This window comes from Megascapheus bottae, chromosome 2, assembly GCF_031878675.1.
Source record: "Megascapheus bottae isolate mThoBot1 chromosome 2, mThoBot2.hap1, whole genome shotgun sequence".
In the NCBI taxonomy this organism is placed as follows: domain Eukaryota; kingdom Metazoa; phylum Chordata; class Mammalia; order Rodentia; family Geomyidae; genus Megascapheus; species Megascapheus bottae.
The window spans coordinates 11,406,694-11,550,872 of NC_143510.1; positions in this window are offsets into that span (position 1 = coordinate 11,406,694).

Below are 144,179 nucleotides of genomic sequence, written 5' to 3' on the forward strand. Positions count from 1 at the left end.
CCCACCCCCTATCTTGGTTTTCCCCCCTTCCCTATCAAATTTCAAATAACCAAATACAAATAAATTCAATATATCAGATAACAAAGTGAGATACTGTAACAATATGAGTTACCCAAGGGACAGCAAAGGAGATGAAAGATAACATAGTAGATTAAGGACAACAATCATTCGTTATATGGCTTTTTTTAATCATTATAATATTTATCATCTAAGCAGAAGTGCATCTTGTGTATTGGAAACGGCAGCATCAAATTGTTGAATTATTTCTTTTTTTTAATTTTTTTAAATTTTTTTTTATTTTTTATTGTAATTAGTAAAAGGGTTACATGATATTTGCCAGATAGAAGGTGCATTAATTCACATACATTGATACCCTTTCACATGTCTTGGTACCCGTTTCCCTCCCCCCCCCACACCCCCCACCCGTCTTGGTTTTCCCCCCTTCCCTATCAAATTTCAAATATCCAAATACAAATAAATTCGATATATCAGATAACAAAGTGAGATACTATACCAATATGAGATAACCAAGGGACAGCAAAGGAGATGAGAGACAACATAGTACATTATATGGCTTTTGTTTCACAATCACATGATTGTCTCAATAGATGCAGAAAAGGCATTTGTCAAGATCCAACACCCCTTTATGTTAAAAGCTCTGGAGAAACTAGGAATCCATGGAACATTCCTCAATGTAATAAAGGCTGTGTATGAGAAACCCACAGCTAGTATTACACTTAATGGTGAAAATCTAAAGCCATTCCCTCTTAAATCAGGAACGAGACAAGGATGCCCACTCTCTCCACTCCTCTTGAACATAGTACTAGAATTCCTAGCCAGTGCAATAAGGCAAGAAGCAAGCATAAAGGGGATCCAAGTAGGGAAAGAGGAAATAAAATTATCCCTCTTGGCAGATGACATGATTCTGTATTTAAAAAATCCTATAGACTCTACTCCCAAGATCCTAGAGCTGATCCAAAGCTTTGGAAGAATAGCAGGCTATAAAATCAACCCTCAAAAAGCAACTGCCTTCCTTTATGCCAACAGTGAGAGGAACGAGGCAATAATCAGGAAAGCAACTCCTTTCACAATAGCCTCAAAGAAAATAAAGTACCTAGGAATTAGCTTAACTAAGAATGTAAAGGACCTTTTTGACGAAAACTTTAAAACCCTAAAAAAGGAAATTAAAGCAGAACTAAGGATATGGAAAAACCTCCCATGCTCCTGGATTGGAAGAATCAACATTGTGAAAATGACAATCTTGCCAAGAGCTATCTACAAATTCAATGCAATACCCATCAACATCCCAATGTCATTCTTTAAGGAAATGGAATTATTTCTTAACGCTGCCTCTAACTTCCTTTACGTAGCAGCAATAGATTTTGTTTTGATCTTGATTTTTTTAGTGATTCAGTCCATATAGAGAATTAACAATTAATCTGGTCCTAATATCAATAGCCTGTGAAATACTAAATTAACTGACATTCCGGATTATTAATTACTGTTTTCCAAGTTAGCATTGATCTTTTCATGGTTGGCTATGGCGCACATTAGATATCTATAAGCAGCTCCAACAGCAACTGGGACATTGTAGGGTGCTCAATAATGTTTTATTGTTTTTGGTCGTGGGACCTGAACTCTGGGTCTCGGCATTGGCCCTGAGCTCTTCAGCCCATAGCTACCACCCTACATCTTGAGCCACAGCACCACTTCCTTCTCAATGAATTTTTGTTATTATTTTAGGAACCAGAATTGGCCACCACACAATAGAAAAATTATTGCTCACAAACATCACATTAATATATAAAAGAGAATGGCTATTAATATCTTTGAAATCCATTGTGAAAATATGGCAAGAAAATAAAAAGGTAGCTTGTTAATGATAATCACACTGATAAGACTTATTATTCCTTGTATATTCTACATATGTTCATTCAGCAGGTTTCTCATGTTGAGTACAACAGACTACATAAAGGTAAAGCAAAAAGTAATTCTTGTCCTATAGGATTTAGTCTAGAAAGAGAAACAGAAATCTTATTATACAGGTGAAATTTGTTTTTGTAGAGCTCACTGTGAAACCACCAGTAAAAATGCCTACTTAGTATGAGGATAACTATGTACATGTTAAGACTTGAAGGAAGAGTATAAGGGTAGGGCAATAATCTCTGCCATGAAAGAAGAACCCCATACTTGGAGTTTGCAGTACATACAGAAATCTACATAATAGTTCAAGGTAGCTTTCAGGAAGGAGAAACTACCAGAATAAATGAAGCTCATACCACTGAGAAAATCTGAAAAAGTTCTCAGTAAATTTGTGAGACCTACATACATACACAGTTACTTATTTGAAATGTAAATACAATTGAGCATGCTATATTTATTTTTAAATCCGTATTCCCAGTGATCACATAAGTCCTGAGTAGAAAGTATATCAGAAGATAAATCACAATTGCAAACATGAGAAAGGGTAGTAATGTTTGTGAAGTAATATATCTTCTATCTGGCAAATATAATATAACCCTTCTATTAATGACAATAAAAATATCTTAAAAAAGAAAATTTACATTTTCAGACAGTATTTGTGGAGCATTATATTTCTGCTTTTGTTAGCTCCAATTTCTACAGGCAGATCTACATATGAACATTCCTGGACAGTCTTCACTTTAAAATGTTGATTCAGTACCCAAGTAATTTTAACTCCCCTAGTCCATAGGCTATGGGAGTGAAATCACAATTTCAACAAGTGCTGGAGGCCTAGGATGTATAGGTATAGGTACCAGAATACACCTAGACAGCTTTATCATATCCATGTTCCTCCATAATGCCTAATATTCTCTGTGTGATCCATTCTTGTACTAGAACTGTTACTCTTCAAAAACCTCAAGGTGTTCAAGGAAGAATTGAGCTTCTTTCCCAAAAGAAATGCCAGTTCCTTAATAGCAGGGTATATACCTCAGATTATATCTTAACCTTTCACCATTACAATTGTAATTATAATTAACTTTTGTTGAGTTTTTGTTGCAGGCCCTGTTAAAAAGAGACTTAAATAAATTAGAGATCTAATTAAATTCGACAGTTCAGTAACTATTTCTTAAATGCTTTCCTCTCCCACATTTTTTACATTTTAAATATATTTTTTGTAATTAATAGAAGGGTTACATTATATTCACCAGATAGAAGGTGAATTACTTCACATACATTGATACCCTTTCTCATGTCTTGTTCCCCATTTCCCTCCCTCCATCCTCGCCACTCATCTTGCTTTCCCCCCTTCCCTATCCTATTTCAAATAACCAAATAAACATATACAATATATCAGATAAAAGGTAAAATACCGTTATAATATGAGGTAACCAACTCTCCCACAATTTTTTTTGCCAGTCCTGGCTTAAGCTCAGGGCCTGAGGACTGTCCCTGGACTTTCTCAAGGCTAGAACTCTACCACTTGAGCCTCAGCACCACTCCTGGCTTTTAAGTATATGGTACCAAGGAATCGAACCCGGGTCTTCATGTATGCTAGTCAAGCACTCTACCACTACGCCAAACTCCCAGTCCACTCCCACAATTTTTATAGTTAATTTTCAACATAGCATCTAGTGAGTATCACCAATACATTTGTTCACCCTGTGTCCCACCATTTCAGTGCCCCTCTCCCTCCCACAAATAGATAACATATATACCAGACAAAAGGTACAGAAATCACAAGTGGTGGCAAAGGAGAAAACAGACAAACATCAAAAAGACAAAAGGCAAAAATCAAAAGGCAAACAGCAAAAACCAAAGTCTTATCTCCATTTCTTGTAGTTCATTTCAATAAATCGTATTTCTGGATGATCATATGCACATAGCTATTGAGTTTTTTGATCTAGAATGTGCCTATAATTCTCCAAGTAAAAACATTGGAAAGTAAAAGACAAAAATTCACTAGGATATGATAAAGTATACAGGACTGTGAACACTCACACAGTAAGACCAGAGGAGGATATTCTTATTCTTCTCTTCCAAAATCTCACTATATAATAAGCACTGGTATTTCTTGGCATGGTGGCTTTGAAGGCTCCTGGGCATCACCTCATTTCTATATACTTTAAAGCCAAATCAACTCTCATCTCACCTTACCCTCTCTCCTGTATTTCTAAAATAGCTGCACAAATGGGGGTTTAAAGTGTTAAAACTATGACTGGAATTAAGAAAAGCAAACTAATGTGTGTGTCCAGTCTTAGAGATCAAGAACATGCACAAGCATTGACTTGACTCATTTAAATCTTGATGTTTTCAAGCAGTTCCTATGATGCTCTGAGTGTCTATTAATACCGAGTACCTGCTCTGCCTCACTCAGCCTTCACATTACTAGCTCCATTTCTTTTCCAGTTAGTTTACCAGATCAATATAAAGTTAAAAATGCTGATGGAACTATTTGAAATGGAAGACTAGGAGACTTAAGGGGGATTATGTAGGCTCTCAGAAATGATTTGAAGAGTTAGATCTCTATTGGCTTTAGAAAGATTTTTAAAATTGACATTCTGGCACATTGCTTCAAGGACATAACAACTTTGAAGTACAACAACCGAAATGATAATGCTAAAAAGAAAATATCTACTCTAGGACAGCAAAAGGCTTAAGGTAATTTGTTCCAGTAATAAGTTTTAAAAACTGTACTCTCCATGATTTGGAGATACAAATGAAACTTTATTATAGAATATGGCATTCATTCTTTGCTCTGATGGGAATACTGGTCCTAGAAAGAAAAAATACAATATTGTTATACATTTTAAAGAATTAAAAGTAATACAATGGCAAGCCCTCAAATCTGTCCACTAAGAATAAAACTATTGATTGTATACTTACTAAATTTAATATGAAAAGCCTCAGAAATGTTGAATTTCTCCGTTTAGGCTAAAAACACTTTTTCCCTTATTTGGACATTATGTTATTTAAAATGCAGTAATTTAAACAAGAGAAACACAACCCAAATTTACTTTACATAAAGAAGAAAGTTTACAGCTCATGTCCTGGAACGACAGTAGGTTGGGATATGATTTCCCAAAAGGTCAATAATGTCTCACAGTTTTGACAGTTTTCTCATTATCTTGCATTTCTCCTCCTTGTTCTATTTATTCTTTGGAACCCTCTACTACACCATCCTAACAAGCTTCTAACACCAATTCCCTTTGAAATAAAGACAACTGCCTCCCAAAAGTTTGATGAGAGACTCTGGAAGTTAACTTGTTGCCCCCGATAAGGCAATAAGTCAAACTCAATCATTTTGATCAAATTTTTGGTTCATATTCCTGTACCATTACATCAATGTGTGGTACTAGTTTTAAGTCCTGGACCATTAGGGATATTGTTTTTTCTATCTAAACATTTACCCATATCAATAAATTCTAATCTGCTTTGGTTGTTTTTGACAGACACAAATAAAATGACTTTCAAAATTATATTACTACTTGATTTGTAAAATGTACTATATTATCCATCACAAAACAGTACTATATATAATCAACAGTTAACTAAAATATGGCCAGGCACATGCTCATGCCAATAATCCTAGCTACCCAAGAAGCTCACATATGAGGACAGGAGCTCAAAGCTAGCACGGGCAGGAAAGCCCAGGAAATTCTTATCTCCAATTTGCCACCAAGAAATCAAAGGCAGAGCTGTTATACAAGTGGCTGAGTATTAACATCAAGTGAAAAATCTAGTGGATAGCAGCCTGACATCAGTTCAAGGCCCAGATACTGGCATACATACACAAAAAGTTAATTAAAATAGAATGAATCAAGAACAAACCATGTAATCATAATTCAAACTATATTTGCTTCCCTGACTTTTCCAGATATGATGAAGGTTGAATATTCTCCACATAGTCACACTGTTTGAGAGAGCCAATAAGCAAAGCAATATCACTGAAAACTTTTGTGCAAAAGTTTCAAGCCTAATATTAATTTATTTAAAATGTTTGAGAAAGTTTGCATAGAAAATCTTGACAAATTAAAAAAAATATTATTTGTTTTTACCCCAGTTTCTCAAAACTCCTTATATTCGATAGCAGAAGAAATGGAACGGTACAGCATTAACTTATGCACATATCAGGTGTTTCTATCTTAACTAGGAAGCACTGTTTCATCTCTTATCAGACACAAAATGGATTGAAAGTTAATTGGAAAAGTATTTCAGAAGAAAAGTGGTAGAGAAAGGTCTAATAGGTTTTTCAAGATGTAAAGATTCATATTTTTATGTTGGAAAGGATACCAAACCAGAGAAAAGTTTCTAGTTAAGAACACAGTGAATATTTTTAATGTATGAAAAACCTAGCTACAATAGAGCAAAATAATAATAATAATAATAATAATAATAATAAAAATAATAATAAATCTACAGTTCCACTATACCTAGCAGGTCATGAAATATTTGTGATAAGCTTGAACAACCACTTTTTAATGAACTTAATAATTTTTCTTTTCTTTTCTTTTCTGGTTAGTCTTGGGTCTTGAACTCTGGGCCTGGGCGCTGTCCCTGAGCTCTTCATCTCAAGGCAAGTGCTCTACTCCTTGTCTCACCAAATAAAGGTTATACCCTTTATTTTAAAAGCTATGCCTTTTCAAATTAACATTAAAACTTATACCACTTCTGCTTTTCTGGTGGTTAATTGGAGATAAGACTCTCACAGACTTTCATGCCCAGGCTGGCTTTGAACTACAATACTCAGACCTCAGTCTTCTGAGTGGCTAGGATTACAGGTGTGGGTCACTAGCTCCTGGCTTAATCTTTTTTTCTAAGTACTCACTTTGTTTTCAGATGAGGGACTGCTTTCCCAAGAGCCCTCTTTGTCTATTGATATCATCTCAAAAACCTTCTTCTTTTCAGTCACCATCTGTGGCTGCCTGCCTAGATATTATATATTCTTCCTGACCCCTGGAACTTGATCTGCATATTTTATCATTGTGCATATAGTAGTTGTGTAGTTCTTTTTTTGCCATCATGGGCTTGAGCTCAGGGCCTGGGCACTGTCTTTGGACTTTCTCAAGGCTCAGCACTCTACCACTTGAGCCTCAGCACCACTTCCAGCTTTTTTCTATGTATGTGGTACCAGGGAATTGAACGCTGGTCTTCGTGCATGCTAGGCAAGCACTCTGCCACTAGGCCCCAGTAGTTGTTCTTCTTTATCAATACTGGAAGATTCTGATGACTCAGATACATCTGAGTCATTTTTTGTAGCCCCTATAATACAACTATCTGCACTAAGATGTTCTGAATACACCTGAACACACACTCTGAAATCTAAAGAAAGGACATGCATTTTGATTTAATAATCCTGAATTCCAACAACTAGGACCAGTCAGAATTATTCTGGACTGGTATCCTTAAATTCAGTTGTTATGATAAAACAAAATACTGGACTATTTAAAACTATTGTCAAAAATCTCATTCAGTGGGGTAAAAGATAAGTCATCAAGACAAATAGAAATACATATTTCAAGACCATGAAAAGGGGACTAATCTGAAGAAGAAAATCCAGAAACGATAAAGATTTCTACTCCTCTTAAATAGCATGCTTTCAATAATATGGGAATACCTGAATGCCCTAGAAAATTAAAGCCTAAGTACATTACAAAGAAGTCAATGCATTTTAATCATCTACCGTGAAATGCCCAGAAGTGAAGTTGATCATAGATATCTACAAAAAAATTAGACTCCTGAATATGCTAGAAGACCAACAATGACATGAGGCAAGAGGTATTCTTAACAGAGCTGCCAGGTCTTTGCAAAGGCTAAGTCAGATGCTAGCATGGCTGTGTCCAAAATCCAGGCATGCATAGTCTCTCTTCATTCAGTCAAAGCCAAACTCCCGGAAGAGAGTGTCAAGACCTTCTGTTATCTGCAAGCATAGCAGCAGTCCTGCCTGCCTCCTCTCTGATCCCATCTCCTCCTCGCCCTTCACTCCCACTAAGTGCAGTGGTGTACATACTTGATGTTACTTCAGGGTGGCAGGTGATCTCTAACATGAAACAGCTCAGATCATCACTTTCCTCTGCCTGTGTGTTTCTCCCCGATGGTCACCAAACCCCCAACCTGCACATTTTGCCCATAGATCACTTTCTCAAAGACCATTCAGGCACTGCTACCCTGCCTCATGCATTTTCAATCCTTATTCCTGTGAACTTTTCTCCTTTTCTCCTTCTGATGTCATGTTCCTATGTGCAATATAATTTACTGCTTTATTATGCTTAGTATTTATTATCTGGTTCCCTCTAGAATATAAGCACTGGAGACTGTCCTAAAAGCTGGATGTAAATTTACAATGAAGTTTTTAAATTGTATTTTATTATCAGGATAAAATACAGAGGGATTGCAGTTACATACATCGGGTAAGGGGTATATTACTTCTCAAACCTTGATAACCCGTTCTCATATTTTTGTACCCCTTTCTCTTCCTCCACCCCTTCCCAATCATCTCCTAACCAGGAATTGTTAATGCTAACTGACATTTAAAGGCTATGATATACCTACTCTTTTTAGACAACTGATGTTTTCAAATCATTTGGAATAAATATAATTCATTCAACTTCTTTTCAGACTTCTTGTGAGTACCAGAAAGGATTTACTGAGGGATATTTAGCTTCCTAATATGGCACAAGCATTCAATAAGGTACCAACTAAACTGGAATTATAGTAAAATCACCTTCAGTAGCATGAATCATAAGTAATGATTGACAACAGATAACTACCAAGGCGTTTTTTTTTTCTACAAGAGCCTATAAATGATCTCAATCTGTGTCTTAGAAGAAACAAACACCAATAATATCAGTGGAGATAGGAAGGTTGGGGCAGAAAAGCAACCCAGAAAAAAAACTCAAACTCTTAGAAAGGAAAAAAAATAACTAAAGCAGAAAGGGCCAGGGACATGATTCAAATAGTATAGCACACACAACTCTGTCCTCAAAAATCATGAGTACAGTATTTATCTTTCATTAATTCACACAATAGAGTTGCTAAAACTTTTTAAAGGTACTGGCTTTATGAAAATTATTTAGTACAAAGTGAGGGTCAAGATTTAAAGACATTGCCTAAGCTACCAGAGCACTGATAGCTTTGAAAATATCTGAACACTGCACAGATAAATATTAAGGTTATTCTGTGAAGGATAAGGGGATACCTGGTATGCTATGATAGCTCATAAGTGATGATGAACCTTCACTGAAACACTGATTCATGAAAACACTTTGGGCAGCAGTGCTCCATGTAACTACTACTCTGGCTGTTTCTTTCACTTCTTTCTAAGGCTAAATAATTCCTAGAATTTCATGCCCTGTCTTCAAGTGAAATTAAATGTAGAATACTACAGCAGTGCTTTTACTTGGGAACTTGTGGCAAACACATTTGTCCAGCCTTGTCCAACAAACAGAGGAGGGACACTGGCATAGCAACTCAGGCTTAGGGAGAACCTAAGCATGACATTTAGAAAAATATTTGTGAAAAAGAAGGGTTTTGTTTCCACAGCAACCAACTTTCTTAGTCTTCTGAGCTCTACTAAAAAATAAAACAAATGAAAGCTGGTAAGAGAAACAGAGTAAGGTCTAATGTAGAATGGCACACAAAGCAAAAATAAAGGACGCTGAAGCCTAGTTCATTGGAAGAAGCATAGCAAATCCTCAGTTAATCATGAGTGTCCTAATCTGGTCATGACCCTTTAAATCTTCATTTCTTTATTTTTTGGTAACTACTGGCCATGAGATTCTTCTCTTTCCATAAAACAGAGCCTCCAGAATTTATTCATCTTGTACAATTGGGTTTCAGTGCCCAGGATCAGTAACTCTCTTGCCTCTGTTCTCTGCTACCCATCACCGCAACACCGTGAGGCTGTCTATTTTAGGTAACTTGCACAAGTCTTTGTTGTCTTGTGATGAGGTTACTTTGCTTAACACAACATCTTCAGAATTCGTCCCTACAGCTGCCTGTGTTTGAACTCCCTTCTTTTCTAGGGTTCAATAATACCCAATTTTGTGTATATAATACATATACTTTGTCCATTCACCTGTGGTTGAGCCCTTACCACTTCTTGAGTATGGTGCACAGTGTTTCAATCAATATTGGGATTTGGGTTTTCTTTGAGGTATCTTAACTTATCCTTCAGTAACAAGTCAATGCCTGGCCTCATAAAATGAATTTCAATGTAATCCATCTTCTTTTAGTTTTTGAAACAACTAAATAGTCATTATTGATTCTCCTTTAAATGTTTGGTATGGTTCATCAGTGAAATGTTATGGATTAAGCTTTTCTCCTAAATGACTGTATGTCATTTCTACATTCCATTTCTTCATGATTAAATGCATAAGTGTTTTATGTTTGTTTACAAAGTGCAAGTGTATAGGCAAAAATGCAACTCAGATACATGCCTATTAATTTTCAAGAGGCCACAAACAAGAATTGCTCTAAAATTTCTTTGGCTTGAAAATACCATGATAACTTTCAAAACTACTGAAAACTCTAGAAAGCATATGATTATGTGAGTTTTATCAACTTATATTTTTTCAAATGTGAAGTTGAAATCAAGTAACTAAAAAACAGTTTGGTTATTCAACCATCTTGTAGGCCATGTTCACAAGAATTATATATTTAATGAGCTACTGATATACTCTAACAAAAATATGTGGTGAAAACTGCATTAACTTTTGACAAATCGTACACATCTCTCTAATATTTGACTTGATAGAAGACAATATTTCTCATATTTTGTTCTGAATTAAATCTGCTTGGATTTGTCATTCTGGTTATGCTGCATGAACAAAATTTGATGTTATTCAGATAAGAAAGTTAGAAAAGGGATATGAAATCAAAATAGTAGTTTAGCTTACAATCTGATCAAGTATCATCATTCCAGCAGAAGTACTTTGTGAATGAGTCTCACCATGCCACACAAACTGTTTAAAAGTATGCACTCAATGTACTGAGATTTATTGACAGTATCTGACTACAAGGACATGCGATTGTCTGATCACAATTAGGCCTGAGCACTTGGTAGTAAAGGTTACAAAAACTACTAGTGTAGTGTCCTTTCAGTGATATACTAAGGCTTTACAGCACCTTTGCCTATTATTGAGTTTGTACCAGTGAAGCAAACCTCAAACACACAAAAAAACAGCAAATAATGCTTTATCATTACTATGGAAACCTTATCTTCTAACCTCCTAAAATCTCAAGGAAACCTAGGGGTCTGAAAACTCCATGTTGAGTCCCATTGTCTTAGCATGTAGCAGATGCAAACACTATGAGTAGACTATAGCACAGTATAAGCAACACAAATATTTGCCTCACATTACCAACTCAAAAGACACAAAATGACTGGGAAATAAACCTTCAAAATATCTCTGTTTTTCCATTTACCTTCATCCAAATTCCCCTCCATCCCCCCATTTCCTCATGACCGCTTTCAATTGTTAAAAGGAGCACATCATGGAGAGAGGAGGATGGATTTTTCTTCTACTCTATAAATACATACTTCGTAGACATATGTATATAAATATACATATTGCATAAGCAAATTTAATGTATCTTAAAATATAATTTATAAGAGGACAACACTTTTCCAAATGCAACTCAGCAATATGAATTTTTAAAGTAGGGTTGTTTCACAGTCATTGGGTGACTGAAAGGTGACTTTCACCCGCAACTACATTAGTTAGTCAGCAATTCAATTTTCTCAGATCTGTAAGAGGGGGTAATAGCTGCAAATTGTCCTGACATATGCTACCAGCTGCTTCTGTAAAGCAACAGTTATACAACTTGCTCTCTCTCAGTTTGAAGCAGAAAGAAAAAAATTTTCTTTAACAGTTATTTTCCATTTTCAAGTTTGGAATTAAAAGTCTGAAACTGCCTCTGTGCACAGTACACAAAAGCCAGTTCACAAAAGCTACTCTGATACATAATTTTAACTGCTGACTCATTTTTTCACAATTTGACCACATTTTAATGTTTCCATGAAATTTTACACTACATCTGAAATAATACCGCATTTTTTCAAGAACTGTTCAGATCCCTCACTTCTTGAAGCCTAAAAACCATGGTGAGTGGTGTGTTCAGTGTATAATGCAGGGAGTACTTGCCACAGGTCCAAGCAGGAGAAACTGAAGTTCCAGGAAATCAGAATGTGACTACTACAAAATGAGTGTCTTGATTCCTGTTCCTTCATTCAACAACAGTAACATTCAACTCCACATGAGAAAACCATTCCTATCAGGAAATCATTCTACATTTAATTCATGCTATTTATCCAAACTCAACAACACCACCTGTGATTTTCATGGTCTCCAGAGTGTCATGCTATGCTCTGTTCTTATAACTCAGTCTTACTCCCAAGGCATGGCCCACTGAATATCTTCTCCTGGGAGGACTTCCTCGAAATTCTTCAGCAGCCCATTCTCCAGCTCAGAATCATTTTTAGTATATTTTTATTGTAATTAATAGAAGGGCTACATTATATTCACCAGATAGAAGATGCTTTACTTCACAAACATTGATACCATTTCTCATGTCTTGGTCCCCATTTCCCTCCCTCCACCCCCAAACCTCATCTTGTTTTCCCCCCTTCCCTATCCAATTTCAAATAACCAAATAAACATATATACAATATATCAGATAACAAGGTAAAATACTGTAACAATTCGAGGTAACTAAGGGACAGCAAAAGAGATGAGAGATAACATAGTACATTAAGGACAACAATCACTCATTATATGGTTTTTGTTTCTATATCCTGGAGGACCTTTCATTTAGCATCATACTATATGGCCTTATGTATCTAGGTTTTATTCTATTGGAAATCTCTGCTAGGAGAGCCTAAGGTTTCTACTGATTAGGACAAATGAGGGAAACCATTGAGCCTATGTTCCTTTGAGTCTGGCTTACTTCACTTAAAATGATTTTATTCTAAGTCTTTCCATATCCTTACAAATGGGGCGATGTCGTTCTTTCTGACAGCAGCATAGAATTCCATTGTGTATAAATACCACATCTTGTTGATTCACTCATTAACTGAAGGGCATTTGGGTTGGTTCCATATCTTTGCTATGGTAAATAGTGCTGCAATGAACGTCATTGTGATAGTGGATGTGGTATGTCCTTGTTTCTGGACAACAGGGTAAATGTCAACTAGTGGAATTGCTGGGTCATAGGGGAGCTCTATGTTAAGTCTTTTGAGGAACCACCTGTCAGGAAGGCTCTTTTCCTTTGTTTTGCAGAAACTGTTCTGTATTCAAACAGAACCCTACCTGTATTACTCACTTCTGGAAAGGATTGTACTGCACCACCTAGCAAAAACACTGAGAAACTTCAGCTTCCTGAGCAACTAGCTGCAAAAAACTATGAAACATAAGTAATACACTACTTCGGTTTTTTTGCCAGTCCTGGGCTTTAGCTCAGGGCCTGAACACTGTCCTTGGACTTTCTCAAGTTTAGAGCTCTACCACTTGAGCCTCAGCACCACTTCCGGCTTTTTTTTCTATGTATGTGGTACCGAGGAATCGAACCCAGGTCTTCATGCATGTTAGACGAGCACTTTAACCACTAGGCAAAACTCCCGGCCCCAGTGATGTCTTTCACATATCTTACATGCTAGCTTAAGCTCCCAGACTTAACAACAAAGAGGTTTTATTATAACAGTTCTAAACACTCATATATTTTGACCATATTCATTCTTTTTTTAATCTCTGCTCCTCTTGTTCATTTCTGGTTGCGTATCAAGCTCATGATTAAAAATGAAATTAATGTCCCCTAAGATATATTCCTCTTTGTTATGGCTTGTATCTAAAATGTTGCCCCAAAGCTATATGCTAAAGATTAGATTGCCTGCTGATATGCTTTTTACAAAGTGGTGGGATCATGAAAACTTTGTTCTCACCAAAGGATCAACCTACTCATGTGTCCATAATTTGATGAGCTATTGGGAAGGGATAAAAACTTTCCAATTTGAGCTGGGACTTAAGGTTGGTAAATGCATCCCTGAAATGTGTCCTTGTAAATGATCTTTGTTCTGCTATCTTCTCTCTCCTATTTCTCTTCTATCTCTGCTCTCCAGTCTTCAATTCTCTTTCTCCTTCTTCCACTTCTCTCCTTTTTCTCTTCTCTCTCTCTGTCCTGCCTACTTAACGTGAATAAAGAGCTTCCTCCTCCACATACTCCTGCTAACATGATGTTCTGCTTCTCCCCAAAGCAGACTGAAACTCCAGAAAGTATATTCCAAAACAAATGTTGCCACCGTTAAGCTGATTTTCTTAGGTATTTTGCCATAGAGCTAGAAGGCTAGCACATTCTTTTACTAGCTATTTTTTCATATATTTTTATTGTAATGAATAGAAGGGTTACATTATATTCACCAGATAGAAGATGCATTACTTCATAAACATTGATACCCTTTCTCATGTCTTGGTCCCCATTTCCCTCTCCCCACCCCCGCCCCTCATCTTGTTTTCCCCGCTTCCTTATCTATCCGATTTCAAATAACTAAATAAGCATATATACACTATATCTGATAACAAGGTGAAATACTGTAACAATATAAGATAGCAGAGGGACAGCAAAAGAGATGAGAGATAACATAGTACATTAAAGACAACAATCACTCATTATATGGCTTTTGTTTCTATATTCTGGAGGTCCTTTCATGTAGTGTCATACTATGTGGCCTTGTGTATCTAGGTTTTGCTCTATTGGAAATCTCTGCTAGGAGAGCCCAAGGTATCTACTGATTATGACAAATGATGGAAGCCATTGGGCCTATGTTCCTTTGAGTCTGGCTTACTTCACTTAATATGATTTTTTCCTAAGTCTTTCCATATCCTTACAGATGGGGCAATGTCATTCTTTCTGACAGCAGCCTAGAATTCCATTGTGTATAAATACTACATCTTGTTGATCCACTCATCAACTGAGGGGCATCTGGGTTGGTTCTATATCTTTGCTATAGTAAATAGTGCTATCTAGCTATTTTCTTTACCACTGCTTGCAATACTTTATTGATATCTCAGAGGCACACTCTGACTCAGCTTTCAGATATTAATGATTCTTTTATTTCTTTACACAAATAAAATTTTCCATTGTCCTTCAACTCTTCTACTCAGTAATCTTCAGTAGCTCTCTATTTCATCCAATAATAGGCCAAAATTTCTCCTGAACCAGGAAACAGAAACTTAAGTCTCTGAGCTAGCTAATTAAACTTCTAAATTTCAAAATCACCATCTATGCATATGTGTGGACATTTATATAGTAATATTCAAATGGTAAAAGATTCTTTATAATCTTTTCTATTCACCTAATGAATTATTCACATCATCATATAATCTTCTACTCCTTGGTTATGATTCCCACTGTGATCTCATTAACAATTCGTTATGGATCCCATTTCTTCTAAGTTTCTCTTATTTCTACTTAGGATGGTTTTCTCACACCAGTAACCTTATGTTTGACCTAATTTTGAAACTATTTTCTGACCCTGATCGAGAGCTCAGACATCAAAAAGATATTCACCATCTTTCTAGAAACTGGCTTTGGTTTAACCCTAAAATGAGTAAATAGGTGTTCTTCATGAACTGCACTCAAAGCTTACTTGCTACTTAAAGCAAGACCTCAAAAAACATCACAACTCATAAAATCAGTAATATCCCAGAGTTCTTTTGTAAAGAACTTCAAGCATTTACATATATGAAATGAAACTGATGTGCAGTCAAAAGGACAGAAACAGATGGTTCTGCCATCACTTAATATGACACTTGTTTCTCCAGGCTGGTGAACAGAAGGAACCAGTTGTAGAAGGTGAAAAGGGTCTTGCAATTTAGAACCCACTGAAGTATAAAATGCCACCAAACTTGTCTCAAATTAAAACACATTTTAGTTTCTTCATTTGAAATCCTATACTGCGTAAGATTAAAAATCTCATAACTACCCAGATTTAAACTCTGAGCTTCTGATCATCTGAGGCCTGAAAATACTGGTTTGTGATGAACAGGTCTTAGGAAAACAGAAGGGGCATTTCAAATTCAAGATAAAACTATATCCATTGAAAATCTATATAACTGTCCAAACAAGAGTTTTCAAGATAAAATATCCAATTTATTTTAAAGTAAGATGTTTTAAATGTTCATATTCACCAAGTTTCACCAACTTACATATTCCTTTATGTAACAGTGATTTATTGATAAGAAATAATACAGTATAATGAACAGAGCACAATATCTGGTATTGTATACCTTGGGTTTCCTTTCCTACCTCCCCTCCTTGTTGATTCTGTAGATCTATAGTCCTGGAACAGAAGCCTGGCTTTATAAGATTCATTTTTCTCTACTGTCATGAAGCAGAATGTAGCATGTAAGTCCAGACAGTATTTGGCATTTTCTGAGCAACTACGTATAAACTCACCTCCTTCACTCACGTTCCTTCTCCTGCCATGTCCTATCATGCACATGTTGAGCACAGTTCAACTCCAAAGTTCAGAGTGTGAAAAAGTTCAAACTTTATACTTAATGCTATGAATATTATCTCTCAGCCCAGAAAGCAGAATCACAATTCTGCCATTCTTTGGTGTCACTACTTTTCATCATTCACACTGCAGCTTAAATTTTGCACCCAAGAAAAGTCTAAATCACCAAGTTTGTACATTTTTATATTATATATCTGACAGTACAGTGACTAGGATTCATGTAGCCAATTATAATTCTCAGTTGTTCATCTTTTCTTAGAGCCTGGTTATTTTCTTTGGTGTCTAAAGTTATTTCATTAGGTCCAAACAAGATAAAATGATTTGCATTTCCGTACAGAATTACAGGATTTTCCCATGCTTTGACTACTTGTACTTATTTAATTAATTTATAGAGTTATTTATTTTCGCTGTCATACAAGCTTTGAACTCAGGGCCTTGGGCTTACTAAGCTGGTACTGACTCTGTAACTGAGTCAAGTCTCTAGTCCTGTTTATTAAGAGTCTCATTTAACTCCCAAGCACACACTCAAGTCACAATTGACTTACTTTATGCTTCTCATAGGTGCTGGGCTAAGAAACACAAACCACCATGTCTATGGCTTGTGAAAGTGATACACACATTTCAGGGCTGGCCTCAAGCTGTGTCCTCCAATATTTCCCTCCCCAGAATCTAAGATGACAGGTGTGAGCTACTGGTAACCCCACTTGACTTATTACAATTTTTTTTTGCCAGTCCTGGGCTTGGGCTCAGGGCTTGAGCACTGTCCTTGTACTTTCTGAAGGCTAGCACTCTACCATTTGAGCCTCAGCACCACTTCCGACTTTTTGCTATGTATGTGGGGTACCAAGGAATTGAACCCGGGTCTTCGTGCATGCTATGCGAGCACTCTACCACTAGACCAAACCCCGGCCCTTACAATTTTTTTTATAATTTGAAAGCAGTTCAAGAAAAGAGATTACTCCTCAGAAACCACCAGCTCTCACAAAGTGCCTTACACAAAATCAACCAATTCTATAGAAGCCTTAAATAAATTAGTGTGTATATCCTTCTACTTCAGTTCTGCAATTCCACCTGCTCATAATTCTCCAACTATGCCTCAAATAGGTTTATATTTAATGTTATTAATGGCTTCATGTTATTCCTCCTCTTAGAAATAGCAGTTTTACACATGTCTTATTAACGATGGATTTCTGTCATTAGACAGAGCTCAGTGTATAAAAAATTTTGGAACTCTCTGTTGTGTCCAAACCCTATGACATATATCACCATCCAATCTGCCTGTGTACAACAACAGTTCTCCTTTCACTTTCAAAGTATTTCTACTTTTGATAGTTGCTATCATTCCCAGTTCAAGAATGCCTACAAAAGGAAGAAAGAAGAATCTAATTAAACCAAAAAGAACAGCTAAGTGGAAGGAAAATATTATCTATTGCCCACATATTGACATTCTTATGAATTATTCAACTTGGATTTGTGCAAAACCTCCCAAACTGTGATTGCATCTGTATGGATAGATGCCTTTGGAACATCGTGGGAGCGTGATTCTTTAGGTAGGAAGTAGTTACAGTGGAAATTTCTGTGGTGCTATCATCTACATGCCAAAGAGTTCTGTGGTTTGTTTTTGCTTTTGGAGAGACTGGTGATTGGTCAGGGTGAAAGGAGAGTCTCTAAATTCATCATTTCCAAGCAATACGAAGCCTGGGTTCTATCATTTATTTCTTGTATGTTTGTCTATTATCTCTCATTTGTCATACTAAGCTACTTCAGGAACTCCTCTTCATAGATATTTGTCTGCTATCTGCTATTCTAAACAAGAAATAATTTGGGGATCATGTAAGGTGATCTATTTGAGGCAATCCTGCTGAGAAACACTAACGTGGGATTTGCTGGCTCCCACTCTGTATTCAGCAGCATTGTGACATAGTTTATAGACTTCATTTTATTCTCTCCCTTATTTCCTTTTTCTCAATCACAACATGAACTAGGGTAGATTTAATAGTTTATAAATAATTCTGACACCTAAAGTAAGGTTTTGTTTTTTCTTGCTTTTTACTTAACCAAGAACAGAGATTGTTATGGTTATGCTCCGTGCCACCTTATTAAAACAAAGAGCCCAAACAGCCCAAACTAAATTTTCATCTGGCAGATAATTCAACAGACTCATTTTAATATTCTGCTTAGCAACTGCAGTTTTATGGATACATACTGCCCTCTGCAAAGATGCACTGCATCCAGGGACAGAGGAAGAAAAACATTCTCCAAGTCCTTCATGTACATGGAAAATATATTCATTAATATATCCTGCCACTTATTGAAGAAGGAAAATAGTTGTGAGGCCTAAGCCCTTCCCTCCTACTCTACTAGCTTGGCCCGGGGCTGCTGGGCACCAGAGGCAGAGAGACTTGCTTTTAACACACATTTCATTTTAAAGATGCTGACAGTCTCCATTTGCTGACAGTGAAAAGCGAATGCTTTATGATCATGCAGGTTACCACGGACTATTAAATTCCCTATTGCAAAAAATAAGCCACAATTTAGCTTTTAACGTAAGCTGTTACTCTCAAGGATATAGAATTTGCTACAACTACACTATGGCTCAAATAACTAGAGATGGAAGGACAGAAATTGTGTAAATATATCTATTTAAGAACAATATGAAATTCCATATGTAATACGCCAAACAGAAAACAGAAAAACATTTGCCTAATAGTAAAGAAGAAAGAACTGAACAAACAACATCAACTGAAGAAAAATATTTTAATATGATTCTGTTGTTACTCTTAATATGTTGTAAAGAGGGGTAACCATTTCATAAGGTAAATAATGACAATTCTTTGTGTTTGCTGGTTCTGGGGTCTGAACTCAGGAACTGGGCATGATCACAGACCATTTTTGCTTAAGGATAGCTCTCTACCACTTGAGACAGAGCTCTACTTCTGGAAATTTGGGTGGCTAATTAGAAATAAGGTTCTCAAAAGACTTTCCTGCTAAGCTGGCTTAGAACCATGATCCTCAGATATCAGGCTCCTGAAGAAATTAGGATTACAGGCATGAACCAGCAAAATTTAGCTGAGTACAAGTTTCCAACTTCCTTCCTCTCATCTCTGACAAGATACACAGAAGAATAGCATTTTTTAAATTTAAAATGAAACTTGATTGCAAAACCTAGAACTTTTGAACATTTAAGGAATTTTGCTACATTAACTGAGGTAAGAGTTTTATACCCATAAGGGTATATTTGGAAAGTACCATATTCTCTCTAGTAGGGAACATGAATACCAAAAGATGTTCCCTTCACCATCAAACTGTCAAATCTTGCAAAACTACCAGACAGAATTTTGGCATAAGTATCAGCTTCTAGAAGAAAGTAGGAAATGCTTTCAATAAGCTTGCAAATTTGAGTCTAGCACTTCAATTCAATAACTAATAAATATTTGAACTCTACTTACAGTAATTTTCACATTACTATGACGTCTCACAACAGATGGTTGTTAATTGATTCAATTGTTGTCTGAAAAACAGTACATCAAGAATAGTAGTCTTTCCTTCAAAACTTTGATTTCACATACAAAATAATTTAGCAGGGCCAAGTCATTTGAACAAATTTTAAAACATCTCTTTAGCAGAAATTTCCTTATGCTAATTAAATTGTAATACAAAATTTATCTTCAATATACTATATTTCCTCCACTCATTCTAACATATATCTTTCTAGTGCTGTGTCTAAGATTTAATTGAAATGGTGAACTGACCTCAAGTTTTTCCTTCCCTAATCTCCATACATATCCATCAACAATTTTTGTAGAATACCTATTCTTTTTAATGAATTTTAAATATATTTAGAAATGGTGTGATATTCTATTGTTCTTTATATTATGTAGTAAAGACCATATTATATACCTTTTGAAAAATCTCTCCAAAATCCCAGAAAATTGTTCTATCTCCAGTAAAGCAAAGTTAGATATAAGATAAACATTGGGAGCTCAGGTCTATAAGTGTGACATATTGTTTTCATTCTATTTCTGGCTTCTCTCTAGAGAACAGTTAATGTAGAGATCACATCTCTAGAGCTCATCTCTCTAGCTTGACCCTTCCTTATTTCTTACATATCCATTCTGATAATGTGCACCTTCATAATATACTTTTTAATACTGTAATTTCAAAGATTGGAAAAGGGGTAGATTTAGTTCTTTTGACAATAGAGGTGAATTCTAGGGTGATTATATTTAAGGTAATTACTAGCTATCCACATTGGTGGAAGCATCACCTTGACAATAAAATTAAATTAAAAATAAATAAATATGAAATGTCTAAAGCCATTTGCACTAAAATCAGGAACGAGACAAGGATGCCCACTCTCTCCACTACTCTTTAACATAGTACTAGAATTCCTAGGCAGTGCATTAAGGCAAGAAGCAAGCATAAAGGGGATCCAAGTAGGGAAAGAGGAAATAAAACTATCCCTCTTTGCAGATGACATGATTCTTTATTTAAAAATCCTATAGATTCCACTCTCAAGCTCCTTGAGCTGATTCAAAACTTTGGAAGAGTAGCAGGCTATAAAATCAACCCTCAAAAATCAACTGCCTTCCTTTATGCCAACAGTGAGAGGAATGAGGCAATAATCAGGAAAGCAACTCCTTTCACAATAGCCTCAAAGAAAATGAAGTACCTAGGAATTTGCTTAACTAAGAACATAAAGGACCTTTTTGATGAAAACTTTAAAACCCTAAAAAAGGAAATTAAAGCAGAACTAAGGAAATGGAAAACCTTCCATGCTCCTGGATTGGAAGAATCAACATTGTGAAAATGACAATCTTGCCAAGGGCTATATACAAATTCAATGCAATACCCATCAATATCCCAATGGCATTCTTTAAAGAAATAGAAGAGGCAATTCAAAATTTCATATGGAATAATAAAAGACCCCATATAGCAAAAACACTTCTTAGCAGAAAGAACAGCGCTGGAGGAATTTCAATTCCAAACTTTAGACTCTATTACAAAGCTCTAATTCTCAAAACAGCTTGGTACTGGCACAAGAACAGGCCTGAAGACCAATGGAATAGAACTGAGGACCCAGATATTAAACCACAGACCTATGGCCACCTAATCTTTGACAAGGGAGCCAAAAAAAATAGAATGGAAGAAAGACAGCCTCTTCAACAAGTTGTGCTGGCAGAACTGGTTAAGCACCTGCAGAAAACTAAAGTTGGATCCTTCTTTGTCTCCTTGCACTAGAATTAACTCCAAATGGATCAAAGACCTGGAGGTAAAAGCTGACACACTGAAAACTTTACAGGAAGGATTAGCAGATACACTAGGCCTCCTTGGCACAGGTCGAAACTTTCTTAATAAGGACCAAGAATCACAACAAATCAGAGAAAGGCTGGATAAGTGGGACTGCATTAAACTGCGGAGCTTTTGTATGGCAAAGGACATAGGTAGTAAATTAAATAGGAAGCCTACAGAGTGGGAGAAGATCTTCACCAACCAAACAACGGACAAAGGCCTCATATCTAAAATATAGCAACAACTCAAAAAATTGAATCACTCCAAAACTAATCTCCAAAGTAACAACCACCCCATTAGTAAATGGGCCAAAGACTTAAAGACAGTCTTCTCTGAAGAAGAAAGAACAATGGCCTATAGACACATGAAGAAATGCTCAACATCTCTGGTCATAAAAGAAATGCAAATCAAAACAACTCTAAGATTCCACCTCACTCCAGTTAGAATGGCCAGGATCAGGAAAACGAATAATAACAGATGCTGGAGGGGATGGGGCCAGGAGGGATCACTACCACACTGTTGGTGGGAGTGAAAACTCGTTCAACCACTATGGAAAGCAGTGTGGCAGTGCCTTAAAAGGCTAAACATAGAACTCCCCTATGACCCAGCAATTCCACTACTTGGCATTTACCCAATCACCCAGAAACAAGGGCATACTAAATCCACTAGCACAACAATGTTCATTGCAGCACTATTTACCATTGCAAAGATATGGAACCAACCTAGATGTCCCTCAGTTGATGAGTGGATCAACAAGTTGTCGTATTTGTACACAATGGAATTCTATGCTGCTGTCAGAAAGAATGACATCGCCCCATTTGTTAGGAAATGGAAAGACTTAGAAAAAATCATATTAAGTGAAGTAAGCCAGAGTCAAAGAAACTTAGGCTCAATGGTGTCCCTCATTCGTCGTAATCAGTGGAAACCTTGGGCTCTACTAGCAGAGATCTGCAATAGAGCAAAATCTTGATACATAAGGCCATATAGTATGAAGCTAATTGAAAGGTCCTCCAGGATATTGAAACAAAAGCCATATAATGAACGATGGTTGTCCTTAATGTATTATGTTGTATCTCATCTTTGCTGTCCCTTGGTTATCTCATATTGTTACAGTATCTCAATTTGTTATCTGATATAATGAATTTAGTTGTACTTGGTTATTTGAAATTTGATAGGGAAGGAGGGAAAACCAAGACGGTGGGAGGGTGGGGGGATTGTAATGGGTATGAAGACATGTGAAAGGCTATCAATGTATGTGAATTAATGCACCTTCTATCTGGCAAATATCATTTAACCCTTTTACTAATTACAATAAAAAATTTTTTTTAAAAAAGTCTAATAATGTATCACTTAAAAAATAAAATTTAACAGTAAAATTTTGCCTATCACCTGTGACACACTTTTATATGGTAAAAGACTTAAAAGTAAAACAAAATACATAAAAATATCAACACGTGCCTAACACATAAATAATATACTTCTTATTGTTTACAATAAACATATTATTCAACTGGCTAGTATATGTTTGACACGGATTGCATTCACTAATTGCATTTGTCATCTAATGTGGTGAAAATTAAAGTGTGCTGGGACATATGAACCTTTAAATGAACGTAATTAATAAAGCGCATTCATGAACACTCATCGCAAACAACCATATATAATTATGTCCTTAAGAATTAAAAGCCTTAATCTCATCATTATTTCTTGAGAGTAATATGTAAGAATTTGATTAATAAACTCTAAATACTTATTAAGCCATCTACTTCTCTCTGGATTCAATTCTCGATAACTCACTGTAAGTGAACATCATTAACGCTAATGGTCATTGCTGAAAATATATGTGACTGTTCTTAATATCTTGGCTATCATCATTAGCAAATTATACAATTCCTCCCCCAGGCTTTAGGGGTTTGATTTTGTTTTGGCAAAATGGAGAAGTATTTAGCATAATCTGATTACAGCTCATACTTGAAATAATGAAGATCTCCTTATTTTCCAAAGTTCCATGCTATACTATATACATAGCACAGTTATGAAAAAAATTAAAACAAAAATATCTAAGTAAACTTTTTATTAAGGTGGAAATTAATGAATATTCCTATTTTGAAAAATGAACAATAATCTCTCTATATAGCCTAGTTCCTGAAAACATGAAAAAGTGCAATTGACAAAATCTATGTACCAAACTTAAAATCAGTTACTTTAACCTAGATGGCAAAGGAGTACTTCATTTTTTTCTGTATTATTACAAGATACATTTTTCTTGCTTAACTTTGATTAAATATAAAAAGAATACCGCTCAGTGCCCCAATTTCAAGATAAGAATCCTTTAGTGTCTACTTATCATATTTGGGGAAGTTAGGTATTCTAATTCTTACAACACTTAAAGACAAACAACAGTATCTTCATTTTTCAGACTGAGAAAAACAAAAGCAGATCCAGAACCGGTCTCAACTACCATTCCCTAAGCCATATAGCAGACACTAAGTAGACCCTGTCTGACTCTAAAGCATGATTACACAATATTCCTTCAATAAGCCTATCTTGGGTATGTTCACAGAATAATCTCACAACTGCAAATATCAAAGGACTAAGTACTATATGGCCTTGTACTTTAATGAGACACTATATCTTTTTTACGTTTCTTTTTAATTCTAAAGGTGATATCCAAAGGGATTATTAATTATATAAGTCACTTCAAACGTAGTGTCAAACATAGTGTCTAGTGAGTATCATTGCTGAATTAGGTCTCCCTTTGTTCTACCATTTTTGTGATTTTCCTTCTTCTCCCCTAGTCACTTACTAGACAAAGGGTAGAGAAATCAAAAACAGAGACAAAAGGGAAAAATCAGAAGAAAAAAAGAACCACAAACAGTATAATAAAAAGAAAACGTCTTGTTTTCATTTCTTGGAGTTCAATTCCATAAGCAGCAACATTTTCTATGATCATATGCACATAATTACTGAGCACTTGTGATCCTCTCCTAAGAATATCCTCCTTTGGTCTCCCTGTGTGAATGCTTTAGAGTCCTGACCAAAGTATAATATTTTGTCTTTTACTATTCATAAAGTTTACATGTAGATTTATAGGCACATTCTAATTATTACAAGTGAGGAAAATCATGCACCCTATGTTTCTTTTGGTCTGGCTTACTTCATTTAATATAATTTTTCCCAAGTCTTTCTATTTCCATATGAATAGGGCAATGAGACACTACCTCTTGAAAAAGTGGTGAGACCTAATAAACTGACATGCATATAATACTGGGTGACTAGGTCAAAGTGGACAGTCACAACATTCCCTTCACCATTAATCTGTGGGCACTCAGCAGCATTGCTTGGATGAATGACATCAGTCCCTAGTGAAATATAAATGTATCATTGCCTCCTAGTATTAAAATGTGTTTACCGGGACTGTGTGAAGGTACTTTCATCTATTTCACGCAAAGAATAAGCCATGAAACATTTTTCTTCATTTAGTGCACATATACCATTGTAAGCTCTAAGCTGTATTATTCCCTTTGTCACTAAGAGAAAACCTATAAACTGTCTGGTTAGGAAAAGTGTTTTGCAGGTCGTCATACAACAAAAGAGATCACTGGCAAATTTGGCAGTTAATTGCCTCTGATTCCCAGAAGAAGCCACATGCTGACAATGATACAAATTGCCTTAGAAAACTACTTCTAAATAGAAGATATCAGACCAGAACATAAACCCAAATGAAGTGGATAACTTTACATGCTTCCCTAATCATCTTCATTCACAAGGAAGAAACTGACTGTTTTTTGTATAGTGAGAATTGATGTCAAAATAATCACATTTGTTAGATCATTTTTTGTGGTATATAATAGGCTTTTCTTTTGGGCTAGTCCTGGCGCTTGCACTTGGGGCCTGAGCACTGTCCTTGGGCTTTCCTCAAGGCTAACACTCTACCACATCAACCACAGTACCACTTCTGGATTTTTCTGTGTATGTGGTATTGAGGAATCAACCCCAGGGCTTCTTCAAGAATGCTAGGCAAGCACTCTACCACTAGGCCACACACCCAACCCCCTATTATAGGCTTTTATGCCAGAATCTATATTACGGTTCCATACTCATAAAATAATTAATTTAAAATACTTTGGACGCCAAAGAGAACTTTTCAGAGATTACGTCTAGTTGACTGAGCCACTCAATCAGAAATAAAACACAAAATTAGTTGGCCCATAGTTTTTCCAAAAATATGATACTATAATTCTAATTTAATTTTTTATTAGTCAAACTTATGAACAGACATTCAAAAAGTTTTACTACTAATGAGCCACTAATTCTTACAAAAAAACAAATGCTTCTATTGTATTTGACCTAGTCTGCAATTCATAAATTGTGAATAAAAATTATAAAATATCTGAAATAGGATAGGAAAGGGGGAATACAAGATGAGGGGATCAGGGGAGGGAAACTGGGACAAAAACATGAGAAGGGGTATCAATATATGTGAAATAATGCACCTTCTGTCTGGCAAATATAATGTAACCCTTCTATTAATTATAATAAAAAGGAATATAAAATAAAAATTATAAAATACACAATTTAAGTATATAGTTATGAATTAAAAATTACGATAATCTCCATTTATTAATTCATCTACTTATCCAAAGAAATAAATGTTAAAAATCAATTATTAATAAAATAATTCATTAGGTATTGAATATTTAGGTACTAAATATTTAAGTTTATTAATCAATAATTGCTTTTAATTGCAACTATTAAAGATACCAACTAAAACTGCAAGTTTTAAAATAATTAAAAAACTTAGGAACCCATGTACATAAAAGATTTTGATGTCTTTTCAATATTTATTACACTAAAGTCTGACCATTTAATTGGTTAAATGTTATCAATGTTTCTGCATTTCAAAATCCTAAACATTTTGACTAATGTGCAAGATCATTAGTTGTACTGAAATTTCTTGGAGACACTATGAAATGTGTTCTCAATGGGATATTAATTAATTCAGAAATAAGTTTCTGTTGATTACCCTCGAGCTAGACATAAATATTAATAGAAGATCACTGCTTAAGAGATGATGAGATGTTTTTAAATAAAATGGACTGGAAGACTGGTTTTTGTCTTTATTTTTTTAATACCTCAATTGCCTGGCAATCACAGGGTTCTTTATTTTTTCTTTTCTTTTAATTGTATTTTATTGTCAAAATGATATATACAGGGGTTACAGTAACATTCATCAGGTAGTGGGTACATTATTTCTTGAACATTGATACTCATTCCCATGTGTTTACTTCATCTATTGCCAACATAGTTAAAAAGTAAAAGCAAGATTCTTAATTTACTCCATTGTATAAATTTCAGGAATACCGTGAAGAAGAACTACAGAATTACTCATAGCATGGTGGTCAACTTTACTACAGATATCAGAAAAATGTTCTCATAGGAAATGTCACTTAAGCAAACCAGTAGTTGTCATATAGCAAAAGTGGTATAGGTAAAACTAGGAAGATAGGTTGGGGAGATAAAGCATGCCAGGTCTATGGGAAGCTTTGAGGCTGGAGAAGGCATAAAAACACATGAGGCTGAAGGTAGGTGACTGTAAATGGAATGAACAGGTATGGGAAAGCCCTTGCTATATGAACTCTTAAATATGTGTGTATGTATTTGTAGGGTAATGTGCAGAGGGTTGCTGTTACATAAGTCAAGTATTGAATACATTTTTAACAGTGTCACCCGTTCCCTTGCTCTCTCCCTGATTTTTCCCTCATCCTCACCTGGTGAGTATCACTGCTGCAATTTTTTAACCTTTAGTCCCATCCTCTCAAAAACAGATTAACAAAACAAAAACAAACAGCAACAAATTATTTTTTTTGCCAGTCCAGGGCTTGAGCTCAGAGCCTGAGCCCTGTCCTTGGACTTTCTCAAGACTAAAGTTCTACCACTTGAGCCTCAACACCACTTCTGGCTTTTTTCTATGTATGTGGTACTGAGGAATCGAACCCGGATCTTCATGCATGCTAGGCACGCACTCTTCCACTAGGCCAAACTCCTGGCCCAACAAATTTTTTAAAATACCCTCTTCTTTCTGCTTCCTGGAGTTGAATAGATATTATTTTATATGCACATAGCTATTGAATCTTTGTGATCCTCTGCCAAGATTATCCTTTGGTCTCACTGTGTCAATGTCTGGAGACCTGTATAATTTATCATGTCCCAGTGTATTTTTTTATCTTGTAATACTGAGTGTGTTTACTTGCAGATTGATAGGCATATTTTAGTTACCACAAATAAGAGAAATCAAGCAGTCTGTTTCTTTGGGTTTGGCTTACTTCACTTAATATACAGAAATACAAATACAAAGAAAGTTGAGATTCTACCTTACTGGAGTTAAAATGGCCATTATCAAAAAAGTAATAATAACAAATACTGGTAGGATGTGGCCAAAGGAACTCTACTACACTACTGGTAAGAATGGGAACTTGTTCAACCACTCTGGAAAGCAGTACAGAGGTTCTTCAAAGTTGAAACATTAGAGCTTCCCTATGATCCAGCAATTCTACTTCTGGGCATTTATCCAATATAACACAAAATGCAATTCTACTCTTCCATCAGAGAGAATGACTTTGTATCATAGAAACTCATAAATCAAAACTGAAGCTCTGATCTTTGTCCTGGGTGGCAGAGGAATGTAGTACAAGTCTTCAAAGTGTGCTGGCAATGAGAAGGAAGGGTTTGGGCAGGAGTTGGTAAAAGGTTATGGCATCAAATATGGCTTTACTTTACCAAGATGTTTAATCCCATGTAATTACAGGGATATTTTCCTACTACACTAATTGCAGAGAGAGTTATTCTTAAATTTCAAAATCCTTTCATGTATGCAGGGATATGAACTACATTTACTGTCACAGAATTATTACACACAGATTACTTCTTACTTTCTAATTTATCAATCATTTTATCATAACAACTTTTGTACAGTTTTAAGATCTTCACAATTTCATATCATTACTAATTATGATAAAAAGAAATCATGTATCATGTAACCTTAACCTATAGGTGAGTCTTGACCCCTAGAGGAAACTAGCTAAGTCCCTTCTCACCTAACTACAAGATTCTCTCCCCATTTCCCTGCCACAGAGCCTCCTAGATCAAGGTGATTTGCATGAGTCCTGCTCTTTCCTGAGATTTATGTATCAGTTCTGTGCATGCCCTTAAAATGCCTCAAAAAAGGTAAACCCTTCCACACACAGGATCAGAGGGCATCCATGCCTGAATCTAGTCACCTCCCACAGCTCCTGTCTTCTCATACAATGTCCTTCTTCCTGTAAACTTGAGTAACTATTATAAACTACTGCCATGTCCATCTGTCCAATGCTGTGATCCCTATATTCATCCATCTCTAGAAACTTGAGGCAGAATCTATCCACCACAAAGGACATGAGCAGGCAGTCATTAAACTAACAATTGGAGAAAGAAAACAGCCTGGGAAAATATGTTTGAAAGTGATGAAGTGCTTTACAAATATAAATGAGACCTCTATATTAAGCAAAGTTTCCCTATTTTTACTTTGAAAGTACCCTGCACTGCTTTATAGATAATTGAGGCCAATCAATGAACTTGTTTCTTTCTAATGGTTGTTTCTCCCAAGATCATACAATTACTAAGCATTAAAGCTGGGATTTAAAATGTTTTGTTTGTCTGAACCCCAGGCCTTTATTGCTTCTATTCTGCCATTTTGCTATCATGTACCCCTCCCCCACACTCCTTCAAGAACAAAGTGCAATAAATGATTACTATTTCTATTTAAAGGAATATAAACAATCAAGAAATGATTTTCTTAAAAATAATTTGTCATTATTCTCCTACTATCCACCCGGAATTGTAGGAAAATAACCATATACAAAGCTTTTAGGCCTAGTTCCTCCATCACTGTCATCTTCTGACAGGTACAAATAGAAGATCTAACACATGAAAGGTCTAACACACACACACACACACACACAATAACAAAATACATGGCTACGATTGCTGCCTACTCCACACAGCCTTGTGAAATTGCTAATTCTCATATAAAGAAGAGGAGGATTTTCTCTACTCAATCAACACAGAGTGCATGTGCACCAAAAAGAAAGTGTAGTCATAATATTTTAACTGGGAAACCACAGATTATGCTGTTACTCTTATAATGTTTAAATGTGTTCATGACACTATTTATTTAGCACCCAACTTGGCCAATGTCTTGGGAAGATGTTTCAAAAAGCAAAGTCTAGTGTGTTAAGAAAGTACTGATAAGTGAATGTGATCATTACTCAGGTGTGCCAGGGTCTGAAGTGTGGACTGTTAGGCCAAGGGAGGGTCCAGAATGCAGTGCTGGGACAATCCTGTGGCCAGCTTCAATCTGGAAAATAAAAGATGACCACGTTATCTTACACTAGCAAATTAAATGCAGACATTGCTTATAGTATCAGGAATCAAAAGCAAGCTTGTGCTTCTTCTACATAATCTTCAACGTGGAGAAAAGACTTTCGTGTCTATTGTGACATTTACATTCCACATATGCTTGTATAAAACTAAATGGCAATATAAAGTATTTAGTCATGATTAGTCAGAATTAACAACAATACAAAACCCAAGTTAGCAGAGTAGAGAAGCTCTTTCTTCTCAAAAGTCAGCTATGCCTTCTATAACTGTACACACACACACACACACACACACACACACACACACACACACACACTACAAGTGCCTGCATTTTGCCTTTCTAAATTCATCCTACTCAGGCAATTTTCCAAATAAGAAAAATTGTAGAAAGAGGAGGAAGCGCTGGATTTTATTTAAGTCACCAGCATCTACTGAGTGTCTAATGTCTACTTGGAACCTGGTGCACTTTGAACATATATGTTAACTCAAATGTACACCATCTCTCAAATATGCCCCATGGTTAGCAAGAAGCAGAGATCTGCCCACCACTTTATTCTGACTGTTTTGATTCCATACCGTTCACTGGTAAACATTTGTGTCTTTCCACATGCGAACTGGCTGCTTCATCACCAGATGGAAAGCTCGTTGAAGAAAGAACTCCTTCCTATCTGCTCCATGCACAGCTGTACACCCTGCCCTCCAGAGGACCTTCTATGTTGAATATGTACTATAATATGAAGAGGTTTCCCATACAACTCTCAGCAGCAATGATTCATCAGAACTCAACAATTAAGCAAAAAGCTGTATTATTTGGGGGGATAGTTTATTACAGCACAAACAGACTATTACTAGCAAACAAAAAAAAGCCTCCTCCTATGACAAGGTCCAGAGACCAAGCACGGTTTCTGTTATCCTCTCCCAGTGGACTAGCACAGACCATTCTTAATTTCCCCAGCCATGATGTATGACAACCGACATCAAACATTGTCAGCCACAGAAGTTTACTTGAGCCCTCTTGTCCAGGGGTCTTGCCCCTGTTAATCAAATAGGAATAAAACTCCTATGAAACTGACATTATCAAGCCAATCTCTAGCCTCTTCTAAGGCCAAAATGATAAGGCAATGACCCCATCAGCCTCAAGTGTGAGTCAATACCTCATTGCACAGAGTCAATACTTCAATGCTAAGAGAATGCAAGGTGAGGGATTTTTGCAAACAGAGTGCAACAACACCATAAAAAAAAGATGGAGCCTCGTTCTGAAAATATGAGAAAATATCCCTGTGGACACTGGTAGATACCCAGATCTGGAACATAAATGGGGGTTAACAAAAGCCAGAGGTTTATAAATGGAGGCCAGAGGGTTAGAAGTTTGGCCTAGTGATAGAGTGCTTGCCTAATATGAACCAAGACCCGGATTTGATTCCTAAGTACAACATACACAGAAAAAAGCCAGAAGTGGTGCTGTGACTCAAGTGGTGGAGCTCTACCTTGAGGAAGCCAAAGGACAGTGCTCAGGTCCTCAGTTAAACCCAGGACTGGAAAGATAAATAAATAAATAAGGCCAGATGTATAAAGAGATAGGAAAAGAGAGGTGGCAGAGGCATGCAAAGTGAATATACAACATATGAAGATCTGGAGGCACAAATTTTCAAAATGTATGCATTTAAATTCATCTTTCAACTCTTAGGTGCATCCTTTTGTATTTTATATCAAGGAAAAAACAACTCCTTACTTTGGCCAATGCATTTTAAATTCCAGTCTTAGTCTTATGCTGCTGTTTATCTAATCAAATATGTTTATTGTGAGTTACTATGTATTAAACATAACACAGAATACTGTCAATATAACTATAAACCTCAGTTCTCACTATTAATGGGGCATTTTATCTAAAACGAATTGGCGCTGTTTTACAAGTTGGGATTATAAAAGAAAGGAAAACTATAAATTGGAGTAATAGGCTAAGTCATTAAGATTATAATGATCTAAAAGGAGTTAGGCAGGTAACAGACAGAGGATAGGAAGAAGACAATGGACAGCAGTACTGGAAAAGCTTCATTGCAGCATATGAAAGGAACTACTCGGGGAAACTTGAAGTGCTCCAGGAGTAAAAAGGAAATTAATACTCCTGGGCAGACAGCAAAAGAAATGGTAAGGGAGACATCTCATGGTAGAAGGCCTTCTGGAAGAAGGAAAGGAAGAATCCTTAGTTCTTAATGCAAAGTGAGGGTTACAGAGGGCTTTCTAGAACTATTCAGTTTTTTTGTAAGAACAGCTGTAAGTTTAAGGATATCTGTGAGATAAATTTCTGTCCTGCACATGGTGTTTTCTCATCATCCAATACGGCACCACAGACACATGCATGTACATGAACACTCTCTCCCTCCCTGTCTCTGTCTCTGTCTCTCTGTCTCTCCCTCTCTCTCTCCCTCCCTCCTGTCTCTGTCTCTGTCTCTCTCTTTCTCTCCCTCCCTCCTGTCTCTGTCTCTGTCTCTCTCTTGCTCTCTCTCTCTCTGTCTCTCTCCCTCCCTCCTGTCTCTGTCTCTGTCTCTCTCCCTCCGTCCTGGCTCTGGCTCTGTCTCTGTCTGTCTCTGTCTCTCTTGCTCTCTCTGTCTCTCTGTCTCTGTCTTTCTCTCTGTCTCTCTCTGTGTCTCTGTCCCTGTCTCTCTCTCTGTCTCTGTCCCTGTCTCCCTGTCTCTCTCTCTCTGTCTCTCTCTCTCTGTCTCTCTCTGTCTGTCTCTCTCTCTCTTTCTCTCTCTCTCTCTCTCTCTCTCTCTGAGTGATTTTGTGCCTTTCCAAGAGCAGACTAGTGCTGTATGACTCCCACCAGCTATGAGACAAGAAGAGGTCCTGCATTTACTTAAGAAGGGGCAGAACCCAGGGGTGATATAATCAAGTCTCCATCACTGGTAACCTTGTAAGTCCAAGATTCAGACTTCCTAATGCTACATTTTCCAACACTTAGTTTTGAATCCATTAGTGTAAAATGTGATAATATTCATTCTCTCTCTCTCTCTCTCTCTCTCTCAATCTTACCAGATAGATAGATAAATAGATACATAAATACATATGGTAAGTATATATACAGTGAATTTATTTTAAAACACAAAGAAGATAAGGGTTGAGGTGCTTGCACTCAGAATGCAAAGCCTTTTAAAATGACATAGTAATGAATTAAATTCTGTATGTTCTCTCAGAAGGAGAAGCAAGAAGTGTCCCTAACAAAGGAAAAAGTTTAAAAAGCATAGAGAAAACATTGTCATCAGTTCCTCTGCTTTGGCTTTGTAGTTGAGTAGGATGAGAACCCCTATCGCTCTGAACGATTTCCTGTTTTGCACCATGCTACAATTACTCCCCTGTTTAAACAGTGATTTTAAAAAATAAAAGAGAGAGAGGACAGAAGATGGCGCCGAGACAATAGGGACGCTGCCTAGCTCTCTCTCACAAAAAGAGAGAACCAGGGAGTCCCACGAGCCAATTATCTTAAGAAATCCACACCAACAAACTTAAAAAGCAACAGAGAAGGACTCAAAGTGGAAAAGAAATCCAGATAAAGCTCACATCCAACTTTCTCAAAGAATTCGGAACGCGAGGACCCCTCTCCCCAACTCTCTCCTCTGGCTCCAAGCTGTGAAAACTGGCGGCTGGCGGAGGGCAGCCCGACCCCTGCAGAAACCAGCATAGAACTGGTTCCACCACCGTGGAACACACACAGACGGAACGCAGAGGCGTGAGTAATACAGCAAGTCCCTAAACCCATCGGGAAAGCAGAGCGGGTGCCAAGCAATAGAATTTAACTCAGACCCCTTCACCCCACTCGAGAAAGACTGGCAGGAGTAGTGGGGCAAGGAATTAAGCATCCTGTCCCTTCCCTCAACAGCCCCCTCCCTCAGGCCATTGACTGGAGATTGACAGGCAGACTACCTAAGACCCAGCACCCCATCAAGGGAGGCAGAGCTGTCCCAACTCCCCCCCGCCCAACGGGCTTAACTCCCAGCCATCTGACTGGAAACTGACAAGCAGGCGGACCCTAAGACTCCTCTCCCAGGCCACTGGATCTGGAATGTGGAGGGCGCTGGGACCCAACAGTGGGTAGGGTGTGCAGGAAAATAAGAGCCAGCATCTCTCCCCCCTCAATTCTTGAGCGGGGCATCCTCCAGGACCTTTTTGATGAAAACTTTAAAACCCTAAAAAAGGAAATTAAAGCAGAATTAAGGAAAAGGAAAAACCTCCCATGCTCCTGGATTGGAAGAATCAACATTGTGAAAATGACAATATTGCCAAGGACTATCTACAAATGCAATGCAATACCCATCAATATCCCAATGGCATTCTTTAAAGAAATAGAAGAAGCAATTCAAAATTTCATATGGAATAAAAAAAGACCCCGTGTAGTAAAAACACTTCTTAGCAGAAAGAACAGCGCTGGAGGAATTTCAATTCCAAACTTTAGACTCTATTACAAAGCTCTAATTCTCAAAACAGCTTGGTACTGGCACAAGAACAGGCCTGAAGACCAATGGAATATAACTGAGGACCCAGATATTAAACCACAAACCTATGGCCACCTAATCTTTGACAAGGGAGCCAAAAAAAATAGAATGGAACAAAGACACACTCTTCAAAAAGTTGTGCTGGCAGAACTGGTTAAGCACCTGCAGAAAACCAAAGTTGGATCCTTCTTTGTCACCTTACACTAGAATTAACTCCAAATGGATCAAAGACCTGGAGGTAAAAGCTGACACACTGAAAACTTTACAGGAAGGATTAGCAGATACACTAGGCCTCCTTGGCACAGGTCGAAACTTTCTTAATAAGGACCAAGAATCACAACAAATCAGAGAAAGGCTGGATAAGTGGGACTGCATTAAACTGCGGAGCTTTTGTATGGCAAAGGACATAGGAAGTAAATTAAATAGGAAGCCTACAGAGTGGGAGAAGATCTTCACCAACCAAACAACGGACAAAGGCCTCATATCTAAAATGTATCAACAACTCAAAAAATTGAATCACTCCAAAACTAATCTCCAAAGTAACAACCACCCCATTAAAAAATGGGCCAAAGACTTAAAGAGAGTCTTCACTGAAGAAGAAACTACAATGTCCTATAGACACATGAAGAAATGCTCAACATCTCTGGTCATAAAAGAAATGCAAATCAAAACAACTCTAAGATTCCACCTCACTCCAATTAGAATGGCCGGATGAGGAAAACGAATAATAACATGCTGGAGGGTATGTGGCCAGGAGGGATCACTACTACACTGTTGGTGGCAGTGCAAACTCGTTCAACCACTATGGAAAGCAGTGTGGCATTGCCTTAAAAGGCTAAACATATAACTCGCCTATGACCCAGCAATTCCACTATTTGGCATTTACCCAATCATCCAGAAACAAGGGCATGCTAAATCCACTAGCACAACAATGTTCATTGCAGCACAATTCACCATAGCAAAAATATAGAACCAACCTAGATGTCCCTCAGTTGATGAGTGGATCAACAAGTTGTGGTATTTGTACACAATGGAATTCTATGCTGCTGTCAGAAAGAATGACATTGCCCCATGTGTTAGGAAATGGAAAGACTTAGAAAAAAATCATATTTAGTGAAGTAAGCCAGACTCTAAGGAACTTAGGCTCAATGGTTTCCCTCATTCGTCATAATCAGTAGAAACCTGTGGCTCTACCAGCAGAGATCTGCAATAGAGCAAAATCCTAGTACATAAGGCCATATAGTATAAAGCTAATAGAAAGGACCTCCAGGATATTGAAACAAAAGCCATATAACGAACGATTGTTGTCCTTAATGTACTATGTTGTCTCTCATCTCCTTTGCTGTCCCTTGGTTATCTCATATTGTTATAGTATCTCACTTTGTTATCTGATATATTGAATTTAGTTGTACTTGGTTATTTGAAATTTGATAGGGAAGGGGGGAAAACCAAGACGTGTGGGGGGTCTGGGGGTAGGGTAATGGGTACCAAGACATGTGAAAGGGTATCAATGTATATGAATTAATGCACCTTCTATCTGGCAAATATCATGTAACCCTTTTACTAATTACAATAAAAAATTTAAAAAAAAAGAAATAAGAGGAAGGACAAGGACAAAGTAGAGGTAAGTCTATCTAGAGTTCAAGGGGTTTCAACCCATAAAACTCCTCAAAACAATTTGGGCATTTTTCAGAAGAGAAATTAGTCTTGTTCCTAATGGTCCTTACCATTAGCATCCTGTGATGGGAGCTAAAAACTGTAATTAGTAGAATATTTAAATTGTCAGTGGTTGGAAGTTACCCCATTTAAGAATAAAGAATCAATAGTTTATCTAGTGAACCACAATGTCTGGATAGCATTACCCAAGAATACGAAGAAGCGAGTCAGACATGCATGATATCCAGTACTTCAGAGAAAAATACCATAAGCACAAAACATATATTTCTACTATTTTCTTTCATCACTCACTCCTCCTCATAATATTCTCACTCATCTTTTCAAGAAAAAAATCTAACTGAAAGTTCAACATACTCTTTGTAGATCAGCTTATAAACATTCTTAAATACATTCAAACAATCTAAGAGCAACAGTGTTTCTTGGATAAATAATGATGTCTGAAATGGTATGTGACAATACTGACATGCATACTACCTAGTAAGCCTCACATTTGATTATTGATACCCAACATAAAATTGATAATTATTTCAGCAAAGTCATAGCCTTAACATAAGATATAAAATGAAAAATTCCAAATGGCAAAATCTAGTAATTGAACTGCTTTCAGGTAAAAGGATTTCAGGGATGCTTGATTGTTGTTCTTAATGTAGTATGTGACAGTATTTCTTTTCTTTTTCCCGTTCATGATTTATCTTAAAGACTAGATAAAATTATGTGCTTGCTTTATATTTGTTTAATGCAATTACAAGTGAAATTTCAAATTATGTTGATAAATACACATAAATTTTTTCCTTAACCTATTTTAATATGTTGTCTACCTAAATCTCTCTTCACTACTGTAATTACACAGTTTTCAAATGACTGACAAGGTTTAACAATGAAGTACTTGTTTAGAGAGACACGGAGATGAAACCTAGTTTTTTTTCCCTCAAAACTAAAGAAAGACAGATAATGACAGTGACTTTCAGAGGATGAAACTCTTATTTTTCCCTACATATGTCATAATTTCAAAGGGTCAGTACACTGAGAAGAATATACTTTTCAAAACAATCCTCCAGATTGTCACTCCCACAGTGACAGTTACTGGCAAATTTGACAACTACCATCACCAATTAGAGTGTCTTCCTCCTGGGAGTCTGCCCCTGTTTTATTCTAGATGTGCAATTTGGCCTCTATCTGTCACAGACCTCCTCTTGGTAGGGCACAATAAGGAAACCAACACTGTTGCTTAATTTTTTTCAGCCATAGGAAATTTCAATCCACAGCCATCTCATCCATTGGTGTTAATTACTCTTCCCTCTTCCTGGAGCCCAAATTGGGAAGACAATGCCCACAGGTCACTGAAGTGCAAGACCAGGTCAACAGGAGTTTGCAAATGGCACATTCAGCAAACCCATCAATGCAAGTGTGTGTACACAAATTATTACAGCAAAGTAGGCCCGGTTCATGGCAAAACAATAAATTAAGAGAAAAGAAAAAGAATAAGGGCCTCCCTTTCTTTGTTTTCATGTATTTTTATTGTAATTAATAGAGGGGTTATATAATATTCGCCAGATAGAGGGTGCATTACTTCACAAACATTGATACCCTTTCTCATGTCTTGGTCCCCATTTCCCTTCCCCCACCCCCACCCCTCATCTTGTTTTCCCCCATTTCCTATCCGATTTCAAATCACCAAATAAACATATATACAATATATCAGATAACAAGGTGAAACACTGTAACAATATGAGATAGCCAAGAGACAGCAAAAGAGATGAGACATAACATTAAGGACAACAATCACTCATTATATGGCTTTTGTTTCTATATCCTGGAAGTCCTTTCATTTAATATCATACTATATGGCCTTATGTATCTAGGTTTTATTCCATTGTAAATCTCTGCTAGGACAGCTCAGTGTTTTTACTGATTATGAAACCATTAAGCCTAAGTTCCCTTGAGTCTGGCTTACTTCACTTAATATGATTTTTTCTAAGTCTTTCCATTTCCTTACAAATGGGGCAATGTCATTCTTTCTGACAGCAGCATAGAATTCCATTGTGTACAAATACCACACCTTGTTGATCCACTCATCAACTGAGGGGCATCTGGTTTGGTTCCATATCTTTGCTATGGTAAATAGTGCTGCAATGAACATCACTGTGCAAATGGACTTAGTATGTTCCTGTTTCTGGACAACTGGGTAAATGCCAAGCAGTGGAATTGCTGGGTTATAGGGGAGCTCTATGTTTCGTGTTTTGAGGAACTGCCATACTGCTTTCCATGGTGGTTGAATGAGTTCGCACTCCCACCAACATTGTAGCAGTGATCCCTCCTGGCCACATCCTCTCCAGCATCTGTTGTTAGTAGATTTCTTGAACATGGCCATTCTAACTGGAGTGAGGTGGAATCTTAGATTCCCTTTGTATCCTCTTTATGCTTGCTTCTTGCCTTATTACTCTGGGTAGGAATTCTAATACTATGTTTTTAGCGGAGTGGAGAGAGTGGGCATCCTTGTCTCGTTCCTGATTTTAGAGGGAATAAGGGCCTCTCTTTCTAAGCAGATTGCTGAAATTCCACTACATTTTTAAGATAAGGAAAAGGGAAAGATGAGGAAAAGCAGAAATGTTCTCTGTCGCTTCAGCTATAAGTACTCTCTTCCTTTCCCTAAAAGTTCCTACCTGTAGATCAATCTTTCCTCTCCCAGAAATAAACAAGAAAAGGAGCACTATGAAACAAAGGATCAGGGATACTAGCAATTTACAGATCTACTAAGCTTCCCTCATTCACATTCAGTGGGGAAAAAGTCACCTTTTCTCCAGAATTTGATCAAAGTGCCTCTTACTCAGATTGTACCAATTTAGATGACATAGAAACAGGGTGGCTGGCCTGAATAATCTCTTGCATACAGTTTCAGATAATACATAAATATCTATAGAAAGTGTAGTAAATCAAAATGGAACTCACTCTTCAGTAAAATCAAAGGGTTCAGATGACTACCCTTATTGGGTGCTGGAAACACGTGTACAATCTTAGCTATTCTGGAAGCTACTCGGGAAGCTACCTACAGCATTGTAGTTTGAGGCCAGCTTAGGTGAAAAGTCCATGAGACTATCTCTTCCAAATAACAAAAATCAGGACGGAAGGATGGAGTGTTCTGCCTACAAAGCAAGCCAAATGAGGACAAGACTGTTGTAGGGAAAAGTTGAGTGTTAACCTTAGCTGCTAAGTATAAATTAATTTTCCACCTTTATTTTTAAAGGTAGTAATCTAAGAACAAAAGTTATTTCAACTTTAATGCAGCACAACAAAAAATATAAAACAAATAAAAACTGAACTATGAATTTATGGATAGGGATGGGAGGGGAAAATGAAAGAGGGCAAAGGAAGGGATGATACTAATCAAGAAGCACTGTACTCATAACCTGACTTACAAAATTGTAAGACTTTTATACAACTACTTAATAAGAAAAATAAAAAATACAAGAAATGAACAAGAAAAGAAACATAAAACAGTGTTATCATAACAGTCAGTAGAAGAACTGCTGCCCTCTGGCAATACAAAATCCATTACCACCAAATAAATATTTGAAAGTATTACAGGACCACTACCAAAGTATTTTTATCAACTATGATTTTAAATCTCAATACTCTTATGCTTATTTGTGTTTTCGATTAGCCACTTATGAATTCTAATGATAAAAGGTCATAGAGAATGTTGACATCCACAAAATAAAATTAACATTAAATATTAGAGAACTTCTTTGAATAATGAATTGCTTGAATAACAAGGTTTGCTTTAATTAGCATTTTTGGTGTATATTTATATCTGGACAAGGGAATAAATTACAATGCAAATTATTGAATCACTTCTCTGTAAAGTTTAGAGAAAAGGTAAACAAGCACCTTAAATAACTAGATAAAAAATGATAACTAGCTTTCATATAATGACCGTATCCTACATTGAAAGTACATATAAAATTATAAAATTATATACACCTGTGCCAAAAACAAAAAAAGACAACATAAGCCAGTGCTCCAAAAAAATCCTTGCATATAGAACTTTAGGTACTGATAGCCTCTTTTACATAGAAATTAAACAGCAACAGTCTATAAAGTCTATAAAGTCCTTTAAAAAGTGTATTCAGTGACCTCTGTCTCCCTGAACTGGTCATCTTCACTCTGTCATTACTTTTACCATCTCCTCCATTCTTACAGCTTCTATTCCAATATCCATGCTCGGAATGACTCAGAATTCCTCAACAAGCCTCCACCTCAGACCTCTTCATTTGCTAGTTTCTCCTGCTTGGATTGGAATTTTCTTCATGCCCTTCTCTCCTACTTCCTTCTGTTTTTTTTTTACCTAAATATGACATCCATGGTAAGTCCTTCTCTGACTACCCACCTGAAACAAATAAAATAACTTCCCCAATACCATTTCTTACTTTTTACCAATACTTCACCTGTGTGTATATAGATATTACACATCGGCCTATATACACACACATATACATATATTTAATTTATTGGGATATATTCCTAAGGGACACATGATGCAAAATACAAACAGCAATAAAGTAGAGAATTAAAGTCATAGAGTTAGTGCTTTCCATAATTCATGCCTGTGCTTTTGGTCTAGTGATTAAAATGCAAATCAAAGACATCTTCCAGGGGACCTGACTAGGCAGCAATCCCTCAGGTGAACAAGAGTGTATTTCAGACAGCACCATCCTTTGGTGAAATAAGCGGCTTTTTGGCAGGTCTGTAAGAGTATGAGGAAAATGAGAGGATCACTCATTATAACTGCCCTCCTGGAGTCCTTTCAAGAATATGCCTCCCTACAGACAAAGGGAATTCAAAGGCTAAGAGGCACTCCACTAAAATTTACAGGAGGCTTTGGCATAGATCCACATGAAAGATAAATACAGAAGTGCAAAGGATAAAAGATGTGTCAGGTTGACAATATCCTTCATGTGCTGTGGAAAGCAGTGTTTCTGAAGATGCGAATCCAGCCTGTTGAACAGTCCTTGGCAATGACATTTTAAAAGAACATCAGGAAACTAGAGGACCTATAGGGAAAATGGCTTAGAATCCAAAATTAGAGAAGCTGAGCACTAAAGCAAAACATGTACTGCCTTCTAAACCTTATTGTTCAAAGATCACTGCCATTTGTGGTGTAGAAATTACAAAGTTGAATCACTTCCAATAATTTCTGTGTTAACAAATGATGTATAACCAAAATTTATGGTATCACAATATTCTGCTCTCCTTTCTAAGGGGTTCTTTCTCTCACATTTAACAGGATTTTACAAAGTAAAATAGATACTTTTCGGTAGTGCAAGCTAAAGATTCCTGTAAACGTTCAAAATCGGGCCAGGACTTTGGCTTAGCAGTAGAGTGCTCTCCTAGGATGCATGAAGCCCTAGGTTCAATTACTTGGTTAACCACATACCCAGAAAGAGCTGAAGTGGTGCTGTGGCTCAACTGATAGAGCAGTAGCCTTGAGAAAGTTCAAGGACACTGTCCATGCCCTGAGTTCAACCCCAGGACTGGCAAATAAAGAAAAAAATTTTGGTGACTCCTCTATACATTGCAATAAAAAATTTTCAAAATCATCTTTTATAAAATTATAAATCAAGATATGTAATGGGAAGAAAATGGCATGAGCCATACGGTACCCTGCTCTCAATAACCATTCTTTCCTCTATATTTCTTTGGGAATACAAAATACTATAAACACAAATTATTAATTTATATCCTAAATTCCTGAACCCATATAAAATACATAGAAAAAATTAATATATTCAATGGTTTCCCTCATTTGCCATAATCAGTAGAAACTTTGGACTCTCCTGGCAGATATTTGCAATAGAGAAAAACATTGATACAAAAAGGCCATATAGTAGGACACTGAATGAAAGGATCTCTAGGATGTAGAAACATGTCATATAATGAATGCTTGTTGTTCTTAAGGTACTATGTTATCTCTCATCTCTTTTGCTGTCCCTTGGTTATCTCATATTGTTACAGTATCTCACTTTGTTACCTGATATATCGGATATATTTGTATTTAGTTTTTTGAAATTGGATAGGGAACAGGGGAAAACAAGATGAGGGGTAGGGTTGGGGGGGAGGGAAATGGGTACCAAGACATGTGAAAGGGTATCAATGTATGGGAATTAATGCACCATCTACCTGGCAAATATCATGTAACCCTTCAATTAATTACAATAAAAATTATGAAAAAATTAATATATTATAAGTTCTAAATTAAGATTTCTTTAATTTTTTATTGTAATTAGTAAAAGGGTCACATGATATTTGCCAGATAGAAGGTGCATTCATTCACATGCATTGATAACCTTTCACATGTCTTGGTACCCATTACCCTACCCCCCGACCCCCCACCTGTCTTGGTTTTCCACCCTTCCTTATCAAATTTCAAATAACCAAGTACAAATAAATTCAATATATCAGATAACAAAGTGAGATACTGTAACAATATGAGATAACCAAGGGACAGCAAAGGAGATGAGAGACAACATAGTACATTAAGGACAACAGTGTTTCGTTATATGGCTTTTGTTTCAATATCCTCGAGGTCCTTTCAATTAGCTTCATACTATATGGCCTTATGTATCACGATTTTGCTCTATTGCAGGTCTCTGCTGGTAGACCCCAAGGTTTCTACTGATTATGACAAATGAGGGAAACCATTGAGCCTAAGTTCCTTTGAGTCTGGCTTACTTCACTTAATATGATCTTTCCTAAGCCTTTCCATTTCCTAACAAATGGGGCGATGTCATTCTTTCTGACAGCAGCATAGAATTCCATTGTGTACAAATACCACAACTTGTTGATCCACTCATCAACTGAGGGACATCTAGGTTGGTTCCATATCTTTGCAATGGTGAATAGTGCTGCAATGAACATTGTTGTGCTAGTGGATTTATTGTGCCTTTGTTTCTGGATGGTTGGGTAAATGCCAAGTAGTGGAATTGCTGGGTCATAGGGGAGTTCTATGTTTAGCCTTTTAAGGCAGTGCCACACTGCTTTCCATAGTGGTTGAACGAGTTTGCACTCCCACCAACAGTGTAGTAGTGATCCCTCCTGGCCACATCCCCTCCAGCATCGGTTGTTATTCGTTTTCCTGATCCTGGCCATATTAACTGGTGTGAGGTGGAATCTTAGAGTTGTTTTGATTTGCATTTCTTTTATGACCAGAGATGTTGAGCATTTCTTCATGTGTCTATAGGCCATTGTTCTTTCTTCTTCAGAGAAGACTCTCTTTAAGTCCTTGGCCCATTTTTAATGGGATGGTTGTTACTTTGGAGATTAGTTTTGGAGTGATTCAATTTTTTGAGTTCTTGACATATTTTAGATATGAGGCCTTTGTTCGTTGTTTGGTTGGTGAAGATCTTCTACCACTCCGTAGGCTCCTAATTAACTTACTAGCTATGTCCTTTGCCATACAAAAGCTCCGCAGTTTAATACAGTCCCACTTATCCAGCCTTTCTCTGATTTGTTGTGATTCTTGGTCCTTATTAAGAAAGTTTCGACCTGTGCCAAGGAGGCCTAGTGTATCTCCTATTCCTTCCTGTACAGTTTTCAGTGTGTCAGCTTTTACCTCCAGGGCTTTGATCCATTTGGAGTTAATTCTTGTGCAAGGTGACAAAGAAGGATCCAACTTTAGTTTTCTGCAGGTGCTTCACCAGTTCTGCAGCACAACTTCTTCAAGACGCTGTATTTCTTCCATTCTATTTTTTTGGCTCCCTTGTCATAGATTAGGTGGCCATAGGTCTGTGGTTTAATATCTGGGTCCTCAGTTCTATTCCATTGGTCTTCAGGCCTGTTCTTGTGCCAGTACCAAGCTGTTTTGAGAATTATAGCTCTGTAATAGAGTCTAAAGTTTGGAATTGAAATTCCTCTAGCACTGTTCTTTCTGCTAAGCAGTGTTTTTGCTATACGGGGTCTTTTATTATTCCATATGAAATTTTGGATTGCCTCTTCTATTTTTTTAAAGAATCGCATTGGGATGTTGATGGGTATTGCATTGAATTTGTAGATAGCCCTTGGCATGATTGTCATTTTCACAATGTTGATTCTTCCAATCCAGGAGCATGGGAGGTTTTCCCATGCTAGTATTTTAATAGTTTAACGGCCCTCAGAGTTTGCCATACAATTTTTAAGAGTAGATAAAACAGGCTTCCAAATCCCAGATCTCCTCCTTTTCTCTCTTTGTGTAAAACTGCTACAGAATAAAAATTTTATTGTACTGAACAGCTTTAAATAATTCAGATAACAGCAATGAACTACTTTTATGACACTATCTAGAATGCTTTCATGGGCATAAATACCTAGCTTTGTTTTAATGGGCTACACAAAAGTTTATCCTAAATTTGCAGTATTTGCAAAGGCCTTTAAGATACAGGATGTTTGTACAAGATGATGTATATGCCCTCATTGGATGGTGACTTTTGTCCCAGGTCAAAAAAAGTTAAGTTTAATCATATCAACATGCATCATTATAATATGCTAAATTAAAACCAAGGAAATATTTTATCCTCAGGTAACTCTTACTTTAATTTGAAAAGTCTCTCTGAAACAACTAGGAACTGAATTAGTTGGATTTATTTTTTTATTTTTATTAAGTTTACTTATCAAGGATATCTTGAGATTTTCCTGGATACAAGCCCAAGGTGCAGGAAGAATAAAACTTTTAGAGGCACAAAAGTTAAAGAATCTTTCCAAGATACTGGTCAATGGGTGTTAGCAACAGGATGTGTACATGATCACACTGAGTGAACACAGGTGGCTAGAAATGATGACAAAGAAGATTCTAATGTATACTAAGCACTTCCTACATTTCTCACTATTCTGAGCCTTCCATATACATCTAAACTTTTTAAATTTTTTTACATCTAAACTTTTGATAAACTTTTCTGAGATCACTCTTCTCAATTCACAGTCACAAAAACTGAGCACTAGAGATAGGGGTAATACCTGCAAAATCACACAGCTTCCAATGGCATGCATTCTGAACCCAAGAGTTGCTTGACTCCAACTCCATGTTTGGAGAGAAAGGAAATACTTATAATGACCAGAGATATGCCAAGGACTATCCAGCACAGCTGAAAGTCTACACTCACATTGGCTATATATATAAAATAGGAGAATCTAAAGCCAGATGGTTGTAAGGAGATGGAACATTCATGGACATCCTAATGGACATCCATTAATTCTTTTGCTCGGGAGTTTCTTCATGGTTATCTAAACCCCACACATATCATCAAGCTGCCAGCACTGACAGTCATCTAGAAAGTTATACAGCCAGGGTCACTCCTACTGCCCAAATACTTTAGCCATCTGGAGTGAAATCAAATATTGCATTGTCAGTCATGGGTCTTGAACTCTGGCCTGGATGCAGCCCCTGATCACTTCAACTCAAGGCTAGTGCTCTACCACTTGAGCCAGAGCACCACTTCCAGTTTTCTGATGGCAAAGCGGAGATAAGAGTCTCATAGATTTTTGTGCCCAGACTAGCTTTGAACTGAGATCCTCAGATCTCAGCCTCTTGAGAATTACAGATGTAAGCCACCAGCACAAGGCTGACACTACCCTTTTAATTGACATGGATAAAGGAATAAGATCCTGCCATAGGGAATAGGAACAAATACACTCACACCTGTTATCAATCACTCCAAAGTGAACTGTGCACAAGAAGTCACTGAGAAAGAACCCCCAAATCAGAGGTCCTCCTTTTAAAATACTTCATTCAATATTTCACTTGGCTTAAGAATAAGCTGCAATAAATACTTCCACCAAACTAGCAACAATGCCCCTCATCTACTCCTATATACAAAGAAACCAATGAGGCTAATAGATATGAACTAAAACAATGGGGCAAGACTAAAGCAGCCACATGAAGCATCAGGGTGGCTGGCTAAAGGACAGGAGAGCAAGGGCTGTGCTGCAGAGGCCAGGAAGCCCAAGGCAGTAAGACCAGATCACATCACAAAATCCAAAGGAGAGGACTTGAGAGAACTGTTCTCTTCCTGATGGCTTCATTCCATTCATGATTCACATAGAAATATACCCTACTTCTGCATTCCACCTGTCTACCATGAAAAGGCAGAAAGACAGAAATTAATACCCTCCAATAAAAAGTGACTAGTAATAGCAGTTACCAGCATTTTAAATGGAATCATTATTCTATCTCATGTCAACAGCTCTGCAGCAGAGGGGCACATTTTCAAAATCTTGACAAGTATTTTAAATCCAGATATCAGGTTTTTCTAGTTACAATAGCACACACAGGAAGCACTTACCTTCCTGACTATATATTGTCTTGGGTTTTAAACCCCCAGAGGGGAATGCTATATTCTACACTTAATTCTGAATAACCTTTTTCTTTTAAATAACTCATTGCTTTTATAAAGCAGATTATATATTTCAGTGGAGTTTTTCTATTATAACATTTTATTTGACTTTCATCGTCTTATCCCAAGTGTATAGACAGAAGCTGAAAAAGAATACTTTCCCAAGAACACATAGCTACTCAATACAAAAAATTAAGGTAAGAATCTGAATCTTCTGATGTAAGGGAAACAAACCTAATTTTTCAGATTTGCTTATTTTCAACAACAACAAAAAAGCAACAGTGATTTTTATTGTATAGCCTCCCTCTTAAATTGACTACTCAGCCTAAATCATGGATCAGACACGAAGAAACCTTAAATAGAAGGTCTAGGACAATTACTGTTTAATCTTAGAAATTATTTTTTTTAATTTCAATATATAGAGGGGTTAGAGTTATATTCGCCAGATAGAGGATGCATTACTTCTCACACATTGATATCCCTTCTTATGTTTTTGTCTGCATTTCCCTCCCACTACCCCCTACCCTCATTTTCCCCTCCTATTTCAAAGAAACAAGTAAACATCTATATAATATACCAGGTAACAAAGTGGGATAATGTAACAATATGAGATGAACCAAAGGGCAACATAAGAGAAGGGAGAAAAACATAATACATAAAGAGTAACTTATACTTAAAGTCTTGTTTCCATGTCCTGGAGGTCCATTAGTTTGGCCTCATCCTATATGGTCTTCTGTATCTAGGGTTTGAGCTATTGTAATCCTCTGCTAGGAGAGTTTTAGATGTGTACTAATTATTACAGATGAGGGAAACCATTGAGCCTATGTTCCTTTAGGTCTGGCTTACTTCACTTAATCTGAATTTTTCCAAGTCTTTCCCTTTCCTTACAAATGGTGTGATGTCATTCTTTCTGATGGCAGCATAGAATCCCACTATGTATAAATACCACATCTTGTTGATCCACTCATCAACTGAGGGGCACCTTGGTTGGTTCCATATCTTCGCTATGGTAAATAGTGCTGCAATGAACACTGTTGTTCTAGTGGATTTAGTATGTCCTTGTTTCTGGACCAATGGGTAAGTGCTCAGTAGTGGAATTGCTGGGTCTACAGGGGGCTCTATGATTAGCCTTTTGGGGAATCGTTATACTGCTTTCCATAGTGGTTGAACAAGTCTGCACTCCCACCAACAGTGTAGTAGTGTTCCCTCCTGGTCACATCCCCACCAGCATCTGTTGTTAGAATTCGTGATTATGGCCATTCTAACTAGAGTGAGGTGGTATCTCAGAGTTTATGCATTTCTTTTATGTCCAGAGATGTCAAGCATTTCTTCATGTGCCTAGAGATCGTTCTTATTTCTTCTTCAAAGAAGTCTCTAAGTTTTTGGCCCATTATTTAATGGGATGGTTGTTTCTTTGGAGATTTGTTTTGGAGAGATTCAATTTTTTAGATATTTTAGATATGAGGCCTTTGTTGTATGGTTAGTAAAGATCTGTGGGCTTTCTATTTAACTTGCTAGTTATGTCCTTTGCCATACAGAAGTTCTGCAATTTAATGCAGTCCCATTTGTCCAAGCTATCTTTAAGTTGTTGTGTTTCTGTGTCTTTATTAAGTGTGTTTCTGGGTTTTTATTAAGAAAGGAGGACTCTCCTATTCCTTCTTGTAAAGTTTTTGAGGTGTATGCTTTTACCTCAAGGTCTTTGATCCATTTTGAATTAATCCTGGTGTGGGGTGACAAAGAAGGATCCAACTTTAGCTTTCTGCAGGTGCTTAGCCAGTTCTGCCAGCACCACTTGTTGAAGAGGATGTCTTTCTTCCATTCTATTTTTTGGCTCCCTTATCAAAGATTAGTGGCCATAGGTCTGTGGGTTGATATCTGGGTCTTCAGTTTTATTCCTTTGGTCCTCAGGCCTGTTCTTGTGCCAGTCCCAAACTGTTTATCTTAAAAACTGTTTTAAACGATAATGTAACCGATTGCTAATAAAGTGGAATGAGGATAGATCATTCCTCTAAGCAAGAATTTAATCTGGACTGATAAAGGTGGATTGTTAGTACAATGCTCTACTGAAAGACTTAAAAACAAAAGGAAGAAAAGGACAATGTCATGGATTGAAGGTGTGTGGGATGATATTTACTGATGTGGACTTCAGGAGCTAATGGGATTAGATTAGACCATTACAGTTGGGTTTTCATGATGGGATTGTATGCATATAAAAAGAAAGGCACTCCACTGCTGTATCTGTGTGGCCATAGGAGGACATAACCAGGACCTCACCAAGAACCTAACCCTCCTGAGCCCCTGATCTTGGGCATCCAGCTCCAAGAGCACTAAGGACTGAAACATCTCTAGTGTAACACCCCAACTATGGTATTCTGGAAGGGCACTCTGAGCAGGCTGAGAACAGTGCCGATGAACAGATGTCATCTGTGGCCACATTACAAGCTAAGTGTGGCAGCAATTCCACACACCAAGTGATCCCTGTCATTATGTGAAATTGTGACTCAACAGCCAAAGTAAAGTCATTTTTCTATACTGTCTTCTAAAAGATATGACAACAAAAATCTAGCTCTTAGTAAGTTCTAGTTACTGAAATACCACCAACCTCTAGCTTTTCAAAACACAGCTAATGAGTTAAATGGGGACCAAGACATGAGCAAGGGTATCAACGTTTGTGAAGTAATGTACCTTCTATCTAGTGAATATAATGTAACCATTCTATTAATTATAATAAAAATATATTTAAAAATAAATAAAAACAAAAACACAGTTACATATATATATATATATATATATGATAAATTAATGGAAAACTCGCAAGTACCACTACTCTATTTAGAGGACTGTCTCAACATAACACTTCTCTATGAGATGACATATACTAAGGACAATACCTATGCATCCGCCAGATGAATCCCAAAACCACCAATACTCACAAACCCTGTTCTGTGATGCCTTTCCACCTCAACAAAACACAGAAGCACTGGCTCTAACTTTGATAGTCTGAAGTATGACCACAGAGTAATATGCATTTTCTCCTTCATAATTTCACAGATCGATTTAGTCTATCCATGAAAAGCATGAGGTAGTAAGAAATTTACATTTTATGCCAAAACCAAATTTTCACTTTAGGAAAACTGTAAAGAATAAGGTTATTTACCTACCAAAGTAAGAATTTTCTTCATTTTTAAGCAAAGTTATTATAAATGTTTATCATATGAACTCAATAAGAAATCGAATTTTAAGTTTTAAGGAATAATAAAAGAACTCTATTTGTGACTCTCACCAAATATAATCGCAGATATTATATTTACATAAATGTATTTTTGAATTTCATATTGAAGTTAATATCAAAGTACTGGAGAATATATATTTGATAATATACATTATTCTAAACCCAGAAATATAGAATATATGATAGCTTCAGCTTCTGAAGAGCATTAATCATCAGGGTAGAGTATTTTAACTTAGCTAACATTGACTTTTTCTTCTTTTTGGCTAGACCTGGGGCTTAAGCTCAAGGACTGGGTACTGTCCTTGGACTTTTTCAAGGCTAGAGCTCAATCACTTGAGCCACAGCATGACTTCTGGCTTTTTCCATGTAAGTGGTACCAAGGAATCAAACCCAAGGCTTTGTGCATGCTAGGCAAGCACTCTACCACTAGGCCACACTCCCAGCCCGTGAAGTCAAGATTTTGAGCTCCAGAGAAAGAATTCTGTTAAGCAGTAAACGCAAGGGATTTAAATCCTAACAGAGTAGAAGTCAAACTCTGCCCCTTCCACTTTCTGACTGTATAATCTGTAAGTGATCAGCAGTCAACCTGCTTCCTTATAATATGTGTAGTTACCAAACATGTTGCCAGGTGGAATATCTGAGATGAGATGAAGTGAAAAAGAAGTGAGAACAGTACCGCACTCAAGATAAGAAGCCAATGGCAACCATTATTTAAGGAAAACAAGGAAACTTCTATATACAAATATATGTATAATTCTGTTGGTGGGAGTGCAAACTCGTTCAACCACTATGGAAAGCAGTGTGGCAGTGCCTCAAAAGGTTAAACATAGAACTCCCCTATGACCCAGCAATTCCACTACTTGACATTTACCCAACCATCCAGAAACAAGGACATACTAAATCCACTAGCACAACAATGTTCATTGCAGCACTATTCACCATAGCAAAGATATGGAACCAACCTAGATGTCCCTCAGTTGATGAGTGGATCAACAAGTTGTGGTATTTGTACACAATGGAATTCTATGCTGCTGTCAGAAAGAATGACATTGCCCCATTTGTTAGGAAATGGAAAGACTTAGAAAAAATCATATTAAGTGAAGTAAGCCAGACTCAAGGGAACTTAGGCTCAATGGTTTCCCTCATTCGTCATAATCAGTAGAAACCTTGGGCTCTACTAGCAGAGATCTGCAATAGAGCAAAATCTTGATACATAAGGCCATATAATGTGAAGCTAATTGAAAGGACCTCCAGGATATTGAAACAAAAGCCATATAATGAATGATTGTTGTCCTTAATGTATTATGTTGTCTCTCATCTCCTTTGCTGTCCCTTGGTTATCTCATATTGTTATAGTATCTCACTTTGTTATCTGATATATTGAATTTATTTGTATTTGGTTATTTGAAATTTGATAGGGAAGGGGGGAAAACCAAGACCGGTGGAGGGTGTGGGGGGGGGAGGAAAATGGGTACCAAAACATGTGAAAGGGTATCAATGTATGTGAATTAATGCACCTTCTACCTGACAAATATCATGTAACCCTTTTACTAATTACAATAAAAAACAAATATGTGTATAATTACATATTGTATGTAATTATAATATAGAATTATATATAATTGCATATTAAACATTTATTATACAACTGCTTTCATGAGACATGTGGTAATTATTTCATGTATCTGTCCCCTTATTGGAGACCTAGCTCCCAGAGGCAGATTTCGCCTTTTTCCACATTTAATAAGGATCTTCATACATATTTGGTGCAGAATGATTTTTTGTACATGAAGTAAAGCTTAAGTGGCTATTATTTTTAAGATATTATTTCCAATTATTTTATCTAAGAAGCAGAACTATGTAGCCCTGTATTCTGCTTCAAATATTTAGAAGTATTTAGGATAAATTACCTTCTGAAAACTTCCATCAAATACAATACTAAAAGGGGAATCTGTTCCCAAGAAAAATACGCTGTGCTATGCTTTTCAGCTGGTAGTAGAGTTCAAAGTCTCAAGGCAAGTATCGAGTTAATGTCTAACAACTGAACTGCTATTTCATTTTAAGTACTGACAGTGTTCTTAGCAATCGGCAAAGAAGAAAGGCTGTAATGTTCTTTCAGATACAGGGACAGAACTGTTGGTTCTGGGCTCTAACCCCTGCTGCATAATTTACATTCAGAAGGTTATTTTCAAAGCCAAAAGATCAAGGACTACAAAGGCTTCAAGTAAGAAATTTAGGAATTACTGTATCTAAAAGTCTTCATATTTTAAAACTGTCTTCACATGATAATAGGATTCTGAGTATAATGAAGAAAAGAAAGTCTTCACTTTTCCCCCTGGAAAATGAATTTTTCCCATGGGGAATGACCTGAACTAGTTTAAAGTTATGTTCATAGATATTTCATGGGTTGCAGTTAACTACAGAGTGCTGAAGGAGTGGACATGTTTCTGGAATCCTGACTCAACTAAACTGAATCAAAGCAGAAGCTCTGAGTACCCCCTCACACCTGCTTCCGAAGCTGCATCCAGGGCTTACCTGGCCTAGACAAAGCTCAGCAAATCTCTGAAGGTGGGTGCTCAATTACAGCAGGAAGAGGCTACCTCCCATCAGTTAATCTAACATCTGCCTGGAAAGCTAGAAGTGTTGACTGTGATCTAGAGCAGAAAACAAGGTGGTAAGTTTGCAGTAAGGAGGCAAAGAAGGAAGGTGAAGTGTACAGTAGAGACAAGAAAGGCTACCACAACCACTTAGGTAAGAGTTCTGACCAGCCATTTCAACTGTCTCCAACTTACTACTCTGGAAGGATCTTCTTCTCGCTAGGGTATTGTGCTCAGCGTTTGGAGTTCTTTACTTTCCCCTTCTCTGACCTGTGGCCTTAGGAATTGAATCCATTTCAAGTAGTGCCTATGCATTGATGTGATCCCCAGTGTTCATCTTGAGTACTGCCTGTGCTCTTTTGATATGGACATGTAGGCCATCTAATGCACCACTGCTAATACAGGACCCTTGAACATGTGCCCCACGTCAGCCATCCCAGCCAGTCAGAATCAATGGCAGCACCACCTACTTACTTCTGTTTTCCCCAACAACATTCTAGTCAAAACAACTCTTCCCTGTCACTCCCAAAGGTCTTCCACAGGCACCTTTGTTCCCTAGCATTCATTCCCCACACTGCCAGACCCAGGCATTTCCTTTTCTTTTGAAGAACAGCAACTTCACAATCACAATTCTGAGGAAACATTTACTATGGTTTACCTCTGCTCCTAGAACCAACTCTTACTGTAGTCAAAAGTCCCTGCATCATCTGTTCCCTCCCAATGACCACTTTTCCTCCTCCTCCTCTATTCAAAATATACCAGTGCCTTGAGCATGGGAAGTCCCATTGGAACGGAGCCCATGAAGTCATTCTCTTTTCACTCTTAGGGAAAGGATTTTAAATAAAATTCACTGTGTACAAAATTTCTCTTGGATGCTATATCATAATCTCTGGTTTGGTTCTTTGTACACTGTCCCTCTTTCTGTCCTGGGAGTCAGTCCTTCAAAACCCTTGTCATTGCAAATTCCTCTCCTTATCTGGAAATTATGTTCCCATCTCCACACAGGATCCACTGCTTTTCCCTATACAGGACTGAGAGTGATCCACAATTAAATATTCCAGGATGCGTTCTGATTTGATTACTCATTCTAGTAAAAGGCCACATGGGGCTTCAACAAAACACTGCACAGTGGGAGAAGGGTTTGGCAATTCAAATCAAGATGATCCTGAAGACTTTGCATATATTTGTTTCCTCCATTAGTCTGCTCTCTGAACATACAATATTTACTGCCTCCATTCGTATGCTCTCTATACATATATTTACTGCCCCTGTAGTATATCAGGCATCATATACATTTTGAAGGGTGACTATCAGCAAATGTACGTGAAAAGTACACCTTACTCCTGCAATCACTCATGATACTCATATGTCCAAATACACTTCAAATGACAACCAGTATCTGCTCTAATGCGAATTGATCTGCAAACCTTACTTTGTTCATAGTACACATAACATATTACATTTTAATGTAGATCTGTTTCATTATCTCTGTACATGCTCTTTTCCACATCAAATTAGGTCTTATCCTTCTGTATCACAAGAGTAGACTATAGCACAGTATAAGCAACACAAATATTTGCCTCACATTTCCAACTCAAAAGACACAAAATGACTGGGAAATAAACCTTCAAAATATCTCTGTTTTTCCATTTACCTTCATCCAAATTCCCCTCCATCCCCCCATTTCCTCATGACCGCTTTCAATTGTTAAAAGGAGCACATCATGGAGAGAGGAGTATGGATTTTTCTTCTACTCTATAAATACATACTTCGTAGACATATGTATATAAATATACATATTGCATAAGCAAATTTAATGTATCTTAAAATATAATTTATAAGAGGACAACACTTTTCCAAATGCAACTCAGCAATATGAATTTTTAAAGTAGGGTTGTTTCACAGTCATTGGGTGACTGAAAGGTGACTTTCACCCGCAACTACATTAGTTAGTCAGCAATTCAATTTTCTCAGATCTGTAAGAGGGGGTAATAGCTGCAAATTGTCCTGACATATGCTACCAGCTGCTTCTGTAAAGCAACAGTTATACAACTTGCTCTCTCTCAGTTTGAAGCAGAAAGAAAAAAATTTTCTTTAACAGTTATTTTCCATTTTCAAGTTTGGAATTAAAAGTCTGAAACTGCCTCTGTGCACAGTACACAAAAGCCAGTTCACAAAAGCTACTCTGATACATAATTTTAACTGCTGACTCATTTTTTCACAATTTGACCACATTTTAATGTTTCCATGAAATTTTACACTACATCTGAAATAATACCGCATTTTTTCAAGAACTGTTCAGATCCCTCACTTCTTGAAGCCTAAAAACCATGGTGAGTGGTGTGTTCAGTGTATAATGCAGGGAGTACTTTCCACAGGTCCAAGCAGGAGAAACTGAAGTTCCAGGAAATCAGAATGTGACTACTACAAAATGAGTGTCTTGATCCTGTTCCTTCATTCAACAACAGTAACATTCAACTCCACATGAGAAAACCATTCCTATCAGGAAATCATTCTACCTTTAATTCATGCTATTTATCCAAACTCAACAACACCACCTGTGATTTTCATGGTCTCCAGAGTGTCATGCTATGCTCTGTTCTTATAACTCAGTCTTACTCCCAAGGCATGGCCCACTGAATATCTTCTCCTGGGAGGACTTCCTCGAAATTCTTCAGCAGCCCATTCTCCAGCTCAGAATCATTTTTAGTATATTTTTATTGTAATTAATAGAAGGGCTACATTATATTCACCAGATAGAAGATGCTTTACTTCACAAACATTGATACCATTTCTCATGTCTTGGTCCCCATTTCCCTCCCCCCACCCCCAAACCTCATCTTGTTTTCCCCCCTTCCCTATCCAATTTCAAATAACCAAATAAACATATATACAATATATCAGATAACAAGGTAAAATACTGTAACAATTCGAGGTAACTAAGGGACAGCAAAAGAGATGAGAGATAACATAGTACATTAAGGACAACAATCACTCATTATATGGTTTTTGTTTCTATATCCTGGAGGACCTTTCATTTAGCATCATACTATATGGCCTTATGTATCTAGGTTTTATTCTATTGGAAATCTCTGCTAGGAGAGCCTAAGGTTTCTACTGATTAGGACAAATGAGGGAAACCATTGAGCCTATGTTCCTTTGAGTCTGGCTTACTTCACTTAAAATGATTTTATTCTAAGTCTTTCCATATCCTTACAAATGGGGCGATGTCGTTCTTTCTGACAGCAGCATAGAATTCCATTGTGTATAAATACCACATCTTGTTGATCCACTCATTAACTGAAGGGCATTTGGGTTGGTTCCATATCTTTGCTATGGTAAACAGTGCTGCAATGAACGTCATTGTGATAGTGGATGTTGTATGTCCTTGTTTCTGGACAACAGGGTAAATGCCAACTAGTGGAATTGCTGGGTCATAGGGGAGCTCTATGTTAAGTCTTTTGAGGAACCACCTGTCAGGAAGGCTCTTTTCCTTTGTTTTGCAGAAACTGTTCTGTATTCAAACAGAATCCTACCTGTATTACTCACTTCTGGAAAGGATTGTACTGCACCACCTAGCAAAAACACTGAGAAACTTCAGCTTCCTGAGCAACTAGCTGCAAAAAACTATGAAACATAATACACTACTTCGTTTTTTTTTTGCCAGTCCTGGGCTTTAGCTCAGGGCCTGAACACTGTCCTTGGACTTTCTCAAGTTTAGAGCTCTACCACTTGAGCCTCAGCACCACTTCCGGCTTTTTTTTCTATGTATGTGGTACCGAGGAATCGAACCCAGGTCTTCATGCATGTTAGACGAGCACTTTAACCACTAGGCAAAACTCCCGGCCCCAGTGATGTCTTTCACATATCTTACATGCTAGCTTAAGCTCCCAGACTTAACAACAAAGAGGTTTTATTATGACAGTTCTAAACACTCATATATTTTGACCATATTCATTCTTTTTTTAATCTCTGCTCCTCTTGTTCATTTCTGGTTGCGTATCAAGCTCATGATTAAAAATGAAATTAATGTCCCCTAAGATATATTCCTCTTTGTTATGGCTTGTATCTAAAATGTTGCCCCAAAGCTATATGCTAAAGATTAGATTGCCTGCTGATATGCTTTTTACAAAGTGGTGGGATCATGAAAACTTTGTTCTCACCAAAGGATCAACCTACTCATGTGTCCATAATTTGATGAGCTATTGGGAAGGGATAAAAACTTTCCAATTTGAGCTGGGACTTAAGGTTGGTAAATGCATCCCTGAAATGTGTCCTTGTAAATGATCTTTGACCTAATTTTTAAACTATTTTCTGACCCTGATCGAGAGCTCAGACATCAAAAAGATATTCACCATCTTTCTAGAAACTGGCTTTGGTTTAACCCTAAAATGAGTAAATAGGTGTTCTTCATGAACTGCACTCAAAGCTTACTTGCTACTTAAAGCAAGACCTCAAAAAACATCACAACTCATAAAATCAGTAATATCCCAGAGTTCTTTTGTAAAGAACTTCAAGCATTTACATATATGAAATGAAACTGATGTGCAGTCAAAAGGACAGAAACAGATGGTTCTGCCATCACTTAATATGACACTTGTTTCTCCAGGCTGGTGAACAGAAGGAACCAGTTGTAGAAGGTGAAAAGGGTCTTGCAATTTAGAACCCACTGAAGTATAAAATGCCACCAAACTTGTCTCAAATTAAAACACATTTTAGTTTCTTCATTTGAAATCCTATACTGCGTAAGATTAAAAATCTCATAACTACCCAGATTTAAACTCTGAGCTTCTGATCATCTGAGGCCTGAAAATACTGGTTTGTGATGAACAGGTCTTAGGAAAACAGAAGGGGCATTTCAAATTCAAGATAAAACTATATCCATTGAAAATCTATATAACTGTCCAAACAAGAGTTTTCAAGATAAAATATCCAATTTATTTTAAAGTAAGATGTTTTAAATGTTCATATTCACCAAGTTTCACCAACTTACATATTCCTTTATTTAACAGTGATTTATTGATAAGAAATAATACAGTATAATGAACAGAGCACAATATCTGGTATTGTATACCTTGGGTTTCCTTTCCTACCTCCCCTACTTGTTGATTCTGTAGATCTATAGTCCTGGAACAGAAGCCTGGCTTTATAAGATTCATTTTCTCTACTGTCATGAAGCAGAATGTAGCATGTAAGTCCAGACAGTATTTGGCATTTTCTGAGCAACTACGTATAAACTCACCTCCTTCACTCACGTTCCTTCTCCTGCCATGTCCTATCATGCACATGTTGAGCACAGTTCAACTCCAAAGTTCAGAGTGTGAAAAAGTTCAAACTTTATACTTAATGCTATGAATATTATCTCTCAGCCCAGAAAGCAGAATCACAATTCTGCCATTCTTTGGTGTCACTACTTTTCATCATTCACACTGCAGCTTAAATTTTGCACCCAAGAAAAGTCTAAATCACCAAGTTTGTACATTTTTATATTATATATCTGACAGTACAGTGACTAGGATTCATGTAGCCCATTATAATTCTCAGTTGTTCATCTTTTCTTAGAGCCTGGTTATTTTCTTTGGTGTCTAAAGTTATTTCATTAGGTCCAAACAAGATAAAATGATTTGCATTTCCGTACAGAATTACAGGATTTTCCCATGCTTTGACTACTTGTACTTATTTAATTAATTTATAGAGTTATTTATTTTCGCTGTCATACAAGCTTTGAACTCAGGGCCTTGGGCTTACTAAGCTGGTACTGACTCTGTAACTGAGTCAAGTCTCTAGTCCTGTTTTTTAAGAGTCTCAATTAACTCCCAAGCACACACTCAAGTCACAATTGACTTACTTTATGCTTCTCATAGGTGCTGGGCTAAGAAACACAAACCACCATGTCTATGGCTTGTGAAAGTGATACACACATTTCAGGGCTGGCCTCAAGCTGTGTCCTCCAATATTTCCCTCCCCAGAATCTAAGATGACAGGTGTGAGCTACCGGTAACCCCACTTGACTTATTACAATTTTTTTTGCCAGTCCTGGGCTTGGGCTCAGGGCTTGAGCACTGTCCTTGTACTTTCTGAAGGCTAGCACTCTACCATTTGAGCCTCAGCACCACTTCCGACTTTTTGCTATGTATGTGGGGTACCAAGGAATTGAACCCGGGTCTTCGTGCATGCTATGCGAGCACTCTACCACTAGACCAAACCCCGGCCCTTACAATTTTTTTTTATAATTTGAAAGCAGTTCAAGAAAAGAGATTACTCCTCAGAAACCACCAGCTCTCACAAAGTGCCTTACACAAAATCAACCAATTCTATAGAAGCCTTAAATAAATTAGTGTGTATATCCTTCTACTTCAGTTCTGCAATTCCACCTGCTCATAATTCTCCAACTATGCCTCAAATAGGTTTATATTTAATGTTATTAATGGCTTCATGTTATTCCTCCTCTTAGAAATAGCAGTTTTACACATGTCTTATTAACGATGGATTTCTGTCATTAGACAGAGCTCAGTGTATAAAAAATTTTGGAACTCTCTGTTGTGTCCAAACCCTATGACATATATCACCATCCAATCTGCCTGTGTACAACAACAGTTCTCCTTTCACTTTCAAAGTATTTCTACTTTTGATAGTTGCTATCATTCCCAGTTCAAGAATGCCTACAAAAGGAAGAAAGAAGAATCTAATTAAACCAAAAAGAACAGCTAAGTGGAAGGAAAATATTATCTATTGCCCACATATTGACATTCTTATGAATTATTCAACTTGGATTTGTGCAAAACCTCCCAAACTGTGATTGCATCTGTATGGATAGATGCCTTTGGAACATCGTGGGAGCGTGATTCTTTAGGTAGGAAGTAGTTACAGTGGAAATTTCTGTGGTGCTATCATCTACATGCCAAAGAGTTCTGTGGTTTGTTTTTGCTTTTGGAGAGACTGGTGATTGGTCAGGGTGAAAGGAGAGTCTCTAAATTCATCATTTCCAAGCAATACGAAGCCTGGGTTCTATCATTTATTTCTTGTATGTTTGTCTATTATCTCTCATTTGTCATACTAAGCTACTTCAGGAACTCCTCTTCATAGATATTTGTCTGCTATCTGCTATTCTAAACAAGAAATAATTTGGGGATCATGTAAGGTGATCTATTTGAGGCAATCCTGCTGAGAAACACTAACGTGGGATTTGCTGGCTCCCACTCTGTATTCAGCAGCATTGTGACATAGTTTATAGACTTCATTTTATTCTCTCCCTTATTTCCTTTTTCTCAATCACAACATGAACTAGGGTAGATTTAATAGTTTATAAATAATTCTGACACCTAAAGTAAGGTTTTGTTTTTTCTTGCTTTTTACTTAACCAAGAACAGAGATTGTTATGGTTATGCTCCGTGCCACCTTATTAAAACAAAGAGCCCAAACAGCCCAAACTAAATTTTCTATCTGGCAGATAATTCAACAGACTCATTTTAATATTCTGCTTAGCAACTGCAGTTTTATGGATACATACTGCCCTCTGCAAAGATGCACTGCATCCAGGGACAGAGGAAGAAAAACATTCTCCAAGTCCTTCATGTACATGGAAAATATATTCATTAATATATCCTACCACTTATTGAAGAAGGAAAATAGTTGTGAGGCCTAAGCCCTTCCCTCCTACTCTACTAGCTTGGCCCGGGGCTGCTGGGCACCAGAGGCAGAGAGACTTGCTTTTAACACACATTTCATTTTAAAGATGCTGACAGTCTCCATTTGCTGACAGTGAAAAGCGAATGCTTTATGATCATGCAGGTTACCACGGACTATTAAATTCCCTATTGCAAAAAATAAGCCACAATTTAGCTTTTAACATAAGCTGTTACTCTCAAGGATATAGAATTTGCTACAACTACACTATGGCTCAAATAACTAGAGATGGAAGGACAGAAATTGTGTAAATATGTCTATTTAAGAACAATATGAAATTCCATATGTAATACGCCAAACAGAAAACAGAAAAACATTTGCCTAATAGTAAAGAAGAAAGAACTGAACAAACAACATCAACTGAAGAAAAAATATTTTAATATGATTCTGTTGTTACTCTTAATATGTTGTAAAGAGGGGTAACCATTTCATAAGGTAAATAATGACAATTCTTTGTGTTTGCTGGTTCTGGGGTCTGAACTCAGGAACTGGGCATGATCACAGACCATTTTTGCTTAAGGATAGCTCTCTACCACTTGAGACAGAGCTCTACTGGAAATTTGGGTGGCTAATTAGAAATAAGGTTCTCAAAAGACTTTCCTGCTAAGCTGGCTTAGAACCATGATCCTCAGATATCAGGCTCCTGAAGAAATTAGGATTACAGGCATGAACCAGCAAAATTTAGCTGAGTACAAGTTTCCAACTTCCTTCCTCTCATCTCTTACAAGATACACAGAAGAAAAGCATTTTTTAAATTTTAAATGAAACTTGATTGCAAAACCTAGAACTTTTGAACATTTAAGGAATTTTGCTACATTAACTGAGGTAAGAGTTTTATACCCATAAGGGTATATTTGGAAAGTACCATATTCTCTCTAGTAGGGAACATGAATACCAAAAGATGTTCCCTTCACCATCAAACTGTCAAATCTTGCAATACTACCAGACAGAATTTTGGCATAAGTATCAGCTTCTAGAAGAAAGTAGGAAATGCTTTCAATAAGCTTGCAAATTTGAGTCTAGCATTTCAATTCAATAACTAATAAATATTTGAACTCTACTTACAGTAATTTTCACATTACTATGACGTCTCACAACAGATGGTTGTTAATTGATTCAATTGTTGTCTGAAAAACAGTACATCAAGAATAGTAGTCTTTCCTTCAAAACTTTGATTTCACATACAAAATAATTTAGCAGGGCCAAGTCATTTGAACAAATTTTAAAACATCTCTTTAGCAGAAATTTCCTTATGCTAATTAAATTGTAATACAAAATTTATCTTCAATATACTATATTTCCTCCACTCATTCTAACATATATCTTTCTAGTGCTGTGTTTAAGATTTAATTGAAATGGTGAACTGACCTCAAGTGTTTCCTTCCCTAATCTCCATACATATCCATCAACAATTTTTGTAGAATACCTATTCTTTTTAATGAATTTTAAATATATTTAGAAATGGTGTGATATTCTATTGTTCTTTATATTATGTAGTAAAGACCATATTATATACCTTTTGAAAAATCTCTCCAAAATCCCAGAAAATTGTTCTATCTCCAGTAAAGCATTGTTCTTTCCAAGAAAGAAAAGTAAATAGAGAAAGTAAACAGAGGAAATGGCAAGGAGGTGGGCAAGATTAGGACAAAAGGAAAGAAACAAATAAAAAATAAGGATATACAAAAAATAAAAAGAAACAGAAGGTACAAATAAGAATAAGAGAAGCTGAAATATTGAAAAAAACCCAACTAAGTTTAAAAATGAGCAACTCCTAACGCTTATCTCAAACAAAATGGGGCATTGTCAAATAACATATAGACTAAAATCTTCAGGGAAAATGGGGCAGTACTGACAATGGTCTTATCTCAGTACTGAGAGACAATTAGCCCTAGAGTAAACAGGTGTTGAGAGCAAAATTAAAACGATTCAACCATTTCCAATGAAATAATCTCAAGTATTTTTATAGGATAGCAAAGATATACAGCACCTATGAAATAAATGCTATAAGATCTGGAATATGATTAGGTATTCTAAGAAAACGAATGAGCAGAAAATACAGTTCATCAAAACCTATCTGGAGTTGACATTGTTAGAATTATCAGACAAGAAGTACTTATTAGTTTTTGTAACTTTCTGTTTAAGTGTAGATATGGGAGATACTTTAAAAATGAACATGTAGAGATGAAAAGTACAATGTGCGTAATGGGCCCAAGACACTGGGTTACTGACAGTTTGAAGATCATTGACTCAAACATTAATGCACTTCAATACACATGATACACATCACTCAAAAGATAACATCATGGAAAACATAATTTAAGAAAGTAAACATTTATCACTGAGCCTGTGAAGCTTTTAAGAAATAAAACAGCATCAAATATGAACCCTACAGAGAAAAAGAAAAGAACATAAAATATCTGAAGAAATAATGCCCCAAATTTTCTAAGAAGCCCATTAAACTTAAGCACAACCCATAAAGAAAGCTATATACAAGATTTCATAAACAACCTCCTCAAACCAATGATAAAGAAAAAAGCTTTTCAAATTTTGAGTTTCTGAAAAATAATGAGAAATAAGGCAAGCAATGTACAGAAGAGAAATGATTAAAAAACAATGAGAGGTTAAGGGAGGGAGGTGTGGAGGAGTCACCACTGGCATGTCTAGGGGTGGCGCCAGCCCAGATGACCCATGCCTGGCTTCCAGTCAAGGTTTGTGGCCACACCAAGACAGCATTGTTTCAGCAGTGAATAGGCAGAGACACAGCTTGAAACAGAATGCTTGGAGATTGTAGCAAGGGGAAAGACTACAGTGAGGAAGCAAAGTATTCAGTGGTAAAGGACAACAGCTACAGTGAAAATAAACATTTGGAAAATGGAAAACTACAATTTTAGTCATGAGCAAAGAAAATCTTAGCAGTTTAAGAGACCACAAAGACGGATGGGGGGTGTGGGGGGGGGAGGTAAATGGGTACCAAGACATGTGCAAGGGTATCAATGTATGTGAATTAATGCACCTTCTATCTGGCAAATATCTTGTAACCCTTTTACTAATTACAATAAAAAATTAAAAAAATCTAAAAAAAGAAATCTGTTGTAAAAATCAATGGTAATAAATTCTTTAATAAAAAAAGAAAAGAAAAAAGAAAAAAAGAAAAAAAATCCATTAATGCTAGTCACTGGTGGCTCATGATTTTAATCCTAGTTAATCAGAAGGCTGAGATCTGAAAATTGTGATTATAAACTAGCATAGGGTAGAGTCAAGAAATGCAAATCAAAACAACTCTAAGATTCCACCTCACTCCAGTTAGAATGGCCAGGATTAGGAAAACGAATAATAACATGCTGGAGGGTATGTGGCCAGGAGGGATCACTACTACACTGTTGGTGGGAGTGCAAACTCGTTCAACCAATATGGAAAGCAGTGTGGCACTGCCTTAAAAGGCTAAACATAAAACTCCCCTATGACCCAGCAATTCCACTACTTGGCATTTACCCAATCATCCAGAAACAAGGCCATGCTAAATCCACTAGCACAACAATGTTCATTGCAGCACTATTCACCATAGCAAAAATATAGAACCAACCTAGATGTCCCTCAGTTGATGAGTGGATCAACAAGTTGTGGTATTTGTACACAATGGAATTCTATGCTGCTGTCAGAAAGAATGACATTGCCCCATGTGTTAGGAAATGGAAAGACTTAGAAAAAAATCATATTTAGTAAAGTAAGCCAGACTCAAAGGAACTTAGGCTCAATGGTTTCCCTCATTTGTCATAATCAGTAGAAACCTTGGGCTCTACCAGCAGAGATCTGCAATAGAGCAAAATCCTAGTACATAAGGCCATATAGTATGATGCTAATTGAAAGGACCTCCAGGATATTCAAACAAAAGCCATATAACAAATGATTGTTGTCCTTAATGTACTATGTTGTCTCTCACCTCGTTTGCTGTCCCTTAGTTATCTCATATTGTTATAGTATCTCACTTTGTTATCTGATATATTGAATTTAGTTGTACTTGGTTATTTGAAATTTGATAGGGAAGGGGGGAAAACCAAGACGGGTGGGGGGGCGGTGGTTAGGGTAATGGGTACCAAGACATGTGAAAGGGTATCAATGTATGTGAATTAATGCACCTTCTATCTGGCAAATATCATGTAACCCTTTTACTAATTACAATAGAAATTAAAAAAAAGAAATAAGAGGAAGGACAAGGACAAAGTAGAGGTAAGTCTATCTAGAGTTCAAGGGGTTTCAACCCATAAAACTCCTCAAAACAATTTGGGCATTTTTCAGAAAGAGAAATTAGTCTTGTTCCTAATGGTCATTACCATTAGCATTCTGCAATGGGAGCTAAAAACTGTAATTATTAGAATATTTAAATTGTCACTGGTTGGAAGTTACCCCATTTAAGAATAAAGAATCAGTAGTTTATCTAGTGAACCACAATGTCTGGATAGCATTACCCAAGAATACGAAGAAGCGAGTCAGACATGCATGATATCCAGTACTTCAGAGAAAAATACCATAAGCACAAAACATATATTTCTACTATTTTCTTTCATCACTCACTCCTCCTCATAATATTCTCACTCTTCTTTTCAAGAAAAAATATCTAACTGAAAGTTCAACATACTCTTTGTAGATCAGCTTATAAACATTCTTAAATAAATTCAAACAATCTAATAGCAACAGTGTTTCTTGGATAAATAATGATGTCTGAAATGGTATGTGACAATACTGACATGCATACTACCTAGTAAGCCTCACATTTGATTATTGATACCCAACATAAAATTGATAATTATTTCAGCAAAGTCATAGCCTTAACATAAGATATAAAATGAAAAATTCCAAATGGCAAAATCTAGTAATTGAACTGCTTTCAGGTAAAAGGATTTCAGGGATGCTTGATTGTTGTTCTTAATGTAGTATGTGACATTATTTCTTTTCTTTTTCCCGTTTATGATTTATCTTAAAGACTAGATAAAATTATGTGCTTGCTTTATATTTGTTTAATGCAATTACAAGTGAAATTTCAAATTATGTTGATAAATACACATAATTTTTTTTCCTTAAACTATTTTAATGTGTTGTCTACCTAAATCTCTCTTCACTACTGTAATTACACAGTTTTCAAATGACTGACAAGGTTTAACAATGAAGTACTTGTTTAGAGAGACACGGAGATGAAACCTAGTTTTTTTCCCTCAAAACTAAAGAAAGACAGATAATGACAGTGACTTTCAGAGGATGAAACTCTTATTTTTCCCTACATATGTCATAATTTCAAAGGGTCAGTACACTGAGAAGAATATACTTTTCAAAACAATCCTCCAGAAAGGTCACTCCCACAGTGACAGTTACTGGCAAATTTGACAACTACCATCACCAATTAGAGTGTCTTCCCCCTGGGAGTCTGCCCCTGTTTTATTCTAGATGTGCAATTTGGCCTCTATCTGTCACAGACCTCCTCTTGGTAGGGCACAATAAGGAAACCAACACTGTTGCTTAATTTTTTCAGCCATAGGAAATTTCAATCCACAGCCATCTCATCCATTGGTGTTAATTACTCTTCCCTCTTCCCGGAGCCCAAATTGGGAAGACAATGCCCACAGGTCACTGAAGTGCAAGACCAGGTCAACAGGAGTTTGCAAATGGCACATTCAGCAAACCCATCAATGCAAGAGTGTGCACAGAAATTATTACAGCAAAGTAGGCCCGGTTCATGGCAAAAAATAAATTAAGAGAAAAGAAAAAGAATAAGGGCCTCCCTTTCTTTGTTTTCATGTATTTTTATTGTAATTAATAGAGGGGTTATATAATATTCGCCAGATAGAGGGTGCATTACTTCACAAACATTGATACCCTTTCTCATGTCTTGGTCCCCATTTCCCTTCCCCCACCCCCACCCCTCATCTTGTTTTCCCCCATTTCCTATCCGATTTCAAATCACCAAATAAACATATATACAATATATCAGATAACAATGCGAAATACTGTAACAACATGAGATAGCCAAGAGACAGCAAAAGAGATGAGACATAACATAGTACATTAAGGACAACAATCACTCATTATATGGCTTTTGTTTCTATATCCTGGAAGTCCTTTCATTTAATATCATACTATATGGCCTTATGTATCTAGGTTTTATTGCACTGTAAATCTCTGCTAGGACAGCTCAGTGTTTTTACTGATTATGAAACCATTTAGCCTATGTTCCTTTGTGTCTGGTTTACTTCACTTAATATGATTTTTTCTAAGTCTTTCCATATCCTTACAAATGGGGCGATGTCGTTCTTTCTGACAGCAGCATAGAATTCCATTGTGTATAAATACCACACCTTGTTGATCCACTCATCAACTGAGGGGCATCTGGGTTGGTTCCATATCTTTGCTATGGTAAATAGTGCTGCAATGAACATCACTGTGCAAGTGGATTTAGTATGTTCTTGTTTCTGGACAACTGGGTAAATGCCAAGCAGTGGAATTGCTGGGTTATAGGGGAGCTCTATGTTTCATGTTTTGAGGAACTGCCATACTGCTTTCCATGGTGGTTGAATGAGTTTGCACTCCCACCAACATTGTAGTAGTGATCCCTCCTGGCCACATCCTCTCCAGCATCTGTTGTGAGTAGATTTCTTGATCATGGCCATTCTAACTGGAGTGAGGTGGAATCTTAGATTCCCTTTGTATCCTCTTTATGCTTGCTTCTTGCCTTATTACTCTGGGTAGGAATTCTAATACTATGTTTTTAGCGGAGTGGAGAGAGTGGGCATCCTTGTCTCGTTCCTGATTTTAGAGGGAATAAGGGCCTCTCTTTCTCAGCAGATTGCTGAAATTCCACTACATTTTTAAGATGAGGAAAAGGGAAAGATGAGGAAAAGCAGAAATGATCTCTGTCCCTTCAGCTATAAGTACTCTCTTCCTTTCCCTAAAAGTTCCTACCTTAGATCAATCTTTACTCTCCCAGAAATAAACAAGAAAAGGAGCACTGTGAAATAAAGGATCAGGGATACTAGCAAGTCATTGAGTCAGAGCAACAACCTGGAAGGAAGACAAGCTTCAGAGGACTTCCCCTAGCCAAGAGCAGCACCCCATTCTCCAGCAAGTAGCTCCCCTGGAGAGGGACATCCAAGGCCTCATTGCTTTCCAAGGCAGATACAAATCAAGATTGCTACTAAAAATTCTCCCATTTTTCAAGTGGTAGCTTAAATATTATAAAGATGCAATAAATAAACCAACTTAAATGCTGCTGGAGAACAAGCAAATAAGTATATTCAAAAGTTACTTGTGTCTACTTCAGTTTAGTCTTCATAACTCTCCAACTTGATTTTTTTAATCAGGACAAAAAGCAGCTATTTTAGAGACATTAAAAGGATTACATGAATAAAGTACTTTTGATTATACATTGTACAATATACATTGTAAATGACTACTAGATATCTGCTATACACAGTTAAGTAGGAATTTAATTTTAGCGTACCCCAAGGCCTACCCTTTACCAATTCAACATTATCATTCCTTTAACAAAGCCCTATTTTAGAGTTTTTATCATAAGTCCCTGATTGATCCAAGGGTTAACTGGCACATTTGGAAAGCTAAACATTGGTTAAGTGTCATTTTTCTCCTATAAAAGAACATCTAATTCAACGTGAAATGTATTAGCTCATGTATCTAAAACACTTGACCATGGCACCAAAAGTTTGTTTTTTTTTTGCCAGTTTGGGCTTGAGCTCAGGGCCTGAGCACTGTCCTTGGACTTCCTCAAGGAGGCTAGAGCTCTACCACTTGAGCCTCAGCACCACTTCCGGCTTCTTTTTCTATCTATGTGGTACCATTGTATCTATGTGGTACCCGGGTCTTCGTACATGCTAGGCAAGCACTTTAACCACTAGGCCAAACTCCCGGCCCCAGTGTGTGTGTTTATCTTTATGTGTGAAGTTGGTTTTCTGTTGATATTATTTGGGATTTTTGTTGTTGTTTTGTCAGTTGTAGGACTTGAACTCAGGGCTTGGGGGCTGTCCTTGAGCCTCTTGGTGCTCAAGGCTAAAGCTCTACCACTTGAGCCACAGCATCAGTTCCAGTTTTGGAGTGGTTAACTGGTGGTAAAAATCTCATGGGGACTTTTCTGCATGGGCTGGCTTTGACCCACAATCCTCAGATCTCAGCCTCTTTTGTAGCAAGGATTAAAATAGTGAGCCACCCATGCCCAGATTTGTGTGCGAGTTTTCCCTACTTCCCTCCATCTTCCAAGGTATTTATAGATCTACTAAGCTTTCCTCATTCACATTCAGTGGGGAAAAAGTCACCTTTTCTCCAGAATTTCGAGCAAAGTGCCTCTTACTCAGATTGTACCAATTTAGATGACATAGAAACAGGGTGGCTGGCCTGAATAATCTCTTGCATACAGTTTCAGATAATACATAAATATCTATAGAAAGTGTAGTAAATCAAAATGGAACTCACTCTTCAGTAAAATCAAAGGGTTCAGATGACTATACTTATTGGGTGCTGGAAACACGTCTACAACCTTAGCTATTCAGGAAGCTACTCGGGAAGCTACCTACAGCATTGTAGTTTGAGGCCAGCTTAGGTGAAAAGTCCATGAGACTATCTCTTCCAAAAAACAAAAATCAGGACGGAAGGATGGAGTGTTCTGCCTACAAAGCAAGCCGAATGAGGACAAGACTGTTGTAGGGAAAAGTTAAGAGTGTTAACCTTAGCTGCTAAGTATAAATTAATTTTCCACCTTTATTTTTAAAGGTAGTAATCTAAGAACAAAAGTTATTTCAACTTTAATGCAGCACAACAAAAAATATAAAACAAATAAAAACTGAACTATGAATTTATGGATAGGGATGGGAGGGGAAAATGAATGTTATGTGGGAATAGAGCTATCTTCTTCCTAAAACTATTAGAAAGGACTTCAAACTCCAAGAAAAAAATAGAACTATTAGTATTTTCTGGCAGTTTTACGTTTGTGTTATTTAAATGTAAGAAAGAAAATGTTATTTCTATAAGAATGCCTCCTAAATATAACAAAGCAAAAGGGCTAAAGAGACCAGGCCGAGCAGGATTCACAATCTTCCCAGGGCTAGAAGTTCAGCAATAATGTTTGCCTAGCAAGCAAATCCTAGAGCTGCCAAATAGAAAACAAGCAAAACCTTTTCCAATTGTATTCCCTCTGAAACATTTAAAACTTCTGCCCAATGACAATCCTTCCTGAAAAGGCCTTCTGAGGTCAGAGATACTTAGAACTGTGCAGAAGTATCAAGTCACATGGGAACAATGCAACGATGCAGGTCTTATTACTTGTGATTAGAGTCAGATAACTAACCTCACACTATGACTTCTAATAATCATTTCTATACTATACTATAGTATTCTTGAAAGAACTCATACTGCTTTACACAAAACATCTGCAGCTGTGAGGAGGAAAATGTCCACTGACTCACACTGGAGTTGGGGTGTTTTGACATCATTTTCAAGGTAAGCAAACAGAGAGAGGTTAAATGACATTGGAAGGTCACATGTCTCCTCTTTCTGAAGGAAGATGATGGTTGCGTTCCAAATAAAGAGAACTTCAACCAGAGAGAATTAGTGGAGCAGTCACAATTTGACCTTTCACCCTCTGACTGTAGCAAGCTATTAGAATTGTGTATATATGTCATCGTTATACTATTGCATGAGAAATGAATTAACTAATTTCCACGCTGATACTCGTGCTGCTAGAAAATCATGCTTCCATTCAATTTTACATAAAAGTATACCAATGAATTTAGACTGTTCTACTAAATCTCATGTAATGTTTAGATTTTTATTATGTCAGGTAACTGAAACCATGTTCCCCATACTTCAGAATTGAACGTATCAGAAAAGCATGGAGAAGATATACAAATGTTTAGCTCAGTTGACAAAACTCGGGTTCCTTCTGAATTACTGTTATGTTTTTACTGCTGTCCCTGTAAGTCGGCAGTGTCAATGAGAAGCCTACTCTGTATGAATCAATAGATAATGAGATGAGTGAAGGTTTAGGATTGGAGAACACTAACACTAGTTCTTTGATATAGACTTTCAATCCCAGTTACAATATAATTATACTAACCTTAATTTTCCAATGACAAATTTGAACATTTATTTGAGAATCACAAAACAGACGTTCCTCTGCTTACATGTTTCAAAATAGTACTCTTGTTGAATTTTAATGCAACCAAGACATAATTCATATCATAAAAGAGATACAAACTTGTATGAGACTTTACTTACAAGTAGTTATTTTCAGTAGTTATTTTGTATAAGAAAGACAAGGATGTTTGTATGGCACAGAAAACATGTAAAGGGGAATTTTTAGGGATAGTTATGATTTTAACGTAGCCGAGATTATGATGGAAATCAAGACAGTCTTTACGACCCATTTGATTGAATAGTATTTGTTAGCAAGGGTTACGGGAGAATTTTTGGAACCAAATGTATTAAAAACTAGTTTGGAGAAAGAGAATACCATTAAATGAATATAGAAAAAAAGATGATATGAGTACAAAAGGTGAGAAAAATCAGAGGAACAGCTGTCTTTTTCCTTGTTGGTATTCTTTATATCAGTTTCCCTTTGTCCTCCTCTATCAATCTTCCCTACCTGGGAGTAACAGAACCACAAAAGCAAAATGGAAAGTATCAGTGGTAAATTAGCTTTCTTAGCTAGTGATAGATGTCTCATAATCAGGAAAGAAATAGGACAGCAAACTCAAGTAGTTTGTTGTATCCAAACTACTGCCTATTCTAACAGGGTACTAGAACTAGAGTTAACAAGTTCTCATTTAACCTTCTCTTCATCTCTAAAAGCAGCACTCAAAAGTCTTCACGGCTTAACTTGACTTTCAAGATCATGCATTTGGGATGTATTTATCATTGTTCAGAATAGGGGAGGAGAGTGCCCAGGTAAAAGAAAGGCAATTTCGCAAAATGAATTAAAGATAATTCAAGAGAAAGGAGATTGACAAAGAAAGAAACACTTGCCACAACTGCATACATTTTACTTATTTAAGGTACAGATAATGAGATTTTATAATGACTCATACATAAGATTACCACATAAATAATTTTATTTTCTTAAAAAATGGGAAATGCCAACCAATTCTAATAGGTGAGAGATACCAGCCAGGTTTTTGAGGAAGTTATTTAGATGGGAGGAATGATGAGTACAATAAAAGGACTCTGGATACCCCAGAACAGAAGAGCATAATAGTAGGAAATGTTTAAATAAGGAACTGTTTTCAGCAAGAGGTCATGAAGGGAATTAGCTGTTCCCACGAGTCCAGATGCTCCAAATCCACAGGGGCAATGGTAAGAATTTTATGTTTCACTGATAAGGGAATGGGGGTGATAAAAGAATTAAGCTGAAATAGACATCCTAGGAGGAACTGGTACACATGCCATGCCCATACTCCAGTTATATTTGGAAAGAAACTAAATCAGAACAATGTAATTGGAGTAACATTTCTAAAGCAGAAAATAGATTAAAAAGTAACAAATATATGGCTTCCTTCTGCCAAGTCCTGGGTAGAGAAGGAAAAAAATCCACAACTTCTCAATACTTCGCAAAGAACCACTAGTCTTGAAAATAAGAACCAGCATCCTAGCAAAAGCAGAAAATACAGGAAACAACATCACGAGACCGAGACGTGTCACTTACTACTCAAAGTAGTGAAAGATGCAGCAAACCTGCAGATTTTAACCATAGGGTTTTGTAATAGAACAGAAAATAGGGTGCTTGAAAAAGAACAGAAGAGGTTTACTCATCCTTCTCCTTAGAGTTGAGACCAATCTCCTAGCTTTGTTCCTTGGTTCTAAACAAAGTAGAAACAATCATAAGCATCTGGATAGAATATAAAATGATACATGTACACTCTTCATGCAAGATAGACACCAGGAAGAAATCTTGTATTCAAGGAAGTAGGGTTTGCCCTGTTGAAGAGATAGGAGAGTGAGTAGGTAGGTGCTGGAGAAGGATCTTCTGTAGAATTATGAGTCAACCCAAGAAAACTAAATTTCTGTATCATAAAATTAGCCAGCAAAACAGAAAGAACAGTTCAAAAACATGAAACTTGCTTGGCTTGATTTCTGTTTATATTGGTGAAGTACTTGCTCATTGAGGATCAATATTTCCACTGCAAACAACAAGCAAACTTGACTAAAATATAAAATGACTTACGTCTGGAAAGCACTGGGGAGATTCCAAGGTGTTAAGAATTTGAGAACCAAGATCAAGGAGAGAGAGAAAGGATAAAAGCAAGAGACCTAAATACCAAATCACCACATGGAATGTACAAGTTCTAATATACAAGGTGAAAATAAAATCATGGGGTAGTTGCTAAGAGATCGAGTAGGTAGATCCACTTTTAAGCTTTGTCACCAAGTTTATAAAACAAACTTTGACAGTCATAAAAGAGGACACGGGTATTTTCTGCATGATTTTACTGATGGTAAGGCTCTACTTTGCATCCTGAGGAAAATTCTGTCTAGCTAGGATGTTTTAACTCAAAGTGTTAAGGTTAAGTGCTTTTCAAACACAGTGGAAGGGCATACATCAAAAAAGAAATGGACAACAGGACCCACGTAAATTCACACAGGGAAAGCAACATTAGACCCTAAACTCTATACCAGTTCTCTGCATGTGTTCTTTATTGGACACACAGTGGTGGTTGACACCACAAAGCCTTTGGCAACCCTGCTTCTTTGGCTTTGTAAGTTCATCTATCATATATTTTTCTTCCACAAAGCTCTAAAGCAGAGAGAGACTGCCGAGAGGATGGGTTTTACTCCATCTTCCAGGAAATTGTTCTCCATTTACACCATAGATTGGCTAACTATACTTCCATCAGCATTCTGTCAAATTACCTAAGCACTCTTCTTAGAGGATTCAGACTTTCTCTACAGCACCCTTCTTTCTCCCAATCCTCACCAGCACAAACCTCAATATTTTGCTAGTGACAATACTGGTTTTCTGGCCTGCTCTTCCAAATTCTTCTGGTTTTTATCCAGCTTCAAAGCTGCTTCCACATGTTCAACTATTTGCTATAGTGATAGTCTCACTTTTCAATATCAATTTTCTTTTTTAGTCTGTTTTGTGATGCAGTCGCTATACCACAGACTGGGTCAATCATAATCAGTAGAAGTTTTTTTTTGTCTCACAGTTCTGGAGACTGGGAAGTCTGAGATTGAGAGACTGCATCTGGGAGGTGCTTCATGCTATGTCTCAAAAGACAGCAGGACAAACACAAAGTATGATAGAGAGAAGAAAAAAGCTCAAAGAAATTCACCTTTTTTTGAGAGACTTTTGAGAGTTAGAAAAGCCTACAAACCATAACAAATAATCTATTCTAAACATGGCAGTTGTAGCTGAACATCTTTGATATTTTCTCCAGTTTCTTACTAATTTAAAACACTTTGTAGTCTGTGAGCTGGGAGTTGTAAACCTTAAAAAGGTTGTATTATCAAACATTTAAAACAAATGTAGAAATATTCATATGTAAAATCTTAATTAAAAACACATAAGAGGTAGAATACTAATTTATAGGAGCTATTTCTAACAAAGAAATAATCTATAATTAAGTTTCAAACATGATTATGAACATAGATCACCATTTCAAAATATGTCTGGATTGAAAGAATGCCACGGTTTATAAAACTGTAATACTTCTGGTGAGATGATTTTTATGGCTAAGAAAAACAAAAGGTAAGATTTTAAGCAAAAATTTAATATCAATCAAAGTGTTTTATTTCATTTATTTTTTCTTTTTTTATTGTAATTAATAATGCACCTACTAGCTGGCGAATGTAACCTTAACCCCTCTATACATTACAATAAAAATATAAATAAATTCTAATAAACATTTTATGATCTCTATAAAAATTCTGAAAAATATCTCCAAATTATCATATGATGTGAAAGAATACAATCTATATGGCTTCATCACATTAGGATACATCAATAAATTAAACTTACAAGACACTATCACAAGATAATTGATACACTGATAATAGAGAAATATCGAAATTGTTACTCTAGAACTAAAGGATTCGTTTTAGCATTAAAGAAATTGCATGCCTAGACATCTCTAGCCATAAAAGAAATACAAATCAAAACAACTCTCAGATTGCACCTCACTCCAGTTAGAATGGCCATGATTAAGAAATCTAAAAACAGCAGATGCTGGCAGGGATGTGGCCAGGAGGGATCACTACTACACTGCTGATGAGAGTGCAAACTCGTTCAACCAGTATGGAAAGCAGCAGTATGGCAGTTTCTCAAAAGACTAAACATAGAGCTCCCCTATGACCCAGCAATTCCACTACTTGGCATTTACCCAATCGTCCAGAAACAAGGACATGCTAAATCCACTAGCACAGCGATGTTCATTGCAGCACTATTCACCATAGCAAAGATATGGAACCAACCTAGATGTCCCTCAGTTGATGAGTGGATCAACAAGTTGTGGTATTTGTACACAATGGAATTCTATGCTGCGGTCAGAAAGAATGACATCGCCCCATTTGGAAGGAAATGGAAAGACTTAGAAAAAAATCATAGTAAGTGAAGTAAACCAGACTCAAAGGAACATAGGCTCACTGGTTTCCCTCATTTGTCAAAATCAGTAGAAACCTTGGGCTCTTCTAGCAGAGATTTGCAATAGAGCAAAACCTAGACACATAAGGTCTGTATACAGTATGACGCTAAATGAAAGGACCTCTAGGATATAGAAACAAAAGCCATATAATGAGTGATTATTGTCCTTAATGTGCTATGTTATCTCTCATCTCTTTTGCTGTCCCTTCGTTATCTCATATTGTTACAGTATTTCGCCGGGTTATCTGATATATTGCATACATGCGTATTTGCTTATTTGAAGTCCGACAGGAAAGGGGGTAAAACAAGATGAGGGGCGGGGGTAGGGGGAGGGAAATGGGGACCAAGACATGAGAAAGGGTATCAATGTTTGTGTAGTAATGCACCCTGTATCTGGTGAATATAATGTAACCCTTTTATTAATTACAATAAAAATATATTAAGAAGAAGAATAAGAAGAAGAAGAAGAAGAAGAAGAAGAAGAAGAAGAAGAAGGAGGAGGAGGAGGAGGAGGAGGAGGAGGAGGAGGAGGAGGAGGAGGAGGAGAAAGAGGAGAAGGAAGAAGAGGAGGAGGAGGAAGAGGAGGAGGAGGAGAAGGAGGAGGAAGAAATTGCATGCCCTGGAGTGCATTCTAAATTATTCACAGACCTAGTAATTGTCTTCACAGAATCTGTCAATAATTAATTTTCCTAACTTAATGCATTTCAACAGAATCTCTCTAAATTTCCATATTCAAGAAAAATGTTTATAAAATATAATAAATATAAGTACAAAATTTGATAAAGTTTCGGCAAAGTTAGATATATGATAAACATTGGGAGCTCAGGTCTATAAGTGTGACATATTGTTTTCATCTATTTCTGGCTTCTCTCTAGAGAACAGTTAATGTAGAGATCACATCTCTAGAGCTCATCTCTCTAGCTTGACCCTTCCTTATTTCTTATATCCATTCTGATAATGTGCACCTTCATAATATACTTTTTAATACTGTAATTGCAAGGATTGGAAAAGGGGTAGATTTAGTTTTTTTGACAATAGAGGTGAATTCTACGGTGATTATATTTAAGGTAATTACTAGCTATCCACATTGGTGGAAGCATCACCTTGACAATAAAATTAAATTAAAAATAAATAAATATAAAATATCTAAAGCCATTCGCTCTAAAATCAGGAATGAGACAAGGATGCCCACTCTCTCCACTACTCTTTAACATAGTACTAGAATTCCTAGCCAGTGCAATAAGGCAAGAAGCAAGCATAAAGGGGATCCAAGTAGGGAAAGAGGAAATAAAACTATCCCTCTTTGCAGATGAATGAAATGAAGAATTTGATATATTATTATACGTTAATCTTTTAACACAGTCATGAATTCTGTTTCTAAAACACCGAGTAGTTGGGCAATTGAAATAAGCACACTTTAAGACCAGCACAAAATTTTTTCCTACAGTACTTACAATTAAACCTCATTTTAGTAACATCACAATATTCGTGAAAAAATCTTAGTCTCTCTTTCAGATAGATATACTAATTAATTATATTCTCTTCATCAAACAAAATAGTGGGATTAGATCAATGCTGTGCATATTTATACAAATAATATAACCTTCACTTTTTTGTGAGGAAAGGCATGCCCTACCAAATGAGGACTAGTTAAAATGTGGAAGAATATACCCTTGGTAGTGGGGTAGCTATTTTTACAAGGAAACCTGAACTTTGTCTAACAAGTTCCCTGGGGAATTAAGAGAAAAACACATTGAAATAGAGAATATAAATTTTAGCACAAAATTACATGGACTAACTTTAGACTTTAGAGTAAATATTCACATTGTATACAACAGGACTGAATTTCTCATGAATAAAATATACAAAATTATCAATACTTAATTTTGTCTAGAAAGTAAAATGCATAATTGCCAAACATTTCTCACTGGTTTTTAAAATGTACATGACACTTCAGATGATGACAGTTTTTGGTATTGGAAATGATTATACAATAAATTCTAACTGGTCTGAGAAAAAAAGAAAGTAAAGTGCAGAGGAAAGCAATTCATGAGGGGCCGAGAGCATGGCCTAGTGGTTGAGTGTTTCTCTAACATTCATGAAGCCCTGGGTTTGATTCCTTAGTACCACATAAACAGAAAAAAACTGGAAGTGGTGCTGTGGCTGTGGTAGAGTGCTAGCCTAGAGAAAAACACAAGGACAGTCCCCAGGCACTGAGTTCAAGCCCAGGACTGCCCAAAGGAAGAAGCAATTAATGAAGGAAGCATGTATATCTAAGTCATCAATGCCATAGAAATGATTTATTTTATGGAATACATTTTGACTCATATGTCAAGAATTTTTGTGACTCAGAAAATGCATTATTTGGGGCTGGGAGCATAGCCTAGCAGTAGAGTGCTTACCTAGTATTCTCAAAGCCCTAGGTTCAATTCCTCAGAACCACATACTTAGAAAAAGCCAGAAGTGGTACTGTGGCTCAAGTGGAAATATTATTTTCACCCAGTATAATCTCAGTTGCAATCAAACTATAAACAAATGGCTTTGTCCTAACAGACATGTATTTAGAGTTTTCATATCCTTATAGTCTACAAAGTTACAAAACTAATGTAAATAAACATAGTAACCATAAAGGCTTTTTCTTGCACTCAAATGGCATAGCAGTATTCATTTTATATACTCATTAGAAAAGTCCCACAGAAATTCAATACTGTTGTCAGAGGATGCTTGGAAAATGGTGGCTCTATTGAATACCAACTTGGTTAACTTGTTTTCATCAGCAGTAGCTGAGAATAGCAGGAGGACAGGACCTACAAGAGACAAGCAAGGTTCTATCTCCTTTATCCATCCAAAGGAGACACAGTTTCTCTGCATCAGAGGCAAATTTTGACAACAGTGTCATAGATGCTAGATTGTTCTTGCAGGCCTGAATTTGTAGCCCATAACTCCTCTAGTAATTACAGGAAAAGTAAATGGAAAGCACCCAGTGCCTGACACTGGAAGATGAAAGAAGAATGGAAATAAGAATGTTCACTTCAGAACATCCAGAGGTGACAGACTACTGCCAACTACTGTAACCTCAGGTCTCATGTGTGAAGAGCAAAGCAACTTATATTCCTTAGAAGTTCCGTCCATTAACATACTGAGGAAGTAGTGTGAAAAAAATTACCACAAGTTCAATGGAACCCAACTTTAAATAAGATCATAAGAGTACATCAATATATTTAAGAAAAGAATAAAGCAAGTTCCTGGAAACTGACTACATCATCATAACAAGAAGATATAACAAAAGACATGGGAATCTCTTATCTACTTTTCTTAAAAGACACAAGTGGTGCTGTGGCTCAAGTGATAGAGCTCTAGCCTTGAGAAAGCCCAAGGACAGTGCTCAGGCCTCTGAGTTCAAGACCCAGGACTGGAAAAAAAATCATCAACATGAACTCTTGTAACAATGTCTGAAACATGATTGATTCTCAATAAATTTGTTGGTGTTGAATGCATAAGCAGGTAAGTGATTGAACAAAGTTGACGCATCAAGTAAACTTTGTGGTTCCACATCCTCAATTACATCCTCAATTTTAGTATGGTGCTGATCTCTTTTACAAACTACCAGAAGGCATGGTGGAATTTGTGTAGGGTGACTGCCGTGAACAGTGAGTGCTGAAATTGTGGTCTTTCATTCAGCAAAAGTCAGTGAATGCCAGGCAGACGCCATGCCTGTGATAGACAGCCTCGTTTGTGCACAATTACTTTCTTGAACCTTTCCCACATTTCCTTGTAGGCAGAGTATCATTCTTGCTCCAGTGATTTCAGGCTCAGTCCAGTCACTTGCTACAGCCAGCAGAAAGCCCCTGGCTGTGATTTTTTTGCTGCCTCTGGGCACAAGTGGGAAGGGGAGTGGTATGGTGTGCTGATCCCTGGCTCTGAGAAATGCATCATGGGAGCAGCATGCTCCAGATGGTGATTGGCTGTATCTTCAGCTTGGGCTCTGAGTGAAAAGACATACGGAATGCAGGCAATCCCATCAGGATGAAAGCTTTCCACAGCCTCATAACATGAACCAAAAAAATCATTTTTGTTACATGCCTCTGGATATACTGGGGTTGTTTCTGCTGCATAATAACTAGAGAATAGCATTAACTATTTCAGTGTCTACTGTGAATGCTGGAAAAGATGAGAACACATTATTCGTGGTCATATCTGCATCCCAGAGGCCAGAGCCACATGTCTGGTAGCCTGGTGACATTTGTCAAATGAAAGGGATTATACAAATATCACAAATGCCTGTAATGAGCTTGAGAAGCCTGAACCTCATCTGTCAGCACTTTGCAACAGCTTCGCATTGCCATGAGCAAACCCTTTCCAGGGAGTATGCCCTGCATTTCCCATCTAGCAGGCAGACATTGCTATACTGTCAATTCTTTTCCCTCAGCCACCATACTTGAGTGAGCGTGTGATTGCCTGGGTGGGTATGTGTGGGTGAGTTCACTGCTGGTGTGGTATCATCAGTACATTCCCATACTCATAGTCAGCATGATTCTCACCAGCTCTACTCTTCTGTGAGCCCATACTGCTTCTTAAAATTTGGTCAGAGTATAATGCCTGCTGAAGTCCTTTTAATTATTCTTCCCTATACCTTCTTACTACCAGAAGAAGCTTATTTAGAAGGAACCAGGGCTTAATGAGCTATTTTATCCAAACTAGCCACATAGCAAGTAACAAGTCTCACACCGCTTTGATAACTCAATGTATATACTCCAGCAGAAAGACCAGTTTAAAAATTCTGAAACTGTTCTATCAAACCACTAGCATTCCCCCCCCACAGCCCCCACCCGTCTTGGCTTTCCCCCCTTATGTTTGGTATGGTTCATCAGTGAAATGTTATGTTTTAAGCTTTTCTCCTAAATGACTGTATGTCATTTCTTCATTCCATTTCTTCATGATTAAATGCATAAGTGTTTTATGTTTGTAGGACTGTTTCCCAGTTCCCCTAGGTCAATTATTTTTCTTTCAGATAATTGTTATAAATTCTAATGGTCCTTTCTCTTTCTGAAACATCCATTGTAATACCTCCTCTCTTTTTATCTAATTTTATTTAATTTTATATTGTTTATTTCTTAGTATAGATGAAGGACTTTAATATTTCTTTTTTTTTCCAGTCCTGGGTTTGAGCTCAGACCTTAACACTGTCCTTGGACTTTCTCAAGGGTAGCGCTCTACCACCTGAGCCTCAGCACCACTTCCGGTTTTTCTATGTATGTGGTACCAGCAATCGAACCCGGATCTTCATGCATGCTAGGCAAGCACTTTAACCACTAGGGCAAACTCGCGGCCCCTGAAGGACTTTAATTTTTTTTTAATTTTTTATTGTAATTAGTAAAAGGGTTACATGATATTTGCCAGATAGGAGGTGCATTAATTCACATACATTGATACCCTTTCACATGTCTTGGTACCCATTGCCCTACCCCTCGCCCCCCCACCCATCTTGGTTTTCTCCCCTTCCCTATCCAATTTCAAATAACCAAGTACAACTAAATTCAATATATAAGATAAGAAAGTGAGATACTCTAACAATATGAGATGACCAAGATAGAGCAAAGGAGATGAGAGACACCACAGTACATTAAAGACAACAATCATTCGTTATATGGCTTTTGTTTCAATATCCTGGAGGTCCTTTCAATTAGCTTCATACTGTATGGCCTTATGTATCAAGATTTTGCTCTATTGCAGATCTCTGCTAGTAGAGCCCAAGGTTTCTACTGATTTTGACAAATGAGGGAAACCATGGAGTCTAAGTTCCTTTGAGTCTGGCTTACTTCACTTAATATGATTTTTTTAAGTCTTTCCATTTCCTCAAAACTAATCTCCAAAGTAACAACCATCCCATTAAAAAATGGGCCAAAGACTTAAAGAGAGTCTTCTCTGAAGAAGAAACAAAAATGGCCTATAGACACATGAAGAAATGCTCAACATCTCTGGTCATAAAAGAAATGCAAATCAAAACAACTCTAAGATTCCACCTCACTCCAGTTAGAATGGCGAGGATCAGGACAACGAATAATAACAGATGCTGGAGGGGATTTGGCCAGGAGGGATCACTACTACAATGTTGGTGGGAGTGCAAACTCGTTCAACCACTATCGAAAGCAGTGTGGCACTGCCTTAAAAGGCTAAACATAGAACTCCCCTATGACCCAGCAATTCCACTACTTGGCATTTACCCAATCATCCAGAAACAAGGCATACTAAATCCACTAGCACAACCATGTTCATTGCAGCACTATTCACCATAGCAAAGATATGGAACCAACCTTGATGTCCCTCAATTCATGAGTGGATCAACAAGTTGTGGTATTTGCACACAATGGAATTCTTTGCTGCTGTCAGAAAGAAGGACTTTAATTTTTATAAGAAATAATTATTAGTTCACTGATTTTTGTCTTTACTGATTTTCCATTTTCTTTGTTTCTATTGTTGTTTTGGTTCTACATTAAATACTAATTTCTGCAAACTGGACTTCATTTGTCGTTTTTTTTCAATGTCATTATAATGTGTAATGTATAATGTTAGGTTACTTATTTGAAACACTTCTTGTTTCTTTTTTGACTGTCCTGGGTTTTGAACTCAAGGTTTTATGTTTGCTAAGAAGGTGCTCCGTCACTTGAACCAAAACTCCAGATCTATATTGCAGTTATTTTTAAGATAGAGCCTCAGTGATGGACCTTGATACTCCTGTCCACTCTTCTCAGACTAGCTGGACTACTAGCACATGCCGCCATTCCCAGCACCTGTTGAAGTGGGATCTCATGAAAGCTTCTGCCTATACTAAATTCTGATTTTCCAGATCTCTGATCTCTGCCTCCTGTACAGCTGGGGTGATAGGTGTGTGCAATTGGTTATGAGAGATCTTATGACCTTTCTCCCTCCAGGATGACCTTCAATGGCCTGGGCAGTTTTGCTTTATATATTTACTCTTATGATAGTGATCATGTATTTACCACTATTATGATTTCTTGGTGAATTGGAACTTACATAACTACATATTGTTTCTGTTTATGTCTTAGAACAATTTTTACTGAAATTCTACTCTGTATGATATAAATATAGCCACTTCATTCTTTTTTTTTGCTTGCCTTTTGCATGGGATGTCTATTCTTTTCCTTCACTTTCAGCCTACACATGCCCTTAAATGTAAAGTAAGTTACTTATAGCCAACATATAGTTTGATTTTAAGCTACACGTGCACATGCACAAATACATATAAAATTTTTGAACTCAGGCACGCTTACTTGATTTACGTGGTTGGCCAGAACTCTACTATTTAAGTCAGTACAGCCCTGCTCTTTGCTTGTTATTTTACAGATGTGGTCTAGAAAACTCCTCACTGACTGGCCTTGGACCACAATCCTTCGGATCTCAACCTGCTGAGTAACTATGATTACAGGCCTGACACACCAGTCTCCAAACTCATCCTGTTTTCCATGTAGCCTCTCTAAGACAATAGTAATGTAAATGTCTCTTGTGCCATGAATATTTCATACTTTCTTATTATCACATTTCTCTCCCTTCCAAGGTAACTTTCTTTGTTTTAAAGTTCATGTGATCAAATGGGGTCTACCTAAATTTTACAATTGAGGAGAGTTTCCTTATTTTAAAACCTGGTCTACAAACTTAATCCTATCTGTAAGGCCCTTTTTGCTATAGAATGCAACATATTCATAACTTGTAGAGATTAGGAATCATTATCATACCTACTACAGTCACAAATCCAAGAAACAAATACTCATGAATACTACTTACACCGAACAAAACAGATCTGTTGTCCTAATCATAACTCAGGGATCTCTAGGAAATAAATGTCATCAACAGAATATTACTCTTAAAATAAAGCTCTTAAATTAACTTCATGAAGATAAATACATTATTTAATTTTACAATCTTTATCGCTATATGCAGTCGCTAGTACTACACAAAGGTCAAGGTGCTGTGGTGTGGGATATATGAATAGTTAATAACCAACATTTGTTCTCAGTCTTCCTCCATTTGGAAGAATAGATGGAGTCATTACTATTGTGTACAGTGCCTTGAAGCCAGTATAAATAAGTCACTTTTTTATTGGGCTTGATTTATATAAACTATTAAACATTTTCAATGGGTCAAAAGACAATATTGCCCCACAGAGTCATCTGTCATTTGTTTATTCTCATTAGCTGTATGAAAAATAAACCATGGAACTACATAAAAATATATTGGCTACTTTATGTCCCTCATTGTAGTTATCTACCTAAACAGGCTTTTTGTGAGGTTTTGTAATCTGAAGCAAGGTCACTGTCATCTAGTTATCACCTTGTCTTGGGTCCAAAAAATAGAACACAGTCCTGTAACAAGTTCTACGAAGTAGGTTTATTAGTTACAAGAATAGGAGTCCAAGATCCACTGCAAGCTGGTTCCTAACGCTAAAGAAAGCTCTCCACAGCAGTCGCCTCACTTGCACCACAGGTGAAGGATTCCCCAAAAGTTTCATCTTAAGTTTTACACGAGGACAGATGAGTTTCTGTGTTAAAGGGCATCTGTCTCCTAAATGGGACTAGAATGAGCACAGATGTTTTCATCATGACAAATTTATCATCTTGATAAATTGCATTCCTATACAATACAACCTACAGTTAATTTTGAGCATTACAAACGATGCAAAGGAAAGAAATGGGTCTCTCTAAGGCCACTCAGAAAAATGTTCCACAGAAATGAATTTAACTAATCGAGAATTTATTTACATGTGCTTTTGAAAGTTTAATACCTTCATAACCCATTATTTTATATAGTATTTTGTCTCTTCAAAGTAAAGGACAATATAACAGCTTCCATTTACTAAGTACACACTGTGTACCAGCATGGCCCTTAGTGTTTATGAATATCTGCTCATCTAATGTTCACAGAAATTTGAGGCATTTACTTTTAATAACCTCGGAGGTTTTTCAAAGAAAACAGTGAAGCACAGAGTGGCTTGTTCAAGGTCATCTAGGTTGTAAATGAATGCAGTAAGTTTTGAAGCTAAGCAGCAGCTTTCAGAACCCATATTTACATCCATTAAGCTACAATGCCAAGGATGAAAGCCTAAAAAGGGGTAGATATACCTCTGTACTCCAACTACCATTTTTAAGGTCAGTGTAAATGTTTGGAGGTGTGTAAGCAAAATTGCAATTGTGCCTTTCTTCAACTACACTAGATATAAAGTGCATGCTATAAGTAGAAATGGCAGAGTAAGGGTAAGAGATGACAGGAGATTAGGAAGAGGAATGAATATTTTGACTAGTTAGAAAGGCTGGTAGCGCTAAGAAATGTCTGAAACACAATGAACTAGATATAATCCCGGAATTCTAGCTCTGCTGCTATTGTGGGGCACATCTTCAACTAAAATAAGAAGTGGAATCTAAAACCCAGACTAAATTAGACTCATATTTTCTAAAGATTATCTAATTTAATTATATTATTGTATAAATTACAGAAACACTGCCTTTGGCCACGAAGTCAATTTACTATTTTTTTCATCTTTTTTTTTTTAACATTTCTCTCTTTACTTTTTTTTTTTTGCCAGTCCTGGGCTTGAGCTCAGAGCCTGAGCCCTGTCCTTGGACTTTCTCAAGGCTAGCACTCTACCACTTGAGCCTCAGCACCATTTCCAGCTTTTGTCTATGTATGTGGTACCAAGGAATCGAACCTGGGTCTTCGTGCATGCTAGGCAAGCACTTTAACCACTAGGCCAAACTCCCGGCCCCAAATAGATTTTGGTAGCTCTTTTTTTTGCCAGTCCTGGGCTTGGGCTCAGGGCCTGAGCACTGTCCTTGGACTTTCTCAAGGCTAGAACTCTACCACTTGAGCCTCAGCACCACTTCGGGGTTTTTTCTATGTATGTGGTACCGAGGTTTTTTCATCTTTTTAACAAGATTCTCTTAAATGAAATTTTTCATTAAATTAATGCATTCATGTAATTTTACTCAAGCCAAGAAAACTGAATAGATATTATCATCTAAAGCAGGGAGTCTGGGACCACAGTGTCCTGGACCAGTCCACTCTTGTCTGTAAAATTCAGTGTTTCAACCAAAAGGGATTATTTCCACATTCCATTCTGATAGAATGTTTTGCTCAGGGTCCAGTAAGAACTTCTGGGAAAAGGTATTCTGTTTAGCCATTTATTAAGCACCTTAATTCATAAATAAAAACAACCCCCAAAGGATCAACAGTTGGTGAAATTATGTAGGACAGATATATAGACAGGAAGACTCTGGGCATTACATCTTTTGTAAAGGCTCATGGATAAATAGTAGCTAAAAACTCCAGGATTTAGCTTCCTGTGTTTCTGATTTCTCTGGATGGGGAACTTTCTATGACTAATAGCACCCTTTGGCATCTGTTTCCCTAGGGGGAAAATACATTAGCCATAGAAAGATTAAATATAATGATTGTGATTTCCATTTCTGGGACAAGGCCTTTTCATCAATAATTATGATTCGGTGCCAAACTGGCAATCTTTAAGCACTGGCCCTATCGTTCATAATAATGAGCAGATTCATAACCCATGCTCCTTAGCTGTAGAAGGCTAATTAGGACTTTAACCAAAAACACCACTCATGTGAACTGCTCACAGAGGTCACTGGCTTCAGAACACCAGTTCTGGCCAAATGAACTCCATGTGCTGATCAGGAGTAAAGAGTACCTGCACTAGAAAAGAAAGTTACAGCTCAGAGTGTAACCCTCAGAGAGAGGCAAGTTTTAATTCCTGCAGGAGTATGTACTTAAACATGCAAATGGAAATCACAGCCAAATCAAATATTCCAAAGGGCAGTGAACAACTATGGATAAAATATGAAATACCACATGCTCACAGGTGGATGAGGACAAAATAAGTCAAAACATTAAAATTTATTAAATATGTATGATGATAACAAAAGACCAATTTTTGTCTGAGCTTTTTTTTGTTTACCTAAGATATCTACTAACTGCAGAAAAGATTTTAAAATATATTACTCGTCTAATATGCAGGCTACCAAACAGTACTCACTGGATTTGCTCTGACACTGCACTTTCTAATTTATAAGTCATTAATCACACATTTTCTGATGCTTTTCAGTCTCACTGTTGTCCTACAACAAGCCCTGCAGGAAAAGGATTTATTTATTCTCACAGTATCCCCAAGAGCCTAGTTAAGAGCTTGCCACTGCATGTCACTTGTATATTACACGTACACATTTTATCTATTCCACAGGTCATAATGAAGAAAATTCATGAAGGACCTCCCTGCCTCTCCGTCAAAGGAAAGCAATGAGGCTTCATTGGGCAGACCATAAAGTGCCCTGCAAAACACACGGAGGACGAGAGAAACTTATAAATGAGTTTTTGGCTGTAGAGTGGAAAAGCTTATAATTTATTTTAGGCTCTTTACCAGAATTTTGCTCCCAGGAGATAACAAATGGTCAACACACCACCAGGCCACCACTCACTAGCTATTCCCTGGTCTGTTTGAAGCACACATTGTTGATCTACTGCCTCTCACTCCCCTTTACATTGTAATTTGGTAAAGTAACAATAAAGTCTGGATTAAAGTTCATTATGTATGAAGCTAACTGTAGTAATCCATATGCTATGCTTCATTTGCACAATTCACTGTACCTATTTCCAGTGGTCGATTTTACCTTTTATTATTGATCCAATGTTATTTCAGGAGCTAAGGTAAATGAATGCCTTTGCAAGTTCGTACAATGGCTCATATCTTCTTTGTGCAGAGTGTCCTTGAACTTTTGCTGAATTACTGTAAGGAATCAGAATTCCCAATTCTATTTTCACAGTCTAGTATCCTAAAGAAAACCTACTAGTTGCTTTTATGAATTTTGAAGCAGTCTAAAAGCTGTAAGAAGGAAAGAAGCCTGAAAAAGATCAGAGGTGACTGAAGAATCCATCCGAAGGTCATTCACTGAACAGGCATGACTTTCTCTAAGTCGGAGACATGAGTATCTGTGTAATTCACAGATTGTGACAAAAGACAACATTTAGTGCCTCTCATAGCTATTCCTTTCTCATACTCTGTACTGAGAGAAAAATATGGTGAGATAAAGGTTGTTTACAAAGTGCAAGTGTATAGGCAAAAATGCAACTCAGATACATGCCTATTAATTTTCAAGAGGCCACAAACAAGAATTGCTCTAAAATTTCCTTGGCTTAAAAATACCATGATAACTTTCAAAACTACTGAAAACTTTAGAAAGCATATGATTATGTGAGCTTTATCAACTTATATTTTTCAAATGTGAAGTTGAAATCAAGTAACTAAAAACAGTTTGGTTATTCAACCATCTTGTAGGCCATGTTCACAAGAATTATATATTTAATGAGCTACTGATATACTCTAACAAAAATATGTGGTGAAAACTGCATTAACTTTTGACAAATCGTACACATCTCTCTAGTATTTGACTTGATAGAAGACAATATTTCTTATATTTTGTTCTGAATTAAATCTGCTTGGATTTGTCATTCTGGTTATGCTGCATGAACAAAATTTGAAGTTATTCAGATAAGAAAGTTAGAAAAGGGATATGAAATCAAAAGAGTAGTTTAGCTTACAATCTGATCAAGTATCATCATTCCAGCAGAAGTACTTTGTGAATGAGTCTCACCATGCCACACAAACTGTTTAAAAGTATGCACTGAATGTACTGAGATTTATTGACAGTATCTCACTACTCTACAAGGACATGGGGTTGTCTGATCACAATTAGGCCTGAGCACTTGGTAGTAACAGTTACAAAAACTACTAGTGTAGTGTCCTTTCAGTGATATACTAAGGCTTTACAGCGCCTTTGCCTATTATTGAGTTTGTACCAGTGAAGCAAACCTCAAACACACACAAAAAAACAGCAAATAATGCTTTATCATTACTATGGAAACCTTATCTTCTAACCTCCTAAAATCTCAAGGAAACCTAGGGGTCTGAAAACTCCATGTTGAGTCCCATCGTCTTAGCATGTAGCAGATGCAAACACTATGCTCTGTGTTTAACTAAGAATACAAGGAAAACGGGGATGGCCTATGGTCTGCATTTTTGTTCAACCTGTCAGCCTGCTCTAAGTTAATTGTCACAGAAATGAAGCTTCAGCAAGCCAACAGAAGCATTCCACATGCAAGAACCAAAAACAAAAATTGATAAGAACAAATGACATCATTTAAGTTGCCCAACTCACAGCTAAATAATGTCGTATGTTTGTATGTACAACTCTCTTCAGCCACACTATCCTCTCATGAACACGTTCCAGTTCCTACTCCCTCTGCTTCATTCCTCTTTTAATCCAACATACTTCTCATCATAAATAGCAGTTTCCTGATTATGTTTTGCTAACACATACTAAAGCATTCTTAAAATATTATCTCTGGTGGCTTAACTACATTTAAAAGCTGTATTCTAGCCCAAAGCAATTAAAAATGGTGTAATCTAAATCTCTGGATGATAAAATTCTAAGGAGAAAACAAAATGCATATAGTTCCTAATTATCTTTGCATGCATTTTAAATCTTTCCAGAGGACAGAATATCATTTAAACATGAATAATTGTACTGCAGAGGAAATGAGTTCATCCTAGAATGCAATCTGCAAAGATAACAGTTTACTTCACTCAATGGTGGTTGAAACTTTGGCTAAATCAAATATATGAGTAAAAATCTCTTCAGGAATAAGGCAGAAAGTTTGAGAGAAGAAAGATGCAATCAATATTTCCAATTCTAAATTACAGGCTTACTAACCTGTACCATACTGCAGATGTTGCTTGATGTGTTATAAGCAAACGATAGCAAATTTCCTCCTACACAGAATAAAATTATTATCTTGGCGCAAATTTTTTTTTAAAAGAGATGATGTGAGACCGGGAGTTTGGCCTACTGTCTAGAGTGCTTGCCTAGCATTAACAAAGACTGGGGTTCAATTCCTCTGTACCACATACATAGAAAAAATGTGGAAGTGGTGCTGTGGTTCAAGTGGTAAAGCACTAGCCTTGAGAAAGCCCAAGGACAATGCTCTGGCCCTGAGCTGGCAAAAAAAAAGAAAGATGATGTGAGATAAAGTGATTATCTCTCACTAAGTTACAACTTGAAAATTGGTCCCAACTGAAATCTATTCTGCCTTTAGGCATTAAAACATGGTTAATGATACCTCATATCAGTCACTTACGTGCTATTTAGGTCTTCATAATTGAATAATATTTTATCATAAAAAGGAGTACACACTGAGGTTGGGTAATTTTCCCAGTATATATTTGTTAAAGGACTTTCTGTGTCCAACATTATGGCAAACAGACGGATGAATTCTTTGTTATAAGTACCTACAAGACAGAAGAAATTTAGTTATGTTCTTCCTAGGATCTTAGTACAATAATCTATATATCAAAGACCCTAAGAGAAATGGATATTGTAATTTTGAATGTTCTGATAAAATTTAAAAGACAAATTTTAATACTTATACATAAGAATTATGCCTTACATTTTCTAGAATTCCTGTAATGCAAACATAAATATATACCAGCTGAGTGGTGTTTTATTCAATAAACAGCTCTAGTTTAATTTCAACAAACAAAAAATGGAATCCTGTATACTTCCTGTCAATCTTTCATAGCCTTTAGCAGTTCATATTAATAAGAACAGTACAGATTTCTAGTTGTGGTGTTACAAAGCTTTATTATCTAGCATTTAGGGATCTATAAATGTAGGTGTCTTATTATCATCCAATGTTCAGATTGTAGCCACAACATAATTATTACATATTGGAACTTTATTTATAACATTATTTTTCAAAGATTATCAAAACTGTCTCTGAAACACTGGCTAAAATATTTATGGTGACATCTTTCTTTGACCCAAAAATTTAAAATCTAAACTAACCTAACATTGCATAACCTACAGAAAAAAATGGAACAAAGTGCCACTAAGAAATTAAAAGATAGACCAGAAATCTTTTTCCCTATAAGTATGGGCTAGAAGATTTTGGACAACTCATAGAAATAGAATGTATCCGGATCATCACTCTTACAGCCAATTTTTTCTGTCTCTCTCTCATTTTGTTTTAGTCCATCATGGACTAGAACTCTGGTCCTGGGTGTGTCAAATGAGACAAAGCATTGGAGTTTTTGGTTTTTTGTGGGTTTTTTTTTTGCCAGTCCTGGGCTTGATCTCAGAGCCTGAGCACTGTCCTTGGACTTTCTCAAGACTAGAGCTCTACCACTTGAGCCTCAACACCACGTCCAGCTTTTATCTATGTATGTGGTACCGAGGAATTAAACCGGGTCTTCGTGCATACTAGGCAAGCACTCTACCACTAGGCCAAAAGCCCAGCCCCAGGAACTGGGTTTCTAACTAAACTATCCTTCCATAGAAGTATTAGAATTGTTACTTATTTATAGATCTAAATATCTGTATGTAATATTTGATTTTAAACAAATTTGTATTTCTCTATATATGCAAGCAGAAATATAGAAACAGATACACATATATATGAATATTATATACATATTTTGGGGCACAAGGCTGGTACTCTACCATTTTGATCCACATCTACACTTCCTGATTGTTAATGGAGTTGAGAGTCTCATGGATTTTCTTAATGAGTGCTGGCTTCGAATCTTGACTCAAATATCGCAGCCTCCTATTAGTAGCTAGGATTACAGATATGAGTCACCAGTACATGACTTCCAACAGTGTTTTCAAATATTCTGATCTGAAAAATCTCCACATTAAAATCTTTTAAATTAAAATTTCATTACTTTTAAGTACCTGCTATAAACTTAAGAAAAAATGGATTTATCTTTCTTGGTAAAGAAATAAGAATAATTTACATATTTGTCTATTGGTTATCAGTTTAAAAAGTGTACCACTTTACTTTGTCAAAAACATTTGTCTATTAATTATCAGTTTAAAAGGTATATTACTTTACTTTGTTAAACTGCATGGAGGAAAAATGGCTAGTAGTAAACATTATCACCAGCAACTTATATTTATAAAGAATTTTATAAAGTGAAATAAGTTCAAATTACCACCATTATAAATTTATGAAGTAGTGAAAACAAATTACCATATAATTACCATCCAAGTTCATCCTGATTAATAAGTACATTTCTAAGAAAAACAAGGTTTTTGAAAAGGATGACCATACTTAGAATTCAAAAAGTACTCTTTTTCCCATGAGTCCTGCTGAGATGGATAAACTGCCACTCACATTAGGTACAGTGGCTTGTGGCTGTCTGTAATCACAGCTACCCAGGAAGATTGAGCAAAAACATTAGTTAAGGCCTGGTCTCAAACCATGAGACAAGTGTGTCAGTTCATACCTAGCATCCCAGCTACAAAGAAGTCCATGAGAAGGAAGGCCAGTCCCAGGCAACAACACAAGATACTATTCAACAATAAGTAAAGTGACAAGGTCTGAAGGGATGGCTTGTGTTGACCGCCTGACTAGAAAGCATCAAGTGTTCAGTGTAAGTCCCAATACCAGTAATGATAACAACTGTCCAATAGCTGATATTAAAAACTTCCAAAGTCCCTTCAGTTACAGTGGTGTCTTTAGAGACTGGAAATCCCCATTCTCTAAACAAAAGCTCACTCTGGACTCCACAGGAAGAATATCTGTGGTGGTCACCCAGCTTCCACTCTAAAAAACTGCCAGGGCTCCCTTGACTTTCCAAATGCTCTAAGTAAAACTGGTCCAACCATTGTGAGACCCAAACAAACGGTAAACAATGAGAGGAATGTGTTTTATTTCTCACACTGAGCAACTCCTTTCTGAAAACCTTTTAATAAAAATCTTATGATCTGAATTTGATTATTTGAAATAGGAAAGGGAAGGGGGAAAACAAGATGATTGAGAGTGGGTGGGGGAGGGAAATGGGGACAAAATATGAGAAGGGGTATCAATGTATGAGAAGTAATGCACCTACTAGCTGGCGAATGTAACCTTAACCCCTCTATACATTACAATAAAAATATAAATAAATACTAATAAACATTTTATGATCTCTATAAAAATTATGAAAAATATCTCCAAATTATCATATGATGTGAAAGAATACAATCTATATGGCTTCATCACATTAGGATACATCAATAAATTAAACTTACAAGACACTATCACAAGATAATTGATACACTGATAATAGAGAAATATCGAAATTGTTACTCTAGAACTAAAGGATTCGTTTTAGCGTTAAAGAAATTGCATGCCTAGACATCTCTAGCCATAAAAGAAATACAAATCAAAACAACTCTAAGATTCCACCTCACTCCAGTTAGAATGGCCATGATTAAGAAATCAAAAACAGCAGATGTTGGCAGGGATGTGGCCAGGAGGGATCATTACTGCACTGCTGATGAGAGTGCAAACTCGTTCAACCAGTATGGAAAGCAGCAGTATGGCAGTTTCTCAAAAGACTAAACATAGAGCTCCCCTATGACCCAGCAATTCCACTACTTGGCATTTACCCAATCGTCCAGAAACAAGGACATGCTAAATCCACTAGCACAGCGATGTTCATTGCAGCACTATTCACCATAGCAAAGATATGGAACCAACCTAGATGTCCCTCAGTTGATGAGTGGATCAACAAGTTGTGGTATTTGTACACAATGGAATTCTATGCTGCGGTCAGAAAGAATGACATCGCCCCATTTGTATGGAAATGGAAAGACTTAGAAAAAAATCATAGTAAGTGAAGTAAGCCAGACTCAAAGGAACATAGGCTCAATGGTTTCCCTCATTTGTCAAAATCAGTAGAAACCTTGGGCTCTTCTAGCAGAGATTTGCAATAGAGCAAAACCTAGACACATAAGGTCTGTATACAGTATGACGCTAAATGAAAGGACCTCTAGGATATAGAAACAAAAGCCATATAATGAGTGATTATTGTCCTTAATGTGCTATGTTATCTCTCATCTCTTTTGCTGTCCCTTCGTTATCTCATATTGTTACAGTATTTCGCCGGGTTATCTGATATATTGTATACATGCATATTTGGTTATTTGAAGTTCGACAGGAAAGGGGGGAAAACAAGATGAGGGGCGGGGTATGGGGAGGGAAATGGGGACCAAGACATGAGAAAGGGTATGAATGTTTGTGAAGTAATGCACCCTCTATCTGGTGAATATAATGTAACCCTTTTATTAATTACAATAAAAATATATTAAGAAGAAGAAGAAGAAGAAGAAGAAGAAGGAGAAGAAGGAGAAGAAGAAGAAGAAGAAGAAGAAGAAGAAGAAGAAGAAGAAGAAGAAGAAGAAGAAGAAGAAGAGGAAGAAGAAGAAGAAGGAGGAGGAGGATGACGAGGAGGAAGAGGAGGAGGAGGAGGAGGAGCAGGAGGAGGAGGAGGAGGACGAGGAGGAGGAGGAGGAGGAAGACGAGGAGAAGGAGGAGGAAGAGGAGGAGGAGGAAGAGGAAGAGGAAGAGGAGGAGGAGGAGGAGGAAGAAATTGCATGCCCTGGAGTGCATTCTAAATTACTCACAACACCTAGTAATTATCTTCACAGAATCTGTCAATAATTAATTTTCCTAACTTAATGCATTTCAACAGAATCTCTCTAAATTTCCATATAAAGGAAAAATGTTTATAAAATATAATAAATATGAGTATAAAATTTGATAAAGTTTCAGCAAAGTTAGATATAAGAAAAACATTGGGAGCTCAGGTCTATAAGTGTGACATATTGTTTTCATTCCATTTCTGGCTTCTCTCTAGAGAACAGTTAATGTAGAGATCACATCTCTAGAGCTCATCTCTCTAGCTTGACCCTTCCTCATTTCTTATATCCATTCTGATAATGTGCACCTTCATAATATACTTTTTAATACTGTAATTGCAAAGATTGGAAAAGGGGTAGATTTAGTTCTTTGACAATAGAGGTGAATTCTACGGTGTTTATATTTAAGGTAATTACTAGCTATCCACATTGGTGGAAGCATCACCTTGACAATAAAATTAAATTAACAATAAATAAATATAAAATATCTAAAGCCATTCGCTCTAAAATCAGGAACAAGACAAGGATGCCCACTCTCTCCATTACTCTTTAACATAGTACTAGAATTCCTAGCCAGTGCAATAAGGCAAGAAGCAAGCATAAAGGGGATCCAAGTAGGGAAAGAGGAAATAAAACTATCCCTCTTTGCAGATGACATGATTCTGAATTTAAAAAATCCTACAGACTCCACTCCCAGCTCCTTGAGCTGATTCAAAACTTTGGAAGAGTAGCAGGCTATAAAAATCAACCCTCAAAAATCAACTGCCTTCCTTTATGCCAACAGTGAGAGGAATCAGGAAAGCAACTCCTTTCACAATAGCCTCAAAGAAAATGAAGTACCTAGGAATTAGCTTAACTAAGAATGTAAAGGACCTTTTTGATGAAAACTTTAAAACCCTAAAAAAGAAAATTAAAGCAGAACTAAGGAAATGGGAAAACCTCCCACGCTCCTGGATTGGAAGAATCAACATTGTGAAAATGACATTCTTGCCAAGGGTTATCTACAAATTCAATGCAATACCCATCAATATCCCAATGGCATTCTTTAAAGAAATAGAAGAGGCAATTCAAAATTTCATATGGAATAATAAAAGACCCCATATAGCAAAAACACTTCTTAGCAGAAAGAACAGCGCTGGAGGAATTTCAATTCCAAACTTTAAGACTCTATTACAGAGCTATTGTGACTAAAACAGCTTGGTACTGGCACAAGAACAGGCCTGAAGACTAATGGAATAGAACTGAGGACCCAGATCCTAAACCACAGACCTATGGCCACCTAATCTTTGACAAGGGAGCCAAAAAAATAGAATGGAAGAAACACACCCTCTTCAACAAGTTGTGCTGGCAGAACTGGGTAAGCACCTGCAGAAACCTAAAGTTGGATCCTTCTTTGTCACCTTGCACTAGAATTAACTCCAAATGGATCAAAGACCTGGAGGTAAAAGCTGACACATTGAAAAATTTACAGGAAGGAATAGCTGTTACACTAGGCCTCCTTGGCACAGGTCGAAACTTTCTTAATAAGGACCAAGAATCACAACAAATCAGAGAAAGGCTGGATAAGTGGGACTGCATTAAACTGTGGAGCTTTTGTTTGGCAAAGGACATAGGTAGTAAATTAAATAGGAAGCCTACAGAGTGGGAGAAGATCTTCACCAACCAAACAACGGACAAAGGCTTCATATCTAAAATATATCAACAACTCAAAAAATTCAATCAGTCCAAAACTAATCTCCCAAGTAACAACCACCCCATTAAAAATGGGCCAAAGACTTAAAGACAGTCTTCTCTGAAAAAGAAACAACAATGGCCTATAGATACATGAAGAAATGCTCAACATCTCTGGTCATAAAAGAAATGCAAATCAAAACAACTCTAAGATTCCACCTCACTCCAGTTAGAATGGCCAGGATCAGGAAAACGAATAATAACAGATGCTGGAGGGGATGTGGCCAGGAGGGATCACTACTACACTATTGGTGGGAGTGCAAACTCGTTCAACCACTATGGAAAGCAGTGTGGCAGTGCCTCAAAAGCCTAAACATAGAACTCCCCTATGACCCAGCAATTCCACTACTTGGCATTTACCCAATCATCCAGAAAAAAGGGCATACTAAATGCACTAGCACAACAATGTTCATTGCAGCACTATGTACCATTGCAAAGATATGGAACCAACCTAGATGTCCCTCAGTTGATGAGTGGATCAACAAGTTGTGGTATTTGTACACAATGGAATTCTATGCTGCTGTCAGAAAGAATGACATCGCCCCATTTGTTAGGAAATGGAAAGACTTAGAAAAAAATCATATTAAGTGAAGTAAGCCAGACTCAAAGGAACTTAGGCTCAGTGGTGTCCCTCATTCGTCATAATCAGTAGAAACCTTGAGCTCTACTAGCCAAGATATGCAATAGAGCAAAATCTTGATACATAAGGCCATATAGTATGAAGCTAATTGAAAGGACCTCCAGGATATTGAAACAAAAGCCATATAATGAACGATGGTTGTCCTTAATGTATTATATTGTATCTCATCTTTGCTGTCCCTTGGTTATCTCATATTGTTACAGTATCTCACTTTGTTATCTGATATATTGAATTTAGTTGTACTTGGTTATTTGAAATTTGATAGGGAAGCGGGGAAAACCAAGACAGTGGGAGGTGGGGGGATTGTAATGGGTACCAAGACATGTGCAAGGGTATCAATGTGTGTGAATTAATGCACCTTCTATCTGGCAAATATCATGTAACCCTTTTACTAATTACAATAAAAATTTTTTTTAAAAAAGTCTAATAATTTATCACTCAAAAAATAAAATTTAACAGCAAAATTTTGCCTGTCACCTGTGGCACACTTTTATATGGTAAAAGACTTAAAAGTAAAACAAAATACATAAAAATATCAACACGTGCCTAACACATAAATAATATACTTCTTATTGTTTGCAATAAACATATTATTCAACTGGCTAGTATATGTTTGACACGGATTGCATTCACTAATTGCATTTGTCATCTAGTGTGGTGAAAATTAAAGTGTGCTGGGACATATGAACCTTTAAATGAACGTAATTAATAAAGCGCATTCATGAACACTCATCGCAAACAACCATATATAATTATGTCCTTAAGAATTAAAAGCCTTAATCTCATCATTATTTCTTCAGAGTAATATGTAAGAATTTGATTAATAAACTCTAAATACTTATTAAGCCATCTACTTCTCTCTGGATTCAATTCTCGATAACTCACTGTAAGTGAACATCATTAACGCTAATGGTCATTGCTGAAAATATATGTGACTCTTCTTAATATCTTGGCTATCATCATTAGCAAATTATACAATTCCTCTCCCAGGCTTTAGGGGTTTGATTTTGTTTTGGCAAAATGGAGAAGTATTTAGCATAATCTGATTACAGCTCATACTTGAAATAATGAAAATTTCCTTATTTTCCAAAGTTCCATGCTATACTATATACATAGCACAGTTATGAAAAATTAAAACATAAAATATCTAAGTACACTATTTATTAAGGTGGAAATTAATGAATATTCCTATTTTGAAAAATGAACAATAATCTCTCTATATAGCCTAGTTCCTGAAAACATGAAAAAGTGCAATTGACAAAATCTATGTACCAAACTTAAAATCAGTTACTTTAACCTAGATGGCAAAGGAGTACTTCATTTTTTCTGTATTATTACAAGATACATTTTTCTTGCTTAACTTTGATTAAATATAAAAAGAATACCGCTCAGTGCCCCAATTTCAAGATAAGAATCCTTTAGTGTCTACTTATCATATTTGGGGAAGTTAGGTATTCTAATTCTTACAACACTTAAAGACAAACAACAGTATCTTCATTTTTCAGACTGAGAAAAACAAAAGCAACTACCATTCCCTAAGCCATATAGCAGACACTAAGTAGACCCTGTCTGACTCTAAAGCATGATTACTCAATATTCCTTCAATAAGCCTATCTTGGTATGTTCATAGAATAATCTCACAACTGCAAATATCAAAGGACTAAGTACTATATGGCCTTGTACTTTAATGAGACACTATATCTTTTTTATGTTTCTTTTTAATTCTAAAGGTGATATCCAAAGGGATTATTAATTATATGTCACTTCAAACGTAGTGTCAAACATAGTGTCTAGTGAGTATCATTGCTGAATTAGGTCTCCTTGGTTCTACCATTTTTGTGATTTTTCCTTCTTCTCCCCTACTCACTTACAAGACAAAGGGTAGAGAAATCAAAAACAGAGACAAAAGGGAAAAATCAGAAGATAAAAAGAACCACAAACAGTATAATAAAAAGAAAACATCTTGTTTTCATTTCTTGGAGTTCAATTCCATAAGCAGCAACGTTTTCTATGATCATATGCACATAATTACTGAGCCCTTGTGATCCTCTCCTAAGAATATCCTCCTTTAGTCTCCCTGTGTGAATGCTTTAAAGTCCTGACCAAAGTATAATATTTTGTCTTTTACTATTCATAAAGTTTACATGTAGATTTATAAGCACATTCTAATTATTACAAGTGAGGAAAATCATGCACCCTATGTTTCTTTTGGTCTGGCTTACTTCATTTAATATAATTTTTTCCAAGTCTTTCTATTTCCATATGAATAGGGCAATGAGACACTACCTCTTGAAAAAGTGGTGAGACCTAATAAACTGACATGCATATAATACTGGGTGACTAGGTCAAAGTGGACAGTCACAACATTCCCTTCACCATTAATCTGTGGGCACTCAGCAGCATTCCTTGGATGAATGACATCAGTCCCTAGTTTAATATAAATGTATCATTGCCTCCTAGTATTAAAATGTGTTTGCCAGGACTGTGTGAAGGTACTTTCATCTATTTCATGCAAAGAATAAGCCATGAAACATTTTTCTTCATTTAGTGCACATATACCATTGTAAGCTCTAAGCTGTATTATTCCCTTTGTCACTAAGAGAAAAACCTATAAACTGTCTGGTTAGGAAAAGTGTTTTGCAGGTCGTCATACAACAAAAGAGATCACTGGCAAATTTGGCAGTTAATTGCCTCTGATTCCCAGAAGAAGCCACATGCTGACAATGATACAAATTGCTTTAGAAAACTACTTCTAAATAGAAGATATCAGACCAGAACATAAACCCAAATGAAGTGGATAACTTTACATGCTTCCCTAATCATCTTCATTCACAAGGAAGAAACTGACTGTTTTTTGTATAGTGAGAATTGGTGTCAAAATAATCACATTTGTTAGATCATTTTTTGTGGTATATAATAGGCTTTTTTTTGGCTAGTCCTGGCGCTTGTACTTGGGGCCTGAGCACTGTCCTTGGGCTGTCCTCAAGGCTAACACTCTACCACATCAACCACAGTATCACTTCTGGATTTTTCTGTGTATGTGGTATTGAGGAATCAACCCCAGGGCTTCTTCAAGAATGCTAGGCAAGCACTCTACCACTAGGCCACATTCCCAACCCCCTATTATAGGCTTTTATGCCAGAATCTATATTACGGTTCCATACTCATAAAATAATTAATTTAAAATGCTTTGGACTCCAAAGAGAACTTTTCAGAGATTACGTCTAGTTGACTGAGCCACTCAATCAGAAATAAAACACAAAATTAGTTGGCCCATAGTTTTTCCAAAAATATGATACTATAATTCTAATTTAATTTTTTATTAGTCAAACTTATGAACATACATTCAAAAAGTTTTACTACTAATGAGCCACTAATTCATACAAAAAAACAAATGCTTTCTATTGTATTTGACCTAGTCTGTAATTCATAAATTGTGAATAAAAATAATAAAATATCTGAAATAGGATAGGAAAGGGGGAATACAAGATGAGGGGATCAGGGGAGGGAAACTGGGCCAAAAACATGAGAAGGGGTATCAATGTATGTGAAATAATGCACCTTCTTTCTGGCAAATATAATGTAACCCTTCTATTAATTATAATAAAAAGGAATATAAAATAAAAATTATAAAATATACAATTTCAGTATATAGTTATGAATTAAAAATTACGATAATCTCCATTTATTAATTCATCTACTTATCCAAAGAAATAAATGTTAAAAATCAATTATTAATAAAATAATTCATTAGGTATTGAATATTTAGGTACTAAATATTTAAGTTTATTAATCAATAATTGCTTTAACTGCAACTATTAAAGATACCAACTAAAACTGTAAGTTTTAAAATAATCAAAAAACTTAGGAACCCATGTACATAAAAGATTTTGATGTCTTTTCAATATTTATTACACTAAAGTCTGACCATTTAATTGATTAAATGTTATCAATGTTTCTGCATTTCAAAATCCTGAACATTTTGACAAATGTGCAAGATCATTAGTTGTACTGAAATTTCCTGGAGACACTATGAAATGTGTTCTCAATGGGATATTAATTAATTCAGAAATAAGTTTCTGTTGATTATCCTCGAGCTAGACATAAATGTTAATAGAAGATCACTGCTTAAGAGATGATGAGATGTTTTTAAATAAAATGGACTGGAAGACTGGTTTTTGTCTTTATTTTTTTAATCCCTCAATTGCCTGGCAATCACAGGGTTCTTTATTTTTTCTTTTCTTTTAATTGTATTTTATTGTCAAAATGATATATACAGGGGTTACAGTAACATTCATCTGGTAGTGGGTACATTATTTCTTGAACATTGATACTCATTCCCATGTGTTTATTTCATCTATTGCCAACATAGTTAAAAAGTAAAAGCAAGATTCTTAATTTACTCCATTGTATAAATTTCAGGAATACTGTGAAGAAGAACTACAGAATTACTCATACCATGGTGGTCAACTTTACTAGAGATATCAGAAAAATGTTCTCATAGGAAATGTCACTTAAGCAAACCAGTAGTTGTCATATAGCAAAAGTGGTATAGGTAAAACTAGGAAGATAGGTTGGGGAGATAAAGCATGCCAGGTCTATGGGAAGCTCTGAGGCTGGAGAAGGCATAAAAACACATGAGGCTGAAGGTAGGTGACTGTAAATGGAATGAACAGGTATGGGAAAGCCCTTGCTATATGAACTCTTAAATATGTGTGTATGTATTTGTAGGGTAATGTGCAGAGGGTTGCTGTTACATAAGTCAAGTATTGAATACATTTTTAACAGTGTCACCCGTTCCCTTGCTCTCTCCCAGTTTTTTCTCTCATCCTCACCTGGTGAGTATCACTGCTGCAATTTTTTAACCTTTAGTCCCATCCTCTTAAAAACAGATTAACAAAACAAAAACAAACAGCAACAAATTATTTTTTTTGCCAGTCCTGGGCTTGAGCTCAGAGCCTGAGCCCTGTCCTTGGACTTTCTCAAGACTAAAGTTCTACCACTTGAGCCTCAACACCACTTCTGGCTTTTTTCTATGTATGTGGTACTGAGGAATCGAACCCGGATCTTCATGCATGCTAGGCAAGCACTCTACCACTAGGCCAAACTCTTGGCCCAACAAATTTTTTAAAATACCCTCTTCTTTCTGCTTCCTGGAGTTGAATAGATATTATTTTATATGCACATAGCTATTGAATCTTTGTGATCCTCTGTCAAGATTATCCTCCTTTGGTCTCACTGTGTCAATGTCTGGAGACCAGTGTATTTTTTTATCTTGTAATATTGAGTGTGTTTACTTGCAGATTGATAGGCATATTTTAGTTACCACAAATAAGAGAAATCAAGCAGTCTGTTTCTTTGGGTTTGGCTTACTTCACTTAATATACAGAAATACAAATACAAAGAACGTTGAGATTCTACCTTACTGGAGTTAAAATGGCCATTATCAAAAAAGTAATAACAACAAATACTGGTAGGATGTGGCCAAAAGGAACTCTACTACACTACTGGTAAGAATGGGAACTTGTTCAACCACTCTGGAAAGCAGTACAGAGGTTCTTCAAAGTTGAAACATTAGAGCTTCCCTATGATCCAGCAATTCTACTTCTGGGCATTTATCCAATATAACACAAAATGCAATTCTACTCTTCCATCAGAGAGAATGATTTTGTACCATAGAAACACAAAAATCAAAACTGAAGCCCTGATCTTTGTCCTGGGTGGCAGAGGAATGTAGTACAAGTCTTCAAAGTGTGCTGGCAATGAGAAGGAAGGGTTTGGGCAGGAGTTGGTAAAAGGTTATGGCATCAAATATGGCTTTACTTTACCACGATGTTTAATCCCATGTAATTACAGGGATATTTTCCTACTACACTAATTGCAGAGAGAGTTATTCTTAAATTTCAAAATCCTTTCATGTATGCAGGGATATGAACTACATTTACTGTCACAGAATTATTACACACAGATTACTTCTTACTTTCTAATTTATCAATCATTTTATCATGACAACTTTTGTACAGTTTTAAGATCTTCAGAATTTCATATCATTACTAATTATGATAAAAAGAAATCATGTATCATGTAACCTTAACCTATAGGTGAGTCTTGACCCCCAGAGGAAACTAGCTAAGTCCCTTCTCACCTAACTACAAGATTCTCTCCCAATTTCCCTGCCACAGAGCCTCCTAGATCAAGGTGATTTGCACGAGTCCTGCTCTTTCCTGAGATTTATGTATCAGTTCTGTGCATGCCCTTAAAATGCCTCAAAAAAGGTAAACCCTTCCACACACAGGAACAGAGGGCATCCATGCCTGAATCTAGTCATCTCCCACAGATCCTGTCTTCTCATACAATGTCCTTCTTCCTGTAAACTTGAGTAACTATTATAAACTACTGCCATGTCCATCTGTCCAATGCTGTGATCCCTATATTCATCCATCTCTAGAAACTTGAGGCAGAATCTATCCACCACAAAGGACATGAGCAGGCAGTCATTAAACTAACAATTGGAGAAAGAAAACAGCCTGGGAAAATATGTTTGAAAGTGATGAAGTGCTTTACAAATATAAATGAGACCTCTATATTAAGCAAAGTTTCCCGATTTTTACTTTGAAAGTACCCTGCACTGCTTTATAGATAATTGAGGCCAATACAATGAACTTGTTTCTTTCTAATGGTTGTTTCTCCCAAGATCATACAATTACTAAGCATTAAAGCTGGGATTTAAAATGTTTTGTTTGTCTGAACCCCAGGCCTTTATTGCTTCTATTCTGCCATTTTGCTATCATGTACCCCTCCCCCACACTCCTTCAAGAACAAAATGCAATAAATGATTACTATTTCTATTTAAAGGAATATAAACAATCAAGAATTGATTTTCTTAAAAATAATTTGTCATTATTCTCCTACTATCCACCCAGAATTGTAGGAAAATAACCATATACAAAGCTTTTAGGCCTAGTTCCTCCATCACTGTCATTTTCTGACAGGTACAAATAGAAGATCTAACACATGAAAGGGCTAACACACACACACACACACAATAACACAACACATGAAAGGTTTAACACACACACACACACACAATAACACAATACATGGCTACGATTGCTGCCTACTCCACACAGCCTTGTGAAATTGCTAATTCTCATATAAAGAAGAGGAGGTTTTTCTCTACTCAATCAACACAGAGTGCATGTGCACCAAGAAGAAAGTGTAGTCATAATATTTTAACTGGGAAACCACAGATTATGCTGTTAATGTTATAATGTTTAAATATGTTCATGACACCATTTATTTAGCACCCAACTTGGCCAATGTCTTGGGAAGATGTTTCAAAAAGCAAAGTCTAGTGTGTTAAGAAAGTACTGATAAGTGAACGTGATCATTACTCACGTGTGCCAGGGTCTGAAGTGTGGACTGTTAGGCCAAGGGAGGGTCCAGAATGCAGTGCTGGGACAATCTGTGGCCAGCTTCAATCTGGAAAATAAAAGATGACCACGTTATCTTACACTAGCAAATTAAATGCAGACATTGCTCATAGTATCAGGAATCAAAAGCAAGCTTGTGCTTCTTCTACATAATCTTCAACGTGGAGAAAAGACTTTCGTGTCTATTGTGACATTTACATTCCACATATGCTTGTATAAAACTAAATGGCAATATAAAGTATTTAGTCATGATTAGTCAGAATTAACAACAATTCAAAACCCAAGTTAGCAGAGTAGAGAAGCTCTTTCTTCTCAAAAGTCAGCTATGCCTTCTATAACTGTACACACACACACACACACACACAATACAAGTGCATGCATTTTGCCTTTCTAAATTCATAGTACTCAGGCAATTTTCCAAATAAGAAAAATTGTAGAAAGAGGAGGAAGCGCTGGATTTTATTTAAGCCACCAGCATCTACTGAGTGTCTAATGTCTACTTGGAACCTGGTGCACTTTGAACATATATGTTAACTCAAATGTACACCATCTCTCAAATATGCCCCATGGTTAGCAAGAAGCAGAGATCTGCCCACCACTTTATTCTGACTGTTTTGATTCCATACCGTTCACTGGTAAACATTTGTGTCTTTCCACATGCGAACTGGCTGCTTCATCACCAGATGGAAAGCTCGTTGAAGAAAGAACTCCTTCCTATCTGCTCCATGCACAGCTGTACACCCTGCCCTCCAGAGGGACCTTCTATGTTGAATATGTACTATAATATGAAGAGGTTTCCCATACAACTCTCAGCAGCAATGATTCATCAGAACTCAACAATTAAGCAAAAAGCTGTATTATTTGGGGGGATAGTTTATTACAGCACAAACAGACTATTACTAGCAAACAAAAAAAAGCCTCCTCCTATGACAAGGTCCAGAGACCAAGCACGGTTTCTGTTATCCTCTCCCAGTGGACTAGCACAGACCATTCTTAATTTCCCCAGCCATGATGTATGACAACCGACATCAAACATTGTCAGCCACAGAAGTTTACTTAAGCCCTCTTGTCCAGGGGTCTTGCCCCTGTTAATCAAATAGGAATAAAACTCCTATGAAACTGACATTATCAAGTCAATCTCTAGCCTCTTCTAAGGCCAAAGTGATAAGGCAATGACCCCATCAGCCTCAAGTGTGAGTCAATACCTCATTGCACAGAGTCAATACTTCAATGCTAAGAGAATGCAAGGTGAGGGATTTTTGCAAACAGAGTGCAACAACACCATGAAAAAAAGATGGAGCCTCGTTCTGAAAATATGAGAAAATATCCCTGTGGACATTGGTAGATACCCAGATCTGGAACATAAATGGGGGTTAACAAAAGCCAGAGGTTTATAAATGGAGGCCAGAGGGTTAGAAGTTTGGCCTAGTGGTAGAGTGCTTGCCTAATATGAGCAAAAACCCAGATTTGATTCCTCAGTACAACATACACAGAAAAAAGCCAGAAGTGGTGCTGTGACTCAAGTGGGAGAGCTCTACCTTGAGGAAGCCAAAGGACAGTGCTCAGGTCCTCAGTTAAACCCAGGACTGGCAAAGATAAATAAATAAGGCCAGATGTATAAAGAGATAGGAAAAGAGAGGTGGCAGAGGCATGCAAAGTGAACAAACAACATATGAAGATCTGGAGACACAAATTTTCAAAATGTATGCATTTAAATTCATCTTTCAACTCTCAGGTGCATCCTTTTGTATTTTATATCAAGGAAAAAAACAACTCCTTACTTTGGCCAATGCATTTTAAATTCCAGTCTTAGTCTTATGCTGCTGTTTATCTAATCAAATATGTTTATTGAGAGTTACTATGTATTAAACATAACCCAGAATACTGTCAATATAACTATAAACCTCAGTTCTCACTATTAATGGGGCATTTTATCTAAAACGAATTGGCGCTGTTTTACAAGTTGGGATTATAAAAGAAAGGAAAACTATAAATTGGAGTAATAGGCTAAGTCATTAAGATTATAATGATCTAAAAGGAGTTAGGCAGGTAACAGACAGAGGATAGGAAGAAGACAATGGACAGCAGTACTGGAAAAGCTTCACTGCAGCATATGAAAGGAACTAGTCGGGGAAACTTGAAGTGCTCCAGGAGCAAAAAGGAAATTAATACTCCTGGGCAGACAGCAAAAGAAATGGTAAGGTAGACATCTCATGGTAGAAGGCCTTCTGGAAGAAGGAAAGGAAGAATCCTTAGTTCTTAATGCAAAGTGAGGGTTACAAAGGGATTTCTAGAACTATTCAGTTTTTTTTGTAAGAACAGCTGTAAGTTTAAGGATATCTGTGAGATAAATTTCTGTCCTGAACATGGTGTTTTCTCATCATCCAATACGGCACCACAGACACATGCATGTACATGAACACTCTCTCCCTCCCTGTCTCTTTCTCTGTCTCTCCCTCTCTCTCTCCCTCCCTCCTGTCTCTGTCTCTGTCTCTCTCTTTCTCTCCCTCCCTCCTGTCTCTGTCTCTGTCTCTCTCTTGCTCTCTCTGTCTCTCTCCCTTCCTCCTGTCTCTGTCTCTGTCTCTCTCCCTCCCTCCTGGCTCTGGCTCTGTCTCTGTCTCTGTCTGTCTATGTCTCTCTTGCTCTCTCTGTCTCTCTGTGTCTGTCTTTCTCTCTGTCTCTCTCTCTGTCTCTGTCCCTGTCTCTCTCTCTGTCTCTGTCCCTGTCTCTCTGTCTCTGTCTCTGTCCCTGTCTCTCTCTCTCTCTCTCTCTCTCTCTCTCTCTCTCTCTCTCTCTCTCTCTCTCTCTCTCTCTCTCTTTCTCTCTCTCTCTCTCTCTCTGAGTGATTTTGTGCCTTTCCAAGAGCAGACTAGTGCTGTATGACTCCCACCAGCTATGAGACAAGAAGAGGTCCTGCATTTACTTAAGAAGGGGCAGAACCCAGGAGTTGTGGTATTTGTACACAATGGAATTCTATGCTGCTGTCAGAAAGAATGACATCGCCCCATTTGTTAGGAAATGGAAAGACTTAGAAAAAATCATATTAAGTGAAGTAAGCCAGACTCAAAGGAACTTAGGCTCAATGGTTTCCCTCATTCGTCATAATCAGTAGAAATCTTGGGCTCTACTAGCAGAGATCTGCAATAGAGCAAAATCTTGATACATAAGGCCATATAGTATGAAGCTAATTGAAAGGACCTCCAGGACATTGAAACAAAAGCCATATAACGAATGATTGTTTTCCTTAATGTACTATGTTGTCTCTCATCTCCTTTGCTGTCCCTTGGTTATCTCATATTGTTATAGTATCTCACTTTATTATCTGATATATTGAATTTATTTGTATTTGGGTATTTGAAATTTGATAGGGACAGGGGGAAAACCAAGACGGGTGGGGGGTGTGGGGGGTAGGGTAATGGGTACCAAGACATGTGAAAGGGTATCAATGTATGTGAATTAATGCACCTTCTATCTGGCAAATATCATGTAACCCTTTTACTAATTACAATAAAAAATAAAGAAAGAAAAGAAACAGCATGTGCACTGTTTTGCTTGCAGGCATAGAAATTACATTATTCAAAAAATATTTTCTACATAGTAGGTAGGGTAGCTACACTGGACATGAAAGGGCGGGGACAATTAATATGGATGAAACAGTCCTGTTTCATTAACTTTCCACCTTATTGTTCATTTATTTTTTCAAATTTTGGGTTTGTCTGAGAGATGAGAGATTCTCTTCTCTCTTTGATTATATCAGAATAAAAATAGATATTGGTCTGGAGGTGTGGCTCAAATACTAGAGCAGCAGATGTGCAAGCAAGTTGAGCAAATATGAAGCCATAAGTTCAAACCAAGTATTTTCTAAAATCATCATCATCATCAATAAAAATAATAAATAGCATAAGCTGGGGACAAGGCAGAAAAGTTCATGAAATGTTAATTTCTAATTAATCAGCAAAAAGAAAAAATTCAGAAGTGGAGATATGGGCTCAAGTGGTAGAGCATGAAATAGTTGAAATAGCCAAGTGAGAGCTCAAGGTCCTGAGTTCATGTCCCAGTGGTGCTTCTCTTAATCATATATGAATGCACATATACACACAGGACTGAAAATGTACATGGTATACACTGCCAAATACACAGCTCACTCCCTCCAGCAGCTCCTAAAACCTGTTTTTAGGTTGCAGGTTTGAAGTCTATAGCAACTCCACATCTCTTAGGCACCTTATTTCAAAGAGGATTGAACAGAGGGACCAGGAAAAGACTTAATTAACTAGGGCAGTATTTCTCGAGATATTTGTTGTTGACATTGCAAAAGGGACAACATATTATATTTGATTTCCCATTTTCAAAGCAGAAGGAAAGGCAATCCACAACATAGGAAACATTTCACTTTCCTTCCTATTTTAATCAATCTTGAAAGAAAGACTGGGGTGGGAACACTTAAAGCATAATTCTGCGGTTATTGAAAACCCCAAGAATGATGAACTTCATGCATATGATGTTGAAATAACACACAATGAATTGTAGGCACTCTGAACGGCAGTGAAATTTACAACTCCTTTCCTCTGTTCCAAAATAAAAAAAGAATTTCTATCTTCCCAGCAAGTGGTCTCCAAAATAAATGCTGTTCTCACACCCATGAACAAAGAAATAACTTGGGGCAAGAAAGCACAGTGTGTTTTTATTTACAAATTATATACATCTCATCACTTTACTAACATGCTGCCAAATATAAAAACTGAAAAATAAACTGTATGAGATATAAAATGCATAGCGTATTAGGCATCTCAGTATTTTTCCCCACATTGTCTGACATACTGTTCCACATAACTCAAATACTGACTATGATGATGTCTCGTGCATAACTATAAATTTCTACCTCCCTAAATATCCCTTCCACACAGCTGAAAACAAAAAACTTGAAGATAACTCTTATTGCTGGCATGCCTCTTTTAGAGAGCCTAAAAGGACAGAAATAAGTTGAGACCATAAATGATTCTCTCAATTTGGGTAGGTACGATACTAACTGAGTGCTTTCCAGGTGTGAGGCATTGTAATGTCTTGTGTTTAATTTTCCCCAAAACTCCATGTGGTAGATCATCTTCCCAGTTAACAGCTAAAGAAACTGAGGACTAACGTACCTTAGAATTGGCTAGTTAGAAAACAGTAGCAAACTGTGTAAGAATCCTTTCTTGACTGAATTTATTCTGGGTCCATGGCTCACCAGAGAGAAGCTTGGATTCCCAAGGGGATCCTTAGCAACATGGGAAGGAGGGGGAAATTTGGGTTGTCTGGAGGCACAGGGAGACGTCAGGGTTCCTCTCATCTTTTGGTAGAAGCGAGGGATGCTAATATTCTGACGTGGACAGGACAGTCCAAGAACATACCTACAGTGCTGTGGAGGGAGAATCAAGAGGTATCAGAGACGAATGATGAGCCAGATATGTTCATCACAGTGCAATTTGTAATAGCTGAGTATTCCAAGACTCAATAAATTACAGTGTATCTATTTATCAGAGCTCTGTGGCTACTAGCATGACACTTTTTCAAAAGAATAACCATATGAAAAAATTCACACTTCCTATTTACATGTGCAAAAGCAATATTCACCAAAACATTCATATTCACAAGTCCTAAAAGTAATCTGGTTAGCAGGGCTGTTGTGTTAGAAAAGTATTTATATGTTTATGTATGCACATGGGAAATACTTTGGAAGACATCAGCCAAAGTTTTAATTACTATTTGTTGCTGAAGTATAGTCGAGAGTCCATATAAAATATTTTATGACAGAATCATTATGAATAGCCACACATACCACTGTAAGAAGGAAACACTCATAAGTAATATAATCTATTATCTCAAAGTCCTTATGAATTCCGTAAGGCAAAGATTTGATACCCATCTTTTCAGAATGTGTCACTGGCAGCATTTTATTTCGTTTTATTTTCTGACATCAAGTTCTTTAATAATAGAAAAGAAAAGCACCAGGTGTTTCTCACCAGGTGCCTTTGCAATGGCAGCAGAGTTCACTGGTATTTTTTTCAGAGCCAGAATAGCACCTACTATTCACATGCCCTATCTTTAAAGCCTTCATTGTTTCACTATGATTCAAAAGTGAACTTACTCACTCCCGCCCACACAGCAAGAACAATACGATCACGACACTGAACTGAATAAATGCTTGAAACTTCATAAATACTAAGTATCTCATCTCAGAATGTCTTATGAGTAGAAATCATTATGATGCTGTCTGCCATATAATTTATCATCATCATCATCATCATCGTTTGGGTTTTTGTTCTGGTACTGGTGATGGAACTCCATCACCTGAGCCACACCACCAGTCCAACATTTTGCTGGTTAATTGGAAATGAAGAATTTTCTGTTTGGACTAGCTTCAAACTGATCCTCCAGGTCTCAGCATAGTGACTAGGTAGGATTTCATATGTCAGCCACTGGTGTCTTGCTCAGAAGTCTTACTTTATTAGAACACAGTCTAACAAATGACCCTTTATTTTACTGACAAGTACCTCATTGTGACCTGGAAAAAAATACAACTAAAATGGCAGCAAACCTTCAAAAATACCATGAGATTTATATCGGCCAAAAAAACTGCTAAGAAAAAGTTTATTCCCCAATACAGATGAAAAATTTGACTTACAGTAGCAAGACAAACAACAAAAAAGAAAGAGCTGGACAAATATAAAAAGAAGATAAGAATTGTGATTTCTTTCAAAATTGTAATGATTAAATAAAATAAAATTTGCTTATTTTCATCTTCAAGGAATCCAAATGGTTTACATTGTATCTAGCATACAGACTATTACTAAATAATAACAGTTAACAATATCACAAAGTATAAAGGTTTTCAGAAACATAAAAATGTTAGAAGGTATTTCAGAAACTTCTTTGATTCAAATTAGAGAAGATATATCTAATTATGACATGATATGAAAAGGAATGCTGTATAAACTAAGTAAGCAAAGATATTTGCCAGTAATATTAAAAGTAATTCCTGAATGTTTCTCAAGTATGTGAAATACAGAGAAAATCAATGCATAGCATGACAATGCCACTTGTCAAAACAGTCTGTTAATTATCTTTATCATGCTCTTGGCAAAATAGGATACTGTTGGACAAATAACATCTTCACATAATTTAAATCCATGCTATGTTTTATTAATTTATTTTTATTTTTTTTAAATTTTATGTTTTTATTGTAATTAGTAAAAGGGTTACATGATATTTGCCAGATAGAAGGTGCATTAATTCACATACATTGATACCCATTCACATTATTAATTTAGATCCTCCGTTTACCCCAAGAGGGGGTGGAGATGATTGGCTACATCTTCTGTTGCAAATATACACAAAGCCTTATTTGCAATGGAACAAAAACACAAATTTAGAATTGGATTGACGAATGTCCAAAACCCAACTCTACTACTTCAGTGCCTGTCTTTGCACAATTTACATAATACTACTGACCTTCCGTGTCTCTATACATTAAAAATAAACAGTGCCAATAATCAGATCCCTCATAGGGTCCTGTAAGAAAAACAATGAGATATTATTTGTGAAGTTCTGGCAACACAGTAGGGATTTGATTGCTGTGAATTTTTTTATCTCCTTCCCATTTTTACCTTTCTGTCCTTGCTTTCATACCTAGATCTTCACAAGGCAAGTTGATCTGGAGGGAAAACAGAAAGAAGGAAGAAATAAAGGGGGGGAGAAGGGAAGGAGGAATAGAGGAAAGGAATGGAGGGAGGGAGGTAAGAAGACAAAGAGGAATTCACCTTACCAGAGGCTTACACCTGTAATCCTAGCTACTCAGGAGATTGAGATCTGAAGATGGAGGTTGGAAGCTAGCATGGGACAGGAAAGTCTGTGAGACTCTTTAACCACCAAAATTCAGACGTGGAGCTGTGGCTCAAGGGGTAGAACTACAAGGAACAGTGCTAGGTCCCTAAGTTTAAATCCTAGTGCCAGCACCAAAACAAAGAAACTCACCTTAAATTCAAAGAATGTTCTAGGGAAAAGGAACTGTAAACAGCAACAGGCTCAAATCCCCTGATTATACAGATTGTGAAACTGAGACCACATCAGGATCATTCTATAGAAACATGCATGTGCAGGGACCATTTCCTCTTATCCTCCAGAAATGTCTAAAACTAGAGGCCATTGGGGAAAAAAACCCTTCAACTTCCAGGGCTCAAAGGGCTGATTGTTCCATGGCCACAAAGTTCCCTTTTACCCAGTTTATACAAGATGTGGAAGGTGGTAAACTAGGAGTTTACCACAAAGGCATCAAATTGGAACTGAATAACACATCTCCACCAACGAAAACCCTGTAACTCATAGAGATTGAACAACACATTGTTGAGTCACCAATGGGTCATCGAAGAGATCAGAACAGAAATCCAACAGTTTATGAAATTTAACAGTAAGGAGCACACAAAATACCAACTCCTTTGGGACACAGCAAAGGCAGTACTCAGAGGAAAATATATACAATATATCAGATAACAAGGTGAAACACTGTAACAATATGAGATAGCCAAGAGACAGCAAAAGAGATGAGACATAACATTAAGGACAACAATCACTCATTATATGGCTTTTGTTTCTATATCCTGGAAGTCCTTTCATTTAATATCATACTATATGACCTTATGTATCTAGGTTTTATTCCATTGTAAATCTCTGGTAAGACAGCTCAGTGTTTTTACTGATTATGAAACTATTGAGCCTAAGTTCCCTTGAGTCTGGCTTACTTCACTTAATATGATTTTTTCTAAGTCTTTCCATTTCCTTACAAATGGGGCAATGTCATTCTTTCTGACAGCAGCATAGAATTCCATTGTGTACAAATACCACCCTTGTTGATCCACTCATCAACTGAGGGGCATCTGGGTTGGTTCCATATCTTTGCTATGGTAAATAGTGCTGCAATGAACATCACTGTGCAAATGGACTTAGTATGTTCTTGTTTCTGGACAACTGGGTAAATGCTAAGTAGTGGAATTGCTGGGTTATAGGGGAGCTCTATGTTTAGTGTTTTGAGGAACTGCCATACTGCTTTCCATGGTGGTTGAATGAGTTTGCACTCCCACCAACATTGTAGCAGTGATCCCTCCTGGCCACATCCTCTCCAGCATCTGTTGTTAGTAGATTTCTTGAACATGGCCATTTTAACTGGAGTGAGGTGGAATCTTAGATTGCCTTTGGATCCTCTTTATGCTTGCTTCTTGCCTTATTACTCTGGGTAGGAATTCTAATACTATGTTTTTAGCGGAGTGGAGAGAGTGGGCATCCTTGTCTCGTTCCTGATTTTAGAGGGAATAAGGGCCTCTCTTTCTAAGCAGATTGCTGAAATTCCACTACATTTTTAAGATAAGGAAAAGGGAAAGATGAGGAAAAGCAGAAATGATTTCTATCGCTTCAGCTATAAGTACTCTCTTCCTTTCCCTAAAAGTTCCTACCTGTAGATCAATCTTTACTCTCCCAGAAATAAACAAGAAAAGGAGCACTATGAAACAAAGGATCAGGGATCCTAGCAAGGCATTGAGTCAGAGCAACAACCTGGAAGGAAGACAAGCTTCAGAGGACTTCCCCTAGCCAAGAGCAAAATCTTGATACATAAGGACATATAATGTGAAGCTAATTGAAAGGACCTCCAGGATAGTGAAACAAAAGCCATATAATGAATGATTGTTGTCCTAAATGTACTGTGTTGTCTCTCATCTCCTTTGCTGTCCCTTGGTTATCTCATATTGGTATAGTATCTCACTTTGTTATTTGATATACTGAATTTATTTGTATTTGGATATTTGAAATTTGAAGGGGAAGGGGGAAAACCAAGACGGGTGGGGGATGTGGGGGGGAGGGAAACGGGTAGCAAGACATGTGAAAGGGTATCAATGTATGTGAATTAATGCACCTTCTATCTGGCAAATATCATGTAACCCTTTTACTAATTACAATAAAAAAATAAAAAATAAATAAAAAAAACAAAGTGAAATGTATTAGCTCATGTATCTAAAACACTTGACCATGGCACCAAAAGTTCTGTGTGTGTTTATCTTTATGTGTGAAGTTGGTTTTCTGTTGATATTATTTGGGATTTTTGTTGTTGTTTTGTCAGTTGTGGGACTTGAACTCAGGGCTTGGGGGCTGTCCTTGAGCCTCTTTGTGCTCAAGGCTAAAGCTCTACCACTTGAGCCACAGCATCATTTCCAATTTTGGAGTGGTTAACTGGTGGTAAAAATCTCATGGGGACTTTTCTGCATGGGCTGGTTTTGACCCACAATCCTCAGATCTCAGCCTCTTTTGTAGCAAGGATTACAAGAGTGAGCCACCCATGCCCAGATTTGTGTGCGAGTTTTCCCTACTTCCCTCCATCTTCCAAGATATTTATAGATCTACTAAGCTTCCCTCATTCACATTCAGTGGGGAAAAAGTCACCTTTTCTCCAGAATTTGGGCAAAGTGCCTCTTACTCAGATTGTACCAATTTAGATGACATAGAAACAGGGTGGCTGGCCTGAATAATCTCTTGCATACAGTTTCAGATAATACATAAATATCTATAGAAAGTGTAGTAAATCAAAATGGAACTCACTCTTCAGTAAAATCAAAGGGTTCAGATGACTACCCTTATTGGGTGCTGGAAACACGTCTACAATTTTAGCTATTCAGGAAGCTACTCGGGAAGCTACCTACAGCATTGTAGTTTGAGGCCAGCTTAGGTGAAAAGTCCATGAGACTATCTCTTCCAAAAAACAAAAATCAGGACGGAAGGATGGAGTGTTCTGCCTACAAAGCAAGCCGAATGAGGACAAGACTGTTGTAGGGAAAAGTTGAGTGTTAACCTTAGCTGCTAAGTATAAATTAATTTTCCACCTTTATTTTTAAAGGTAGTAATCTAAGAACAAAAGTTATTTCAACTTTAATGCAGCACAACAAAAAATATAAAACAAATAAAAACTGAACTATGAATTTATGGATAGGGATGGGAGGGGAAAATGAAAGAGGGCAAAGGAAGGGATGATACTAATCAAGAAGCACTGTACTCATAACCTGACTTACAAAATTGTAAGACTTTTATACAACTACTTAATAAGAAAAATAAAAAATACAAGAAATGAACAAGAAAAGAAACATAAAACAGTGTTATCATAACAGTCAGTAGAAGAACTGCTGCCCTCTGGCAATACAAAATCCATTACCACCAAATAAATATTTGAAAGTATTACAGGACCACTACCAAAGTATTTTTATAAACTATGATTTTAAATCTCAATACTCTTATGCTTATTTGTGTTTTTGATTAGCCACTTATGAATTCTGATAAAAGGTCATAGAGAATGTTGACATCCACAAAATAAAATTAACATTAAATATTAGAGAACTTCTTTGAATAATGAATTGTTTGAATAACAAGGTTTGCTTTAATTAGCATTTTTGGTGTGTATTTATTTATATCTGGACAAGGGAATAAATTACAATGCAAATTATTGAATCACTTCTCTGTAAAGTTTAGAGAAAAGGTAAACAAGCACCTTAAATAACTAGATAAAAAATGATAACTAGCTTTCATATAATGACCGTATCCTACATTGAAAGTACATATAAAATTATAAAATTATATACACCTGTGCCAAAAACAAAAAAAGACAACATAAGCCAGTGCTCCAAAAAAATCCTTGCATATAGAACTTTAGGTACTGATAGCCTCTTTTACATAGAAATTAAACAGCAACAGTCTATAAAGTCTATAAAGTCCTTTAAAAAGTATATTCAATGACCTCTGTCTCCCTGAACTGGTCATCTTCACTCTGTCATTACTTTTACCATCTCCTCCATTCTTACAGCTTCTATTCCAATATCCATGCTCGGAATGACTCAGAATTCCTCAACAAGCCTCCACCTCAGACCTCTTCCTCATGAGGGAATACTTCTCAAACCTTTATGCCAACAAATTTGAGAATCTAGAAGAAATGGATGAATTCCTAGCCAATATTAACATACCCACATTGAACCAAGAAGAACTAACCCAACTCAACAGGCCTATTTCAATCTCTGAAATAGAAATGGCAATTAGAGAACTTCCAACTAAGAAAAGCCCAGGGCCAGATGGATTCACAGCTGAATTCTGTAAGTTCTTCAAAGCAGAGCTCACACCAATACTCCTCAAGCTCTTCAATGAAAATGAAACCAAACGTTATTTACGAAACTCATTCTATGAAGCCAGTATAACCCTCATCCCAAACCAGACAGAGATTCATCAAAGCAAGAGAACTCTAGACCTATTTCTTTGAAGAACATCGATGCAAAACTTCTCAACAAAATACTGGCCAACCGTCTACAACAACTCATCAAAAAAATTATACACTATGATCAAACTGGATTCATCACAGGGAGGCAAAGCTGGTTCAACATATGCAAATCAATTAATATAATTCAACACATCAACAGGAGCAAGGACAAAAATCACATGATTGTCTCAATAGACACGGAAAAGGCATTTGACAAGATCCAACACCCCTTTATGTTAAAAGCTCTGGAGAAACTAGGAATCCATGGAACATTCCTCAATGTAATAAAGGCTGTGTATGAGAAACCTACTGCTAGTATTACACTTAATGGTGAAAAATCTAAAGCCATTCCTTCTTAAATCAGGAACGAGACAAGGATGCCCACTCTCTCCACTCCTCTTTAACATAGTACTAGAATTCCTAGCCAGTGCAATAAGGCAAGAAGCAAGCATAAAGGGGATCCAAGTAGGGAAAGAGGAAATAAAACTATCCCTCTTTGCAGATGACATGATTCTGTATTTAAAGAATCCTATAGACTCTACTCCCAAGCTCCTTGAGCTGATTCAAAGCTTTGGAAGAATAGCAGGCTATAAAAATCAACCCTCAAAAATCAACTGCCTTTCTTTATGCCAACAGTGAGAGGAACGAGGCAATAATCAGGAAAGAAACTCCTTTCACAATAGCCTCAAAGAAAATAAAGTACCTAGGAATTAGCTTAACTAAGAATGTAAAGGACCTTTTTGATGAAAACTTTAAAACCCTAAAAAAGGAAATTAAAGCAAAACTAAGGAAATGGAAAAACCTCCCATGCTCCTGGATTGGAGGAATCAACATTGTGAAAATGACAATCTGGCCAAGAGCTATCTACAAATTCAATGCAATACCCAGCAACATCCCAATGTCATTCTTTAAAGAAATAGAAGAGGCAATCCAAAATTTCATATGGAATAAGAAAAGACCCCGTATAGCAAAAACACTTCTTAGCAGAAAGAACAGCGCTGGAGGAATTTCAATTCCAAACTTTAGACTCTATTACAGAGCTATAATTCTCAAAACAGCTTGGTACTGGCACAGGAACAGGCCTGAAGACCAATGGAATAGAACTGAGGACCCAGTTATTAAACCACAGACCTAGGGGTGAACTGCAAACCTCAGATCTTGGACACCTTAGCAACTAGGAATACAGAGCACCATCACCTGGCAAAAAAAAAAAAACAATGCTTTCCACACATCCCCTCACACCCTAACCCCCATGCGCCATGCAAGATGTGGGCTGGGAGCAACATGTGTTGGGATCCATACAGCCCATCCTACATTTGAGTGTACACCCAGATCCCACACTTACGATTGATTCAAAGGTTCTGGAATCTTCATCTTTTCTCATCACAGCACCTACAGTGAAAGGAGTCTCTGAAGAACAAATGCTCAGCATCCCGAGGCATCTCTTCCGCTGAGCAGGATCTGGGGTAGTGCTGACAGAAGGAAAAAAAGAAAAAGCCACATAGACCACGCTTTCTGCTCCCACCATCTGCTACCCCACCAAGCTCCTCATGAGGCAGATCCCAGGCCAGGGAAAGCGGCAGGCGGCTTGCCAGGCCTCTCCACTCTCCACCAGGCCCTAGGCCTTCTAAACTGAAAATTCACCGCTGACTGTGAGCTGCCTCTGGAGGTCTGGCTTGGGCCTAACATGTGCTCTTCAGGAAGAGCACAAAGAACGCACAGGGCTTGGCAGGCCACACTTCACACACCTTCACAGCCACCACCTGCCCATGCCTTGTATAGACCTGGCAAGAAGCACTGCTTTACCTCAAGAGCCCTGGCCTTCCTCACACACATGCAGCCTCTGAGTATAGATAGGCTCCTTCAGGTGTTTCCCCAAGAAGAAATGCTACCAGCAGTTTACAGGCTGGGTGAACACAAAACAGGCCGAGAGTGCCCCGAGAGGCCCCGGAACAAATGCCGCTCTCTCAGAGGAAGGCGGCTGCAGTGGAGCCTCTCACAGGCCAACTGATCCCGGGCAGAACCGCCCAGAACCAGATCAGCGTCCTCTCCCCGCCCCAGACCCCTTAAGTCCTCACTCAGCCCCACCACTCTCAGCCTCTGAACCTGCTAGCCCCGGCCCTGATGACTCTGCCCAACCCCTCTCAGGATGAACCCACAAACCCCGCCTGCAACCCCTCAAGTCCTCAGAGTAGAGGGGCAGCAGCCCAGACCCTGTTTGCTCTGACCCCTCCCTCCCGTGGCAGCACCGTCCCCAGGCCTGGATGGAGGAAAATAAAACAATAGAGGAGGCAGTGGCGGGCGTGCTGCCATGCCTGTCCACTCACAACCAGGCCCTGGGCCTACACTGAAAGCTCACCACTGACGGACCTGGCTCTGGAGGCCTGGCTTCAGCTTAACATGGCCGAAGGCCCTTCAGGGAGAGGAAAAATGAAGCTGCTCACCCCACTTCTCCACACACTCACAGCCACCACGCACCAGGCCCCGGCTCTGCCTAGGCTAAAAAGCACACCTCTGACAGGGAGCTGGCTCCAGAATCCTGGCTTAGGCCTAAGGGCCTTCCTCTCACACATGCAGCGTCTGGGTAGAGATAGCCTCCTTCAGGCCCTTCCCCAAGAAGAAACGCTGCCGGCAGCTTACAAGACGGGTGAACACACAACAGGCCGAGAGTGTCCTGCCCTGCTCTCTAGGCCCCAGAACAAATGCCGCTCTCTCTCTCGCACTGGAGCCTTTCACAGGTGGACTGGTCCCAGGGCGAACCGACCAGAACCAGTTCAGTGTCCTCGCCCCGCCACTAATGCCTCACGTCCTTGCTTCACCCCACCCCTCTCAGCCTCTTAACCTGTAAGCCCCAGCCCTGACCTCTCACGTCCTCGCTCCGCCCAACCCCTCTCTGGCTGACACACAAGCCCCACCTGCAACCCCTCAAGTCCTCACAGTGGAGTGGCAGCTGCCCAAGCCCCATTTGCTCTGACCCCTCCCTCCCGTGGCGGCACCAGGCCTGGATGGAGGAAAATAAAACAAAAGAGGAGGCAGTGGTGGGCGGGCTGCCGCACCCGTCCACGCTCGACCTGGCCCTGGGCCTACACTGAAAGCTCACCGCTGATGGAGCTGGCTCCGGAGGACAGGCTTCAGCCTAACATAGGCGAAGCCCTTTCAGGAAGAGGAAAAATGAAGCAGCAGGCCCCACCTCATACACCTTCACAGCCACCACACACCAGGCCCCAGGCCTGCCAAGGCTAAAAAGTGCACCTCTGACTGGGAGCTGGCTCCGGAAGCCGGGCTTAGGCCTAATATGGCCTTCCTCACACACACGAGGCATCTGGGTAGAGACAGCCTCCTTCAGGTGCTTCCCCATGAAGAAACGCTGCCTGCAACTTACAGGACCGGTGAACAGGCAACAGATGCCCGGCCTCAGGCCGAGAGTGCCCGCCCAGCTCTGCAGGCCCCAGAACAAATGCTGCTCTTTCAGAGAAAGGCGGCCGCACTGGAGCCTCTCACGGGCAGAACCGCCAAGGACCAGTTCAGTGTCCTCGCCCCGCCCCGGACCGCTCACATCCTTGCTCCACCCCACCCGTCTCAGGCTCTGATCCCGCAAGCCCCGCCCCTGACCTCTCACGTCCTTGCTCTGCTCCAGCGCTCTCAGGCTCGGACCATGCAAACCCCGCCCCCAGACCACCTGTTCCGTGCCCTGGCTCCACCACCCTGGAGCTCTCCCTCCAAGCCCCGCCCTAGACCGCTGACCTCTGTTCCTCGTCCAGGCCCCACCCCCCCGGTACTCAGCACCCCTCAAGCCCCGCCCTTCTCAAGCCTCAGCCCCACTCCGGCTCCAGCCCGCCTTTTTCTCTGGCTGTTCTTCCCACTGCCTTTGGCTGCTCTCCTCTCAGCTCCACTTCTTCCCCTTCCCACCTGGAGAGGCGGGGCGAACAGAGCAGCAGCCTGTGAACCAGAACAGACCCCTGACCACAGACCCCCGACCCCAGACACAGAACCCAGACCCCCGACCCCACCCAGACCCCACACACCTGACTCCAGACCCCCAACCCCAGAACACAGATCCGAGACGCCAGACTCCCGACCCCCGACCCCCGACCCAAGACCCCAGACCAGTCCCTAGCCTCGGTCCGAGACCCCATATCCCAGAGCCCTGTCCTCAGACCCCAGACCCCCGACACAACACCCCCTACCTCAGACTCAGAACCCAGACCCCGGTCCCCCGACCCCAGACCCCCGACCCCAGACCCCAGACCCTAGAACCCAGACCTCAGGCCCTAGACCCCAGACCGCAGACCCAGAACCCCGACCCTAGACCTAGACACAGACCCCAGACCCCCGACCCCCAACTCCAGACCCCAGACCCCAGAACCCTGACCCCCGACTCCAGACCCGACCCCAGACCCCAGACTTAGACCCCACACCCCAGACCCCGGCCCCAAACCCCAGACCCCACACCCCAGACCCCAGGCCCAGACCCCATCTCCAGACCCAGAACCCAGACCCCACACACAGACCCCACACACAGACCGCAGACCACAGACCACCAACCCCAGACCCACGTCCCCAGACCCAGGACCCCAGATCCCAGACCCAGGGCCCGAGACCCCAGATCCCGGTCCCCAGGCCCCGACCCCAGACCCCAAACCCCCGACCCCAGATCCCAGACCCCAGATCCCCAACTCTGACCCTTGACCCCAGACCCTAGACACCCGACCCCCGATCCAGGCCCCAGACCCTGACCCCAACCCCATACTCCAAACTTCCAGGAGGGCCCGCCCGACCCAGACCCCAGACCCCCGACGCCAGACCACCGACCCGAGACCCCAACATGCCCGGAGAGCCCGCCTGACCCCCGACCCAAGAACCCGACCCTCATTTGTCAAAATCAGTAGAAACCTTGGGCTCTTCTAGCAGAGATTTGCAATAGAGCAAAACCTAGACACATAAGGTCTGTATACAGTATGACGCTAAATGAAAGGACCTCTAGGATATAGAAACAAAAGCCATATAATGAGTGATTATTGTCCTTAATGTGCTATGTTATCTCTCATCTCTTTTGCTGTCCCTTCGTTATCTCATATTGTTACAGTATTTCGCCGGGTTATCTGATATATTGCATACATGCGTATTTGCTTATTTGAAGTCCGACAGGAAAGGGGGTAAAACAAGATGAGGGGCGGGGTTAGGGGGAGGGAAATGGGGACCAAGACATGAGAAAGGGTATCAATGTTTGTGTAGTAATGCACCCTGTATCTGGTGAATATAATGTAACCCTTTTATTAATTACAATAAAAATATATTAAGAAGAAGAAGAAGAAGAAGAAGGAGGAGGAGGAGGAGGAGAAGGAGCAGGAGGAGGAGGAGGAGGAGGAGGAGGAGGAGGAGGAGGAGGAGGAGAAAGAGGAGAAAGAAGAAGAGGAGGAGGAGGAAGAGGAGGAGGAGGAGAAGGAGGAGGAAGAAATTGCATGCCCTGGAGTGCATTCTAAATTATTCACAGACCTAGTAATTGTCTTCACAGAATCTGTCAATAATTAATTTTCCTAACTTAATGCATTTCAACAGAATCTCTCTAAATTTCCATATTCAAGAAAAATGTTTATAAAATATAATAAATATAAGTACAAAATTTGATAAAGTTTCGGCAAAGTTAGATATATGATAAACATTGGGAGCTCAGGTCTATAAGTGTGACATATTGTTTTCATCTATTTCTGGCTTCTCTCTAGAGAACAGTTAATGTAGAGATCACATCTCTAGAGCTCATCTCTCTAGCTTGACCCTTCCTTATTTCTTATATCCATTCTGATAATGTGCACCTTCATAATATACTTTTTAATACTGTAATTGCAAGGATTGGAAAAGGGGTAGATTTAGTTTTTTTGACAATAGAGGTGAATTCTACGGTGATTATATTTAAGGTAATTACTAGCTATCCACATTGGTGGAAGCATCACCTTGACAATAAAATTAAATTAAAAATAAATAAATATAAAATATCTAAAGCCATTCGCTCTAAAATCAGGAATGAGACAAGGATGCCCACTCTCTCCACTACTCTTTAACATAGTACTAGAATTCCTAGCCAGTGCAATAAGGCAAGAAGCAAGCATAAAGGGGATCCAAGTAGGGAAAGAGGAAATAAAACTATCCCTCTTTGCAGATGAATGAGATGAAGAATTTGATATATTATTATACGTTAATCTTTTAACACAGTCATGAATTCTGTTTCTAAAACACCGAGTAGTTGGGCAATTGAAATAAGCACACTTTAAGACCAGCACAAAATTTTTTCCTACAGTACTTACAATTAAACCTCATTTTAGTAACATCACAATATTCGTGAAAAAATCTTAGTCTCTCTTTCAGATAGATATACTAATTAATTATATTCTCTTCATCAAACAAAATAGTGGGATTAGATCAATGCTGTGCATATTTATACAAATAATATAACCTTCACTTTTTGTGAGGAAAGGAATGCCCTACCAAATGAGGACTAGTTAAAATGTGGAAGAATATACCCTTGGTCGTGGGGTAGCTATTTTTACAATGAAACCTGAACTTTGTCTAACAAGTTCCCTGGGGAATTAAGAGAAAAACACATTGAAATAGAGAATATAAATTTTAGCACAAAATTACATGGACTAACTTTAGACTTTAGAGTAAATATTCACATTGTATACAACAGGACTGAATTTCTCATGAATAAAATATACAAAATTATCAATACTTAATTTTGTCTAGAAAGTAAAATGCATAATTGCCCAAACATTTCTCACTGGTTTTTAAAATGTACATGACACTTCAGATGATGACAGTTTTTGGTATTGGAAATGATTATACAATAAATTCTAACTGGTCTGAGAAAAAAAGAAAGTAAAGTGCAGAGGAAAGCAATTCATGAGGGGCCGAGAGCATGGCCTAGTGGTTGAGTGTTTCTCTAACATTCATGAACCCCTGGGTTTGATTCCTTAGTACCACATAAACAGAAAAAAGCTGTAAGTGGTGCTGTGGCTGTGGTAGAGTGCTAGCCTAGACAAAAACACAAGGACAGTGCCCAGGCACTGAGTTCAAGCCCAGGACTGCCCAAAGGAAGAAGCAATTAATGAAGGAAGCATGTATATCTAAGTCATCAATGCCATAGAAATGATTTATTTTATGGAATACATTTTGACTCATATGTCAAGAATTTTTGTGACTCAGAAAATGCATTATTTGGGGCTGGGAGCATAGCCTAGCAGTAGAGTGCTTACCTAGTATTCTCAAAGCCCTAGGTTCAATTCCTCAGAACCACATACTTAGAAAAAGCCAGAAGTGGTACTGTGGCTCAAGTGGAAATATTATTTTCACCCAGTATAATCTCAGTTGCAATCAAACTATAAACAAATGGCTTTGTCCTAACAGACATGTATTTAGAGTTTTCATATCCTTATAGTCTACAAAGTTACAAAACTAATGTAAATAAACATAGTAACCATAAAGGCTTTTTCTTGCACTCAAATGGCATAGCAGTATTCATTTTATATACTCATTAGAAAAGTCCCACAGAAATTCAATACTGTTGTCAGAGGATGCTTGGAAAATGGTGGCTCTATTGAATACCAACTTGGTTAACTTGTTTTCATCAGCAGTAGCTGAGAATAGCAGGAGGACAGGACCTACAAGAGACAAGCAAGGTTCTATCTCCTTTATCCATCCAAAGGAGACACAGTTTCTCTGCATCAGAGGCAAATTTTGACAACAGTGTCATAGATGCTAGAGGGTTCTTGCAGGCCTGAATTTGTAGCCCATAACTCCTCTAGTAATTACAGGAAAAGTAAATGGAAAGCACCCAGTGCCTGACACTGGAAGATGAAAGAAGAATGGAAATAAGAATGTTCACTTCAGAACATCCAGAGGTGACAGACTACTGCCAACTACTGTAACCTCAGGTCTCATGTGTGAAGAGCAAAGCAACTTATATTCCTTAGAAGTTCCGTCCATTAACATACTGAGGAAGTAGTGTGAAAAAAATTACCACAAGTTCAATGGAACCCAACTTTAAATAAGATCATAAGAGTACATCAATATATTTAAGAAAAGAATAAAGCAAGTTCCTGGAAACTGACTACATCATCATAACAAGAAGATATAACAAAAGACATGGGAATCTCTTATCTGCTTTTCTTAAAAGACACAAGTGGTGCTGTGGCTCAAATGATAGAGCTCTAGCCTTGAGAAAGCCCAAGGACAGTGCTCAGCCTCTGAGTTCAAGACCCAGGCCTGGAAAAAAAATCATCAACATGAACTCTTGTAACAATGTCTGAAACATGATTGATTCTCAATAAATTTGTTGGTGTTGAATGCATAAGCAGGTAAGTGATTGAACAAAGTTGACGCATCAAGTAAACTTTGTGGTTCCACATCCTCAATTACATCCTCAATTTTAGTATGGTGCTGATCTCTTTTACAAACTACCAGAAGGCATGGTGGAATTTGTGTAGGGTGACTGCCGTGAACAGTGAGTGCTGAAATTGTGGTCTTTCATTCAGCAAAAGTCAGTGAATGCCAGGCAGACGCCATGCCTGTGATAGACAGCCTCATTTGTGCACAATTACTTTCTTGAACCTTTCCCACATTTCCTTGTAGGCAGAGTATCATTCTTGCTCCAGTGATTTCAGGCTCGGTCCAGTCACTTGCTACAGCCAGCAGAAAGCCCCTGCCTGTGATTTTTTTGCTGCCTCTGGGCACAAGTGGGAAGGGGAGTGGTATGGTGTGCTGATCCCTGGCTCTGAGAAATGCATCATGGGAGCAGCATGCTCCAGATGGTGATTGGCTGTATCTTCAGCTTGGGCTCTGAGTGAAAAGACATACGGAATGCAGGCAATCCCATCAGGATGAAAGCTTTCCACAGCCTCATAACATGAACCAAAAAAATCATTTTTGTTACATGCCTCTGGATATACTGGGGTTGTTTCTGCTGCATAATAACTAGAGAATAGCATTAACTATTTCAGTGTCTACTGTGAATGCTGGAAAAGATGAGAACACATTATTCGTGGTCATATCTGCATCCCAGAGGCCAGAGCCACATGTCTGGTAGCCTGGTGACATTTGTCAAATGAAAGGGATTATACAAATATCACAAATGCCTGTAATGAGCTTGAGAAGCCTGAACCTCATCTGTCAGCACTTTGCAACAGCTTCGCATTGCCATGAGCAAACCCTTTCCAGGGAGTATGCCCTGCATTTCCCATCTAGCAGGCAGACATTGCTATACTGTCAATTCTTTTCCCTCAGCCACCATACTTGAGTGAGAGTGTGATTGCCTGGGTGGGTATGTGTGGGTGAGTTCACTGCTGGTGTGGTATCATCAGTACATTCCCATACTCATAGTCAGCATGATTCTCACCAGCTCTACTCTTCTGTGAGCCCATACTGCTTCTTAAAATTTGGTCAGAGTATAATGCCTGCTGAAGTCTTTTTAATTATTCTTCTCTATACCTTCTTACTATCAGAAGAAGCTTATTTAGAAGGAACCAGGGCTTAATGAGCTATTTTATCCAAACTAGCCACATAGCAAGTAACAAGTCTCACACCGCTTTGATAACTCAATGTATATACTCCAGCAGAAAGACCAGTTTAAAAATTCTGAAACTGTTCTATCAAACCACTAGCAGAAAGAACATTAATATTCAGAAAGTGTTGAGTAAAAACAGGACTAACCATCTGATAATGAATCATCAGTTAATTTGTACACACACGGGAGCGCTGGCACTTACCTTGCATTGTCCAGTGCTTCAAAAGGTGAGAAAAGCTGCAAGGACAACCTTGGAGAAATTCACTTCTACCTTCAACCATACTCCCCGGAAAGTCCCATGACCTTAGGAAGATACATAATTTCTTTGGCTGTCAATTAGGACTCATCTCTATAGTGTTGTCTACCTCTCAAATGTTATGATTTCCTAAGTTCTGGAAGCATCCCATTTATACAGGTAATAGGTGCATTAATTGTTGAACCTTGATACCCCTTCCCATGTTTTTATCCCCTATATAACATTAGTAATCTCAACATGCTTTGATATTTTCCCTTCTTAAAAATTTATTCTATAATTCACAGATACTGATAAATGCTGTGTATATTGTGAGAGCTCTCAAAATATTATTCAATAATTTGAATCAAAGTTTTTATTTTAAGCATTACTGGACCTGTACAGAGCTATATATCATTAGCATCCCAAAGTACTTATTGTATAACATTCTATATAATTTAGTACATTAGGGTGACAATCTGTTTCTTTTTTCTTCTTTTTAAATTAAAGAATTTATTAACATTGATTTTTACATTATATTCCAAATGTCATGTTTAACAAACAAGTATTCAAGAAGGGAATCTCTATATATGATCACTGGCACATAGATTTTAGAATATAATTAAATTAAGCTGAAGGTTTATATGTCATAGATACATATTAATATATGTAATAAGACATTATGTCCATAGCATATATAGCCCATCATAGATTTTATGTCTATGTAGTTATATTTATATCTCCAAGACCATGTCCATAACCTTGGGTACCGAAATATTGAGTCATTGCTGGTGTAGTGCTTGGATCTAATATCCATAGATTAAGGATACCATATGCCTTTTGTTCCTTTGGTCTTGACTTATCTCAATCACAATGATTTGCTCTAATATGTTTCTTTTTTACTATTTTTATTGTAATTGATAAAAGGGTTACATGATATTGTGCATTAATTCACATACATTGATACCCTTTCACATGTCTTGGTCCCCATTACCCTCCCCCCACCCCTCCATCTTGGTTTTCCCCCCTTCCCTATCCAATTTCAAATAACCAATTACAAATATATCCAATATATCAGATTACAAAGTGAGGTACTATAATAATATGATATAACCAAGGGACAGCAAAAGAGATGAGAGATAACATAGTACATTAAGGACAACAATCATTCATTATATGGCTTTTGTTTCAATATCATGCAGGTCCTTTCAATTAGCTTCATACTATATGGCCTTTTGTATCAAGGTTTTGCTCTATTGCAAATCTCTGCTAGTAGAGCCCAAGGTTTCTACTGATTATGACAAATGAGGGAAACCATTGAGCCTAAGTTCCTTTGAGTCTGGCTTACTTCACTTAATATGACTTTTTCTAAGTCTTTCCATTTCCTAACAAATAGGTCTAATCTGTTTCTTAAAGAGAAAATAAACGGTTTTACTGGGCTGTTGTTTTCAGTTTTTTAATAGGTGGGTCCTGCTTGAAGTCAGGCCTGGTTGCTGTCTATGAGCTTTTCATTCAAGGGTAGTGCTTGAGCCACAACCCCAGTTCTGGTTTTTTTTTTTGAAGAGATAATAGTCTTATGGATTTGCTGCTGGGATGGCATTTAACCACAATCCTCAGATCTCAGCTTCCTGAGTAGCTAGGATTACAGGTATGAGCCAGTGGCACCTGACTTAAACAAGTTTTAATTTAAATTTTACATATTTTATATAACTAAACATAATGGCATTTCCAACAAGAAAAGTCAAAAGGCTTATTAAGCAATGCTTTGCAAACTGTTACATCTATAACTAACCATGATTTAATTTCAGGTAATCATATTCTCCAAAGATCAGTTACTTTATAAATATTGCTGTAAATTAAAACAAGTGGGAGTCAAAGAAGAGAAACAATCCAATAGTCAAGGCACAGAAACCATAAATTCCCTTTGTTCAATTTAAGAGAACCTGGAAAACATGCAATTTTATAACATATGCCCTCCTGAAAAAGTTAACATTTTTGAACCTACTAATTAACGCTGATACTTAGTGCAAGTTGCATAAAATTGTTAAGAATTAATTAACTAATATAGTCTAAATAGGATCTCATTATGAACTGTAAAAACACAGGGAGGAACCTGCAAAAATTGCCTGAGGCTTTTCAAATGTAAGAGTGATAATAAGTAATCAGAGAAAGAAAGTTTCCTTAAATTAGTCGATTTATATTTTGGATTTGGGCAAGAAAGTTATTTTTAACATTATTCTAAAAGCTTCAATATTTTAAAATACAAAGAAGTCAATGCATTTTAATCATCTACCGTGAAATGCCCAGAAGTGAAGTTGATCATAGATATCTGCAAAAAAATTAGACTCCTGAATATGCTAGAAGACCAACAATGACATGAGGCAAGAGGTATTCTTAACAGAGCTGCCAGGTCTTTGCAAAGGCTAAGTCAGATGCTAGCATGGCTGTGTCCAAAATCCAGGCATGCATAGTCTCTCTTCATTCAGTCAAAGCCAAACTCCCGGAAGAGAGTGTCAAGACCTTCTGTTATCTGCAAGCATAGCAGCAGTCCTGCCTGCCTCCTCTCTGATCCCATCTCCTCCTCGCCCTTCACTCCCACTAAGTGCAGTGGTGTACATACTTGATGTTACTTCAGGGTGGCAGGTGATCTCTAACATGAAACAGCTCAGATCATCACTTTCCTCTGCCTGTGTGTTTCTCCCTGATGGTCACCAAACCCCCAACCTGCACACTTTGCTCATAGATCACTTTCTCAAAGACCATTCAGGCACTGCTACCCTGCCTCATGCATTTTCAATCCTTATTCCTGTGAACTTTTCTCCTTTTATCCTTCTGATGTCAAGTTCCTATGTGCAATATAATTTACTACTTTATTATGCTTAGTATTTATTATCTGGTTCCCTCTAGAATATAAGCACTGGAGACTGTCCTAAAAGCTGGATGTAAATTTACAATGAAGTTTTTAAATTGTATTTTATTATCAGGATAAAATACAGAGGGATTGCAGTTACATACATCGGGTAAGGGGTATATTACTTCTCAAACCTTGATAACCCGTTCTCATATTTTTGTACCCCTTTCTCTTCCTCCACCCCTTCCCAATCATCTCCTAACCAGGAATTGTTAATGCTAACTGACATTTAAAGGCTATGATATACCTACTCTTTTTAGACCACTGATGTTTTCAAATCATTTGGAATAAATATAATTCATTCAACTTCTTTTCAGACTTCTTGTGAGTACCAGAAAGGATTTACTGAGGGATATTTAGCTTCCTAATATGGCACAAGCATTCAATAAGGTACCAACTAAACTGGAATTATAGTAAAATCACCTTCAGTCGCATGAATCATAAGTAATGATTGACAACAGATAACTACCAAGGCGTTTTTTTCTACAAGAGCCTATAAATGATCTCAATCTGTGTCTTAGAAGACACAAACACCAATAATATCAGTGGAGATAGGAAGGTTGGGGCAGAAAAGCAACCCAGAAAAAAACTCAAACTCTTAGAAAGGAAAAAAAATAACTAAAGCAGAAAGGGCCAGGGACATGATTCAAATAGTATAGCACACACAACTCTGTCCTCAAAAATCATGAGTACAGTATTCATCTTTCATTAATTCACACAATAGAGTTGCTAAAACTTTTTAAAGGTACTGGCTTTATGAAAATTATTTAGTACAAAGTGAGGGTCAAGATTTAAAGACATTGCCTAAGCTACCAGAGCACTGATAGCTTTGAAAATATCTGAACACTGCACAGATAAATATTAAGGTTATTCTGTGAAGGATAAGGGGATACCTGGTATGCTATGACAGCTCATAAGTGATGATGAACATTCACTGAAACACTGATTCATGAAGACACTTTGGGCAGTAGTGCTCCCTGTAACTACTACTCTGGCTGTTTCTTTCACTTCTTTCTAAGGCTAAATAATTCCTAGAATTTCGTGCCCTGTCTTCAAGTGAAATTAAATGTAGAATACTACAGCAGTGCTTTTACTTGGGAACTTGTGGCAAACACATTTGTCCAGCCTTGTCCAACAAACAGAGGAGGGACACTGGCATAGCAACTCAGGCTTAGGGAGAACCTAAGCATGACATTTAGAAAAATATTTGTGAAAAAGAAGGGTTTTGTTTCCACAGCAACCAACTTTCTTAGTCTTCTGAGCTCTACTAAAAATAAAACAAATGAAAGCTGGTAAGAGAAACAGAGTAAGGTCTAATGTAGAATGGCACACAAAGCAAAAATAAAGGACGCTGAAGCCTAGTTCATTGGAAGAAGCATAGCAAAACCTCAGATAATCATGAGTGTCCTAATCGGGTCATGACCCTTTAAATCTTCATTTCTTTATTTTTTGGTACTACTGGCCATGAGATTCTTCTCTTTCCATAAAGCAGAGCCTCCAGAATTTATTCATCTTGTACAATTGGGTTGGTTTCAGTGCCCAGGATCAGTAACTCTCCTGCCTCTGTTCTCGGCTACCCATCACCGCAACACCGTGAGGCTGTCTATTTTAGGTAACTTGTACAAGTCTTTGTTGTCTTGTGATGAGGTTACTTTGCTTAACACAACATCTTCAGAATTCGTCCCTACAGCTGCCTGTGGTTGAACTCCCTTCTTTTCTAGGGTTCAATAATACCCAATTTTGTGTATATAACACATATACTTTGTCAATTTACCTGTGGTTGAGCCTTTACCACTTTTTGAGTATGGTGCAGTGTTTCAATCAACATTCTGATTTGGGTTTTCTTTGAGGTATCTTAACTTACCCTTTAGTAACAAGTCATTGCCTGGCCTCATAAAATGAATTTCAATGTAATCCATCTTCTTTTAGTTTTTGAAACAACTAAAGATTCATTATTGATTCTCCTTTATTTTTTTTAATTTTTTATTGTAATTAGTAAAAGGGTTACATGATATTTGCCAGATAGAAGGTGCATTAAGTCACATACATTGATACCCTTTCACATGTCTTGTACCCATTTCCCTCCCCCCCCACACCCCCTACCCGTCTTGGTTTTCCCCCCTTATGTTTGGTATGGTTCATCAGTGAAATGTTATGGTTTAAGCTTTTCTGCTGAATGACTGTATGTCATTTCTACATTCCATTTCTTCATGATTAAATGCATAAGTGTTTTATGTTTGTAGGACTTTTTCCCAGTTCCCCTAGGTCAATTATTTTTCTTTCAGATAATTGTTATAAATTCTAATGGTCCTTTCTCTTTCTGAAACATCCATTGTAATACCTCCTCTCTTTTTATCTAATATTATTTATTTTTATATTGTTTATTTCTTAGTATAGATGAAGGACTTTAATATTTCTTTTTTTTCCAGTCCTGGGCTTGAGCTTAGACCTTAACACTGTCCTTGGACTTTCTCAAGGGTAGTGCTCCACCACCTGAGCCTCAGCACCACTTTCGGCTTTTTTCTATGTATGTGGTACCGAGCAATCGAACCCGGGTCTTCATGCATGCTAGGCAAGCACTTTAACAACTAGGCCAAACTCGTGGCCCCTGAAGGACTTTAATTAAAATTTTTTTATTGTAATTAGTAAAAGGGTTACATGACATTTGCCAGATAGAAGGTGCATTCATTCAGATACATTGATACCCTTTCACATGTCTTGGTACTCATTACCCTACCCCCGCCCCCCCCCCCACGTCTTGGTTTTCCCCCCTTCCCTATCAAATTTCAAATAACCAAGTACAACTAAATTCAATATATCAGATAACATAGTGAGATACTGTAACAATATGAGATGACCAAGGGACAGCAAAGGAGATGAGAGACAACACAGTACATTAAAGACAACAATCATTCATTATATGGCTTTTGTTTCAATATCCTGGAGATCCTCTCCATTATCATGAGGGAATAATTCTCAAACCTTTATGCCAACAAATTTGAGAATCTAGATGAAATGGATGAATTCCTAGCCAATATTAACATACCCACACTGAACCAAGAAGAACTAAGCCAACTCAACAGGCCTATTTCAAGCTCTGAAATAGAAATGGCAATTACAGAACTTCCACCTAAGAAAAGCCCAGGACCAGATGGGTTCACAGCTGAATTCTATAAGGTCTTCAAAGCAGAGCTCACACCAATACTCCTCAAGATCTTCAACGAAATTGAAAATGAAGGTTCCTTACCAAACTCATTCTACGAAGCCAGTATAACCCTCATCCCCAAACCAGACAGAGACTCATCAGAGAAAGAGAACTATAGACCTATATCTTTGATGAACATCGATGCAAAACTTCTCAACAAAATACTGGCCAACCGTCTACAACAACTCATCAAAAAAAATTATACACTATGATCAAACTGGATTCATCACAGGGAGGCAAAGCTGGTTCAACATATGCAAATCAATTAATATAATTCGACACTTCAACAGGAGCAAGGACAAAAATCACGTGATTGTCTCAATAGATGCGGAAAAGGCAGTTGACAAGATCCAACACCCCTTTATGTTAAAAGCTCTGGAGAATCCATGGAACATTCCTCATTGTAATAAAGGCTATGTATGAGAAACCCACAGCTAGTATTACACTTAATGGTGAAAATCTAAAGCCATTCCCTCTAAAATCAGGAACGAGACAAGGATGCCCACTCTCTCCACTCCTCTTTAACATAGTACTAGAATTCCTAGCCAGTGCAATAAGGCAAGAAGCAAGCATAAAGGGGATCCAAGTAGGGAAAGAGGAAATAAAACTATCCCTCTTTGCAGATGACATGATTCTGTATTTAAAGAATCCTAAAGACTCTACTCCCAAGCTCCTTGAGCTGATTCAAAGCTTTCGAAGAGTAGCAGGCTATAAAATCAACCCTCAAAAATCAACTGCCTTCCTTTATGCCAGCAGTGAGACGAAGGAGGCAATAATCAGGAAAAACTCCTTTCACAATAGCCTCAAAGAAAATAAAGTACCTAGGAATTAGCTTATCTAGGAATGTAAAGGACCTTTTCGATGAAAACTTTAAAACCCTAAAAAAGGAAATTAAAGCAGAACTAAGGAAATGGAAAAACCTCCCGTGCTCCTGGATTGGAAGAATCAACATTGTGAAAATGAGAATCTTGCCAAGAGCTATCTACAAATTCAATGCACTACCCATCAACATCCCAATGTCATTCTTTAAAGAAATAGAAGAGGCAATCCAAAATTTCATATGGAATAATAAAAGAACCTGTATAGCAAAAACACTTCTTAACAGAGAGAACAGCGCTGGAGGAATTTCAATTCCAAACTTTAGACTCTATTACAGAGCTATAATTCTCAAAACAGTTTGGTACTGGCACAGGAACAGGCCTGAAGACCAATGGAATAGAACTGAGGACCCAGATATTAAACCACAGACCTATGGCCACCTAATCTTTGACAAGGGAGCCAAAAAAATAGAATGGAAGAAAGACAGCCTCTTCAATAAGTTGTGCTGGCAGAACTGGCTAAGCACCTGCAGATCCTTCTTTGTTTCCTTGCACTAGAATAAACTCCAAATGGATCAAAGACCTGGAGGTAAAAGCTGACACACTGAAAACTCTACAGGAAGGAATAGGAGATATACTAGGCCTCCTTGGCACAGGTCGCAACATTCTTAATAAGGACCAAGAATCACAACAAATCAGAGTAAGGCTGGATTAGTGAGACTGCATTAAACGGCAGAGCTTTTGTATGGCAAAGGACATAGCTAGTAAAATAATCAGGAAGCCTACAGAGTGGGAGAAGATCTTCACCAACCAAACAACTGACAAACGCCTCATATCTAAAATATATCAACAACTCAAAAAATTGAATCACTCCAAAACTAACCTCCAAAGTAACAACCATCCCATTAAAAATGGGCCAAAGACTTAAAGAGAGTCTTCACTGAAGAAGAAACGACAATGTCCTATAGACACATGAAGAAATGCTCAACATCTCTGGTCATAAAAGAAATGCAAATCAAAACAACTCTAAGATTCCACCTCATTCCAGTTAGAATGGCCAGGATCAGGAAAACGAATGACAACAGATGCTGGAGGGGATGTGGCCAGGAGGGATCACTACTACACTGTTGGTGGGAGTGCAAACTCCTTCAACCACTATGGAAAGCAGTGAGGCAGTGCCTCAAAAGGCTAAACATAGAACTCCCCTATGACCCAGCAATTCCACTACTTGGCATTTACCCAACCATCCAGATACATGGACATACAAAACCCACTAGCACAACAATGTTCATTGCAGCACTATTCACCATAGCAAAGATATGGAACCAACCTAGATGTCCCTCAGTTGATGAGTGGATCAACAAGTTGTGGTATTTGTACACAATGGAAGTCTATGCTGCTGTCAGAAAGAATGACATCGTCCCATTTGTTAGGAAATGGAAAGACTTAGAAAAAATCATATTAAGTGAAGTAAGCCAGACTCAAAGAACTTAGGCTCAATGGTTTCCCTCATTTGTCATAATCAGTAGAAACCTTGGGCTCCACTAGCAGAGATTTGCAATAGAGCAAAATCTTGATACATAAGGCCATATAATGTGAAGCTAATTGAAAGGACCTCCAGGATATTGAAACAAAAGCCATATAATGAATGATTGTTGTCCTTAATGTACTATGTTGTCTCTCATCTCCTTTGCTGTCCCTTGGTTATCTCATATTTGTATAGTATCTCACTTTGTTATCTGATATATTGAATTTATTTGTATTAGGATATTTGAAGTTTGATAGGGAAGGAGGGGAAACCAAGACGGGTGGGGGGGGTGTGGGGGGGAGGGAAATGGGTACCAAGACATGTGAAAGGGTATCAATGTATGTGAATTAATGCACCTTCTATCTGGCAAATATCATGTAACTCTTTTACTAATTACAATAAAAAATTAAAAAAAAGACATGCAAATCAAAACAACTCTAAGATTCCACCTCACTCCAGTTAGAATGGCCTGAATGAGCATCTATTAATAGCCTGCCAATATTAGGTTTATGTATCTGTTTAATAAAGAAATCTTAAGAATGTGTTGAATCTAAGTAACTTTATAAAGGCTCCCCATGTGCTAAGGGTCAGTACACTTATGTTTCCCATAATCCTTGACTGTATGACAACTAGCTGTCATTCACTTGAAAAAGCCGGGACCATAACAGTGACTGCAATCTCTCCACAACACTTATCTCTGTAGCACTTGTCAGATATAACTGATTTGCCAAGGTAAGCAAGAATCTAAGGCTTCACCTGGATTTTTCTATTTTCCTTTGTAATATTTATTTTCCAGAAACCTGACTTACATGGTTTCCATGGAAATTAGTGAAATGGTGAAGCACAGAGCTTTCTGATGAGTGCCACAATGAAAGGAAAAGTTATTTTTGTTAATCATTTATTTAAAAATATTGATCAATAACACCATATAGAAGGTACTATAGAAAAAAGTTGATTGTTAACAGTCTAATTCATATCATAGTATATAAATACTGTGAAAAGCCTATTTCAATGAATAAAGTAGACATAAGGGAAAAGTCTCTATATACTGACTTACTGGTTTATGTAAATGAATATATTATGAATCAAGTTTAATTGGTAGATATACGTACAGATGTTTATTGTCTTAGCCTGACGTCTTATAATACATTTTCTTGATACCTTCAACTCTAAGCCTCTGCTCTTTTTCAAACTCAATATGCAGTAAACAATTAAATGGTTAGATAAATAAATGAGATAGAAATGAATTGGACACCTCTAAATATAAATGTTAGATGCACCCAAGAGAGGAGCAGCATTGGCTCTACTGGCTACTGGTATCAGGAAAAACAGGTACAGAGCTGTGGCACAGCAAAGCACTTACAGCAGGAAGGAGACATAAAACCAATAGCGAAGAGTCTCAGGAAACACTTGCTATCATGTCTGGCAGAGAAAAGCCTAGGGGCTATAGACTGATTCCCTCGTGAAAAGCAAACACCAAAGACAAAACTCTTTCAACACTCTATGCTATTTCTAATTACATTTTTATTATTTGGATGTTATATAGCAATTTTCTTTCCCAAATTAACTGTTTTTAAGTTGGCTTCATTCACATTATCTGCAATAGTGACAGTAATTCAGTAGAACAATGTCCTATAAAATCAGAGTATGATAGTAGACTATACTTATGAAAGTCCTTATGATTTCAAACTGAATTATTTGTTTGATGGCTATTGTCATATTAGAATGCTGCTCCTTGATTCTTCTTAATGATTTTTACTGATATGCATGATGTATAGTTTTCTTTGTGCTCAAAAACTGCTTTTCTTGCGGGCTCTGGGGCTTGAAGTCAGGGTCTGGGTGCTGTCCCGAGCCCATTCGTGCTCAACGCTAGCTCTCTTACCACTTAAGGCACAGTGCCATTTCCACTATTACTGAACGGTTTACTGGAAAGAAGAGTCTCTCAGGCACTTCTTCCTGGGCTAGCTTCAAACCTTGATCTTCAGATCTCAGGCTCCTAAGAAGCTTCGAGTATATTACAAACAAGCACCATCAGCATCCAGCTCCAAAACTAATTTTAAGCAATCTTTTGTCATTTTCAAAACTGAAAGTGACAAAGACTTGGATCTAAGGTGTAACCTACTTATAGTTCACCAGCTCTCTGAACACGAGAGATGATTCCCAAATTACATTTTCTTAGATGATTTTAAGAATGCAAATAAACCCTCAATTTCACTCTAAATGTTTAAGGCCTGACTGGAATTCTAGAAGTCTTTTCCATAAGAAATGGAAATTTTCTTCTACCCTAGCATAAATGGATTAAAATGCTACTTCTGAGGCCCCTACAATTACAACTTACTTGGGTTTGATACGTTCCGATTATACGTCCAAGAATATGTTATCAGGTCAATAAATAATACAAAGCACCTTTTCCTTGCTAAGAAAGGACAAGGAAAGTAACACCTTCTGGAGATAGTGAAGGTACTAGAAGATGAAGGTAATGTTCAAAGGATTATACATGGTGTTTGAAGCTACCTGCCCAACAGAATAACCAATACTAACTGGGAAGACCTGCACTTGATCACTCAGGCCTCACTGCTCACGACCATTATTAAATATTCTCTTAGTTTCTCAGCAGGCTGCTTTGAAGTTGCCACATGGAACATTTTTCTGCATAAAGAATTATAATTCACAAAAATGAAATGCTGATATGTAGCTACAAGATGAAAGCAGATATTAACCTGCATACCGCTCAACTGCTCACTGACCTTGGGTTAAGGTTTATTTCTATCATATATACTGCTTATCTCTTGAGAAGTTCATTTTACCAGCAGTCAGCACAGCCTTTTGACCATAGGGATGTATTAGATACAGGGGAAATAACCAAATAATACTGGATACAGTTATGTGTGAGCAAACCAAAAATATAAAGAATGTTTTCTGGAAACATAAGGACCTGGGAAAAATGTGTTAAGTAAAGTAAATCAGGTCCAGAGAGAAGAAAGGATGCATCTTTTCTCCTATAAGTGGAACACAAAATTAATTCATAGCTATATAAGTAATCACTCTGGGGTAGTATACAAGTGTACATAAGTGTATGAATCAAACTATGATAGATTCAGGGGAAAAGTCAAAGGATAAAATTCCTTAGAAAGTCTAACTCACAGTTCAACAAAATAATGCCAGAAAATATGGAAGGAAGTATTAAGGAAAGCAGGATAAGGACAAATGAAAAGAGGAAGAAGGAAGAATGCAGTTATAAAACCTAATATATGTCTTACAAAATTGGGAAAACTGAGGGAAGGTTAGGATTGAGAGGGATGGGTGGGAATGTTGAAAGGGTGACACTGATCAAGATGCAGGGTATTCATAAATGACTTTGCTGAATGGGAACTCCTTTGTACAACTACTTTAAAATTATAAAAATTTACATTTTAAATTTAAAAGTATTTTCTTACATAAGTACTAATTTTCAAAGTTAGAATAAGTGAAAATCCTTTTCTTCAGGTATGTCATGTTTGCTGAAAAGTTGATAGGCAAAACATTCACTGAGTCAAAATAAAATCATGAAACCACTATGTTGTGAGTGTTCAAACAGAAAGCATGAACACAGCACAGATGTCAGTCCACAAAAGAATTCTAGACACAACTAAAAAGAGGTGTAGCAAAATGAACTGAATTGATTCATGTTTATGAAAATCTAAGATTCCCATGGAATTCTCTAACTTGTGAAGGACAACAAGCATATCTTTAGGTAGGAGTCCAAACACAGACACATACATACATTGAAAAGATCTTGTGGATCAATTATAAGCATAAGAATTTATGAAATCATGTGGAGATTTATGGAATTATCTTGAAACCATTACTAACCCTTCATCCTAAACAATTCAAAAAGGCAGTCATTAATATTTACTATGGCTAAGACTTACACAAGAAGCATAAATAAACCACATTTTTGCATTCTTATTAGGAAGCCAGATACATCAAGGGTTTATACTGCTACATCACAGAAAATAAACAATTATAATACACAACATCATTATAATAAAACACATAGCCATATGATTGTACCAATACATGCAGGAAAGTTATGTGATATTTAAAATATAATATCAATTCATAATAAAAATAAAGAAGAACCCATATCCACATAACTATGTCCATTCATGAGGCAGTAGCTAACTTACACACTGAGGAAAAGCTGGGAACTTTCTTGATAAGATCTGGAACATGATAGGGAAGAACACACATTGGAGATAGGACAGCCTTTTAAATAAATGGTACTCAGAAAGTTGGAGATTTACATATCAGAGAACAAAATCAAAACCACTTACAAGCCACACAAATCAGGTCATAATATATTAAAGCCCTAAACATGAGACATAAAACTTCTACAATAGTAAATAGGAGAAATGCCTCTGTACACTGGAATAGGAAAGGACACAGTTGGATGAGACCTACAAAGCAGAGAACACCAAAGCAAAAATTTAAAAATGGCATTACCTCAAACTAAAATGCTTCTTCCCAGCTAAGGAAATAATCAACAAAGTGAAGAGCCAATCTGAAGAATGGGGAAAAAAATCTGTCAATATATATTTGAAAATGGGTTATATATACAGTGTGTGTGAGGAAGCCTAAACACTCAGCCAGAACAAGCAGATTCTGTTCCGAAGAAGCCAGGTCTGATTCTGCTCAAAAAAGCTAAGAGAATTTCCACAAAGAAAGTGATGCTTTTAGTAAGTCATGCTGTAAAAGAATCAGTATGGAAAGGACTGCAACTATGAAATCCATAATTAATCTGAGAATTATGCAAAGTCCAATATTAGAAAGCAGAAGGTGAGAAAAAGTGATGTGGCAACTGTAGAGTCAGAATTGGTTGTCTTGTTTCAACTATTTCATCAGCTAAATCAAGATATAGTGGTTTAAATACCAACTCAATTTGAAGTAGAGGTAAGTAACATTCAAGGAGCTAATCGATAAGATTTTAATTGTCTACTGGGAAAGAAGAGAAAAAATTGAAATTAAGGGTATACTACTTGTTCTTTCATAAAGTGTTACCATCATCCAAGATAGGAAATAAAGGGAATTGGAAGGAAATAGTGAATTTTATTTTTACCATTTTAAGTTTTGACTCAAAGAATTAGGTGCTCTGAATTACACTGAAGTGAATCCCAGGAGATGGGTGCGGGGCAGAGCACATGTGGTTGGAAGAAACAGCTCAAGATGATCATTGAAATTTTGACAGTACAATGTGGGAACAAGGGCAGAAGAGGAGGAAATGGCAGAAGAGAGAACCAAAGATACTAAAGGTTGACAAATAGAGAGAGATCACAATGTGGAAAGGAATGAAAGGTGTAGAAGAAAGGAAGAGACAGGAAGTAGAATTGTTTTCTGAAAGGCAAGAAATAATTCCTTCAAGCATAAAAGTGAAAGGGCTTCTTCAGACTGTGAAAAACTGAGGGAAGTTAATTCAAAAGAGATACTAAAATTGGTCACTGGATTTAATCTATAAGCCACCAGACTTATGTTGATGGCTGAATAGTGCGAAGGAAGTGGTGGTGTGGAAACTATCATACTGCAGCGATGGAAGATGCTGGCTAAAGGAAGCCTGGCCAATCGTGTTAAATATGAGTGGAGGTTTTCTGTTAAGCTGTTCCTTTTTTCCAAAGGACAGATAAATAGGAACATCTTAGTGTGCTTGTAAATAAACATGATTTTAAACAAAATGACTACAGAGAGAAGTAGAACAAATAATGCTTTAAATAGTCAACAATTGATGCTTCATCTTAGGAAAGATCCAGCACTGTCACTTTTGCTACAGTGACACACTGAAGGTGAAGTGTATTTGAAAAGAGGAAAAAGGCAGAACTTGTATTATTACACCCTCTAATTCCCTATAAATTTGAGTCTCTTCTGGGTGGTAGAGATCAAAATATGAGGAGGAGAGGAATCATATGGCAGCAATGTGATTTCCAAACCTAGCAATTAGAATTCAAGGATAAATTGTTTGCTATTTGGGTTTTGAAATTTGTAATATTCAAATTTACCCAGAGTAACACAGTTAAAGGTGCATGTCAACACTTGTGAGTTATTTCCTCATATCTAAATGGTTGCATTTGCAACCACTTTCAAGTGTATTTGCTCAACAAATGCATGCTATTTGAGGAATCTACAGTGCCCAAACCATTCAAATCTGAGAAATAGGAGCTGGCTCAACCTACTGAAAGACCGCCAGGTACTAGGTTGTATTTGTAGTCATGTGGTACTTAAGAAAATGAACCTTATTTAACCAAGAAGTCTCAGTAAAATCAAGAGCTGTTGGCTAAAATTTTGCATACACACTAGTCTTCTTTTTAATCAATGTCTTTTCATCCTTTTAGGTGCTGTGATCTTTCCCATAAAGAAAACTTGGAAAACTATTCCCACAAAGCAGAATTAAATCACCAGTGAGAAGAATTATTCATGGAAGGAGTAAGGGTGATTACTGGAAATCATTCTGGGCCATGCTCCATACTGTCTAGTGCACTCTGGAGGGATTATTACATCCATAAGCTGACTTCTTACTCAGCAGGCTATCTTACAGTTCTCTAATGGCAAAAGCTAACTTGAGAACATCTGATGGTAATGCAAATTACACCATAAATAACAATGCAAAAGAATTTTAGTTAGTGGAGAATCAATTGATTCTCCTTGTAGAATTCATAATAACCAAGACATTCATGACATATTTGATATTGATAATTTTCTGAATTGATTAGTAAATTATTTCTTCATTTTTACATGTACTGCAGTCATATGCAGACACACATCAATTTTTCAAGTTGAATCAGACCTCATTTAAATTTTATACTGTTCCTCCATTACCAGTAAGGGAAATGAAGAATTTGATATATTATTATATGTTAAACTTTTAACACAGTCATGAATTGTTTCTAAAACACCGAGTAGTTGGGCAATTGAAATAAGCACACTTTTAAGACCAGCACAAAATTTTTTCCTACAGTACTTACAATTAAACCTCATTTTAGTAACATCACAATATTAGTGAAAAAAGTCTTAGTCTCTCTTTCAGATAGATATACTAATTAAGTATATTCACTTCATCAAACAAAATAGTGGGATTAGATCAATGCTGTGCATATTTGTACAAATAATATAACCTTCACTTTTTGTGAGGAAAGGAATGCTCTACCAAATGAGGACTAGTTAAAATGTGGAAGAATATACCCTTGGTCGTGGTGTAGCTATTTTTACAATGAAACCTGAACTTTGTCTAACAAGTTCCCTGGGGAATTAAGAGAAAAACACATTGAAATAGAGAATATAAATTTTAGCACAAAATTACATGGACTAACTTTAGACTTTAGAGTAAATATTCACATTGTATACAACAGGACTGAATTTCTCATGAATAAAATATACAAAATTATCAATACTTAATTTTGTCTAGAAAGTAAAATGCATAATTGCCCAAACATTTCTCACTGGTTTTTAAAATGTACATGACACTTCAGATGATGACAGTTTTTGGTATTGGAAATGATTATACAATAAATTCTAACTGGTCTGAGAAAAAAAGAAAGTAAAGTGCAGAGGAAGCAATTCATGAGGGGCCGAGAGCATGGCCTAGTGGTTGAGTGTTTCTCTAACATTCATGAAGCCCTGGGTTTGATTCCTTAGTACCACATAAACAGAAAAAAGCTGTAAGTGGTGCTGTGGCTGTGGTAGAGTGCTAGCCTAGAGAAAAACACAAGGACAGTGCCCAGGCACTGAGTTCAAGCCCAAAGGAAGAAGCAATTAATGAAGAAAACATGTATATCTAAGTCATCAATGACATAGAAATGATTTATTTTATGGAATACATTTTGACTCATATGTCAAGAATTTTTGTGACTCAGAAAAATGCATTATTTGGGGCTGGGAGCATAGCCTAGCAGTAGAATGCTTACCTAGGATTCTCAAAGCCCTAGGTTCAATTCCTCAGAACCACATACTTAGAAAAAGCCAGAAGTGGTACTGTGGCTCAAGTGGAAAAGATTATTTTCACCCAGTATAATCTCAGTTGTAATCAAACTATAAACAAATGGCTTTGTCCTAACAGACATGTATTTCCAGTTTTCACATCCTTATAGTCTACAAAGTTACAAAACTAATGTAAAGAAACATAGTAACCATAAAGGCTTTTTCTTGCACTCAAATGGCATAGCAGAATTCATTTTATATACTCATTAGAAAAGTCCCACAGAAATTCAATACTGTTGTCAGAGGATGCTTGGAAAATGGTGGCTCTATTGAACACTAACTTGGTTAACTTGTTTTCATCAACCCCTGAACCCAGACCCTCGACCCCAGGCAGCGGCCCCAGACGCCAGACCCCCGACCCAGACCCAAGACCCCGGACCCCTGACCCCAGACCCCAGACCCCGACTCCACACCCCGAGCCCAGACCCCAGACCACGGCCTCAGACCCCAGACCCCAGGCTCCGGCTCCAGATCCAGACCACGACCCCACCTAGACCCCAGACCCCCGACCCCAGACCCAGGGCGCAGGCCCCCGTCCCCAGACCCCCGTCCCCAGAGCCCCAACCCCAGACTCCCGAACCCAGACCCAGACCACAGACCGCAGCCCCCCGACCCTGGACCCAGACCCCCAACCCCAAACCCGACCTCTGACCACCAACCCCAGATTCCAGTCCCCAGACCCCAGACCCCCGACTCCCGACGCCAGACACCTGACCCCAGACCACCGACCCCCAACTCCAGAACCCGACCCCAGACCCGAGACCCTGGCCCCATAACCCAGACCCAGACCCCAGACCCAGACCCCCAACCCCAGACCCAGTCCCCACACCTCCGACCCCAGATCCCAGATCCCAGACGCCAGACCCAGACCCCAATCCCCGAACCCACCCAAACCCCAGAACCCCGAACCCAGACCCCACCAACGACCACAGACCCGCGACCCCAGACCCAGGACCCAGATCCCAGACCCTACACCCCGTCCCCAGATCCCAGGCCCCAGACCCTAGACCCCAGATCCCAGGCCCCAGACCCTAGACCCCAGACCCAGACCCCAGACCCCGGCCCCAAACTCCAGACAACAGACCCCAGACCCCCGACCCCAGAACCCAGACCCCTAACCCAGACACCAGACCCCGTCCCCAGACTCCAGACCCCAGACCCCAGACCCCAACCTGCCCGGAGAACCCGCCCGACCCAGACTCCAGACTCCCGACCCCAGACCACCGACCCGAGACCCCAACATGCCCAGAGAGCCCGCCTGACCCCTGACCCCAGACCCCGGCCCCAGACCCCAGGCCCCCGACCCCAGACCCCTGACCCCAATCCAGACCCCCACCCCAGGCCCGGGCCCTGACCCCCGACCCAAGACCCCCGACGCCCCACCCCAGACTCCAGACACCAGACCCCGGCCCCAGACCCCAGATTCCGAAACAAGACCCCAATATGCCCAGAGAGCCTGCCCGACCCCTGACCCCTGACCACTGACCCCCGACCGCAGACCCCAGCTCCAGACTCCAGACCCTGACCCCAGACCCCCGACCCCAGACCACAGACTCCAGGCACTGGCCCTAGACCCCGAATCCAGACCAAGACCCCCGATTCCCAATCCCAGACCCCAGACCGCAGAACCCTGACCCCAGACCCCAGAAACCCGATGCCCCACCCCAGACCCCAGACACCCGACCCCCGACCCCTGAACCCAGACCCTCGACCCCAGGCAGCGGCCCCAGACCCCAGACCCAGACCCCATCTCCAGACCCAGAACCCAGACCCCACACCCAGACCCCAGACCCCCGACCCCAGATCACAGACACCAGACCCAGACCCCAGACCCCTGACCCCATCCAGACCACAGAACCCCGACCCCAGACCCCAGACCCCAGGCCCCGACCCCTGACCCCAGACCCTAGACACTTGACCCCCGAACCCAGACCCCAGACCCTGACCCCAATCCCATACCCCAAACTTCCCGGAGCGCCCGCCTGACTCAGACCCCAGACCCCCGACGTCAGACCACTGACCCGAGACCCCAACATGCCCGGAGAGCCTGCCCGACCCCCGAACCCCGACCCCAATCCCAGACCCCGACCCCAGACCCAGACCCCCGAATAAAGACCCAGACCCCCGACCCCCGACCCCAGACCCCAGACCCAGAACCCAGACCCCCGACCCTACGCAGACCCCAGACCCCCAACCGCAGACCCCAGACCCCCGACCCCCGACACCACACCACAGACTTCTGATCCCACACCTCGGACCCCTGAACCCTGACAACCGACCCCAAACCCCTGACCCCCGACCCCAGACCCCAAATGCCAGACCCCAGACCCCAGACACTGACCCCAGACCCCAGACACTGACCCCAGACCCCAGACCCATACCCCCGAACCCAGACCCCCGACCT